At 42.4% G+C, this 130,371-nt stretch overlaps 1 protein-coding gene across 1 annotated transcript; it reads right to left on the bottom strand.

Moving 5' to 3' along the window:
- Nucleotides 1–13,593: 13,593 nt before the first annotated feature.
- On the bottom strand, nt 13,594–129,366 carry LOC113897554 (constitutive coactivator of PPAR-gamma-like protein 1). Its single transcript, XM_027550337.1, has 18 exons — nt 128,872–129,366; nt 105,361–105,607; nt 102,075–102,157; nt 85,674–85,802; nt 84,832–84,928; nt 66,208–66,305; nt 65,691–65,968; nt 55,621–55,708; nt 52,180–52,407; nt 49,505–49,679; nt 39,712–39,961; nt 33,000–33,114; nt 27,530–27,739; nt 25,286–25,469; nt 24,540–24,677; nt 22,266–22,407; nt 21,867–21,963; nt 13,594–15,509 (listed from the first exon to the last, which is right to left on the bottom strand). Exons 1-18 carry the CDS (start codon nt 129,343–129,345, stop codon nt 15,198–15,200), a joined length of 3,345 nt encoding a protein of 1,114 aa, XP_027406138.1. The 5' UTR covers nt 129,346–129,366; the 3' UTR covers nt 13,594–15,197.
- Between the last annotated feature and the right edge of the window lie 1,005 nt (nt 129,367–130,371).

Here is a 130,371-nt window from a genome sequence, read left to right as displayed (position 1 = left end):
AGAGGTTACCTGGTATTTGAGCTGCCCAGGAGCCCTGGTGGGAGCCCCCAGGCCTGGGAGACCTAACGCACAGGAAGGACATTAGGCCCCAGGCCTCCTGTCTGTGTCCCAAACTGCTGAGTTCTGCTGGTGGCAACAAGGATATAGGAAGACGAGAAACAAGGATATAGGAGGAGAGGACTGCCATGTTGCTCTGGGCTAGTGGTCATCCATCTCACCTATGACGGTCAGGGTCTTTGGCGGGTGGAGGGTGAGGGGTTCAGGCCCTGGCTCTGAGGAATCTTTTCCCAAGGCATTCTATAGCAGACTGTCCCCGGCCTGCTACCCAGCTGCTGTATACTTTGGGGATCCGAGATCATTTCAGGATGCTAGAGCAGAGCTGGCTCCTAATTCAAAGTAAGGAACCTGTCTGTGCTCCCTCACTCTCTTGGCCTTCCCCATCCTCTCTGTATGGTGCTAGGAGATGCAGGCTGCCACAAGCATAGAATTCCAGATTTGGGGCAGGAAACGGTCCAGCTCACTTCACAGAAGCATCCCTGACAGGTACCCTACCAAGGCCTACAGCTCCTAAGAGTCACTTACTCCACTTGTAGGCAGCTCAGTTGAAGCCCTCTCTTCTGTTGAGTCAAAATCTGCCTTCACATTGTTGCCCAGCTTCCCTCTACAGATGACCCCTCAACTGCAGCCTGAGCAATGCCCAGAGCTGGGCCTTAGCTGGGAGGGACTAGGTGAGAGTGGGGAAAAGAAGCTGGAGAAAGGGGAAGTAAGGAGAAAGGAATTATCTCCCCCCCACACACATACACACACACTCTTACACATTGGTGAGCTGCCCAGGATCTGGACTACCTTCTTATCTGAATTCCAGCTGTTATCCTCCCTTCCAGAGTCCTTTCTTCTGATCCTTCTGATGACGGCCTGGATGGCCCTGGAAAGGGAGTAACTATTAAGCATTGTCCACAATTAACACCCTGATGTGAATTGGTGCAAGTAAACAGTGCTCAGCCAGTAGATCAAAGTCTGCAAGGAAGCCCAAAGAGCCTGGCCTGGGCACTGCTGAGTTACCTTCTCCCATGGCACTGAATGGGCTTCCCTGGTGGTTCAAGTGGTAAAGAATCTGCCTGCAATGCAGGAGACCTAGGTTTAATTCCTGGGTCAGGAAGATGCCCTGGAGAAGGGAATGGCTACTCACGCCAGTATTCTTGCCTGGAGAATCCCATGGACAGAGGAGCCTGGTGGGCTACAGTCTATGGGGTCACAAAGAGTCAGACACGACTGAAGGACGAACAATTTCACTATTTTTCACTTTTCATGTCAGTACTGAAGCACTTAAACCAGCAATATCCCCATTCCCCCCACTTGTCATCTATTAGAGCCAGAAACTTCTGGAGACCAACTTGACTGTGGTCCAGGGGAAGCCAACCTGACTGTGGGCAGTCCTCATCTCTAACAGTTCCATTTCCTACTTTACAAATAATGATAATAGGTACCCAGCATTTATCAAATGCTTACCAGGTACAGTACACTGTGTTTAGTTCTTCAGACATGGACCAGAACTCACCCAGCTGCTTGTAAAGCACTTAGCATATCCCCTGGGTAGTGATTATTACAAACTCAGCACTCACATTGACACCTTAGGTGTGACTGCTGCCACTTTAGAGATAGGTATATAAACAGGTGTTGTAGAGAGGGTACAGGGCTTCCCTGGTGGCTCAGATGGTAAAGAATCTGCCTGCAATGCAGGAGACAGGGGTTTGATCCTTGGATTGGGAAGATCCTCTGGAGGAGAAAATGGCAACCCACTCCCATATGCTTGCCTGGAAAATCCCATGGACAGAGGAGCCTGGCAGGTTACAGTCCATGCAGTCGCAGAGTCAGACACGACTGAGCAACTAATAGGCATGGTATAGTATTGATGCCATTTTCTGAAAGTGAAAACTGAGGCTCAGAGCAGTTGAATGGAGAAAGTCAGCTGACTAGTGAGAGGAAGGAGCAAGCCAGGAGCCCAGACTTCTCCAGGGCTTGAGCCTGCACTGCCACCCCTTGGTCGCCTCCCAGGGCACCCCGAGCACATGCAGTAGGCGTGGGAGCCCGTCCTCCGCCCCCAATCATTCACCACCGACCTCTGGGATGGCTCTGGCCACCCCACCCCACCCATCTCCACCCCCTGCCCTCCAGCACTGCCCTGTCTACATCCATAACCTCTTGTATCTGGAAGTGTCTATTGAGATACTTTCCTATTACTCAAAGCACTTCCAAGGCTGCCTGCCAATTATGGGTCCCAGACTCTTCTTCTCTTTGGAAGAGACTTTCTCCCTATGACTTCTCTCTTATCCTCTGTCAGAAAGCCTGCCTTATCTTTGTGTCCTCCCTCTCTGTCATTTATTTCAAAATATATTTATGTCAACATATATTGAACACCTGCTGTGTGCTGAGCAGTGTTGTAGCCATAGAGCACTTAGCAGCCCCAAGTGCTGTGAAGCTCATATGGCAGTAAAGGGAAACAGCAACGCATATAGTGGGCTGGGCACCACAGTGCCCTGTGGAAACTGGCACAGTGTCAGGGCTGGGCAGAGGCAGAGAGCTTCTGAGGTGACTTGAAAGCAGAGGCCTAGAAGTGGTGAGTTAGGGAAGGAAAACAAAGGGAACTTAGATGGAAGGACCTAGGAAAAAATGGGGGGTGACCTTGGTATTCTTCCACCCTAAGATCAGTGGCCCTCCATGTGGTCTGCCCCTTGCCTCAACACCCATTCCCCCAAGTTTGCCCCATTCCTCACGGCACATCACCCGTGAGTCTGTGCAAGCGTCCAAGACTTCACGACTCACCCCTGCCATACTGTAGGGGCGAGGGGGTGGGCTGCCAAACTACATGGCCCACGCACTGCCCCTCCACCCCGGCGCTCTGGTGAAGCACGACTGCAGTGCTGCATGCTCTGCAGAAAGCATCTGAGGACAAGACGTGCTTTATTCACCTTATTAGCCAGTGGAAAAGCAGCATCTTCCAGTATGTGTTTATTCATTCACCTACTACTCAACAAAGTGTACCGCATGCAGGTGCAGGATTTTCCACTGTGGTAATGTACACAACATAAAATTGACCATTTTAACCATTTTTCAGTGGACAGTTCTGTTGCATTAAGTATACTTACAATATTGTGCAGCCATCAACCTTATCCATCTCTACAACCATTCTCATCTTTCCAAAGTGAAATTCTGACCCTAACTCCCCAATACCCCTTACCTCCAGCCCCTGATAACTACCATTCTACTTTCTGTCTTTATGAATTTAATTACTCTAGGGACTTCATATGTGGCATCATTATTTGTCCTTTTGTGATGCTTATTTCACTGAGCAGAATGTCCTCAAAGTTTATCCATGGCATAGCATGTGTCAGAATTTCCTTCCTTTTTAAGACTTTAAGATACTTCGTTGTATGGATATGCCACATTTGGTTTATTTGCTCACTGTCGTTAGACACGGGTTGTCCCGATCGTTTGGCTAAGAGCATGGGTATACAAATATCTGTTCAAGTCCCTGCTTTCACTTCTGTTGTGTGTATACCCAGAAGTGAAATTGCTGAATCATGTGGTGATTCTATTTTTAACTTTTTAAGGAACCACCATACTGTTTTTTCACAGCAGCTACAGCATTTTAAATTTCCACCAACAGTGCACAAGTGTTCTAATTTCTCCACATCTTCATCAGCATATTGTTCCTGATTTGGGTTTTACTTGTTTGTTTGTTTCTATTTTTTATAGCCATCCTAATGTGTGGGAACTGGTGTCTCATTGTGGGTTTTTTTTTTTGAAGTACATTTTTTTCTATTTTGATTGATTTTTCAATGTATAGTCCAATATAATACCAATTTTTAATGGCAAAAAATTAGTTCCACTGAAACTCTATGATCACTGTGGTCTTGATTTACATTTCCCTAATGATTAGTGGTATTGAGTATCTTTTTATGTGCTTAGTGGCTATATATATATATTATTTGGAAAAATGTCTATTCTAATCCTTTCTTCATTTTTGATTTGAGTTGGTTGCTTTTTGCTAAGTTGCAGAAGATTTTTTAATATATTCTGGATATTAATTGCCTATCAGATATATGATTTGCAATTATCTTCTCCCATCCTGTGCACTTTAAGTTTTTAATTTTGATGAAGCCCAATTCATCTATTTTTTGTTCTGTTGCCTATGCATTTGATGTCATATCCAAAAAATCTTTGCTAAATTCAATATCATGAAGCTTTCCTCCATATGTTTTCATCTAAGAGTGTTGTAGTTTTACATGGATGGACCTTGAAAGAATTGTCCTTAGTAAAATAAGTCAGAGAAAGACAAACACTGTATGTTATTACTCACATATGCAATCTAAAAAATAAACTAAGAATATAAAAAGAAAAAAAGTGTTGTAGTTCTTAAGTATAGGACTTTGGTCCATTTTCAATTAATTTTTGTATAGGACATGTGAAGTAAGTGTTCATCTTAATTCTTTGATGTGTGAATATCCAGTTTTCCCAGCACCATTTGTTGAAAGGGCTGTCCTTTCCTCGCTGAATGGTCATCACACCCTTGTCAAAAATCATTTGAGCATATGGACCAGGGTTTATTTCTGGGTTCTCTATTGTATTTCATCAGTTTGTGTATCTTTATGCTGGTACCACATTGTTTTGGTTAGTATGGCTCAGTATTAAGCTTTGAAATTTGGTAGGATGAGACCTCCAACTTGGCTTTTCTTTTTCAAGCTTGTTTTATCTTTTCTGGGCCCCATGCAATTCCATATTAATTTGAGGATTGTGTGTTAGTCACTCAGCTGTGTCCAACTCTTTGTGATCCCATTGACTGTAGCCTGCCTGGTTCCTCTGTCCATGGGATTCTCTAGGCAAGAATACTGGAGTGGATTGCCATTTTTCTTCTCCAGGGGACCTTCCCAACCCAGGGATTGAAGCCAGGTCTCCTACATTGCAGGCAGATTCTTTACCATCTGAGCCATGAGGATTGGCCTCTCCTTTCTGCACAAGGGCTACTGTAATTTTGACAAGGGTTGCATTGCATCTGTAGAACACTTTGGGTAGTATTGACATCTTAACAACAGTAAGTCTTCTGATCCATGAACATGGGATGTCTTTTTAAATTGCTTTCAGCAATGTTTTATCATTTTCAGTGTATAAGTGTTTTGTCTCCTTGGCTAAGTTTATTCCTAGGTATTTTATTTGTTGGATGCTATTGTAAGTGGAGTTGTGTTTCCAATTTCCTTTTTGGATTGTGCTTTCTTAGTATATAGAAACAAACTAATTTTTGGTATTGATTCAGTATGTTCTGGAGAAGGCAATGGCACCCCCACTCCAGTACTCTTGCCTGGAGAATCCCATAGACGGAGGAGCCTGGTAGGCTGCAGTCCATGAGGTCGCTGGGAGTCGGACACAACTGAGCAACTTCACTTTCACTTTTCACTTTCATGCATTGGAGAAGGAAATGGCAACCCACTCCAGTGTTCTTGCCTGGAGAATCCCAGGGACGGCGGAGCCTGGTGGGCTGCCTTCTATGGGGTCGCACAGAGTCGGACACGACTGAAGTGATGTAGCAGCAGTATGTTCTATGTTTGCTGAGTTTGTTTTTTAATTCTGTTATTTGTAGAATCCTCAGAGTTCTTAAATATTGATGATTTTACATGACATAAGGTCATATTATCTATGAACAGAAATAATTTTACATCTTCCTTTCTAATTTGAATGCTTTTTATTTTTCTTTCTTTCTTTTTGCCCAGTTACTCTGGCTAAAACTTCCAATAGCACATTGAATAGAACTGATGAAAGTGGACATCTTTCCCTTGTTGCTGATCTCAGGGGAAAAGTTTTTTAATTTTTTAGTCTTTCACCATTTGTAGGTGAAAGTATGAGTATGATGTTTGGTTTGGGCTTTTCATGTATGGCCTTTACTATATTGAAGAAGTTTCTTTCTATTCTTAGTCTGTAGATTTTTTGTGTGTTTGTTTATTTATTTTTTTGTTTTGTTTTGTGTCAAATGCTTTTTCCTGGCATCAGTTGAGATCATCATATGGTTGTTTTTCTCCCCTTCATTCTGTTAATGTGGTCTGTATTACACTGATTTTTTAAAATTGAGTTTAAGGATATTGAACCATCCTTACATCCTGGGAATAAATCCTATTTGGTTAGGGTGTATGATCCTTTTAATATGCTGTTGAGTTTGGTTTTCTAGTAGTTTGTTGAGGATTCTCCATCCTCAACATATGTTTATAAAGAATATTGTTTTGTAATCTTCTTGCAGAATCTTTGGCTTTTGTCAGGGTAATCCTGACTTCATAGAAAGGATTAGGAAATATTCCCTCCTCTTCAGTTTTTGGGAAGACTTTAAGAAGGATTGATGTAATTTTCCTTAAATGTATGATAGAATTCAGTGAAGCTAAATTATGAGTTTTTCTTTAGTTCTATTCAGATGTTCTATTTCTTCATGATTCAATTTGGGTAGGCTGTGTGTTCCTAGGAATTTGTTCATTTAATCTAGATTATCCAATGTGTTGGCAAACAACTAGTGCATATGTTATAGTAATGGACAAGGCATACACCATCCCTACCTCCAAGGAGCTCATATGCCAGAGCAAGAAACAGACAAGTAATAGATGTCATGGGGAGATGTCAGAAAGGAGACACTAATTCAAGGTTGGGTGTGTGCTTTCGTTAGTGGATGAGTTCATGTGATGAATGCAAAGAAAGTTCTAAGAGCAGGCTCTTCTTGGACTACCTAGACCTTGGTGATCTAAACGAAAAGCAGTTGAAATGAACAGTAAGCCATGGGAACTTTGGAAGCCTTCTGGGTTTTTCTGATAGGTATGAAAGTGTGCCTTTTCATACTGTTCATGGTGTTCTCAGATATGCAGATGACACCACCCTTATGGCAGAAAGTGAAGAAGAACTAAAGAGCCTCTTGATGAAAGTGAAAGAGGAGAGTGAAAAAGTTGGCTTAAAGTTCAACATTCAGAAAACTAAGATCCTGGCATCTGGCCCCATCACTTCATGGCAAATAGATGGGGAAACAGTGGAAACAGTGACAAACTTTATTTTGGGGGGCTCCAAAATCACTGCAGTGGTGACTGCAGCCATGAAATTAAAAGACGCTTACTCCTTGGAAGGAAAGTTGTGACCAACCTAGACAGCATATTAAAAAGCAGAAGCATTACTTTGTCAACAAAGGTCTGTCTAGTCAAGGCTATGGTTTTTCCAGTAGTCATGTATGGATGTGAGAGTGAGAATTGTAAAGAAAGCTGAACACCGAAGAATTGATGCTTTTGAACTATGGTGTTGGAGAAGACTCTTGAGAGTCCCTTGGACAGCAAGGAGATCCAACCAGTCCATCCCAAAGGAGATCAGTCCTGAGTGTTCATTGGAAGGACTGATATTGAAGCTGAAACTCCAATACTTTGGCCACCTGATGCAAAGAGCTGACTTATTTGAAAAGACCCTGATGCTGGGGAAGATTGAAGGCGGGAGGAGAAGGGGATGACAGAGGATGAGATGGTTGGATGGCATCACTGACTCAATGGACATGAGTTTGGGTAAACTCCAGGAGTTGGTGATGGAAAGGGAAGCCTGGCATGCTGCAGTCCCTGGGGTTGCAAAGAGTTGGACACAACTGAGCAACTGAACTGAACTAGTGAAAGAGTGGCCTTCTTTTTGTCCATCTCTAGGATGGTCCAGTGATGTTCGGAAGTCGTGAGTTTGTAGATCAAGGTCCCTCAGCTGGGTGACCATATAATTTACTATCCAAAAATGTGCTGGTAATAAAGCACCAGAACAGGCACAAACAAGGCTATTCTGGTCAAACTGGGACCAAGGTGGCCCTCCTATAGCCCACACTTGAGTTTGTCAGGTCTGCAGAAATGGACATGCAAAAATGCCAAGAGGTGGTGTGAACAGGTCTGGCCAGGTCTACCATGGGTGCCAGTGCCTGCCAGGCACAGTAGGCTAAGGCCAGCCAGGATACCCAGCCTGAAGCAGCTCAAGCTCATCTGGGTAATTCCCACCTGGCTTCCACATCATTCCTCAGAGGACTCCCTGATACCCTCCTCCATCATAGTTAAGTTCCTACTTTCCTCTGCATTTTCCTTCATAGAGTGTATTATCATTGCTCTTGCATTTCCACATGGGTTTAATTTTTCATTGCATTTCCACGTGATTGTCCACTCAGAGGAAGTGACAGAGCATGGAGATGTCTCTATTCTACTCATGGCTGAGCCTTCAAGCAGCCAGATGACCAACAGATGGATGAAGAGTCCAGTAGAGATCCAGGAATCTCTCTAAGCAAGAAAGACCTAAGATCTTCAGCCTGAATTTAGCCTCTGCCTGACTGAGAGGCAGGGCCATAGTTTTTGCTACCAGGCAGGTTCATTCCAAGTGGAACCATTTACACTCAGCTCTGACTGGGCCATTTCCCATCACTGTTCTGGGTGTCAAGAAAAAAGAAATACATGCATCCAGAGCTAAGTCACACCCAGCTAAGGGTCTTGGATGGTGGTGTTCCCCCCATGGTTTCAGAGACCCTTGGACAGAGCACAGTTTGCACTTACCAGGACAGCAGCATGCAGAGTGTATCAGCTTCCTGGGGCTTCCTTGTCAAGGTACAACACTGGGTGACTTAGGACCACTGAAATGTGTTGTCTCAGGGTTCCAGAGGCCAGAAGTCTGGGATCAAGGTGCCAACAAGGCCATGCTGCCTCTGAAGGCCCCAGGAAGGGTCTGTTCTAGGCTTCCCTCCAGCTTCTGGTAGTTTCTTGGCTTTTGGTAGCATCAGTCCAGTCTTCATATCGTCATTTTGTTCCTTTGTGGGTGTCAGTTTCTGTGTCCAAATTTCCCCTTTTTATAGAGACAACAGATTTGTTGGGTTAGGACCCACCCCACTCCAGGATGACATCATCCTAACCTAACTAATTACATTAACAACACCCCTATTTCCAAATAATGTCCCACTCCGAGGGACCGGGCTCCAACATATGAAACTTGGGGGGACACAGTCCAGCCCATAGCACAGGGTAAAGCATCTAGGGCAGAGCTATTTTAGCTTTGTGTACAGGTCCACTGGTCACCTGTGGCCCAGGCTGTCTACAGCAGCCAACAGGACAAGGAGCATAGAACAAGCATTCAATAGTCTGGGCCCACATGGGGAGGGCATAGACAGGACTCCAGGCAAAGTGGCCTCTGCAAGGGTCACTCTACCAAGTGGGGATGAAGGAGTAAATGACTACATAAATTTAGTAATTCTCAGGAAATTTTGAGGGTAGAATAAGTTCCCTGGAAATGAGAGCTACATCAGGAAAGAACTGGCACCCAGTGTACACACAGACTCTCTCTGAGGCCAAGTATGAGAGGAAGAGTGAGGAGGGAGGTGTCTGAAACTCCCTTTGTCCTTACAGGTGATTGTATGGATAAGGTACAAAACAGTGAATTCTTAACATTCTTGCCTTGGCCTGGCATTTTAGAATCATAAAAGAGCCAGGACATTAGCCATTCTTTTGACAATTAGAAAATGGTAAACTGAGGGCACAGTAAACCTAAGAAGGTATATATTACCCTTGCTGGCAATCAAAGCAATGCAGATGAAAACCAGAAACCCATCTTCTGCTTCATTCTAGCAAAGAGTCAGGGTCTGGCCAACACCAAGGACCAAGACAACCTGGCCTCACTTCCCACCTTAGGCAGTCCTTTTGGTAAAATGCTAATCACCTGTAGGGTTTGCATGCCTCCTAGGCTGTGACCACCTGGAGACTGGTCACAACTTCAGAAGGGCCACCAGCATGCCCAGAACCCTCACCCTGCAGCGCTGCTCTTCCCCTTCACTCATGGATCCTCTGCATCCATTACTTCCTTCCCTGGGCCCAAGCCTGACTGCATTCTCCACAAACCATTAACCTTCTCATTCCTCATCCCAGAGGTCCTCCCTGCCATATAACCATCACCCCATTTTATTTTCCTCATCTTCTTCTCTATCATAATAATGTCATAATAATGTAAAAATCTGTACACATGTATACTTCCCCCAGTCCCCAGTTGTAAATGCTCTCAAAGGCAGGGCCCTTGCTGCCCTCTTCGAGCCTGCAGGCCTAGGGCAGTACCCAACACAGATCCTCCATCAATACTGGAGGATGCCAAAGTACAGCCATGTCCAGCCACACTGGACAAACAGATACATCATGGAGCAGCCACCCATGGAACTGTGGGGCTATGGCAGAATATGAAACGTTAGAGAGCCATAAAATTTTTCTAGGTAGGGAGAAAATGTGACAAAATACGTATGATGATTTTATTATTTTCTGTAAAAACAATTATACATTGCATGGAAAAAGGAAAGGTAAAGGCTGAAAATTAACAGTTTAGTAATTAACATATTAACAGTATTTTGGCCACCTGATGCAAAGAACTGACTCTGGAAAAGACCCTGATGCTGGGAAAGATTAAAGGCAAAAGGAGAAGGGGGTGGCAGAGGATGAAATGGTTAGATGGCATCACTGACTCATTGGATATGAATCTGAGCAAACTCAGGGAGATAATGGAGGACAGAGGAGCCTGGAGTGCTGCAGTGCATGGGGGTCGACTTAGCAACTGAAAAACAACAATAAACATATTACTTTGGAAACAAAAAAATCAGTAGAAGCTATTTTTTCAAAAAGAAAGAAAGGGAAAAGTAACCGTCAGTCCAGGAGATTGTGTGGATTGTCCAGGGGTCAATGCCAGGGTCAGAATCCAGCTGCCCAGAGTCCCAGCTTGGCCACCCACAGCTGTTGGCTCTTTGCATATATCCGGATGCCACGCAGGCCGTCCCTGTGACTCTTGATGTGGGACAGTCGGCCAGCCTATCCCCAAGAAAGCATGGGGTCTTCAGTGGCCCTTTGCTTCCTGCGCCTGCCCCTCTCCGTTTTCCAAAACACAGGGTTCTTCTTCAGCTGGGAGGACCTGCTCCAGAGAGGAGAAACGCGGCGCGGGTGGTGGGGAAGGAAGGGTTGCAGTTGTCATGGTGGGGAGCTACCGCTGGCATCCGGGGGCAGAGGCCAGTGGCACTAAGAATACAACCCTCCCCGAAGTGAACCTCGCCAGGCATTTGCAATGGACACTGTATTAAAAGTGCTCCGGGTACAAAGTCAGGGGAGCCGTATAGCGAGTCCTCCCTGGAACTGTCTTTCTGTAAAACGGAAGCCCTCCCTGCTCCCCAGTGTCTCTCTCAAAAAACGAGGACTAGCAAGGACGGGGGACCGGGAGAGGGGGTGGCGGGGGAGCTGTACAGTAGCCCTTGGTACTGTGGAACAGAGCACGATACGAACGCAGAGGAGCTCAAATCCAAGTCCCTGAGGAATTGTGGGGCCAGCACGACTGACCAGACAAGAGTCAGGGAGAAGTGTGGGTGTTTCCTTTATTTCCTCCAAATCTCAGAGCCACAGTCTGTAGGAGCAGAGGGTTAACGGTACACCCATCACGACCAGGGCTTGCCTGGAACAGATTAGCTCAGGACAGTGCCTGGTCAGCCCCGGGGATCGGGGACCAGGGACCGCGGTCCGTCTCACAGAAGCGCAGAGCCCCTGGCTATAGAGAACGCGGTGCCGGCGCCCAGCCCCAGGACAGGCGGGGTTTTCTGCGACCGATCGGGTTCCAGGAACGAACTTGAGTGCTGACCGTGTGTGGAACCCCGGCCCAACCCTCGCGGTCCCCGAGGATCCTGTCGGCGCTCTGAGCGCGGATTTCGGTCCCAGTGCACGCTGTGTAAATACCGAACCGGCCCTCGCAGGCTTCTAGCGGTCGCCTCGGGCCTCGCCTAGGGAGCTCCAAAGGCTCGCACCGGAACGTGGGCCTTAAACTCGGGCGAGGTGCGCGCGCAGTCAGCGCAGGCCAAGAACCCGCCGACCCTGCCAAGGCCCCGCCCCGCCCCGCCCCACGCACGGCCCCGCCCCGCTGCACGCAAGGCCGGAAGCGCGCATCCCAGGAGCGTCTTCCTCTGACTAGGAGGGCGGGCGGGGCCCTGAGGCGGCCCGCCCCTCTCTGCCCCGGGGTTCCGCGCGGTAGGTCCAGAGCGCGCGCCTGCAGTCCCTGTATTTTTGATACCGAGTCTTCTAACATCGCTCCTCCTCCCCACTGCTCCTACTCTCCCTTGCGGCTCCTCCCCTCGTGCCCACCCGGTGGAGACGGGGACGCAGCCCCACCTCCCCGCCAGGCCCGAAGAAAAGATTCCGGAGGAGCCGGGAAGAGGGGACTCAGACCACCGGGGTGTCTGCAAGGCTCCGAACATAGGCTCGGACGGGCACAGACTCAGATCCCTTTCCAGCGTTCACTAGCAGTGTGGCCTCCAATAAGTTAAAAATCATCTTTGGTGGTGATAATGTCATACTGATAGGGCTGTTGTGAACATTAAAGAATCTGGGAAGAAAAAAAAACACCCAAAAACCTAGAGTAGTGCTTCTAAAAAAGCATGTCCTGTTTTAGTGTCATCATTTAAGATATAACCTGAGAGGTTTGCAATGGATGTTCACAAGGACCAATAATATGTATTAAATGCCTGCCATTCGGTGCTAAGCACTCAGAACTCGATGGTGTAAAAACATATGGAGAAATAAAAGAAGGGACAAATTTGCCACTCACAATTCCAAATGATTTACTAGATAACTCAAGCATGACTTCCCACTCTGAGGGCTGAAACACGGTGGCTCTTTCAAAGAGTACAGTACAGAAAGGAGTGCCTGCCTGCTCAGTCGCGTCTGACTCTTTGTGACCCCATGGACTGTAGCCCGCCGGGATCCTCTGTCCATGGGACTCTCCAGGCAAGAATACTGGAATGGGTTGCCATGCCCTCCTTCCTCCAGGAGATCTTCCCCACCCAGGGATCGAACTGGCATTTCTTAAGTCTCCTGCATTGGCAGGCGGGTTCTTTACCCCCAGGGCCACCTGGGAAACCCATGGAAAGGAGATGGGGCTGGTCAACTTTACAGTGAGGAGACCTGACAACACTAACTCAGTCAGTTGATTAAGGTCACCATCAATGGTGATAAGGAATGCTAATTTTACATAGTCTAACCCCATTCATGAAAAAAAAAAAAATCAGACAAATAACAGTAAAGGTACATTTGACAAAATATCTTGCTACTCCTCAAGGCTGTCACAAGGTCACCAAAAACAAAGTCTGAAACCCTGTCACAATGAAGAGCCTAAGGAGACATGGCAGCTAAATGTAATGTGGTAGAACAAAAAACGTGCATTAAGTAAAAACTAAACAAATACAGTATGGATTTGGCTTTTTAAAAAGTGGTTTAATCAAGATCAAATGTATTTCTTCCTTGGGCTTTAAAAAAAAAAAACATTTAAATTTCTATTTCTAAGCCTGCTCTATCAAAGAATGTCTTTTTTGTAATTATGAAATTCAGGCATCAGCATCAACATAACTTGCACTTTGACAACACATGTTCCTTTAGAGCAAGACATGGAATGGGCAAAATACTTCTAAATTTTGGTTAATTGACTAAGCTCTTTAGTAGCTGTTTCAATTGGCATTAAACCTCAGTAAAATGGATGTTCTTACAAAGAATTTAAAGCCACACCATCTTTATACTAAAAGAATAAAGATTTTTATTAAGCAATTGTAAGTTGCATTCAATAGCCTTCAGATACACCACACCACAACCCATCTACAATCAGTCAAACCCAACAGCAGTTCATTCTTGCACAATCCATGAGTTAGGGCAAAACTCCCTTCAACTTACAGTAAGATCCTACTCAGGTCTTGCGGGCAGGGATTGGGGAATTACATCTCATTTCTGATCACTAATGTGTGATGAAGAGCATCAGGAGAATTATATGAAAACGAATAAGAAGTGATTCTGATTTCAAAGTACATTGTTTGGAAACATTAACAAAAACATCAAAATGATATAAGTATACCTGCTTCTACTAAATTCTTGATGGGAAAGTTCTCAAGAACAAGCAATTTGTTTCCTGCTACAGAAGGGGGGGTTGTTTTTTTTTGTGTTTTTTCTTTTAAAGATCAAAGGGATTTTTTTTGTTTTTCACAGAATTTCATATTTTGCTAATATGAAGGCATAAAACAGCAACAAAGAACAATAATGCATACAGCAGTGAATACACCAGGGTAATGTTGATATTTGAAACAGCTAGATAATTTGGGGGGTTTTAGAATAAAATGCAACAGAGGTCAATAATCACAAAATTTTAAGGTTAGAGCAAGATCAGTCAATGACTAAACAGAGTTAACATCTTTTATAGGACTATTACTGATTATTAGCATTTTTGTTTTGCAAATGGGCACATACTGGTAAGAATGGAAGAAAGGACAATAACATGCATAATATTAACTACACACTTTAAAAATTATGAACCATGCAGAAGTTTAGCTCAAGTAAGTAGCACTAATGGTCTACATCCGATTCAAAACCACATAGTTCATTGATCACAGATGCATGGTATTAAGTCACGAAAAGTTTCAGAACACATTGTGTTGATTTTGAAAGGTCATTTGCATCTTCTATGATTTCAACTTTATCTCCATTTAACTTGCTTGTAAAGTATGTATGATGTACTGTATATTTAAAATCAGCAGAACGGCAATATTACTCTATAATTTTTTGTTTTGATAGTTGCACTTTTTTTCTTAACACAAAAGAACCACATCAACAGTGATGAATTTTAAGTAAGAAAGAAAAACTGTGGTTGTGCCTTATTTCTTTCATAATCATAAAATCAAAGCCTTAGACAAAGCTTTCTTGTGAACAGTAATGCAAAATCAAAGATAATGGCATACATATGGTGCCAAATGCTAAAAATGATATTTTAAGCTATATATACTTAAAGACTGCCAAAATTTGTTTTCTTTATAGTTCAAGAAACACAACTATAGGCTTTTGTCATTAACCAGTTTAAACTTTGTGTGTACTTCATTTTAAGTGTGGGAGTCAAATGCTCTTCATTTTCTTTCTCTCTTTTTGTTTTATTGTAGCATTTTGACTACAACTGGTTAAAACTAAAAATGTGTTGTTTAAATCTCTGATATCAAAGAGGGATCCGAATTTCCAAAGTCCTCATTTTTCTCTTACGGAAAGGAAAAAATGTACATAACTGTAGGCTCTCTTTCTCTCCAGATATTCCTAAATCCTTACCCTTCCAGCATCCTTCACCCTCTATAAAAAATAAGTTTACTCTTCTTTCTTTAAGACAGCTGCCTCCAGAGCATCAGCTCTACGGCAACCACTGTCTGTACTTAGTGCATTTAAGTGAGGATTTGTATTGCACGTCTTAGAGTCATTGTTCAAGGCACTTTCCGAGTGGCTGGGGGCCCTGGTGTCGCCCGCGCTCCCGTTCATCTGGGGAGCCGGCTTCTCCTCAGCCACCGCTCCGTTTTCAGCCAGGGACCCGTCTGAAGACATAGCGGAGGATTTAGATTCCCCGGATCTCGACTTCAGTTCTTTGGCCACTTCTTCTGCTGAAGCAGCATAGGGAGGCTTGCCCTATTAAAAATGAAAGACAGCAAGCAATAAGGCAGTGTTTGATAAACAGCGGGAGGGAGGAGACACCAACTGAGGCCTGGTAACTCACTGCAGATTCAAGAATAGAATGCAGTGAACGTGTGGCTGTGTCCCTCATTGTACGTACTCTCTACCCTATGCATGTTATACACTATAATATACTCTATGCACTCTATTATATACTCCATATATTCTCTATACAGTTGACCCCTGATCAACATGGATTTGAACTGCCCAAGTCCACCATTATATGGATTTTTTTTCAGTCGATACGTACTATAGCCCTAAATGAATCTGCAAATGCGGAACTGTGGACATGGAAGAAAGGCTGACTATAAAGTTCTTTGCGGATTTTTGACTGCATGTTGTCCAAGGGTCAACTTCATAGTCCATATACACTCTGTAATACATATACATTCTATATTACATACTCTGTATCTGCTCTTCATTCTATTATATACTCTCTCCACTCTGCAGTCTATATACAGAGTAGAACTGGCGGTACCTATCACCCTTGCTTCTAGAGACACCCTCTTGTACACCAGGGTTATCATGTTTCCCAGCTGGGGCCATTTTCACACAGTGTCTTCTCATTTTAGTTTTGAATCCTGCAGTTCAGAAATACTCATGTAAACTTTTCTAGAAGTCAATACTTCTGTCATTCTCTAGGAACCTTGAGGAAAGTAATTAATATAAAAATACAGGAGGGCCAAAAGGGAAGAAAAATAATACTGATGATTTCAAGTACATGCTTTCAAATCTCAAAGCCCTCACTCTCTTAAGGAAAAAGTCCACTTCCCAGACTAAACACGTACGTGGTGCAGTACGCCAGTGGTGATGAAGCAGTTCCCTCACAGATGCCTGCTACAGGAAATGCTTCGAGGGGCCTGCTTATTAGGGAGCCGCCATATAGTTATGAAGGATGCAGGAAGACTAAGAAGGAACGACAGCCTGTAGCTGTTTGGAAACAGACACTCCCTCTCTCTACAGCAAATTCTTCCCATAAGCCCAGAACACCGCAACGAGTCGCCCACCACTATAAGCACCACGAGCAGGGGGCAGCCCTGCCTCTTGTCCCACTGACACAGCCTCTCAGAACTGCCCCATCAGGATGGCAAGAACAGAGACAGGAAGGCCAGCGACTCAGGAAACAAGGTGCCAGTTATCATCTGTCCTTCTCAAGGGGCAAGAGTACTACTTTCACTTAAAAATGAGCAACAGGAAGTACCACAGTGAATTCACACATTATACCAATAAAAGATGGAACAGCATCCCCAAGGACAATGAAATACGTCAGAATGGCACGCCAGTAAATGATTAAGACTTCTTCCTCTGATTTTAAAACAGGCTATGACAGGACAGGATGAACAGGAACACATATTAACCCAGGAAAAGCCATCAAGTGAGGTGAAAACCTTAGGGAAGAATTAAAAATAAAAAATAATTCCAGAAAGGAACACTAAACTAAAAGAAACACCACTAAGTAAACATCATATAATACCTGAAGGTTAAAGAAGAAAATTTTTAAAATCAGAGACAAAGAAAGGGAAATGCAGATCAAACTCACAATGAGATCCCATTTTACACCCACGAGGACGGCTAAACTCAGTAACAGAGAGTAGCAAGTGTTGCCATGGATGTATATAGTATTGGGATCTTCATACACTGGTAACAGGAATGGAAAATGCAGTCACTTTGAAAATTTTGTGGCGCCTCAAATGCTTAAACACAGAGTTACCATATGACCAAGAAATTCACTTTTACATATATACTCAAGAGAACTGAAAATGTGTCCATACAAAAACTTGCACGTAAAGACTACAATTAACAGTGCTCTATTATATATTTAAAAGTTGCTGAGAATATCTTCAAGGATACATTCCCATCACAAGAAAACGAAATCTGTAATTATGTGCAGTGATGGATGTTAACTAGACTTACTCTGGTGATCATTTTGTAAATACAAGTATCAAATCATTATGTTGTATAAATGAAACTGATATAATATTGTGTCAATTATATCTCATTAAAACTTTGGGGGAGGACACAAAATATATGTGTTCTGTATATATGTGTTCATAGGACTGAAGCGACTTGGCAGCAGCAGCAGCAGTATTATTCATTATAGCAAAAAAGTGGAAACAATCTAAACGTCCATCAACTGATGAACAAGTAAACAAAATGTAGTATTATCTAGACAGTGGCGCATCACTCGCAATAATAAAGAATGGAATCCTGGTCTGGGGCACAGCAGGTGCATTTGTATAGAGGGCAAGTCCAGACAGAAAGCAGATCATCAGAGTCTATGAGGCTGGGGTGTGACTGCTCATGAGTAAAGTTTCTTTTGGGGTTCTTTTGGGGTGATAAATGTTCTGGAATTAGTGGTGATTGCTGTATGACCTCGAGAATACACTGAATTGTACACTTTAAACAGATGAACTGCATTAGTATATGAGTCACATCTTGAGACAAAAAGGAATCGAGAGTATGCCAAACACTGAAGACAGAGAACCAGAGATGAAAAGAAACCAAAGCAAAAGAACTGAAATGAAAAACAAGTAATTCAAGAAAATTTTCTGGGGAAAAAAAAAAATTGAAATTGTGCCTGGAAAGAAAGTATTGCATATTGAGTGCAATGACCCAAGAATGACCAGCACTAAACTTCAGCGAAAAAAAATGAAAACTGGGGTTGTGGCGGGGGTGGGGTGGGGGAGAAAACAATTTAGGCATTTAGGTCTAAACAGCAAATGACTTCAAAGGGAAAGACAATTCAATTATTATTAGTCTTTATTAGTCATAAAGCAAAGCTTTATGACAGAAGAAAATCATATAACATGTGTAAAGTCTCTTCAGAAGATGTGAACCAATATTTCTGATTACTGGGAAAATAAACTACTTTCAAATTACTGTTATCCTAAGTCCTCCCTAGGAACTCACTAAAGAAAAGAGCCTCAGAGGGACAAAATGGACCAGCAGCCTCAAGGCTTATGGGGCACAGGACATAGTTATCTACAGACCCTGGACAAATGTAGCTGAAAGGATAATGTACCCTGGACAATGCAGACAGTAGTAGCATAGCTTCTTTTTAAAATGTGAGAATGGTGGGGGAAAAGGGGAAAGCATATACCAACACTTTAATTGTCTCCTGTGATTGTGCTAGTGATAGAAGTATTAGCTATTCCTCAAGGTAAGAGAAACCCAAGTAAGACGGTAGGCACTGAGAGGGGATCAGAGGGCAGACTGACTGAAACCACAATCACAGACAACTAGCCAATCTGATCACATGGACCACAGCCTTGTCGAACTCAGTGAAACTAATCCATGCCCGTGGGGCCACCCAAAATGGATGGGTCATGGTGGAGAGGTCTGACAGAATGTGGTCCACTGGAGAGGGGAATGGCAAACCACTTCAGTATTCTTGCCTTGAGAACCCCATGAACAGTATGAAAGGCAAAAAGATAGAATACTGAAAGATGAACTCTCCAGGTCGGTAGGCGCCCAATATGCTACTGGAGATCAGTGGAGAAGTAACTCCAGAAAGAATCAAGGGATGGAGCCAAAGAATTGTGGGCAGGAGGAGAAGGGGATGACGGAGGATGAGTTGGTTGGATGGCATCACCGACTCGATGGACATGGGTTTGGGTGGACTCCAGGAGTTGGTGATGGACAGAGAGGCCTGGCGTGCTGCGGTTCATGATGTAGCAAAGAGTCTGACACGACTGAGCGACTGAACTGAACTGAACAGACCGTGTATGCAATGTGGGATGAAATAAATGAGGAGCTACGGGATGTTCTAATATAATCATTCTCTGGGTTCTTAGGAACCAAGATTCTCAGGAGGGAAGAAAGGACACACTGACATAAATAGTAAACGTTAAGTCAAATTCCTGAAATTCTGAATTTGCATTAGAAGAGTCAATTTAATTGGGGTGGGCAGGAACAGCAGATTATATGTATATATGTTTGCATGTGCATTATACATGAGTGTGCATGGGTACACCTCTTCCCTCTAGATCTGTTCATAGGAAAAGCCCAGAAATGGTGACTTGGTCTAGAAGAAAGAACATACAGATTTAACAGAGATGAGACTAAATACAAGCCTTATAGTCTTCAGTTTAAACTGAAAACATCAGTATGAATTCAAGAGAATCCTACCTTTAAAAAATATAATAAAAAGCATATCGTTTGTGTGTGTGTTTATATATATAAAGAAATAGGACTGTGTGTGTCTATGTACACAGAACACTAGGAACTGTGACTGACACTATGGCCACTTATGTCCATCAGGGAGTGCTCTTACTGTGGTCTTGAAATGCTGTTTCTCACTAAAGAAACCAAGAAACAAAGAGAAATGACTGTCACTGGTTTGCTGGGCTGGGTGATACACCAGACAGGAAGTTACTGAAGACTAGAGGTCACAGCAAAGGGTCCCAGTGGCCAAGGACAGGTGAGTTGAGCTACAGAACCATGTGTTCATCTATAGCTTTCCTGAAGGGCTGTAACACTGAGGCACCAAATGGAAAGCGAAGGGAAGCATCTCTTTATAAAAATATCCCAATAAAGAAAAACAAATGATGGAATGAGAGTCTCTTCATTTTTCAATCTGCAGTACATAAATGGATCAACAGGTTCTAACACATAAAAAATGATAAGCAGACAGGAAAGCATGCGACTCCACTGCAGTCTTGCCACAGGGACAAACCGAAGGACAATGAAGCATCCAGATCCAGCTACGAGTGGGCAAGAAAGGTCAGAGTCACACAAGGAACAGCACCGTGAGTGTGCACTCAGCAAAAGCCAGGATTCTGAAGGTGACATAGCCTGAGTTGTGCTTCAGTTGATAAATGAAGGAAAAAGGGAGGGAGGGAAACCTGGGGATTCAGAGAGACTTAGAAGACATAGCAAACTAAAGAAAACGAATACAATTCATCAAGCGTCTAGGAAGGCACATACGAGTGGTAAAAAACCAGAAAGTGACAAGGGAGAAATAAGTGTAAAACTCCAAGGTCGTGGTTATGTTGTGCAGAGGGAGGCAGGAGGTTAGTGTTGTGACTGGGCCTGTGAGGCTCTTGGAAAGAGCTGGGAAAATGCTACTCATCACATGGGTGATGGCTCCATGGCTATTTGCCTTATATCTCATTTAACTACATTTTGATATAGTTTTTTTTTGATATCTAGGTGTGTGTGGTTTTTTTGGTATCTAGGTTTTATAATGAAAATGAAAGTGCTTAAGCATTATAGGGATACATATTTCCCACTACTAGCTCAGGAAAGGCCCTTGTACCCACCAAGGATGACTGTAATGAAAAACCAGAGGCATTTTATAGGACAAGCTCCAGGCTGGAGAAGTAAGAAAGAAGTTCTCCTCCTTCTCATCTACCCGCTAAGAGACTGAGAGTACCTCTGGCTCAAAAGAGCATTTTGATGAAGGCTGAGGATGGTCAGGGCGGGACAACAGGGGAGCCGGAATGAGCTGAGGACCTCCCCCTTGCTGGATGCTGCACGGCAAACAGGGGCTGCCTGGATCTGTTTTCAGGCAAGAGACTGTTTCTGTACTTGACTTATTTGATGTATTTCATCAAAATACAGAAGCTATCAAGATGCTAAGATCACCTGGCAAAGGCAGAAGTTTTATTTTCTCTTGGCCAACTATTTCCAAATAAGGATTATTAATTAATAAATGAGTCACACAAGTGTACTCCTCTTAATGTTTACAAGGATGCTATGAGAAAAAAATTGTGTACTTTAATTAAAGCCATAATTCAATAAATGAGACAACGTAATACAGTGTTAAGGTTGACTGGTCTTTTTAAAACATCATTCTCAAGGGGAAATGCATCAGAATCCAGGTCCTAAAATGGAGTATCCAAAGCGGAAGAAAGTTCTAGCTCTTTCATGAAGACAGACAGTCTGTGACTTTATTTTCGCATGAGCTGATCCTTTCATGGAAGAACTAGTCAAGATGGTGCAGGAGGAAAAAAAAAATGCACTGTTCTAGCACTTACAAAGTCACAACTTCTTTTTAAATCCTAAATGTGATTCACCTAAATGATGGTTTATAATATAGATAGCATTAACAGCTTCTGGATTATTCTCAGCTAAATTCCCAGGTACAGCACGCGAACACGAGCTCACACGCTTTACCCCACACGATGCTAAAACGGTCTGGGTTTGCGGGAAGGTGGGTTTGAGGGAAGGTACATTTGAAAACCACCAGGTGCCACTATTGGGTCAGAAGCCTTCCAGCGCCCCCCTCTCTGGTCAGGGGCCCTGAAACATTGGCCGGGCAGAGCAGGCGCCCAGAAGTGAGCTGGCACTAGCACTGCGTGGTGCTATTACCTGAATCGCACCCTGGTTTTTATAGCCTCTGCCATAGTACCTTCCACCTCTTCCAAATGTTCGGATCACTGGAGTGGAAATAACGCCTCTTGGACGCCTAAACACATAATAGAGAACAAAAGCAAACAGACTTGTATCTCTTAAAGATAACATTTAAAATAATATCAAATGGATTTAAAGGTGTCTAGTCTATGCTATAGGAAGCACAGACTTTAATTTCTGGATAATTCTTTAACAATGGTTTACATAATTACATACTGTTGTATATAATGGAATCCTACATAACCAATAAAAATATATTTAATGATATAAAGATGTTACCAGTAAGCTTATAATTAAAGTAACAGGTAAGAGGTTGGTTTTATTTACACAAATACATTTTCATGGTTCAGAACTCACCCTCTTGCTGGTCCTCCAACAGAAACTACCTGCAGGGGGAAAGGCCCACGGCCGCCTCGGCCCCGTCTGCTCCCAGCCCAGTGGCCAACCACGGTGCCAGCTATTTCTAGCTTCCCTCCCTGAGAAGGTATAGGTTGGATTCCTGCACAAAAGTAGATGAAAAAAATCTTGACAATCACAGAAATAGCAAAGAGAAACAAGCAAGCAATTTCTTTTCAAATGTGGTTTCTACTTCATATGAAGCCCTTTCTCTTCCTTTCTAAAGACTTCTTGTTTATTATGTGAACTATCTTTGCACACAGTTTGATTTTAATGATTTTAAGTTGTCATTAAAAATATATCTGAAAGTAAGACAACTGTGTTGGCTACTGGAAGAAATCACAACTGAAATTAAGTTATGGCTGAAAAATGAGTACAGCTATTAGGAAGAAACAGATCCAATAAAGTACTGGGTATACATGGCACACCTTCCACATTATCAAGATAGAAATCTGCAAATTCAAACGTTTTTCTCTTTGGGTAATTACTTAGACTTTACTACCTTAACAAAACATTACAGAAATTAATCAGTAAAGCTAGCCTGTTAAGTCTCATTGTGTTATTAAATGATAATTTCCCTAGGCAGGGTTACAAATATTCCTTGTATTCACTAACTTCTATTAATTACTGGTAGCCTGAATATTCCAAAGTTTTCTAACTTACCTAAGAAAATGCTTAGACAATTAATTGATACCAAAATTTCTGATAAAAACAAAACAAAACAGAACCTCAAGCATCTTCTTTTTTGGGAGATGGAAAGGATTATAATAAATTCTCCATCATCCGGATGTTAGCCATGATCATTAACAGCTAGGTAGCGCTGTCCAACAAAACCTACAAATAAGTCTTACATTTTCTAGTAGCTACATTAAAAAAGTAAGAACACATGAAGTAAATATTAATAACGTATTTTATTTAACCCAATATACCCAAAATAACATGTAATCAATATAAAAAACTACTAATGAGACATTATGCATTCTTTCTATGTTAAGTCTGTAAAATTAGGTGCGCGCTTAGGACACAGCTCAGTTTGGATGAGCCACAGTTCAAGTGCTTGAAGGCCACATGTGGCCAGCGGCTACCATACTGGACAGTGGAGATCTGAATTCCAGACACAATTTGGTAAAAGTTAGGAAGCACGTTCCTACTGTCATTTCAGACTAAACCACTGATAGAGCAATGTTCACAGTCAGGACTCCTCCCCACCCCCCCAACAGTATTTTATCACAACTGCAGGCCAGCATGAGTTTCCAGGCAAGGGTTGCAAAAAGCTGAAGCTGATTGTAAAGCAGAGAACACACATTACTGTGCATTGTGTGATGCGCAGTAACAGGAGGAAAGCACCCTGGAAAGCCAGGAGAACTAAGGGGAGGCAGGAGCAGGCATGCAAGTCCAGCAGAAGAAAAGTGGCTTCCACAGCTACAGAGAGAGGGCAGCGTTCACCCAGAAGAGTATTACTATTACAAAAGATGTCTCTAGTAGCTTCTCTAAGAACCCAAGTAACTCAACTGGAAAAATATTTCTGATCAAGAAAGGCTTGCCTATCCTAAAAGTTCTTCAAAACTGTATTTGAGTAATCCTGTAACACTGACTTGACAGTCAGGTTTAGATTTGCAGTCCCAAAATGTGGCATTTATGACAAAGTTACAAGTCATGGGCTTCAAAGTACAGCAAAATCACAAGATAATATTTCAAAACTCAGTGTTCACACTTTTTCTCACCCTCACAAGCCTAATATGAATGAGAAGAGAAGCAATGGAAATTTAAACCAGACTATTTTATTAGACTTTTCTTCACTAATATTTCTCTGAAAAAAACTATGAAAAACTCTTTTATGCCAAGAACTGTACAATGCCCTTAGATTCTTCTATACAAGCATGATCCTCTTTACCTAGAGAGGGCTGTTAGAGAACATGAAGGCAAAAAAACGTCCCTGGGAATGAATGGGCAACCTGTCTATCACAGGAGGCAATGATTAGGAGGCAGGTGCACAGAAGGGCTGTGTGTGGACACACTGGTCCCGCTGGAAGACAGAGGTGGGTCAGAGCAAAGCTGCCGCAGAGACCCGGGGGCAGGCAGAGGCTGGCAGATGAGCAGCAGCAAATACCAGAGTGGGGGCCTATCAGAAAGGACTTGGTGCTGGAGTCAGGACAGACAAGGAGGAAGAAGAGCCAGAAGGAGCGGGAAGCTGCTGGTGGAAAAAAGCTCTAGGAGGAGTTGTGGCATAATTACCGCCCTGTGACTTGCTAGTCCTGCTGCTGTCACTGCCTGAGAAGGCTCCACAGTGTCCTGTTGCTGTCGCCACTCGGAAGGCACGGTAAGCGCCTGTCGCTACAGTTTCCCCATAGGGGCTTCCAAAGCCACAGACTCCTGTGGGACCCGGGTGGAGAGAGACGGGAGAAGCCATGAGGAACTGGGTTCAGGGAAAGCCACCAGTGGGCTTTCAGGCAGAGAGACCCCCGTGCCCTTCAGTTGTTCTTACACCATTAGCTGCCAGGGAAGAGCCTCCTGACTCTTCTGTTCACAAGCAACACAGGAAAGTCATCTTGCCTGCTCTTTGAGGAGCCTCTGGAGACCAAACACTATTGCTATGGGCTCTGCCACAGGCTTGGGAGGCACCCTTAGTGGAGGACAGCTCCGCTGACCCCACAACATGAGAAAATCTTAAACCACAAATGTCAGCAGAGTTTTTTGGCTGACTTTGTAGTTAAATTGGCTACACTGACCAATTTAAAAATCATATCTCTGCAATAGCTTCTGCTCCCACTCCCTTTCCCATACGTAATCTCTTCCAGGATCAAGTTTATTCCTTTCTAATGTGAAGAGCTGTTGCTGCAAACTTCATAACTAAGGCTGAGAATTATTTACAAGGTCTCAACACAGCAGGATACAGCTCACTGAGAAGGCCTGCATGTTATGTATGTGTGTCTGTCTCCCCACACTAGCAAGTCCGTACCTACAGTGGTGGACACACTCACCTGCAAAGCCCCGCCCTCGGCCCTGGGCCGGGGGGACGGGCCCGAAGTGCCGTGGGTACACAGAGGTGGGGTAGAAAGGCAGCGCCGCTGGCGGTGGGAAGGGGAGTGGGTGGCTCTGCCGGGAGAAGTTCAGCCCTTCCAGGATGCTTTGTCGCATCTTTTCTACCTTGGCAGCTTGCTCGGCCTGGAAGTCAAGGACTGGCATGTGAAAACTTCATTCACAAATTCAATTCAATTGAATTGGAATGAACAGGAAGAAATAAGACATGCTGACCACTATGCTACGCCTACATGTGTGTTAACCACTTAGTCATGTCCTACTCTTTGTGACCTCATGGACTGTAGCCCGCCAGGCTCCTCTGTCTGTGCTTATTTACCCATAAATAACACAGCCACAATCTGCTCAGTGAATGCAATGTTACTGTTGTTGTTGTAGTATAGTCGGTAAGTCCTGTCTGACTCTGTGACCCCATGGACTATGGCCCACCAGGCTCCTCTGTGCGTGGGATTTTCCAGGCAAGAGTAACTGGAGTGGCTTGCCATTTCCTTCTCCAGAGGATCTTCCTGACCCAGAGATCAAACCTGTATCTCCTACATCTCCTGCATTGTCAGGCAGATTCTTTACCACTGAGCTACCAGGGAAGGCCACAGAATGCAAACATGACCACAAAAGCCAAAAAAAAAAAAAAAAAGCCAAAAAAAAAAAAAAAGATACTTTATCTCATAATCTTATAAAACAAGAATTTAAATTTCTACCTTCTCAACATATTTTTAGATGAGAACCACTTAGTATAAAATGTATTAACTGAAAACAAATTTGGTTCTCAAAATCAATGACCAAGTCCAGACAAGTCATGCTTGCAGCCTTCCTTCCGCTCATGCACCAGGGAGTAGACGATGCCGAGTTCACATCTTTAAATTTTACTTTCCTAACCAATTCAATTTTAGGTCAAACATTCACTTTACAGAAAAGGAACTGAGGCAAAGAGTAGTAGATGCTTCTTAAGAGATGCCTGGAGCTCTCTAATAGAGAAAGGACAATAGACCAATTGACCTGTCCATGGGGCTACCAGTGAGGTAGCCTGCACAAATGTGAGCAATACAACTTGTGTGTGTCAAATTATACTGCAAAAAAACACTGAGTGTCTTTTGTTGATAAATACATAAATATGTATGTGCTAAGTCGCTATACCAGCAACAAATCTTTAATCAAAGAACCTGAAAATCTGCTTACTCTGTAAATTTGTCTTTAAACTGAGCTGAACTTAAGCAGCATGTGGAAGAATACATGTTTTGTAGTCTAAGGTTAAAAAGCAAAAAGCTTGCAGCATATGTGAACTTCTTTTATATACAAAGGGACAAGATAACCTGATGACCTACTTCACTTTATTTTTAAATTAGAACTGTAACAAGTACAGTCAATCCTGACTATTCATGAGTTCCACATCTGTAAACTCAGCCACTTGCTAAAATTTATTTATAAACTCAAAATCAATACTCCTAGCATTTTCACAGTCATCTGAAGACATTCACTGAGTGGAATAAAGCTTGAGTTGCCACCTAAGGTTAAAGAAAGCACAGCACTTCCTTCATGCTTCAGTTTTTATACTGTAAACATGTGTCCAGTCACCATCTCCTTAGTGCCACAATTTTGTGTTTTTGTGAATGATTTTGCTGTTAGAATAGCACAGTGCTGAGTATTGGCTAGTGTTCCCAAGTGCCAGGCTGTGATGTGCCGTACAGACAAAATGCGTGTGTTAGTTAAATGAGCTTTGTTGAAGCTGAGTTATAACGTTGCCAGTCATAAGTTCAATGTGAGTGAGTTAACGATGTATATGCATTAAGAAATATTTAAACAGAAATATACATAAGACAAGGTTATTGTCTTATTGACTGACTGATGAAGACGATGCAACAGAAGGCTTGCAGGACCCTAACCCTGTATTTTCCCTAAGTGCAAAAATTCAGTATTTGCTAATTCAGTGTTCAAGGTGAATTCATACAGTACAATTACTGTGAATAATGAGAACCAAGTGTATGTTCTGGGCTCAGCTCATATGGGCACTGAATTGACATTTAGTTACACACTGGGCTGGCTCAATCTAAATTAAATTCTTGTTGCATGGGCTCATTACAAATTCAGTAGGAAAGACAACAGATTAGCTAGTGAACATTACTTCGTTCTGGTTAGAAGGGGCCACCCCCTCCTCCCTGCCCCACCCAGCCTGCTTTCCTGCAACTGACCTGACCATCACAGAGGTCGATGAGTGGGGTCTTTTCCCGGCTTGCTTTGAGGAGTTTGGACTGGAAGAGCTTCCCATCAAAATACATCCAAGGACAGCAGTGTTCCCAGGGTACTGGCTGGCCACATGCGTCGTTTGCAAACAGGGCCATGTCCACGCCACTCATGAAGAGAGCTGACAGCTGAATGCCTCGGGGGTCGAGGTTCTCAATCTTTAAATGGAAAAGAATTATTTCTATGGAGTAAGAGTACTACAGCATCCAACTCTTGCAATGTCTGACTATAACTCTCCATGGGTCATAAGGACACCCCTCAACCAAATGCCCCCTAAGTAGCTCTATCACTATCTTACAGTGACTTAACACTGACCTGTCTGAACAGAAAGACTTTTTATGTTATTTAACAAATTTAAGTTTAAGAGGCTGTTTTATAAACATACTGAAATATTTCAATTTGAAATTTGTAAAGAGTTATACAAGTGTAAATCAATACTGTGTTTAAGGTGGACACATGACAAAGTAACAAATCATTAATGGTCTCCTTAGCAGTTAAGAAGCCCACAATTCATTTATGAAATAAAATTTTATACTGCAGATTCTAAACACTGGTAATATATTAACAGAAATGTGGTAAAAAGGAATATTCTATTAAGATTCTGCATTTTTAAAGTAGTTATCTTAAAAAAATTATTTGGAAAGAAATTACTTGGTATAATTTCATTCTAAAGCTTATATTTTATGTCTATTTTATATGTTAATGTTTTAGATAGCAACTTATTAATGAGACTGTCAAAATGTTTTAGGAGAAATGGATAGCTTATAAATGAAAGAACACAACAGCAAAAACACTGTATCTGAACCATGCAGACTATCAGAGTCTAGAGACTTGCATTTCTGGGTTCTTTTCCCTCAAGTCATTGGTGCTGTGAGCCTTCCTTTGTACACATAGCCCTTTCTTCTAGCATCTAATGCACAGGACAAGAAACACTGACAAATACAGTCAACTCTTGATTATCTGTGAAGGACCTAGTTTGTGGATTATCCAGGACTGAGTTTTAACTGTCCTGATGTCTGTCTTCCCACCATGCATGTTTATTTTCTAAGGTTATGGTATCTTGCGAATGCAGTCTTTATGCGTACCAAACTAAGCAATGCCTAACTGTGGCAGGTAAACAAGCTTTTCATTAAAGAGAAAAAAGATGACTCCGGTGCCAAACACTAATGAACTTATGATTATCTGATGTGTCGTGCTGTCGTTGTCAACATTCCCCATTATCAGCTAACACCATATTTTTCAACTTAAAAAAAAACCAAAACAACACAAAAAACAAAACTTGAAGTCAATGCAGTGAAGAACTTCCTGAACCTGAAGAAGTCTGTCCCTCCCAGCCCACGCCTGCTGGCTTCTGCTTGTCCAATGTAGTGCTGGAAAGAGTAACTAATAAGCATATTCAGTTGAGGGCATGTGGGTTCGGGATGATAGATGAATTTTTACATTTATGAGCAGAAAGCGGGGCGGGCACAAAATGGAAATAAAAAAAGTCACCTAACTTACTTAGATCCCTACTGATCCTGCCTCTCTCTGCACTGCAGAAAGGAAGTGGAAATCCCTTTCTTCTGAGTCTCGAGGCAGAGAAAGAGTTTCTCCTTCCTAAACACTGACGCTGTGGGAAAGTGTCACAGCAGCGATGCCAGCCTGAGCTTGGGGGCTACCCGTGCAGCACCCATCTCCTGGCCTCTCTGCAGGGATGATGGCAACCAGGCCTCTAGCCACTCTCTTGCTGCCAGTCCACAGTCTTCTAGGCCGGGAAGGGAGGGCCTGGTCAAGGCGGAGGGGAAGGCAACGGTGATGCTGATGCTGCGCTGAAGAAAACAAAGTGGCAGCAGCGTCCTTTGGGGAAATTCGATGCTACCGTCATTTCTTAGTGACTGGTGGCGCGGGCCATATCCACCCTCAGGCCTCACTTAACTAACAGGGCTCAAACCCACTTTGGCAGATGCCCATCTGAGTGCTGAGGCTAAGAAATAAGAGCCAGAACACAGAGGCACCTCAGTTAAAACAAGTAACTTCCCAGTGAGCTGATGGGAGGAATGGCTAAGTCTACCTTATCCACACACATATATATTTATTTTAAATGACTTTATCATTACTTAATGAACTATGTTTTTATGGGTTTAAGAAATGATTTTCAAGTCAATTAGTTTTAGAAATAGCAACTATTAATTTAATAAAGGAAAGTTCTTAGAAACTGTCTAAATAAAGTGAATAAAATCTCAATTACTGTATGATTTCACTTGATTCAAAAAAATTTTAGTTATTTTACATGGTACTTTATACTTCATTCCCTAAATGTTAATTGTACATATAACACTATCTAATATTTATGGGGCACTTACTAAATATGTATCTGATACCGCACTAAGTATTTTTTCATATATTATTTCATTAACATCTCAACAACTGTATGTGTGATACTGCTGTTAGAACTCCATTTCATGGATGGAGAAACTGAGTCACAGAGAGCTCAAGGTCACAAAATTGATAACTGGTAGCACCAGAATCTGAACTCTTGATCATAGAAATGGCTGTAATATTCACATTTTAACCTCATTCTCTTATACCACAGAAGATAAAATATTCACCATTATTCAAAGTTCCTTAACTAGAAAAATAGTGACAAGATTTTGTAATCTTATAGGAAACACAAATATGGAATGTATCTCCAGCCAATTAGTTGAAGAACCAAATTCCAGTGAGGTTTACTTTGTCCAACTTCTAATTACTGGGCAACAGACTCTTACTTTGATTTGGCATATTTACCTATATGCACAACAATTCTTACAGGTATCACAGACATGCTGCACGTCCCTAATACTGTCTTTAAAGCTCTTCATTTTCCATCTTTTAATGCTGCACTTGGCATGTGAAACTGTTAAAAGAATTTAAGGCAATTATAGGGATGTCAAGAGCAAGGGAGAAAGAAACTGGATAAATATTAAAACTGTACAAAGATCTTTCTCTTCATCCTTTACCCACCCTCCTTCAAATACAGCATCAGTGCTGACTTTACCTTAGTCTTTATGTTTGTGCTGGTAACCTAGGAGAGGTGCCAAAAAATAAAAAATAACAGGGAAAAAGTGAGGGCTGTTAATCACTGAGCCACGCAGAACACTCATCAATTGTTCAGGGTTGTGGCGGGAGGACAGAGAATGGACAAGATGAAACTCTTGCAAATTCATTTAAACCAATGGTTTCAACATCTTTTCCCAAACCTCCCATCAGAATAGCCATCAAGAGGGCAAACTGTCAAAATTAGGTCTTTCCCTTCTGTTCTCCTCTTTATTCTCAAAGCACATGATCGGCAAAAATGGGAGAAGAAAAACAGGATCTGGGCAATCCACAAACTGGATAATGGCCTCTAAAACAACAACAAAAATCAAGAGTTGACTATATCCTAAGCAGGAAAACGGTGTTTTATAGAAAAGCACTGTCACTGCTTTTGAAATATCAAAACAACTTTAACGGTTAAGTGAAAAAGCCATTTTGAAATTTACTTTTCTATCACTGAATTTTGGGACTCTCAGTCTCTGCATAGGGATTTTTGTTCATTTAAATAATGATTAGTTCTCAATCTGATAACTGAGAGGATCACTGATCTTAAAAAACAAAACAAAACACCCCAACTATTTCTCCCCCCAATGAACGCTGTTATTTTCCCTTCCAGCTCTCTCAGGATTTATGGTGCTCGTGAATGAAGCACTAATGATGCAGGCTGTCCTTGGTGAAAGGAACACAGACCTCCAGACCAGCAAGACCCAAAGGGACAGTGGTGGGCTTGAAGTAACTGCACATAAAATGGGTCTTTCTAAACACAGCTCTAGAAATGCCTGGCTTTAGATGAAGAATCAGGAGAAAATCATGAAAGCACTAAGACCTCAAAAGAACCAAAATGAAAGCTTAGAGTGTGACTATCTTTCAAAAGTTATATCCTATGTGTTGATCCAAAAATGAAAAGGATATGGGAGAAGATGAACTTTGAGTAAAAGCAAGTTGATGGTGAATAAGGCTTGGTGGGCATACCTGATACCTGGCGGTCTGATTTTCAGAACTGGGATGTCAATACTGATGTAATAATCTAAATAAGAGAAACAGGAAGTAGAGGTAGAGGGATGGCACCACACTCTAGTCAAAGTATTTACCACACCCCTGAGCACAGTCTGCTGATGAAGACGGTGGTGATGGCACCACTCTAGGACACAGGACGAGGGGCCTGCACTTAGTGCCAGCCTCTCAGGGGACACCCGGCCAAATATTCTACAACGAAAACTTAAACTCAGAACCATTAAAAAAATTTCTCTCTAAACTACAAAGTAAAGAATATAATTGAGGTAGACTCGCCTAAGTTTGGTTGTCTTTAGTTTAGCTTGTTTCAAAGTCATCAGAAGCCTAAGGTGATCACAAATGACATGGGGTCCACACGGTTGAGGGCCAACACTGGATTACTGAATTTAACTCAATAATTTAGGGGCAACCACAGATTTATTGAGCCCCAACAGTAGAATACTGAAAACCCATCAAATGAGCCTAAAATTCTTCTGCAGGGTAAGAACGCCTTCATAAAGAATGGTAAAAAGATCTAAAAGTGAAGGCAATTTTGTCAAAAGAGATTACTTGATTACAAATCAAATTTTGTAAAAAAACAAACAAAAAACACAAACCACAACAAAAAAAAATCAAACCAATGGCAAAGAAAAAACCAAAACCCTGTACATTAAAAAGAAAAGGCAGATCCACTAATTTAGCTAACTCTGAAGTCTTGAACTTTCTAAAATTTAGTGTAGAAATTAGAAAGCAAGTACAGCCATGTGGACATAGTGACTAATAAAAGTGCACTGAAAAGATAAGCACACCAAAAAACCAGGTGACAAAATGGACAAAATTAATACTGTCAAAACAATCAAAGGAAAAAAAAAAGAATACTAGAAGGGAAAATTAAAAGGAATACGATGTTAAATGCTGACTAGAAGGGCACAGGAATGATGACATAATATTGTTCTTCAAGTGGTTTTTTAAAAGGGATTTATAATACCAGGAGGGCAAAGACTTTTTTTTTTTTTTTTTAGAGAAAACGAATGTTGTATTTAGGAATAATAGAACGAAATAAGAAAAAGACTCCTGGCCAGATGTTAGTAAACTCTTAGGACCAAGCCCTCCCAGGGTTTGGGATCCCCACCTGAAATAAAAGGCAAGTTTACTTCCTGATGTGAAAAACAAGAATAAATACCCACTGGTAAACAAGGGAAAAATCTTTATCACACAAAAGTAGACTTGACTGTTTCTATAACCCTTTTGCCCTGAGGCTCTTAAGTTCACGTCATTAGTATTACTAGTTTAGTGCACTGAGTGACTGCTTGGTGAGCCATGGCTCCAAAATAAGACCTCCCAAAACAAAGAATGAGGTTTGTAGATTACCTTGAGCTCCTGCAGCTGATCAGGCTCATAGAGTTTGGGGGACAGCGCCTGAGCCAGGAAGGCATCCAGCTCCTGGCGACGCAGTATCCGTGCTCCAGGCCACTGCACCATATACCTACAGGGGGTGGACAGAGAGGGTCTGGTGTCAGGATGGAGCAGTCACCAGTCACACGCACAACCTGGTGATCGGCTTCTAGGGAGAGTCAGGATGACACAAACCAAGGAGGCCTCTACGGACTTCTTAGCCAGCTTCTCTAGTTTCACTGGATGATGCCAGTTACAAATGGAAACCTAATCATTAGCTGGGCTGATCAGAATGTTTGATTCTGCAATAATTAACAATAGCATACTAAATAAGAACACACTGCAAACCAGCTGGTAATTTTTTTTTTTAGTATATAACTTATATATTTTTCTGAGGGGTTTAAACTCTGAAAATATATGTTAAGCACCAATTTATATGATTTATCTATTTTAATTCAATACACAGTACCTGGGAGGTAGGTCCTAAGTCCAAATAAGCAAGATTTACCTCCTGATAAAGAGTTAAGTCTTGTGTAAACTGTCTGCACGGAAGGGGCTCTGGTGGTGGCAGGTGAATGCCCTGCAGTGGAATAGGAAGTGACAGCAGGGACAATAAAGCTTCAGGCTTCAGAACCGGCACCTGAAGAGCTAGTGCCAGCCATCCCTGGGGTCATGCAGGCGTACTGGGGCCACCCTGGTGTGAGCACCTAAAGGGAAATCAATTTCTAAGTCTCCAAACTTCCATTTGTACTATCTGCCTGAGAACTGGCAGGTGTCCATAGTCCCTTTTCTCTACTGATCACTTCCCTTTACTCACCTTGCCGCTCAGCACTGGCCCAGTGACAACCTCCAAAGCACTAGGTAAAGGCACAACCCCAAACAGTATCTGGGTGTGAGAGCGAGGGGCTAGCCAGTAAGAACTTCATCATAAGCCTCACTGCATATCCAATGGTTCCTAAGTCTGTATTCAGCAAACTTGAAGGATGACCTAGTCATGCTGCCAGCTGATACCTCCAAATAACTCCTGGTCATCCCTATGTGATCTCTGGCAAATAGCTTAAGAGGAGTCTGGAGAACTGTGACATACCTAACAAAGCTCTTTTCCAGTACTGTCTGCTGAGAAAGGTTTCTCAGCCCTTAAAATTTAAGTTGACAAAATTAGAATCAGAGTTAGTGCAGAGCCTTCTCTCATTTCGGTAATAATTAATATTCATCCACAGGAATGTAAACATAAAAGGGGAAGGAGGAAGTTCTATCCAAATGATTAAGAGGGGTATTTTCAATAAAAATCCCAATAGAAAAATGAAAGTGCTCACTGGTGCCAGGTGCTAGTATTTGCACACAACCGATTCCTTAAGTGGTCACAGCCACTCTGAGGCAGGAACCATTACTGTCCCATTATAGAGACGGTGAAGTGGAGGCACAGAGCTTATGTACTTCACGGTCAAATTATGCAGTAGAAGCAAAAAGGAAGGTAAACAAACAAGGTAAACAAGGTGGGTGTTAAATCTCTATGGTATTTAGATTTGATCAGATATACTTAAAAGAGTGATGTAGAAGTTTTACTTTATTAAACTGCCAACACTTACAAAGATAAAAATAATACCCTATGTAATTGGTTGAGTGCCAAACATCTTAAACAAAAGTCTTACTGAGTTTTAACCACAATTTGATGCAAGAAACAGCAAATCTGAACAAAGTCTCCCTACTTTTCTCTGAAAAAAATTATTGTGGAAAGATTGTGCTCAATATAAAATGTTCCTTGCCTAAGTATCCATATTTTGCATCCCTTTTATTTTTCTTATTTTTTAAAAACTGTGGTAAAATACACATAATATCTGAGCAGCTAACACTTCAAAATACACATAACAAAAAATCTAGCATTTTAATCACTTTTAGATTGACAGTGCAACGGCATTAGGTATAATCACTGTATTCCAACAGACATCCCCCACCATCCATCACTACAACTCTTTTCATCCCGCAAACACTAATTCCCCTCTTCATCCCCTAGCCCTAAGGCTAGATGTTTCTTTAAATATGACGATTCGGGGAAAGACTGTGTCGTGGACAGGGCGTTTTTCTCAAGTTCCTTCCTGGTTTTCCTGGCAGCAAAGACTCTCGGCACCCAGTTTAGCTGCAACAGAAAGTCTTTGGGGTTAGTGGTGGTTTAGTCGCTAAGCTGTGTCCGACTCTTTGCGACCCCATGCACTGTAGCCCGCCAGGCTCCTCTGTCCATGGGATTTCCCAGGCAAGAATATTGGATGGAGTGGGTGTCCATTTCCTTCCTCACAGGATCTCCCGACCCAGGAGATCAAACCTGGGTCTCCTGCATGGCAGTCAGATTCTTTACCAACTTAGCTACGAGAGAATCCCAATACCTACCATTTCCTCCATCTGACTTTCTATTTACATTTTAACAAAGTTAACCTTTATCTCTTTTTCAATTCAAGTCCTCAGAAGAAACTTCTGTATATAGAAAGAGCATGATGTGCGTTCCTAAAGATATGCATATATACAGACAAACAGCTTAAAGACCACAGAACATGGACGGTACCACCGGCACTGCAGTGAACAAAAGCTGACCCTTCGATCTCCTGTGTCCACACTATCCTTATCTGTGCATGACAGTGTTTTCAATCCCTTTATGTTTCTCAGTTTTCTCCAGACACTTTTTCCCATGTCTTCCTCCTGGGCCAGGCTTTACGTTTTCTACCACTGGAGTCTGAGGGTATCTGAGTTCTCCGCTAGTCACCTCTCCTCACACTGCCCTTCAGAAGCACGGAAGCTGGACTAGAAGAGGTCTCCAAGTCACTTGATGGACAGAACCAACGTGGTCTGCCTCCGACTGGCACAGCTGGGCAGCTGAACCCTGGCTATGTTCCTGGCTATGTTGCAACAACCTGCACTTGTTTGGGGGGCTCAAACCCTCTATCTAATTTATTCCCTCTATCTAATTTATTAAGTTCCTCCAGAAAGTAACTCAGTTTGTCTTCTCAGAAGCTCTCTTGGATAAGGACGTCATCGGTCTGGTCTCAGCTGTCCCCCAGGAAGGCTGCTTTCTGTTTCGTTCTGGATACATACTTGACCCTCACACTGAACCTCTGCTCAGATGCTAGTCCCTCCTTGGTGTCACTACAAGGATTCTAGAGATTTGGCTGTCATTCTCCCCCTTTCTGATTGCTCTATTCATTCATTCATTTATTTATGGCTATGCTGGGTCTTCCCTGCTGCGCACTGGCTCTCTCTAGTTGCAGCTTGCCAGCTTCTCACTGTGTCAGCTTCTCTCCTTGCGGAGTACTGGCTCCAGGGCGCGTAGGCTTCACAAGTTGTGGCACACAGTATCTGCTGTGAATGGGATTAGTTGCCCCAAGGCACGTGGGATCTTTCCAGACCAGGGATAGAATCTGTGTCCCTTGCACTGGCAGGGAATTCTTAACCACTGGATCACCAGTGAAGTCCTGACTGCTCTTGCAATGTCACATTTGGAACATATGTAACATATAGGTACTGACATCACTAGTGAAAGCATAGAGAAGATCACCACCTCCTGCCCCAAAGGCAGAAGTTGAACCTCATCACGAAAGAACATCAGCAAATCTTGACTGAGAAAAAGTCTACCCAGAGATTGACAAACTGCACCCAGGGGCTGGCTGGCTGTTTTTAAACACAATTTCCTAGAGCAGCCACACCCATTAGCTCACATGTTGTCTAAAAGACATAATCTCCAGATCCCTGATCTATAAAACACACCAGTGTTTACTCTTCAGAAACATCTCTGCATCAACCCAAAGAAACCTGAGAAATCTGGAGGAGACAAGGCACCTGAATGCAAGAACAAGGCAAGATTTTGTTGCTAATAAAGGATGTTACTGAGATAAAAAGAAAAATCTGAGTATCTGTAGATGAGATGTATCAGTATTTTTCTGATTTTGAGGATGTCTTTAAAAAAAAAAGAAAAGAAAGAAACAAAGAGCTTAGGGATAAGGGTGGTGTCATACTCACAGCTTCCATTCAAGGGATTCAGGACAAACAGCCAGGAGAAGAGAAAGCCACTGCAGTAAAAATTTAATATGTTGGGAAACTGGGTGAAAAATAGCCACCAAATCTTTGTACTAATTTTGCAATTTCAAGTTTAAAATTATGTTAAAGAAAAAAAAAGATTAAGGAAGGGAAGAGCCTTTGGGATGACAGCCTGGCCTTGTGGCTGCTGACATTTGCCCAGCTCAGCCATCAAGGCCAAGGGTCACGCTGTGTGGCCTCCAACAGGGCCTTACCATCTCGGGGACACAGAAGCTGCCCTTTGGTGCCTCTCCCCCAACCTCAGCAGACTACTGTCACACAGCTGCAATTTCTCCAGAGAAAGACCACTGGGCCCATTGGCCCTAGACTATAGCCTGTCCTTGGCAAGCCCTTGGAGAGACACACCAACCTTCTTACGCATCTGCACCTGCCCCTGCCCCCACCCCCATGCCCTTCATCGCACATTCTTAGCAGGCCATACCCATCAATCAAACAGGCCGTACAGGGTATACTCCTTTACCTACTTGTCCCTGTGGCCCAAAACACTCACGAAGGTAGAACAAATTCTCTTCGCAGAGATGGACCAACCCATTTACTGATGTCCTGACCCCAAATCCTGAGACTTGTGCCACAAGCCACTCTCTCTCATCTCTTCCCAACCAGCCCCTCCTCCTCAGGATCTGAAACTCTGTGAGTCTTACCAAGTGGGAAACTCCACGGCTTCAAGCCGACGCTGCACACAACAGTCTCTGCACAACCAAGCATGTCTTCTGGCTTCTACCCAAGTAGCAAGGATGAGGGAACCTGTGCTGTACTCATGGTACTCATGTACTCTTGACACCACAGAGATGAGCATGGGAGGAGGCTCAATCAAACTCAAGATTACTAGTTGCATTTGTTAACCTTTTCAAGTTCTAAAATGAGTATGATTTTTATAAACAACCACAAAACAAACAAATAAATGGGAGCCAGGACAATCCTGAAATCATGACTTTCCAAAGGCCATCTGAACAGTGCCTAAAAGAGGCAGAGCTATTTCTGGAGTAATGGCCAAGGAAGTCATGAGGACTGAGCCAAAGACTGGGGTCTGATCACTGTCCAGTCTGCACTTGCTAGGTATCCCAGTACCCCATGAGGTCCAGTGAATGAACAGACAAGACGTGAAGGCACCACAATCCCAAGCGTCATGAAACACTATGAGCACCGTGCAAGCATCAACAGAGGCTGTCCCCCACTAACATATGGGTGCTTCTGGCCAAGGGGCAACCGAACAAGCCTCAAGTGCCACACACATCGTTCTTACTCAGGGCCCAATGGGACCTTCAAGTCAGGCATACAGTAGACAGTTAGCTGTCTACCCAACACATGAAATGCCACACATGATTTTAAACTTGGAAGAGAGAAACACAAAGTAACCAAATTCACTACTGCTATTTAATCTTCCAGTAACCCAAAGTCTTAATGTTTTGGCTAATATAAAATGAATTCCATAGAGGAAATCAGAAGAAGATTCTAAAACCAAAATGAAAAAATTAGTCTCTCCCACTAGGCTAATCCTCAATGGAGATAAAGATAAGAAACTGATATACCACGCTATACTGTTGTTGTTGTTGTTCAGTTGTTAAGCCATGTCTGACTTTTTTGCAACCCCACAGACCATATCCTGCCAAGGCTCCTCTGTCCAGGGAACTTTCCAGGCAAGAATACTGGTCTGGATTGAGATTTCCTACTCCAAGGGGTCCTCCTGACCCACGGACTGAACCTGCATTGTGGCTCCTGCACTGGCAGGGATTCTTTACCCCTGGCACCACCTGGGAAGCTCAACAGCATTGCTTTTGCACTGGCCGGGAGCTGAACCCGGGCCTCCCGTGCAGCAGAATTCTACCACTGAACTACTCCAAACACCAACAGTCTCCACACAGGCGTTTGTGGCCCACTGACTGATAAGAGTCTGGAAGAACACAGTGCACATATTTGGGTTTTTAACCTTCTCTCCAAGGCAGGAGTCAGCCCCTTAGAGACAGCAGGTTCCAGGGCAGGGCAGACACAGGATGAACCTGGGCATCCTGTGGTGCTAGAAAGCAAGGACATGCTGGAGGGTCAGGGGGGACAAAGGACATAGGAGCCACTTAACAAGCTCCCAAGGCCTGAGCTGGAACAAACTGAACAACCAAATAACAAGGCTGTATCAGGTTATAACCCTAGAAAGAGAGATAACCACAAGTCCATACTGATCTACATATGATTAAATAAATGAAGGAGGAAGAAGAGACACATTTTACCAAAGAAAAATTACTAATATATAAACATATAATACAGTCCCCCAATAGTCATCAAAAGCTTTAACATTTAAAGGATAAACTATGTTTAAAATCATTATGATATCTACATAAAATATAGGTTCATCAAATGTTACCTATTCTATAAACACACTATATAGCATCAACTCAAACTCATGTTGTATTTACATGACCTATATTTCTATAATATATGAAAATATTAGATGGGAACAAATTCAACTGACAACCTGATTCATCTGGAATAACCCCAGGTGAATCTGGGGTACTGAACTGTAACTTCATACAGTGCACTTCTTTGAGAGGCATTTGTACAAGCCCCTGCTGGAGAACGTGCAGTGGCTGAAGAGGCGGCCAGTGGCACCTACCGTAGGACGCAGCACAGCACCGTGAGATGAGTGGGCACACTGGCTGGGTTGAGCATGGCTGGTGTGTCTGACCTCATGCAGGCCAGGAAGGCCCTCATTCTGCGGTTCTTGTCCTCCACCGCCTTCCCCAGCCACAGCCTCTTCAGATTGGGGCAGGTCCATTCCCTGAAGGCAAGAGCTTCCACCAATTCCGGGGTTTGTGGCGATTTCCCTTTGTAAGCTGCCCACTCTTTAATGATCACTGGTGAAACTACAGAAAGGAAAATGAGAGAACCATTTATGCCCTATCTTAGCTACTTTAAGCCTGACAAAAACAGCTCTAGTAATTACAGTATGAAGATGTCACTTCTTGTGTAACAATGCATTCTCTCATTAGTAAGCCATCAGTCATCAATCCTCAACTCTAAAATATTTTGTTTTCTACTCTATGCACTTCAGAGACTCATTCAGAATTTCAGTCAGACCATCAATAAATTTCTTCTCAAAGATTCCCCATAAAACTAGTATGTATAAATCAAGGATGTTAGACAAAATTTGCTTTAATATTATAAATTCATTAATAGTTTTAGTAATAACAATGGGTACAACTTACACATATTTTGCGATCATCACAGAAATCAAGGAAAATCCAATTTAGATAGCTGATCTTTTTCTCCATGTTTTTACTAATTAGATCTGAGAAATAACTTGCACTTGGCAGCCACTTTACTTAAGCATCTCCTACTATATAACAAGTATAACTGTTAAACTCCATAAATAACCTTTTATCCACAGTAGTTTTACCACTATTAGCAGGAATTAACTCTGGAAACACAAACATGCATATTTCCCCACAAAATTCCCAAATAATTTAAGGGAAAAACGGTGATGGGGAAAGGAGAGCAATAGAGATAAAGCACACTGCACAGAAGTATGTTAAAACTTCTCCCCAAAGTGGATTGATAGAAACAGTCAGATGGTAAAACGTGGGCGTGCATTTTGTAACAAATAGCTTACTCTGGTCAATAAACATGTGAGCTGAAGCAGGGCCACATGGAGACCCCATCCTCCCCTCACATGGCTGACAGCAGGTACAGAAGCCAGGATGGTGCTGATTCTAATGCAATCTTGGATACGTCAATTCTATCCAAATAACCATACCCCCTTCCTGGGCTCATTTTCCTTAAAGTAACACCTGAAGCAAACTGAAGACTATGAAGAAGCCAAATCCCGACAGAATTAAATGATTAACTGGCTCATCTCCAGCTCCACACCAAGTCTAGACAATCATCTCTTTCAAGGTCATGAAGAATTTTAGGAGTTAGATACGTGGATAGGCACGATTGTTAGCAACAGGAAAAGCAAGCTTTGCACAATCAACCCCAGTCAAGTCAGATGGTAGTGTGCTGCAGAGGAGCGCCATGACCAGCCATTCTGCAGGGACCCCAACTCCCAGAAGCAGGCTGCTTGAGCAGGGGTGCAAAATCAAGACAGTTTCTGAAAATTCTTTTACAAAAATGTAACTGTTTTGTCATTGAGGGAATCCCTTTAATTCACATTTGAATATCTTAGTGTTTAAATGTTTTAAAAAAATTCTAAACTTAAAAGGTTTAAAGTCCATCAAGTCAAAACAGAAAGACACATGTATATATAAATACATGCATCTTTAAATGTATCTATTTTAGGTGCCAGCCACACACTCATATGGTCCCTGCTGTCCAGCAGACCCTGTCCTTGGACTCACAATCTAAGCCGCCCACCCCATTCCTGCTGAACTCCAGTGCACACAGCTCCACAGATTGCCACCTGTGTGCAGAGGGCAGGCGCCACCACCACAGTGGCCTCCTAGGGGCAGCACACCCCACCTCCCTTTGTTCCAACTACATTCACAGAGGCTGGCACACTGTCAGCCCCAAGAAAACAAGTGAAAGGAGGTAACAAGATAAGCCATTAACCAGTACACTGTGTTTCCATTAAGTCAGTCCACAAAGTTTATTTTCATGCCCCCCCCCAAGAGTAAAAATGAATAAATCTATTTCTCCCATGTAGCATCTTCATTTTGGTGACAAAGATTTATTTAATGGGACTAATTATATTTTATCTTTGGTTTTTAATCTGGGTTAATAACCTAGTTATCTAAGGTCTCTCATGTTCTTTCCCCAAAATAGACACACACACACATGTGTGTGTGCAAACAAAGCCTAAGCTTACTGTATCTTAAAAAACTCAGTTTATAATGCCAGGGTCTCCTTTGAGTTTTCTCAACAGAAGCATTCTTATTAAAACTATCTTCATCTATTTATATCTTTCCCCTTTGTCATCTCTGCTCTTGCTTCTCTTTAATAATTTTTAGCAATTGTTTTATTATATTGTTTTCATTCTAGAAATAAATTTTTGGTTGAGGATTTTCATTCTCAAGGTCAAAAGGCTTAAACCTGTATATGCTTTATGCTTCAAACCCTACACTAAAGTTAAGTGGAGGTCAGAGATGCCAACAGTCCCTTCACAAGTTCTCCTGAGTGTTCCCTGAAGCTGCCTTAGACAGCTGCTTACACTAGTTGGGGCTCCGGGTGTGCCTGAATTTACCTGGCCTGATGCTGTGTGCTCAGATCCTATTCAGCCTGCAAAGGCTGCAGATGAGCACACACCTGTGCCTGAAAACTGCCACCTCACGCTCACCTGACCATCCCTCCCACGTCCTGGTAAAAGGACTTCCCCAGTACAGGCAGGCGACACTGGAGCTGCAAAGAAGTATTAGATATAATAGCTTCCTCTTATATTCTAAGCATTTTTGTTGCTATCTGCACTATTCATGACTAGAATGTTCAAGTCTAATTTGGGAAATACATGTTCTCAGAGAAAATAAATGTGCAGTAACAAAAAAGCTTTGTTCCGAAAGCAAAGATGCCCTGATTTGCTTTATTTTTCACAGGTATCTGTTTTTAAACTGAATACTTGGAGATCTTTTGTGTACACCACCACTTAAGCGCTGTGGAATCTTTGGCCAATCGCCCAACAGATATTTACTGAGCACCTACTATGTAGTGGGTGGGGCAGGAAAGGCATCCAGGGCTCAGACGTCAACCACCATGTGTCTGTGTGAAAATAAGGGTCTTCCTAAATTCTGAGGCCTGGGTCCCTCACTTACCTTGCCCCAGCCCAGCCCTAGAACCAGGCATTGAAACAAGGGGGGCCAACAACTCACTCTGTAGCACAGTCCAGTTGAAATGCAAAGACACCCTGCACCTCTGTTATGTGCTTACAACTATGTGAGGTCAACTTATATTTATAGGCTTGTAACATTAGATTAATTAAAGGTCAGTGTTTTATAAATTAATGAATTCCAAGGGACATCCCATTTTCAGGTAGACACACAACAGCAGCCTCTGTGTTATAAGTTCATCCAACGGGGTGGCTGATGCACACAGGGTACCTTCTCTCCCTCTGGCTCTGCGATTCTTCCCAAGTTGCTGCTGCCCACTGTTTTACTCCCTGAGCTCTCCTGAAGCTCACAGGAATAAGCCGATGCAAAGCAGCCAGCTAATAGCAAGTAATCTGGGCTCTTATCATTTTTGCAAAAAAAAAAAAAAACTAGTTATACAGGGATTATCCAAGTGGTATGGAACAGCTGGATTATGGAAACACGCTGCGTGCAGACAAGAGCACTGGGGTATAAAACCCTCTCTGTGAAGGCACCATTTTAGAAAGACATGTTCGTGCCTCCTTGTTAAAACGAGAATAAGAGAATCCCAGAGGTCAGCTAATCTAGCTACTGTCCATGAATAAATCTTCTGTGTATCACCATCAATAAAGATTTATCCTGTCTTTTCTACTGACAGGAAAAACTCATGATTTCAAGTGGACTACTTTGAAAAATCTGAACATCAGGTTGTCTTCCCTACCTGAAACTAAACTGAATTTTCACACTGGCAAAAAGCAACTCCAGGGTACCAGTTTGCTGTTATTACCAACGGCTAAATTTATAACACAGTTTCTTTGCTGGAAGCACCTCTTCAAAATACAATTTCGAGACATAAAACACTGCTGAAGACTTAAGCTGTTAGTAAAAACCCAATGTTTTCCATCAGTCGTTAATTTTCTTCTATTTTCACATTTATACATATGACAACCAGCCAGCTCAGGAATCTGTTATAATACTGATTTGGGGATCCATCCCAGGCCAGGAATAATGAACATGTTTCATTTTGTAAGCCTATTTCAACTGACTGGTAGTGGCTGCCTACAGTGCCATACAATGAATTATGTCTCTAAGCTCACTCCAGAGCACCATCAGCAGTGAGAGTTATGGCGCGCACGCAGTGTGGTTAGAAGGTAAGGAAAAAGGTGGCTACAAACAACTCCCAGGGCTATGGCCAACTGGACCTTTGGTCTGTGTCTGTGCAGTGTGTATTTGGGGAGGAGCCACTGTTTTACTCCCTGAGCTCTCCTGGAGTTACAGAAAACATACACACACAATAAATAAAAACAAAACTTCAACTCCTTCACATCACAGTTTTATCAGAAATGGGGAAATGGGCGCAATGACAGCTGGTCTATCCTCCTTACGGGAAAACTGCCGGTTAACTTCCAAGCAGCTCTGTGTGCAGGCTGGGGGGTCCAACTAGCCCCTCATTTCCTCATGCTGACACATGTGTGAGTATCCTCCATGATTCTGAAAAGTAAAAGACTATGAATTTTCTCCCTAAACTTTTTATATCTGAGGCTGGGAGTATCTTACTGTCCACAAACATATACATGCTCAGTAGGCCACAGGGCACGTGGAACACAGTGTCACATGGTGTTACAGACGCTTGCTAAACCACTTACGTCATTCCTACTGTTCTAGAAACTCCGAAGTTCAAGGACATAAACATTAATCCAAAAGAGTACCATCAAACAACTCCTGCCACACAACACTGCTTTTCCCACAGATGTCTCTTGAGCTCAGCCACTCAAAGTTCTGTGAGGGAAAAGCAGTTTGCTAATGCTACGCCTGAAAAGCTTTGAGGAATAAAAAAATTCAGATTAATATACAAACAGTCTTCACAGAATCATAAGAAAAATGTTTACGACAACCAATTTTCACACATACGAAAACAGCACACTAATTAATATTTGTCATGTTAAAGTATTGTTTTATAATGTGATTCACAATGAACAAATTTATTTTCAATCAGCAATCCCAATGACTTGGCACTAACAAAATTTCTAAAGCAAACTGGATCAGTGGTGGTGGGGGAATCAATGTGTTCCTTTTGGCTTTTCTTGACAGTTTAGAAAGAAGAGAGTAAATATAGGGAAATACAAATGCAGTATTTTGTGATTAGTAGCTCAGTCATGTTTGTTTCTTTGCAATCCATTGGACTGTACCCGCCAGGCTCCCCTGTCCATGGGATGTTTCAGGCAAGAATACTGGAGTGGTTGCCATTTCCTTCTCCAAGGGATCTTCCTGATCCAGGGATCAAATCAGCATCCCCTGTCTCTTGCAGGGAGATTCTTTACCTGCTGAGCGATCAGGGAAGCCCTAAATATAGTATAAGTATAGTAAATATAAGCATAGTATATAAACTTGTTATTTGGGGGCGGGGAGGACAACACCATATTGCTTGTGGGATCTTAATTCCCGGACTAGGGGTCAAACCCTTGCCCCCTGCAGTGGAGACCTAACCACTGGACTGCCAAGGAATTCCCAAGCCTGCTTTTTTCTCTACAACTATAGCTGAGGTGACTGATCATCCTGTCGTCTTTATAGAACCAGATCCCTTTCTTCTGGTCCTTCCCCTTCATCACTGAGGAGTACCTGGGTGGCTGAGGAACATCCCCCGGGAGAAGAAAAGTCACTACGGTACTAAAGGTCAGAGCTGCTTCCAGGGCAGAAGTGCCTGTGAGGAGCAGCCACGCCACCTGGATCTCACGCACACAGGCCTGGAGGCCAGGGCCAGCTCAGACCAGGTGCCTGGCTCCAGGCCCAGCCCCTATTCCAGCAGCTGCAGAGATGGCTAGCTCCCTGGGCCCATCTCTCCCCAGAGAAACTGCCACCATCACCATTTAGCCCATATGGGTGAGACTGTTTGTGCTGGGTCAACAGTCTGCTGCTTGAGCCACTGGTAGGACCGTGAATTCCACAATAGTGACTTCAGTAGCATTCTCCCACAATAAAACAAGTATTCTTATTACTCTCCTAAAAGCAAAATAATAGAACCTTGGAATGGACAGGGAAGAACAGAAAAATAAACTGCCAGCATGTAATTCAATATGATTTTCAAAGGCTGAAATTTTTTTTCCCCTTAAGTTTGTATTTCTTCTAAATTACTTTTGGAACTGTCAAATGACAATAAGTTGAATGTTTCGTATCATCTAAACTTAATTTTTTAATAATTTATTCTTCAACAGGAGGAAAATTGCTTTACAATGTTGTGTTGGTTTCTGCCATACAACAACGAAATTCAGTCATAATTGTGCATATATCGCCTCCCACCTGAGCCCTCCTCGCCCCCCTCACCCCACCCCGCTGGGTCATTGCAGAGAGCCAGGCTGGGCTCCCTTCGTTACACAGCACCTTCTCACCACCTATCTATTTTACACACGATAGAGCATATATGTTGATGCTACTTTCTCCATTCGTCCCACTCTCTCCTTTTCCCACTGTGTCCACAAGTCCATTTTCTCTAAATGGCTGTGATTTTTTTTAAGGATTCGATTGTAGATATCCTACTTTAGCCATATTTCTAAAAATGAAACTTTGGTAAGTCATATGAATATTCATTGTAGATTATGAACATTTTATCATATGCCTGAATCAAGAGAAATAATTCCAAATGGATACATGTCCTACATCTAATGAGAGCTAAGTATTTTTGAACAACCCTATAGGCTTCAATATGCCCTTTGACTAGTTCTGACAACAAAGCCCTCTTGGGAAAATTCTTGACTGTCACAGTGACCACACCAAGAACATGCATCTGTATGCACAGCATTTTGAAGCCATGTTAGATCAAAACCCTCACATTCAGAAGTAGCTCCATCACCCACCGGAGTAGGAGGGTTTACCTGGAACCCACACAGCTCCGATCTGGCTACCAAAGTGGAAGGCAAAGGCAGCAGGCACGTGGAGAACAAATCTGTCCCGAGGACCTCATCGTGCACTTTCATGTGCCAAGTGCCACTGACTTCAAAATTCATCTACATACGGTCTATGAATAAATGTAGGTCAAATCTTATCAACCAAGAACTCCTGAGAAACTGCTCCAGGTTAGCCTCTTTGGCATTATCAGACATTGTTATTTTCCCATCTCATCCAAATCATAAAGAAGCTACAATATTCTCTCCATAAAATAGTCACTTAGTAGATGTTTCAGGTATGGAAACCTAAACCAGTGGCATTGTAAGAGTCAGTGTTTTCCACCGGCCAAAAGTAACAGAGCAACGACAAACAACTGTGTGCCATCCTTGAAAAGAAGTCAGCAGAGTGGGGAGGGGAGCAGAGGCAGGAGGAAAGGAAAAAGACATGCCTGCCAAATTCTCTTTGAAGTTGCGGTTTTCTCCCACTCACCCACCCTTCCCCCATCCACCTCACAGCGGAACACTTTCCTCCTTTCTTTTCTATTCCCTGTGCCTCCCAGCCTCCAAATGAGGTCAAGACACGTCCATCCAGAGTCTCGAAGAGCTCATTTGAGTCCCCTCAGGCTTTACCACCCTTCTCCTTCCCTTGGGCATGCCATTCCCCATGCCCTCCAGCCCTAGCCAGAACTGGCCTGCCATAGGCAGGCTGACGTAGTCATTTCTCTGTGAGGGCTGCATTGGGCCCTATGGTGTGGTTTGTACATTCAGCTCTTTACCACAATTTGCCTCCCTCTTGCTTATGCTTAGAGGATGCTAGTCTATTTAGTCAATACTCTCCCCTGGCTTCTGTTTCCCCTATTGTCTAAAAGGCCAGCCTCTCCCAGGCCAGTAAGACACCTGTATCAACTGGGTACAATTAACTGATGAGGGAGTGGAGCATGCGGGGTGCTGTCAGCTGTGTGTTTCACAGTGTTTTAAAGGCACAGACTGGCAGCAGGGCAAAGGAGACCAAGACTCTTACTTCCCAAGAGCACCTAGCACCTGCAGCTCACCTGCGACACAGAGAACTCCCTGAAACAGGCAAGGGATGCACAGTGCCCACTGCTGACGACATGAACACAGCACACCAGCCATATGCAGGCTGCTCTATGAAGCTATGGATACTGCCAAGGGGAGCCCAACCTAGGACATACCTGAGGGTATTCAGGTTTTGAGCACTGAAAACTCTTGAGGATTTTCTGCATAAAGATAACTGTGTTTCTGGAACACACAAGCAAATGAAGAACAGCCTTTCACCATGAAAGCCAATATGGTGTTACGGGGCTAAGGACACAGCAGCAAGTAGGGCCGCATGGGACCCTGTAGCACTCAGCATTCCAGGACCAACAGAGACCCAAGAGGCTACAGGGACTAAGGTGCTCAGGGCTGGTGGTGAACTGGAGGTCACAGCTGTGGGGCCAGGATGGCCTGGGTGGGCCAGCACAGAAAGCTCGCCAATCCTGTGCAAAGTTAAAAAGGTCTTCTTTTCTGAGCAAATAAATCACACAGTGGGAGAAAAGGATGAGGATTTGTACTCCTGGAATGCACTGGGCCTTTGAAAAGTGTCCACTGACACACTCGGTGTTTCACATGGTGCCTCTGGCCTGATCAAGGTGGTAGAAACATCAGCTAGAGGAGGCCCTGTGGAGCCGGCATCACCTTCTCCAGCTACGGTCACACAAACAGCTCAGCAGCCACACTAGGTATGACTATCTTCAAGTAAGGGAAGTGACAGATGGCTTCATTCTAAAGGCTTACAGAATCACAATTTTGTCACAGTAATAGAAACAGAAAACAAGAATCTATAGAACTGTTTAGATAAAATTGCTAGACCCTCTCTAGTTTTGAGTTCCAAAGGTAAGATCTACTCCCATACTTGTCCTTGAGCTCAGCTTCACCCGTCACCAGGGCTGCAGTGACCTGCCATACAAGCAGGTGATCCGTCACCAAATATCCTCAGTTTAGAGGAAGACTTAGTAATCTACAATTTCCACACTTCATAATGCTCTTATTTTAGACTGCACATTTGGGGAAACATTTTTGTATTTCCTACTAAATATACAGTGACTTTTATCTTCCCTACATTAGTAGATAAAATCACCTAGAACAGAAAGGCACGATTTTCTCCTCCAGAATCACATTGGCCCACTGAAGATGGAAATACTTTGACCTTAACTTTTGCCCAAATTTCAAACAACAGTTTCTGTCTTCCCACTTCCCCCTCTACCCCTCAAATCGATCAGCTGGAGGCCTCTAAGGGAAATCGTTACAAGTCCCCTCTTGGCCTCAGGGATGTGTGCAGCAACTGCACAGAAGCAGCCCAGTGGACAGCTGGTGGGACCTCCCCAGGAACACTGATCTCTGCAAAGAGGGAACCACATCTCGTGGACACCACAGCAGAAACTGCTGTCAATCTGCCCAGGACATGTTAACCACGAGGATGGCGATCGTCAGGACTGTTTCCAGATCAATGTTCAGTTTGAAGCGCAAACCTGTTGTTTTATCATTTTAGTGAATAAACACCACTGCTGGGATGTTACTGAGGAAAACAACCTGTGGCTTGTCCTCCTTTCGTAAGAGCCCCGATGGAGCCCATCTCCTTTATGTGGGGACTCTCAGGGTGAACTCAGTCACGATTCTTCTAAGGCTTTAAAAATGCACAAGAGATTACGAGGTACCGAGGAAAACAAACAATGGATTTTACAGTACATACATTCTGGTGGAAGTCTGTTCTTTCTAAAAGCAAGTCTCTCAGTTTTCTTTCTGCTTTCTGCCAAGCTAAACAGGACTCCGTAAACATACTGACGAACTGGCCTATAGAGCAGGGCGGCGGGAGGCAGGTCTTTGCTGGCTTCATCTTCAATAGAAACAGCAATTTTGATTTCACCCTTTGCATGGAAGAAAGCAGAATAATATTGCACATTTTTCATGTTGAATTTACAATAAACTCACAGAAATATACTGTATTATCTCCAGTTAATGAAATTGCAATTCTATTCCAAATCAATTGCTTAACAAGTTGCCTATATCAAGATGTTTAGGGAGAGTTCATTTAGCAGGTTTAGTCAAAATATATGCTCAAAGAGTCAAAATAAAACCTACATTGTTTTATTTTTAACCTGGAACAACAACAACAAGAACAAAAACCATGTAAATGCTTCCAAAGTCTTCCAAAAAATCTAGGTCGGTAACACCAGACAACAAATAGCATAGAAAATGCTGAGAACTGGCAAATTTTATGAGTCAAGATGGTCATATGTAATGTAATTCGTAATTTTCAATGACCTATATGAAATCCAAGAAAAGAGCACCCTAAAAATAAAATGGTCACAAATTTTCTTTACCAAGCTCTTTCATAAAAAATTATCATATACAAAAAACCTACCTAAGAGAACTCTTTTAAGTGGTATTCGTTTTTAAAGTGTTCAGCATGTATCAAGCCTCTGCCCCAGTGCATCAAGTAACTCAACAGACGAGTCCCACTGAATGAGACAGCCACCAGGGGCTGGAAATGAAGGAAGCCCTGTTCTGTTCCTCCCCACCCCCACTCCTCTCCGCCAACACAGCAGGGGCTTCCTTGTGGCTCCAGGAGACAAATGACTCTGTGACCACCTGCACCTGAGATCAGTCCAAACATTCTGTGGTCCATGTTATCAAGGCACATCTCAAGAGACTTCACAAGGAATTTAATTATGCATATTCTTAATATAAAAATATATTTATGACCCCAATGTTTAGTAAATTTATTGATATGTACTCTTTTAATCATGTCATAACATTTATTCTTTCTTTCATATGAATTTAATTTAGAACTGATCTTTTCCCTTATCAGAACCTTCATACGTATTAATCTAATAGGTACACATGTGGTTAACACTCATCTAGTGAGTATTTACTCTCCCAAATTATGAGGCTTTGACGATTCTCTACATTCTCACTTGAAGCTTGAATTCACAGCAAATGTCTCAGCCTGGGAAATTTAACACCAGAGCCACTCAGCTCGCAGGAAACAGCACACATTTCAGTCTAAACTTTTCCCAAATATACTGAAAAATTTTAGGTTACACCTTAAAATCTGAAGATAGTCAAGTTCACTTTTCTCAACCACAGTCATTTCCTCAGTCTTTGCCCTTGAAATCAGGGAGTACTAAAGAGGAGGACAGGCAGTTTTGCATCACTCAGACTGATTTAACCAAAAGTCCCTAAGTCAGACCCACAAGCATGGCAGGGCACAAACAGCAGGGAGTCCAGGGACCTCATATCCCAAACAACCCCAGAGTGAAAGGGCACAACCTTCCCAAAGCTTGAGTCCCTTTAAACTTAGCAAAATCCTTTTCCCGCAAGAGTAACCCTCACTTACCCTTATAATCTATGTTGGACCTGAAAGATAAAATTTTTACTTTATAACCATAATCTGAGAAGTGATACCACACATGCATACCCATATCAAATAACAGATGAGACTTGGAGGCAATTACAATTCAAAAATACATTAAAGGGCCCATATGATAGCACTCATCTTCCTGTCCTTTATTTTATAAAATATAAAATTAAGCAGTCAAATTAGTCAATTAACGGTTAAAAGTGCAGCTCGAGAGTGCTGTGGAATGGAAGTCACTTGTAATTACTGACTCCATTCTATAAACCATACATGGACTGTAGAAAATAAGAAAAAAGCTTGATTATATATGGTGGTACATATACAGATGAAAACATGATAAAATACACATAGTAACGAACCAATGTTACACCAGAAATCTGGTCACCAAGTTAAATTGTGCATCTATGATTATAAATATGACAAATCACTGAGGAAATTTAAATAAACACAGATCTATTCAAAACACCAAGATTCAGAAACAATGCCACACTGTATATCTATTTAAGCATACATTTAGGAAGATACTAATAAAGTGACGAAGCCCCATATTCCATTGTTTGCTGTAAGTACTCAATGAGGTAGGGGAATAAGTCAAAGTATGAAGTGCTATCAGCCACTCAGAAGTTGGGAGCTTCTAGGACAGATGATAAACCAGATATAGTATGTGACATCACAATTAAACTTGACACTATAGCAAAAACATGTAGGAAGTTTTGAAATCAGAAATACAAATAAAATTACAAACCAGAGAATAACATGAAGTGCCATTAATTAGAAGCTTCAAAAATAATTTTGTGTGAAACTGACGAGAAAAATAAGACTTTCCCCAAGTTCTAATTTTATTGTGATTATAAATATCCATCTTTTTTCTCCAAGTTTAGAAAGGGGAAAATGAACTTCACTTCAAATACCTTGTAAGATAAAAAGCAGTTCCAAAAGGAACAAGGACACACCCCACAAGAGTGACCACTGTGAGACGAAGGCCACACGACAGCCCCAGGGCATACCTTCGTCAGCACGTGGAAGATGTAGGGGTACATCAGCCCCTTCTTGTGCCGGTGCTCGGCCACTCTCAGCACCTCGGGCGCGACAGGAGGCAGGGGTGGGGTGGTGATGTCCATGTGGTTCCTGGTGGGCATGGACAGGAGGCACGGAATTGGCTGAACAGTGCCAATCTGGTTCCCCTTTCCTTCAGCAAGCTGGCTGCCAGAAGAGGCAGTGGACGAACCTTCTGCCTGCAGAGCAACGGGCAAGCGGAGAAAATGGGTTTGTGTCACATTCCCATTCCTTTAACCTGTCTGTTCAACTGTAACACAGAGAGATGTGATTAACAACTTCAAGGAGGACAAGAGCTGTGACCCACTCCTCCTTGAACAGAGGAAGTGTGAATGGACGCCCACTGTGCCTGTGTCAGGGATGGGAACCCAGAGAACTGCCACAGCTTCCGCTGGGTGACCCCACTCATGGCTCCTCCCTTGGGATCCCCATGAGATGAACAGCCTTCTGTAGTTGCTAACCCAAGTTCCATCTGGCTCCTTCATGTGACCAACTCTTGTGATTCTGCTTTCCTGGGAGACCCTTCCTCAACTCAATGGGTAGCATCCTCTCTACAGATGAAAAAACTAAATCTCCAAGAGGGGATGTCTCTTGTCTGTGGTAATAAGACCAGTAACTAGTGAACTGGGACTAAAACTAGATCTCAGTCAGGTCTGCTCCTCACCACCACCACAGTTCTTATTTAAAGAAGAAATATAAACCAATCCTCAAGTATTCTCTTAGGGTACTTAAAGTCCCAAATTAAGTATACACAGGGAACTGCCTGCCAAAAATTAAAACCAAAGAACAAGCTAAAACCATTAAAACTGATGAGTCAGATCTACATAAACTGACACAGAAATATGTGCATGGTAAATTATTAGGCGAAAAACATCCACTCTGTACAACCAATCACCAAATACAGAATATATGTACGTGAATGGACGCCAAATGACTAGCTCAGTGCTGAAGGGAGATTCTCAGTTTCTCTTTACAAATTTTAGCAAAGTCCTAATTGTTAACCAAAAGTGAAAGTGAAGTCACTCAGTCGTGTCCAACTCTTTGCGACCCCATGGACTGTAGCCTACCAGGCTTCTCCGTCCATGGGATTTTCCAGGCAAGAGTACTGGAGTGGGTTGCCATTTCTTCTCCAGGGGATCTTCCTGACCCAGGGATCAAACCCAGGTCTCCCGCATTGGAGGCACATGCTTTACCCTCTGAGCCACCATTGTTTACCAAGAGCAAGTATTATTTTTGCAGCAAACTTTTTTCCTCACAACAAATCCTAGAAATAATAATTGCTCACTGCTTCTGCGGCACCTTAAAAAATATACAAAGAAAGGCAATGCCAAAGAATGTTCTAACTACTGTACAACTGCACTCATTTCACATGTTAACAAGACTATGCTCAAAAATCTTAAAGCTAGGCTTCAGCAGTACGTGAACTGAGAACTTCCAGATGTACAAGTTGGATTTAGAAAAGGCAGAGAAACCAGAGATCAAATTGCCAACATCTGCTGGATCACAGAAAAAGCAAGGAATTTCAAAAAAACATCTACTTCTGCTTCACTGACTATGCTAAAGCTTTGACTGTGTGGATCTCAACAAACGGTTGGAAATTCTTAAAGAGATAGGAATCCCATACCACTTTACCTGTCTCTGAGAAGCCTATATGAGGGACAAGAAGTAACAGAACTGGACATGGAACAACAGATTGGTTCAAAATTGGGAAAGGAGTACATTAAGGCTGTGTATTATGCCCTGCATATTTAACTTCTATGCACAGTATCTCATGGGAAATGCTGGGCTGGATGACTCACAAGCTAGAATCAAGGCTGCCAGGAGAAATAAAACAACCTCAGATATGCAGATGATACCACTTTAATGGCAGAAAGTGAAGAGGAACTCAAGAACCTCTTGATGAAGGTGAAAGAGGTGAGCGAAAAAGCTGGCTTAAAATTTAGCATTCACAAAACTAAGACCATGTCATCTGGTCCCACCACTTCATAGCAAATAGATGGGGAAAAAAATGGAAACAGTGGCAGATTTTATTTTCTTGGGCTCTCCAAACCACTGCAGCCATGAAATTAAAAGACACTTGCTCCCTGGAAAGAAAATTATGACAAACTTAGACAGCGTATTAAAAAGCAAAGACATTACTATACCAACAAAGGTCCATCTAGTCAAAGCCATGGTTTTTCCAGTAGTCATGTATGGATGTGAGAGTTGGACCATAAAGAAGGCTGAGTGCTGAAGAATTGACTCTTTTTAACTGTGTTGTTGGAGAAGACTCTTGAGAGTCACTTGGACCTCAAGTAGATCCAACCAGTCCATCTTAGAGGAAGTCAATCCTGAATATTCATTGGAAGGACTGATGCTGGAGCTGAAGCTCCAATACTTTGACCACCTGATGTGAACAGCTGACTCACTGGAAAAGACTTGATGCTGGGAAAGACCGAGGGCAGGAGGAGAAGGGGATGACAGCAGATGAGATGGTTGGATGGCATCACTAAACTCAATGGACATGAGTTTGAGCAAACTCCAGAAGATAGTAAAGGATAGGGAAGCCTGGCGTGCTGCAGTTCATGTGGTTACAAGAAGTCAGACACAACTTAAGAGAATGAACAACAATAACAACAAAAAATATTGATTTTTCTGTTCTGAAACAAAATGTATTCTTTTAGTGGTATGCATTGAGTGCTTAATTTCATCCTTTAAAATACAAAGTGCCAAAATTAGCCTTAAGAAGAATAATCCATGGATAACTCAACGAAAGTTTTCTACGCTTTCTGTTCCATAGCATGTAGACATAAACAACTGAAAACGCTTTGGAGTATGAATCCAGAAAACATCTCTGTTATTTATTTTCAGGATAATCATTCAACAGTGAGAATATTTCAGAGTTTTAAACATATTTCTAACATTCCATTATCCTGTATAAAAACAAGCCCTCTTCCAGCCAGAGACCAGCTCATCCTAGGTGACCAAAGGTGGAGACAGATGTGGCTTTGTAAGTTTAAAATATTCATCTAGAGATGAACATTAACAAGTAGAAATAGAAAAAAGGGGGGGGGGGTGGAATAAAATTTAGTTTATTTTTATTTTTTCATTTTTAATGTGTACATCAACAAAACTTTTCTCACCTAATCACCACAAAACCCTACAAGAAATGAGGGCTCTGAAAGGCTATGTAGTGAGCAGAGAGAAGAGGATCTCTATTAGGTCACCACCCTGCTCTGGGAGAGAGAGCAAACGGGGGGTAGCCCAGCCCTTCCCCGCTCACCCTTGCCAATGTATTACTCATAAATAACATGCGTAAAAAAAGAGAGAGAGAATTTCACTTTAAATCAATCCCTGGCACTACATGCTGAGACAATGAGAATTTGAAAGAATAAAAGGCACAGACTTACTACCTTTGTTTGGTCTCCTGGGTCTCCCCGTGCTTGAGGTTCTGAATGGCTTCCTGTCTTCTCCCAGCCAATCTTGTTCCCACTGATATGGCTGAACATAAAATGAACAAAAATACCAATTAGTGTTGACCACTTCCCACATGTACTCATGATGGTAAGAAGGGCCTGTCCTGAGCCTACAAACCAAGGATACCTTATGCTTTACTGATCCCACTTTGTGAAACAACCTATGTCCAGAGAAAATCCTATCACAAGAACACTTTCCACCTACTTCAACGGTAACTACCCACTGGCGAAGAGAAATCAAGCACCTAACCTATGCCTCACGGCTCGGCTTAAAGATGGTCTAGGATGTGCTAGTGCTGCGGGTATACAGGAGACAAACGCAAGGCTTGCCTTTGGGAGCTCAGTCATCTTGGAGAAATAAGACATCACATTCAATTGACAATGATCAGGCAGTAGAAGATTAAATGTTATCCGGGTCAAGTGTTACTCATAATTTATAAATAAATGTAAAGTATTATATGCCAATGACAATTCATGGGGGGCATTCCTATTCATGGTAGGGAGCATGGGAGCTAAGGCTAGCGATAACTCACTCAGAGGTGTGCGCCTTGCAGGTCTAAGGAGAGGCAATGGATTTGTGAGTGCAGAGAACAAGAAGTTACCTGAATCTTACTTGGGGAATGATGTTCTTTGGTAAAGTAAAAGTGGGAGAAAAAGATGCAGAAGATTACAATGTATCTTAAAATACCAGAATGAAGTATTTTTCAATCAGTATTCTTAAAAACTGTGGGTTGTGACCAATTAGAAGCCTGAGAAAACAATGTAGGGGATTTAACAAGCATTATTATTTTTTTTTTTTTTAAAGAAAACGGGGACTTTCCTGGTGGACCAGCAACTAAGACTCCTCACTTTCACTGCAGGGGGCATGGGTTTGATCCCTGGTCAGGGAACTAAGGTTCCACCTGCTGGAGGGGACAGAGAAACAGAATAGACTGGACGCAGCAAATGTGATATGAATCAAGTTATTTCAAAAACTCTTTTTCCATTTGTATATTTGGGGCTACAATGTAAAAGCAAATTTACTTTGGTACCCGGGCAAACTTTGTGAAAAGAGTATCCTGGAGGGAGTGGGGAATCTAGAGGGGCTCGAGTAGGGACGAGCTGCTGACAATCATGGGGATCACCTGAGCCACTACACACATCCGCCTTCGCCTGCCCCTCTCCCTGCAGTGCTCCAAGCCAAAATTATCTTCTAAAACCAGTGCTGGCCACAAGACATGCCAACACAGAGAGCTTTTATTTGGCTTGCCTTATCTGACTCATGTGACAGAAATTTTAAAACCTGGTAATTCCATCTTCCAATCAACTTCATTTTAGTTTAAAAAAAAAAAAAAAAAAGCCATTGCAAAAAGAGGAGAGTGAGACTGACCCATCTTAAACCAAGAATCATGTCCAATGTTGTGATATTTTGGAGTCTCATTCCTTGATGTGAGTCACCCCAATACCTCCACATCAAACAAGGTTATCCAGCATCCAGGCTCCTAGTCTTCAGTGAAGACTCAGAGAAACCATTGCTCTGCCCAAGTTCGCTACTCATGTGTACAACCTCAGGCTACAACTTTGCAAAACCAGAGGAAACTCTAGTGATGAGAAGGCATAAAAACAAATACAAGTATTCTAAGAGCATAGTGATCCATCCTGTTTGAAATCCAAGAGAAGAGCAGCTACTACATGAGTGAGCAGATAAGAAGCTGGACAAACTGATTAGTCAATCCATTATTCATTGAGTATCTACTGGTCAGGACATGTTATGTGATAACTGTGCCAAGACCTGTGAAATAGGGAATTAGAAGGTATATAATCTTGTCATATACATGTCCAAAGTGAGTATTTCAAGCAAAGGGGAGGAAAGGTAAGTAGCTCTGAAGTGGTTTATTTAGAAGGTGGTATAAATAAAGTTGTTTAAAAAGTCAGTAACATTTATTGTGTGAAATTTTAGAATATATTACTTGACACATGTTTATACAGAAATATAACATTTATTACCTACAATTTTATATATTTAAGGATATCCTATCTACAAAATGCACAGATGAACAGCTTAATGAATGTCTACAAACACACCACATAAGCAATACAGGACTGACATCCCAGAATCCCCTTCTTGACCTGCTCCTCAGACTTCCTCAAGGGTAACAGTTATTCTGACTTCTAACAGCAAAGACTGCTTTTACACACCATATACACAGAATCATGCATTTGTACACTTTTTATGCCCAGGAGTTTTGGCTCAACAACATGATTGCAGTGCTGGTTCTGTCTCAGGGCCACGTGCACTCAGTGCTGTGGAGGCACACCACAGCTGGGCCTACAGTCCAATCCTACAGGAGATCCCCTCCCCAGAAGCATTTAGTGTTTTCTGTTGTTCTTCGGTTGGCCTTTTGGGAGGAAATGCAGTGAATCTCAGCACAGTCTACCCTGCACTTCTCTGATAATAATGAAGATGAGCACCTTCCCATGTGTGTGTGCCTGTTCAAGCATTCAGTAAGCGGACAATGTGCAGAATGCTCTCAAGGACTTACAGGAAGCCATCATCTGTTTTGGATACAGGGTCTCGGTCAGGTGCATGGACTGCAATTATCTTCCATGTCCTGCTGGACTAACACCCCTCCCTCTCTATGACAGATTTAAGCTTTTGTAAGTGATGCCCTGATGCGAAGAGGTAACTAATTGGAAAAGTCCCTGATGCTGGGAAAGACTGAGGGCAGAAGGAGAAGAGGGCACCAGAGGATGAGATGGCTGGATGGCATCATTGATGCAATGGACATGAACTGGGGCAATCTCCAGAAGATGGTGGGGGACAAGGAGGCCTAGTGTGCTACAGGGGTCGCCAAGAGTTGGACACGACTGGGTGACTGAACAACTGCCACATGTGATGCCTTGTCTTGTACAAGTTGGCTGGGACTGGGTGCAGCCTTTCCTAACCACCCTGTGCTCGCTATTCTCGTTTCTGTGTTTCATGGTATGTATCACATTCAGCACTAATGTCTGTCTGTATCACTCAGTCATGAACTCTACAAAGATAATAAAACCATACAGTCACTACAGAACAGGTGTGCAATAGCTGAATGACTAAATCACGTAACTGTAGCCTAAATGGATATGGCAAAAAAGGCGTAAAATTTTATATGGATACACTGTAGTGGGGAGATCATGCCATGTGACGAACATGGAAGCTTGTCCCACTTAAGATCACGTACAATTTTTATTCATAAATCTTAGTTTTGTTTTATAAACTAAACTAAAAAGTTACCAAACTAAAAAGTTATCATAACCTAAATGTTTGCAAGATCTTTTAATACTGTACTATAAAATCTAAAATTCTGCCTGAAAAACATTCTTGACAGTGGCTAATTTTATACAGTTCAGAATACTTCAATAGGATAATTATATTACTTTATAACTTAAGAAAACAAAATATTTGATGCAACAAATGCCGTGCTTTGAACAACAAGACGGATTAGAAATTTCTGGATATTTGTATATTCAGTTAGGTTCCATTTTGCACAATGGCTCCCACCTTATAATCACACTTGGAACTGCTAATGGTGTCATAAGTTTCATCAGCTTTGCCCTGAGAAAACCTGCTCAGACCCAGGCAGGCCACAGGGAAGTGGACAGGGCAGGGCAGGAAGCCTGCATGTGTTCTGGATTTGAATTTTCCTGCTCAGCCAAACGCACAACTCTCTGTGGGTAAACTTCAGGTTCAGGGATCCATTCACAGCCACAGCAACAACGACTGGATTCAAACCTAGACCCACCATTCCAGACACTACCCCATGCTATTACCAGAAAGCCATGAAATGCATTTATGACACAGCAGGCAATCAACAGAAAAGAACTACCTTCATACCCAGACAGGTGGCAAGGAGGAAGGCCAACACCACACAGAACTCGCCAGGATGAGAATCTGTGGATTCTCAACAGGTGATGCAAAGCCTCACTCCACTCCAGGACACGTGGGACTTTTTCTGCACTAAAGCTGGTTGAAAGCAGCCAACTGTCCTAACCACTGAATTCTCTCAAACACATTTTTTTTAGTTAGCAGGTTGGTGATGCTAGGATGGAAGTAGACTGGTGTCCATATTTATACCAAGTGTCTGACCCATCACAGTGACTTCTCACTCACGCACAGCTGTCCTGGGTGTGGTTTGCTCTTGTGGAACAGAAAAGGAAGATAGCATTGACCACAAGCTGACTTATTTGTCAACAAAAAAGGAAGAAAAGGCAAATAAAACCAAAAGGGGGGCTTCCCAGGGGTTACGCATCTGCCTGTCAACGCAGGGGACACAGGTTTGATCCTTGGTCTGGAAACTAAGATCCCACATGTGGTGGAGCAACTGAGCCCATGTGCCACAACTACTGAGCCTGCGCTCTGGAGTCCTTGAGCCGCAACTACTGAGGCCTGAGTGCTCCAGATCCCTGCTCTGCAACAAGAAAATCCCTGCAACGAGAAGCCCACACATTGCAACTAGAGAGTAGCCCCCACCTGCCTCAACTACCCACATGACAAAGAGCTAGTACAGCCAAAAATTAATTAATTAATTAATTTAAGAAAAACCAAAGGGAAGAAGTAAAACATGAGCAAGATCAAATCCTCAGTAGCACTATCTAGTGTATGTGGATAAGGTCATAGATATGGTTAAACCATGTGAAAGTTTCAACAAATGCACATACATTTTCATTTTCATCTGCTCCCTATCCCAAGAACGGAAGGGAGATTTGACCGACAGCCTGCTCTCATTCAACAGACCCCCAAGAGTTCTGATTGCCAGGTGTTCCTATTACAGAGGGTGAAGACTTGAGCTCCCTGATAAGGGAAGCCACAAGAGTATCACATACATAAATATCCTTTCTAGGTACATCTCCCTATGCCCCAAATTAAGCTAAGGTCACACACATTCAGATTCTTTCAGAAGTACTTGTCTCATTCTTATGCAGCAGTCAAGATGGAGCTCTTGTCCCAGACGCTCCTCTTATGGGTTTGTCAGAGGACTTCTCATGGCTTTTCCCACCCAAGTGAACGTTCAGAAACACCCGAGTCAGATGAGCTCGACATAAAATGCCTACATGGGTCAGTAAGTGGCTAGAACTTACACAGACCCTCCACCTAGGATGGCAAAGATAATAATTAATTCTAACCAAACATAAATATAATTCAGAATAGCTTTTCTCAAAAGATATTATAAGTGTTGCTGCTGCTGCTGCTGCTAAGTCGCTTCAGTCGTGTCCAACTCTGTGCGACCCCATAGACGGCAGCCCACCAGGCTTTATAAGTGTAACCTGGTACTAAAAAAAAAACCCTCAAAATATAAATGTAAAGTAGCCATTTGTCTGACACAACGGTGTAACAATCTGAAAGGGAAACTGAAGCTTATTTAGCCTATCTGGGACTGGGTACCCTAGGGCCAGGGTAAAATGTAACTGTCTTTGCAAACAGTTTCCCTGGAAAGGAAGCCTGACAGGACTTCAATCCCAGCTCCGCATAAAAGGCCTGCGTGGGTCAGTGAGTGGCTAGAACTTACACAGACCCTCCACCTTTGATGGCAAAGATAATAAGTATTTTCAACCAAGCACAAAAGTAATTCAGAATAGTTTTTCTCAGCAGATATTAGAAATGTAGAACACCAATACCACTTAAAGGAAAAAAGATGCATTAGAAGAAGCATGTTTCCTGGGACACTAGATGAAGGGTGCTAAATGAAATTCTTTAGGTATTTACATTAAGAATGAAGTAAATGTTTTGGTATTTTATTGCCTCCATGGTTATTTTTTAAATAATAGTGATAGCTAAAACTTACTGTGGTCACTCATCAACTAATTTAAACCATGGACAACCCAAAGACCTCCTAGTCACACTGGGAGCACTGGGCCCATGGAGCTTCAGGCCACACTACCACAAGTGGCAACTGGTACCTGGCAAGACGAACCACAGGAGGCTGGGGGACTGGGTCCTGACAGCTCTGGGTCTCTGCAATGGTCAGCAGTCCCTCGGGCACTGACAGCAACCTTTTATAGGTTACACAAAGACCAAGGACATGCCAGGAAAGCCCAAATCTCATGCCACACCAACTCCACCAATGTCCCCCCTCTGAGCTTTATCTTCAAAAACCAATGTGGGACTTTCCTGCTGGTCCAGTAGCTAAGACTCCATGCTCCCAGTGCAGGGGGCCCTGGTTCGATCCCTGGTCAGGGGATCGCGTACCACAACAAGGAGTCTGCATGCTGCAGCTAAAGATCAAAGATCCTGCCTGTTACAACTAAGACTTGGCACAGGAAAACAAACAAGTACACAAAGATAAATATTAAAGGAAAAAAAAAAAATTTGCCAATTTCATAGGTTAAAAAAAGGTACCTCGCTAGGTTTTAAGTTACCTTCCTTTTTCTTTTCTTTAAATCAAAGTAAACAACATACTTTTATGTTACTGACTATCTGTTTCCTCTGTGAATCCCATGTTTATATTCTTTTTAATTTGTAGGAAGCTGGGTGTTTTGGCGGGGGGGAGGAGAGGCTTCTTTGGGGGCTAATTCTGGGGTGGGGTATTTTGGGGAGGCATACTCTTATATAACAGTCCCCATTACCTGTCCACACCATCTTTAAAAAAAAAAAGCCATTGCTTTTCCATTGGGGAAATGAGGTCACTTATTGTGTAATCTTCCACGTTCAAGATTATTTCCCAGTACCATGGGGAATATGGTGGAAATGCCTGAGGGAATCAAACAGGAAAGGGCACACCCAGCCAGGGGCAGTTCAGGCCTCCCTCCTCTCTGCTGTACAACTCAGTGTCTTACGGAAGAGCAGTTACAAATGCTTCTACAGTCAATCTGCAGAAGCTGGTACAAACAGTGGCACTTCACTTAAACTGTACAGTAATCTCCCAGCCAAATGGCCTGCTGACCCAGACACATGTCTGAAACTCTGGGATCTTTACAGCCCCAGGATCATTCCAAGCAAATACTGGATGCTTTCTGTCACACTTAGAACTCAAGACTCCACACCAACCAGCCTTCATCTCACTTGACATGGCAGCCACACTGGCTTCCCCTTCCTCCACCCTGCATTCTCATCCAGCTTTCTCCCCACTGTCATGGCTCAAATCCTGCCTCACTGGAAGCACGCTCATCCAGGCCCACTCATCTGGTACTTGCTTCACATGCTCATCACTTGGGTGCTGCCTACTACCATGCTCACTGATAGATAGCAAGTGCTCAAGTGTTGCTTGGCTAAATGAACTGATGATTTCTTTCCCTCAAGACCATCTTGAGAGCACCATGTAGACCCAGGAATTCCACCCTAAGTCCAAACCAAAGGTAAACCAAATCTTAACTGACTTACTGCCCCTACTTAGCTTCTAAACTAGGAAAGGAATCCTCTGTCCTCTGCATGGCCTCAAAAGTGCACACACACAACTTATTCAACCAGAATCCTCACCCTGAAATAATGAACACTGTCCTTCTTACCAAGAAAGGGGTGCCCATAATCAGGGTTGATCCCAGGTCCTACTCTGCCTGGCTTATGACCCCGAACCTCTGGTACAAGTTCCTATCCCCTTTTCCTTCTGTCCTTCCTCTCAGTTTTAACATGTCTACCTATTGTGTGTTGTTCACTCAGGCATGTCTGATTCTTTGTGACCTCATGGACTGTAGTCCGCTAGGCTCCTCTGTCCATGGAATTCTCCAGACAAGAATACTGGAGTGGGTTGCCATTCCCTTCTCCAGGGGATCTTCCCAACGCAGGGACTGAACCTGAGTCTTCCACACTGCAGGCAGATTCTTCACTGTCTCAGCCACGTCTACTTCTTATTTGTTATAATAAATGGAAAAACAGATTCAAAGAAATGAAAACATTCCTAAGCCACATAACTTGATCCAATCCCAGCAATCTTTCAATTCCAGATTGTGGACGTGCTCTGCCTTTTCTACCGCAATTCACACCATGAGAGGGTGAGACGCCCACGCTACTCCCACATATGGAGACCTTACAGAGGCACTTCCAGAAAAACGCAATAAGAATGCCCTCAGTTGGGGAAACAGACAGTTAAGTGCTACAGAGCTTAGAGGTAAGAGAGACAGCTAAGACTGAGAAAAAGCTCCAGGAAAGGCAACTGATCAGAACCTTTGGGAACAGGCCAGAGTTGAGTATGCACAAAAAAAAGGGGAGTCACTCTCAATCTTATTCACTCAAGTTCAACTCATTTCCTAACAGGGCAGTTTGCCAAATTAAGTAGGTAACTCACATTACCTCTGCAACCCCAACCATAGGAACAGGATCAACACTGGACCTCCCCAGACCAGGGCCTTTCCTTGCTCACCATGCTTGTCATCTGCACAGGACTCTGAGCCACAAGGAGTGGCTCTGTGTTTTATTTCTACCTGTATTTCAGAGTCTAGAAAGAATTTGCTCTTGTTGCCTAGTCACTCAGTTGTGTCTGACTCTTTTGCAATCCCATGGATTGCAGCCTACCATGCTACTCTGTCCATGGGACTTTCCAGGGAAGAATCTGGGAGTGGGCTGCCATTTCTTCTCCAGGGGATTTTCCCAACCCAGGGATCAAACCTGCATCTCCTGCACGCAGGCAGATTCTTTACCATTGTATACTATAGATACTTTGGTCTTGATGACGTGAGTCAATTTTTAAAAGAAAACTTATAGTTCCTTAGAGAGCGAAAGGGCTCCTGAGGCATATATCAGCTGTTCTCAAACGTCCTGCGCTAAAGAGTCACATGGTCTCGTTTACACATGCAGATTTCTAAGCCCCAACATAGCAATTCTTATTCGGTAGGTCTTCAATGTTACCTTCCTAGAAGGTTAATTTAAAAGTTTGAATAATAAATTACAACGTTTTGCTTTATTTTTATAATTTTAGGACTGCACATACAGCAAGTAAACATTTGGGCACTTTATGCTTCTCTGTTTCACAACAGCATACATCCCTGGATGGCAGCAAACTCCTCAGGAACTGCCCATTTGGGGACTTAGTGGTGACTAAGTGGTGACTTAGTGACCTCCCTGCTGGGGAGGTCAGCAGACTTAGTGCCCATTTTACAGATGGAGAGAAAGAGTGCAAAAGAGGAAAAATCTCTGGCTTCAGGTGGCACACCCATAAGAACTTGCAGGAAGACTGGAAATTGTGTCTCAATTTTTTTTCAGCAGAAACTGACATAGCAATAACTAGCCTTGGGCATCTACTGTGAATCAGAGTTCAAACCGAGGAAAAGAGATGCAGATGCAGAGAGAAAGACTGTTCCTTTCCTTTCTTCTTTCTCTTTTTGAACCAGGTTTCTTAGAAACATAAGGTTATGTAAGGGGAGGAAGAGGACTATGGATTTCAAGACTTTCTCCATCAGATTCTAACAAATATTTGAAAATTCATTTATTCAGGGACACATATTACTTAAAATATTCCTCTCTATAGGGAGAATTTCAGCCTGGGTCTGGCAGCTTTCTACAATTTTGGTTAGGTGAACAGTGTTATGTCAAGAATAGTCCTATGATCTGGGGAGTTGGGATTCAAGTTATTGAATTCAGAACAAAAGGAAATTCTGATTCCCCTTCAACCCAGCAGCCAAGAGACTGAAAACCATAGAAGTCTAATTTAAAATGCTTTCTGAGGGTGGGAGTAGGGAAATCACAGCCCAAAGAGAGTCAGGTAGAACTTGATCAGATAACTTTACCATATTTGGTGGTCACACAAACTAATTTCCCTAAAATTATACCCAAAAAAGAGGGGAACCCAAGAATTTGGGCTGGCATAGTACACACTTTCAACCTTAGAAGGCCATAGGAAATGTCTAATCTTTTCTCTTGGTCTGAGGAATCCCAGTCAAGCAAAGAGTAACTGTCACCTACCTACAACAAACAGCATCTTTGAACACAACCATCAGTGCCATGGGCCGGCCAGCCAACCAGCCAGAAGGCAGCTTCTCTGGGGACTACAAGCTACTTAAGTAGCCTAAGGCAGCTGCTACACTTTCAGGAAGCACCAGCTACTCCATACACCACTCACTTTGCAGCTCCTCCACTGCCTTCATCATTGTCTGAAGATGATGACGTAGAAGAACCAGGAAAGTATGCTGAGTCCACGTGATTGGGACTGCCGCTTGGAGCTGGGTTGATTGGGGAGGACCGTTCATACAGTGGGGTATGTTTTCCTTCATGAGGAATGTTACTGTAGTTCTGCTCAGTCAGATTCTTTCCGCTGGTTTCCAAGGTGAGAGCCGGCTCAGCGAGGTTGTACGGGTGTGGACCCTGGCCCGGAGCACCTGGGCTGGGCACCTGGGGGGCCTTAAACAGAGCATACAAATCACGTGTGCACACATACTGCATGGCCCAGAACACATTAGCATAACCCGGTCTTGGCTAAATTTTAATTCAACAAACTCTGGCACCTGCTTCACATATTATGAGTGTTAAGAAATTATCTTAGCATTCATTAAGATTTGATTCATATGTAGCTTTCAAGGCAGCTGTCCCCCACGCCAAGGCTGAGCAGACCAGCTGCAGATGGACAGGAAAGGCCTTACCACAGGCTTTGCTTGCAGAGAGGTCTGTGGAATGTTGAGCATCTGGGGGGGGACATACGGTGGCACTATCCCAGGCATTCCAAATGGATTTGGTCTGGCTGTTTCATCAATACGGAAAGAAAACAATAAACAACTGTGAGCAGGACATTCCCCAAGACACAGCACAGCTAACACACATTGCCATCTGACTTACACCTCCAGGTGCAAGCACGTCACTGGCCCCGCTTCCCGGAAACCTTTAGAAATTCATGCTTAATATTAAAAAATATTTAATCTTATGATGATCAATTTCATACACTAGAGCTAGATTTCTAACTTTCAAGAATTTTCAATTACTATCTGACTGTTTCTGTTTAGGTTCATTTCCTTGAATGCCTGGTTTGTCTCTGTCTGTAACCTAACAGATGTTCTCATTCTCTGCTCATTGCTGACAAAGCTGGAAGCCCTGTAGTACTCTAGGTTCAAAAGGAATAAAAGGACACAGCACTTCCCCTACCGTGAGGCAATAGAATTCTTCAATTTAAACTAAAATTAAGTTTTAAGCCACTAGCACACTTTTAAGTATAAAAAGTGAAATGTGGTAGTTGCTATATATATTCCTGTTATTGTTTTTTTTTCATTGTTAAGGAAACCATGATCAAGTTACACATGCATTACACAGGCAGTGCAGAGTCAGTAACTTGGGATTTTGTGCTTCCTTAGATGACTTTATAAACCTGGTGTTTATTCTTCATTATCCTCATTCTAACTTAAAAAATTGAAGCACAGAATGGAAAACATGTAGAGAACTAGCCTCAAACACAGCGTTAGGCAGGATTGGGTCCCCTATCAGCTTAAAGACATGACATAAAGCAATCAACGCAGTCCAAGGTCCAGAAAACCTCAGGTCCACAACATTCGGTCTCCTGGCAGATCTGAGGAGAGGAGGGGCCAGCATGAGCAAGGCCGGCAGGCCAATGGCCTGAGCGTGCAGTGACAGGGGATTAGTGTGGCCCTTGTGCTGAATACACTTCAATATATCATGGTTTACTGATGTGATAAAAATGAGGAGACTCCTCAGGGTTTAGTGGGGTGCCTGACAAGATAGCCTATGAGGGAAAGCACAGATACTACAAGACCCGAGGGTGGCATCAGGACTCAGACTGCATTAGACACAGAAAACACACCCTGAGAGAACACATGATAGACACTACTGAAACCCCCACGGCCACACAATCTCATTAGGTTTCATTTACAAACAGAACAAGACCAACTCTAGAGTTACCACAACGCAAATGCCACTTGGCAAAGGAAGAGTGCTTTTTTTACCTCAAAATCCAAGTGACACCAGGTGAAAAACAACCCACCCACAAATCACAATTTGTCAAGAAAAATAAACACACATTTAATTAATAAAAAAATAACTTGCTGTGCAGTGGCTAAGTCACGTCTGACTCTTTATGACCCCATGAACTACAGCACACAGGCTTCCCTGTCCTTCACTATCTTCTGGAGTCTGCCCAAACTCATGTCCATTGAGTCAGTGATGCCATCCAACCATCTCATCCTCTGCCACCCCCTTCTCCTCCTGCCCTCAGTCTTTCCCAGCATCAGGGTCTTTTCCAATGAGTTGGCTCTTCACATCAGGTGACCAAAATATTGGAGCTTCAGCTTCAGCATGAGTCCTTTCAATGAATATTCAGGGTTAATTTCCTTTAGGATTTACTGGTTTGATTTCCTTGCTGTCCAAGGGACTCTTGAGAGTCTTCTCCAGCACCACAGTTCAAAAGCATCAATTTTGGGCACCTAGCCTTCCTCATGGTCCAACTCTCACATCCATACATGACTACTGGAAAAACCATAGCTTTGACTAGACAGATCTTTGTTGGTAAAGTAATGTCTCTCCTCTTTAATAAGCTGTCTAGGTTTGTCATAGTTTTCCTTCCGAGGAGCAAGTGTCTTTTAATTTCACGGCTGCAGTCACCATCCGCAGTGATTTTGGAGCCCAAGAAAATAAAATCTGTCACTGTTTCCATTTTTTCCCCATCTATTTGCCATGACGTGATGGGACCAGATGCCATGATCTTAGTTTTTTGAATGCAGAGTTTTAAGCTAGTTTTTTTCCCTCTCTTCTTTCATCTTCATCAAGAGGTTCTTGAGTTCCTCTTCGCTTTCTGCCATTAAAGTGGTATCACCTGCATATCTGAGATTGTTGATATTTCTCCCAATGATCCTGATTCCACCTTGTGATTCATCCAGCCTGGCATTTCACATGATGTACTCTGTATAGAAGTCAAATAAGCAGGGTGACAATAAATGCCTCCATGTACTCCTTTCCCAATTTTGAACCAATCCATTGTTCCAGGTAAAGTTCTAACTGTTGCTTCTTTACGTGCATTCAGGTTTCCCAGGAGACAGGTAAGGTGGTCTGGTATTCCCATCTCTCTAAGAGTTTTCCACATTTTGTTGTGATCCACACAGGCAAAGGTTTTGGCATAATCAATGAAGCAGAAGTAGATGTTTTTCTAGAATCCTCTAGCTTTTTCTATGATACAATGGATGTTAGCAATTTGATCCCTGGTTCTTCTGCCTTTTCTAAATCCCCCTTACACGTATGGAAGTTCTCGGTTCACGTACTGCTGAAGCCTAGCTTAAAGGATTCTGAGCATTACCTTGCTAGCATGTGAAATGAGCACAATTGTACAGTAGTTTGAGCATTCTTTGGCATTGCCATTCTTTGGGATTGGAATGAAAACTGACCTTTTCTAGTACTGTGGCCACTGCTGAGTTTTCCAAATTTGCTGGCATATTGAGTGCAGCAGTTTACCAGCATCATCTTTTAGGATTTGAAATAGGTCAACTGGAAATCCATCACCTCTACTAGCTTTGTTTGTAGTAATGCTTCCTAAGCCCACTTGACTTCACACTCCAGGATGTCTGGCTCTAGAGTAGTGACCACACCATCACTGCTATCTGGGTCATTAGGACCTTTTAAATACAGTTCTATGTATTCCTTCCATCCTTTTTCATCTCATCTCCTTCGGTTAGGTCCTTGTAGTTTCTGCCCTTTATTGTGCCTATCTTTGCATGAAATTTTCCCTTGGTATCTCTAATTTTCTTGTAGAAATCTCTAGTCTTTTCCCATTCTATTGTTTCCCTCTATTTCTTTGTATTGTTCACTGAAGAAGGCTTTCTTATCTCTCCATGCTATTCTCTGGAACTCTGCATTCAGTTGGGTATATCTTTCCCTTTCTCCCTTTGCCTTCCTTTTTCTTTGGGATGGTTTTGGTCACTCCTCCTGTACAATGTTAACCTCCATCCATAGTTTTTCAGGCACACTGTCTATCAGATCTAATCCTTTGAATCTATTTGTCATTTACACTGTATAATCATAAGGGATCTGTTTTAGGTCATACCTGAATGGCCTAGTGGTTCTTCCCTACTTTCTTCAATCTAAGGCTGAATTTTGCAAAAAAAAGAGCTGATGATCTGAGCCACAGTCAGCTCCAGGTCTTGTTTTTGACTGTATAGAGTTTGTCCATCTTTGGCTGCAAACAATATAATCAATCTGATTTCAGTACTGACCATCTGGTAATGTACATGTGATAGCCACCCGCCCGCCCCCCCCAAATAATAACATGCCCCAAATGCACCCTCTCGTTCACTGAAAGAACACTGGGAGCACTGAGGCCTGGGCCATTGCTCACTTCTTACTACCCTAGAGAGTCAGGAGCCTCAGAAGTCATGATCTGTTGGAAGATCCCATCTCCTAGTTCCTGGAGCTCAAGTTGGAAATGCCACAATTCTCTGATCCCAGCTCGCACGGACAGAAACGGTGGCCCAGCTTCCACCTTTTGCTGAACAGAGACAGCTGCAGGACAAACAGCTGGGAATTGTGACATTGGTACATGCGCATATGGGCCTGTTGGCCCATCTACACACATGTCCACATGCTCACATACAGGCAAATGTTCACCTCACACACTCACATGAACACATACATTCACCACACATACATGCACATTTTCGTGCACTCGCACACACAAGGAGACACTCATGATCAAACAGTTAAGTCCACAAGTTAACAAACCTCCATGTATGAGATACATGATGCTCTAACTGTTAAAGTCCCTTAACTGGTGATCATGAATTTTAGCCAGATTTTGGGTGAGAGTATTAGGAAATTCACTCAAGCTCTAATACTATAAGTTAAACCACTGTAAAAAGTCTAGTTTACAATCCCTTATAGCTGACCTGCCATACTTAACTTCCAAGTAATAAGAATGGGAGACTGGACCCTTCAATTATGCAGCATTTTACAAGTGAAGATGAACACTTATGTTTCACTCTATTTTTGACCATCATATGCTACAAACTTCCTGAAAGCACACACCTTCCCTAAAAAAAATGAAAGAGAGAAAGAAACCCTCCAATATAAACATACACAATTATAACTTAAAAGCAAAGATTCCCAAGGAGAGAATATTTTCTAAAGTCATATTTCAATCACTGACCTAAAACAAACTTTGGAGAACCCACAGAACTAGTTACTCTTCTGTCATAACCTAGTCTATTAAGTGAATTAATTTGTCTACATTTCTCTGATGGCTGCAGAAATGCCTGATACGCAAGGGCCTGCCTCTGCGTATTGCATGCCTTCGTGTAAATCAGTTCTTGTTCTCAATGCCCTCATGCAGCTAAGCAGAATCATTGTCTGTCTTCTGTGTGACAAGGCGTCTTTCTCAAAATTGACACCAGTGCACAGAGCAGAGATTAACATCACCAGTTCTCATTCTCCTCCTTTCACAAATACTTACTAAAAGAGGTAGACTTTTGTTCAAGTATGCAGAATGCAGACAGATGAAAGGAGAAAAAAGTGTTCAATTACTACATGAAAAATATTTTAATTAAAAAAAATGTAAATATCAATACAGTATACTAATGCATATATATGGAATTTAGAAAGATGGTAACGATAACCCTGAATGCGAGACAGCAAAAGAGACACAGATGTACAGAACAGTCTTTTGGACTCTGTGGGAGAGGGAGGGGGGGATGATTTGGGAGAATGGCATTGAAACATGTATAATATCATATAAGAAATGAATTGCCAGTCCAGGTTTGATGCAGGATACAGGATGCTTGGGGCTGGTGCACTGGGATGACCTAGAGGGATGCTATGGGGAGGGAGGTGGGAAGGGGGTTCAGGATTGGGAACACATGTACACCCATGGCGGATTCATGTTGATGTATGGCAAAACCAATACAATATTGTAAAAAAAAAAAAAGTAAATATTAAATACTTGAGAATAAGAGAAAGAAAGCATGCATTACAGCCCTTTCAATCATTCTGAGTTAGCTTAGAACTCTCATACATAGGATACGTTGTGTAGTATCCACTCTCTTGAATTACTCACTGTGCCTGTATGAAGCTAACCAGTTTTTCTCTAGATTAAAGTAAGATTTATTCATCTATTACTAGGCATGTTACTGTGACGATGTTACATTAAATAAACAACAGCAACAAAGTAATATTCTAAAAATATTTGAGATGGGTGCTGATACATGATTTTCAAGTGATACACAAAAAACATAGCTTTGAAAAATTAAAGATGAAATAAATCAGTATATTCCCTACCACCAACTAGCTTTCAGTGCCTGTAAAAAACAATGTGAAATTTTCAAACTATGGTAACCATTTTGACACATTTATTCAATACCAACATTCTACAGAAGTTAAGGCACAAAGTTACACGCAGGAGAATTTTACATAATTTGTTTTCATCCTTGGGCTTCCCTGGTGGCTCAGACAGTAAAAATCCACCTGCAATGCAAGAGACCTGGGTTCAATCCCTGTGGTTTGGGAAGATCCCCTGGAGAAGGAAATGATAACAAATTTCTTCTGTCCCTGAGTTTAAACAACATGTGCATGGACCTCAAAGGATACATCATGATTTAAATTCACTTGTTACCCGAGTCTTACAGAGCAGTGACAAGTTTATCCCAAATTTTACTCAAATCTATTAAATTCCAGGAGTTTTACCTGGAGAATCCCATGGACAAGAGGAGTCTGATGGGCTACAGTCCATGGGGTCACAAAGAGTCAAACATGACTGAGCAACTAACACCACTCCCAAATGAATGACTTCTGAAGGCAAGTTCGGGAAAGGGACAGTGGGAACCAATAAGACACTGGTATGGCCTATGAAGCCTGGTAGTTCTGGCTGGATTGAAGACCAGGCTTGAGGGCTCAGCCAAGGGAGTCATGGGGCTTTTTGGGAAGGGGGAGACAGAAATCATCCCGGGCTTTTAGAAGACTGAACTTAGTTTCCACTCAGTACCAACTCCCAAGAGCTCAGAGCTGGGGCAGCTGATGCCAGCCTAGAGCATCAGCTGGCAAGACCACACAGTTAAAGTCAGAGGTCACCGTTCAGGAGAGAAGCCCCCACAGTGGAAGATTAAGTATGGGGCCAAGAAAAGTAAGATCATGAATAAAGAAATAGGTACCTGAAAGAATTATAAGCAATGAAAAACAACCTGGGGAAGCACATTTCAGGTCAACATAAATATAAAGATCTTTCTGAGAACGAGAGCAGTTCATCAGTGACGACACTGCTTTGAGTGCTTAACTGCTGTAACAATATTCCATGGTCGGGAGGTAGCCTGGTGCTTATACAGAATTCCTGGCTATCCAAATTTCTTCTGTCCCTAAGTTTAAATAGTATGTGCATGGACCTCAAAGGATACAGCATGATTCAAATTCATGTGTTACCTCAGTCTTACAGAGCAGTGACAAGTTTATCCCAAATTTTACTCAAATCTATTAAATTCCTGGGTTCACTTAATCAGGTTTGAATCATAAGCACTAAACAGCAAAATCTCATCTAGCCACCTACACAGTTTATGGTAAATCAAGACAAAGCAGTTTCTGTCCATCTGTGAATTCTAAAAAGCACAACCTCAAAGAAAAGTCTCAAGGCCTTTATTCGGAAGTCACTGATAAACTGCACTGGCCGCCCCCTTCTGTCACTGAATACTGAGAAGCTATCCACAGACCTAATGACAAGCTGTGTCCACCTCAGGAAGACACCTGTGCAGTCTTTTAAACCAGACAACAACTAAAAGGAGACATATTTTCAGTTCTTCCAAAATGACTGATTTTCAGGGTTTTTTTTTTTTTAATGACCTCTCAATAAACCACAAGATCAGCCAGCCTATAGCACTTCATACCACATCAACTGAAATAAACTCACTAAGAACTGAATGAAAGGTCACAGGAATGAACTGAGAGACTCCCATGACCTGCATGAGAATTAACGAGAAAGGAGGAAAAAGAATGAATGGACTTTCTATTTAACATGATAGCATGTTAGCTGTCTCTCTGGCAGCATCTAGTCTGTCAGACCCCTGGGGGCTTGACATCAATGCCATTTGCATTAGCTTTAACAAGATACAAATTGAGAAAGATGAGCATGCACACATCTCAAAAAAAAGAAGGGCAAATACAGAATGGCAGATACAATAGAGCATTTAATTAACAATCAAAACACTATGATTTATTATTCCATATATGAGGTAAAGAAATATAAAAAGCTTAAGAGGGGGACAGACATAACTTTTAGAAAAGCCTAATGTATTTCTTTGAAGACATCTGTTCCACCTGATTAGTGGGTACCCTAATGCTCATGATACTATACTATCCTCTGTATTTTTTAGTTACATTTAAAGCTTTCCATGGTAAGAAAATTTAAGCAAAAATACTGGAAAAAGTGTGTTTAGTAAACAAAGTTTTAAAGAATGAATATTATATAACTTTGTAAAGAATGCCAAATTTCAGGAGCTTATTATTGAAGTATAGCAACAGTATAATGTCAAATACTTGGTGACAATAAAAAGAATTTTTTTAATGATCACTGTAACAGTTAAAAAAAAAAAACCCTTAATATTCTAGAATATGACCACATGACATGGTTAAGTATATTACATACAGCACATCCCTACTGTGAAACATTAGACAAGCTTTAAAAATACTAAGGCAGGAAAAAAAAAACCTACTACGAAAGCAAACCTTTGTGAAGTCACAACCAAGTCCCAAAGGTACACTGTTGGTGGGAACAAGGCAAATTGCCTTATATGGATCCTGTGGCCTGGCTATAGCCAGCGCTTGCAGCAGGAGGCCCTGCCTAGTGAGCCTGGGTGCATGGGCAATGGCAGCAGGTGGATGAGGTCCTGAGGGCAATGTTACCTGGCATGCAGTGGCAGTGGCAGCTGAGGAGCTCAACAGAGCCACAGGAGCAATGCCATCACCCTCTATTCTGGTCAGGTCACACTATGCACTCTGTACAGCTACTGTGTCCTGCAGTGGACCTGAACGGGTGACCCTGAGACCTGAAGACCTAAGAGACTCTTCTCATCAGCCAAGGAAGCCCAGCAGGCACCATATCTTTCTTCACAGACTGTCTTCATGTTCAGGGGGGACATCTCCTGACCATTCCCTCCCATGCTGAGAGTGCACGTTGTCGGGGAGGTAGAGCTATATTTTCAAAAAGATTGTCAACACAACCTAGAAAGCCCGGCAACAAACAACAGAACAGTTTGCTGAGCACCGTGCAGACTGTGCATCCACAGGAAGCCACCTTCTCAAGGCATCAGAAAGTGATGCCTTCCGGCAAAGTCATGGTCCAGAATGACAGCCCACTGAATGGTTCTTATTTTTCCCTTACACTGAACTTGTACCTTTCTGAGCCCCAGTCCCAAGAGCTGGGGTCCAGGAGCACCAACTACAGTGTCTAGTTATTCCTGTTAAGACAGGAGGCATTTATGTTCTTCTGTAGATGGGTTACCAGTGGTTGGAACTGAAGTTTGCCATTCAGCATTTTGTAAGTCAGGATATTCTGGCCCAGTCTGGAAGAATGTGGCCAACCTTGAGGGCATGTCAGGACACAGGCTGGTGCAGGCCCCTGACCTGGGCAAGCCTGTCCAGATAAAATGCCCATGGGGCCTCTCTACCAGCACCTACAAAGTTTCTATAGCCAGAGGTCCTTTCTTTGGGGACACTATAGAATGTGTTCTTTGCTCTAGTGATGACAGCTCCTATTTCAATATGGTTCTCTTTGCACAATTCTCTATTATTTGCACATGCACTGCTGCCCTGATGGATCCCTTGGTCTCCACCAGACGCCCACATCTGTGCTCCAAGGGACCCAGGGCCACAATCCCCTCCCAACTTCCATCTCCCTTCACAGCCCCCCTCTCAGATTTCATCATCCACCTAAAAGTTTAAGTATGTTCAAACCTCCCTCCCATTTCAAGTCCTTTATGGAAACAATTCAGGTAGATTTGGGGGACTGGTGCTGGCCACCTACCCTACCCTCTTCCATATTTTACAGTATAGAAGAAGGTGCAAAGCTAAAACACTGTTTTTCCTAGGATCCCTCACACCTTGCTGAGAACCAGGCAGCTACATGTACCTGCACAGGGTCTGGGAGCTCTGAGTGCCACAGGTACCTCCTCCTCCCCTCTTCTGACAACTGTTCTTGCCGCAGCTCCTCTGGCTGTTGCACTGCTCTCCCTGTGTCCCCAGCTCCACCCCCTGTCCCTGACCTGAGGCACACTATCTCAAGACCTCCCTACAGAGTACCCTCCACAAAAAACTTCCCCAAGGAATCCCACCCATTTCCATGGCTCTAATTAGTACTCAGGGCACAGACACAATAAAGAAAAGCAAAGAGACCATTAATACAAAATTCACAGTGCTGGAGTACAGGGGAATGTGTCCAGGGAGAGACAAGGATAGGACTCTGATACTAGTAATACTCCACTGATGTCTGTTTTATTTACTGTACAAATATATTGTGCGTATGATAGTTTCAAAATAATTTTAAGTTTTTACGGTAAAAAAGCCTTCAATGAGTTTTCATGGTCCAAAGAGTAAGTCTCAAGTCTAAGGTCCTACATGGCCACTGCACTCCTGCCCGACAAGCACCACCACTGCTCCTCCCCTTGCTTTCCTGTGTTCCAACTACATTGTTTCTTCTACATCCTGGCCTCCACCTCAGAACCTTTACACATTCTGTCTCCTCTGTATATATTCTCCCTCTCTATTGTAATTTTGCTAAATTCCTACTTTACACGCAAACCTCACCTCAACATTAATTTAATTGAACAGAACCAAACACTGGTTAAATCAAGTATTGTTTTAACCAGGTTGGTATTCCTTGACTGTCTTGTTATATTCCTGTATGACTCCTCCTCTCAGCCATCTAAAAGGGCAACAATGACATATGTCCTGTCTACTACCTTGTTCAACACTCAGAACAGTGCCTGGTAGGAAGTCAACATATCAAGGAGCTCATCTACTCTTTTTTAAAAAATTAATAGACTATTTTTTGAGGAATTATACTTTATAGAAAACAAAGCAGAAAGTACACACCTTGCATTACTATGGTACATTTGTTACAACTCATGATCCAATATTGATGCAGCATACCAGGCCTCCCTGTCCATCACCAGCTTCTGGAGTTTACCCAAACTCATGTCCATTGAGTCAGTGATGCCATCCAACCATGTCATCCTCTGTCGTCCCCTTCTCCTCTCACCTTCAATCTTTCCCAGCATCAGGGTCTTTTCCAGTGAGTCAGCTCTTCATATCAGGTGGCCAAAGTATTGGAGTTTCAGCTTCAGCATCAGTCCTTCCAATGAATATTCAGGACTGATTTCCTTTAGGACGGACTGGTTGGATCTCCCTGCTGTCCAAGGGACTCTCTGAGAGACTTGTCTTCTTGAGACTCTTGTCTTCTCCAACACCAACAGTTCAAAAGCATCAACTCTTGGGCGCTCAGCTTTCTTTATAGTCCAACTCTCACATCCATACATGACTACTGGGAAAACCATAGCCTTGATTAGACAGACCTTTGTTGGCAAAGTAATGTCTCTGCTTTTTATTTACTTATTTATTTTTTAACTGTTGAACTTAAATTCTCCTTAATGTGCCTTTTTTTAAATATAAATTTATTTATTTTAATTGGAGGCTAATTACTTTACAATATTGTATTGGTTTTGCTTTTTAATATGCTGTCTAGGTTGGTCATAACTTTTCTTCCAAAGAGTAAGCGTCTTTTAATTTCATGGCTTCAGTCACCATCTGCAGTGATTTCGGAGCCCAAGAAAATAAAGCCTGCCACTGTTTCCCCATCTATCTGCCATGAAGTGATGGGACCAGATGCAATGATCTTCGTTTTCTGAATGTTGAGCTTTAAGCCAACTTTTTCATTCTCCTCTTTCACTTTCACCAAGAGGCTCTTTAGTTCTTCTTTGCTTTTCTGCCATAAGGGTGGTGTCATCTGCATATCTGAGGTTATTGATATTTCTCCTGGCCATCCTGATTCCAGCTTGTGCTTCATTCAGCCCAGCGTTTCTCATGATGTACTCTGCATATAAGTTAAATAAGCAGGGTGACAATATATAGCCTTGACATACTCCTTTTCCTATTTGGAACCAGTCTGTTGTTCCATGTCCAGTTCTAACTGTTGCTTCCTGCCCTGCATACAGACTTCTTAAGAGGCAGGTCAGGTGGTATGGTCTTCCTAATTCTTGAAGAATTTTCCAGTTTGTTGTGATCCACACAGTCAAAGGCTTTGGCATAGTCAATAAAGCAGAAATAGATGTTTTTCTGGAACTCTTGAGCTTTTTAGATGATCCAACGGATGTTGGCAATTTGATCTTTGGTTCCTCTGCCTTTTCTAAATCCAGCTTGAACATCTGGAAGTTCACGGTTCATGTACTGTTGAAGCCTGGCTTGGATACATTACTATTAACTAAATTCTATAGTTTACATTAGGATTTCCTGTTTGTGGTGTGCATTCTGTAAGTCTGGACAAATGTACAATGACATAAACCCAGCATTACATTTTCACTGCTCTAAAAGCTCCATGCTTTGCCTATCCACTCCTCTCTCATCCTCCAACCCTGGAACCCCTGACTATCTTACTGTGTCCATAGCTTTGTCTTTCCCAGAACGTCACAGTTGGAATCAAACAGTATATAGCCTTTCAGATTAGCTTCTTTCAATGTATATTTAAGGTTTTTCCATGTCTTTTCGTGGCTAAGTAGCCAATCTCTTTTCAGCACTAGGTAACAGTCCATTGTCTGGATGTGGCAATTTACTTATCCATTCACCTAGTTAAAGATATCCTAATTACTTCCATGTCTTGGCAACTATGAATAAAGCTGCTATAAACATTCACGTGCAGGTTTCTGTGTGAACATCAGTATTCAACTCCTTTGGGTAAAATCCACGCAGCAGGATTACTGGATCTTATGGTAAGAGTATGTTCAGGTTTGTAAGAAACTGCAACCATGTCTTCAGAGTGGCTGTACCTTCGTATTGTATTCCTACCAGCAAGGAGTGAGGATTTCTGTGTCCCACGTCCTCACCAGCATTTGGTGGTGACAGTGTGTGGACTGTGGCTACTCTAGTAGTGTGCAGTGGCACTCATCTGTTTTTCACTAGGAAGGCCATGAGGACACACTGCACACTTTTGCTGACGCAGCGGGCCTCTGTGTCATTTGCATGGCTTTTAACAAATAGACAAGGATTGGCTGATGCCTACAGAATCCATATGCACGTACCTGAGGTGGCTTCTAATATCTCTGTGTTATTTGTTATTCTTAAATTCTGCCAATGATTCTGGAGCACAGCTAAGGTTTAAGAACTACTTGTTCAATCAGGGAGCCAAACACTACTGACAACTCAATTTTGACATATGTTATTTGTGCTTACATGTAGACTGAGGGTTCTCTGGCGATGGTGGGCGTTAAATACAATGATGGAAAGAGAAAAAGTATACTCATCTCTAGATCCCCAATTCCCAACACAGTGTTTCTGATACAGTAAATGATTTAAAATTAATATTAATCTCACCTGTAACTTACTTTAAAAATCTACCTGGTAGATATAATTCATAAATATATATAATAAATACAGATGGGTATTATATATATCCATTATTGTATATATCCATAATCTATAATATATAATTTCTGGGAGTCCACAGTATAAATACAGTATGGACTGGAAAAAGAAAGGGACGATACACTATGCAGACGAGGCCTCCCAGCAATGGGACAGGGAGCATGTGCACTTCCTTCTATAAATTCCACACTATCCAATAACGGTATGGAGGTCTGAGGTTTTTTTCCTCAATCCTGCAGAAAACTAACTAGACTTAGAAGGAAAAGCATGGAAGACACAGCAGTCACCTCCCAATGCCAGTCCACATGGATCTGGCCAGGAAGGTTTTTCTTTTGAAAATACAGAATCCTGAAGCCAATTAAGATTCTGAAAACTATTCTGTGGTAGAACCTAAAATTCTAGCCAGATTAAGAACTCAGGGTAGAATCAACTCTCCCCATTTTTATTCTCAGTAGTCATACTCCTGAGCTTCTACAGTGATTCTGTAACATTTTTTCCCAAAACTCTACACATATTCTAGTTTCTAAAATGATTAAATAGAGACAGGTTTTAATGAACAAGAAAGTTATGTTCTGCTATTGGTTGTTCGAAATTCTGAATGTGTTTTCTTGTAGAATAACACAACGAACTATGATTTGAAAAGACCACTTACGATCAACCTACTGCTTTTAGGAATATTTTTTGTGGAAAATATATCTTAGGTGCTCATGTGGGATGCCAAGAAAATATTTCCCTAACTCAAGAAAGCATTTCCCTAACTCTTCTAGGCTTCTGATTTCCATTTCAGTCATCACTCTCCATTTAGTGGGTCCCTGCAAAGAAAAAGAAAAGCAGGAAGGCAAAATGGTTTTTGCCTTCTGACGAGGCTTTACAAATAGCTGAAGACAGAAGGGAGAAAGGGAAAGTTACATCCAACTAAACGCAGAGTTTCAAAGAATAGTAAGGAGAGACAAAAAGGCCTTCTTCAATGAACAGTGCATAAAAATAGAGGAAAATAACAGAAGGGAAAAGATGAGAAATCTCTTCAGGAAAACTGGAAATATCAAAGGAATATTTCGCCCAAAGATGGGCACAATAAAGGACAGAAATGGTAGAGACCTAGTAGATGCTGAAGAGATCAAGAGATGGAAGGAATACATGGAAGAACTGTACAAAAAAAGATCTTAATGAACTGGATAACTATGATGGTGTGGTCTGTCACCCACAGCCAGACATTCTGGAGTGTGAAGTTAAGGGGGTCTTGGGAAGCACTGCTGTCAATAAAGCTGATGGATGTGATGGAATTCCAGTAGAGCTATTCAACACCCTAAAGGATGATGCTATCAACGTGTTGCACTCAATATGTCAGCAAATCTGGAAGACCAGCAGTGACCACAGAACTGGAAAAGGTCAATCTTCATCCCAATTCCCAAGAAGCGTAGTACTAATGTTCAAACCATCGGACAATCGCACTCATCTCCCATGCTAGTAAAGTGAAAGAGCAAGTCACTCAGTCCTGTTTGATTCTTTGCAACCCCATGAACAGTTCATGAAATTCTGGAGTGGGTAGCCTTTCCCTTCTCCAGGGGATCTTTCTAACCCAGGAACTGAACCCATGTCTCCCACATTGCAGGTGGATTCTTTACCAGCTAGCCACCAGGGAAGTCCCATGCTAGTGAGGTCATGCTTAAAATCTTGCATCCTAGGCTTTAGCATTACACGAACAATGAACTTTCAGAAGTCCAAGCTGGGTTTAGAAAAGGCAGAGGAACCAGAGATCAAATTATCAACATCTGCTGTATCACAGAAAAAAGCAAGGGAATACCAGAAAAGCATCTACCTAAAGCCTTTGACTGTGTAGCTCATAACAAACTGTGGAAAACTCTTAAAGAGATGGGAATACCAGACCATCTTACCTGTCTCATGAGAAATCTGTATGTGGGTCAAGAAGCAAGTTAAAATTCTGTATGGAACAAATTGATTGGTTCATGATTGAGAAAGGAGTACAACAGGGCTGTCTGCTGTCACTCTATTTATTTAACCTGAGCACATCATGAGAAATGCCGGGCTGTATGAGTTAGAAGCTGGAATCTAGATAGGCAGGAGAAGCACCAATAACCTTAGATATGCGGATGATACCACTCCAACAACAGAAAACGAATTGGAACTAAAGACTCTCTTGTGAGGAAGAAAGAGAAGAGTGAAAAAGCCAGCTTAAAACTAAATATTTCAAAAACTAAGATCCTGGCCCCATTACTTCATGGCAAACAGAAGGGTAAAAGGTGAAAGTAGTGACAGATTTCCTTTTTGTGGACTGTAAAATCACTGCAGATGGTGACTGCAGCCATGAAACCAGAAGACTGCTTCTTGGCAGGAAAGCTATGACAAACCTTAGACAGTGTGTTGAAAGTAAGGACATCACTTTGCCGACATAGTTCATACATAGTCAAGGTTATGGTTTTTCCATCGGTCATGTACGATTGTGAGAGCTGGACCATAAAGAAGGCAGAGCACCAGAGAATTGATGCCTTCAAACTGTGGTGCTGGAGAAGACTCCTGAGAGTCCCCTGGACAGCAAAGAGATCAAACCAGTTAATCTTAAGGGAAATCAACCCTGAAAACTCATTGGAAGGACTGATGCTGAAGCTGAAGCTCCAGGATTCTGGTCACCTGATACAAACAGCCGACTCACTGGAAAAGTTCCTGATGCTGGGAAAGATTGAGGGCAGAAGGAAGAGAAGGCATCAGAAGATGAGACAGCTGGATGGCATCATCGATGCAATGGACATGAACTTAGGTAAACTTCAGGAGACGGTGAAGAACAGGGAGGCCTGGTATGCAAAGAGTCAGTGACTAAACAACAGCAGCAGCAGCACATATAGACAAAAATCAGTGAGCACTATTTCAGATATTTTTGCTTCTTTATACTTATCAGGAAAAAAAAAATAGTGATTTTTACATTTATCTGTTTCTGCTGGTTCTACTTGAAATAAACCTTGCTTCCCAATCTTGCCTCACCCTCTCTCAATTTCAGTATATGGTCATATACTGAACTCTACACTGTCCCAAACTATCTGTGCCTGTGCTTTGTTAAGTCCCTTGCTGTACGATTAAGATCACTGCAATAGTCAGAAGCAATAGGAAATGCTTTACAGAAGGATGTTGTAGGTGGTTATCACCTACATTAACGTGCTTGAAAACATCACTCTAAATATCCCTAGTTCTTTACCAATCACACCACTGTTCTCCATAAACCACTGAGTGAAAGTGAAAGAGAATTCTAAGAGTATTAACTTCTTTTATAAAATACTTACCCCATAATGTCCTCTGATGATTTAATAAGAACACGAAAGCACTTTATAGAACAGTAAATATTTTTAAGAAGCTCAAATTTAAACCTAATTTAAAATTCATCTTCCTCTTCAGAACATTTTCCAAACTGTTATCAGCTCAGGTCAATGCCAAATGTTAAGTCAATCTATCCTGTCTCTATCCTTCTCCCACCTATTTTCCTTCAGGAAGGGATTAGAGTAAATGCTCTAATCCCAACCACACATGCATGCTGTCACTTCAGTCGTATCCAATTCTGCACAACCCCATGGACTGTAGCCCGCCAGGCTCCTCTGTCCATTGGATTCTCCAGGCAAGAATACTGGAGTGGGTTGCCATTTCCTCCTCCAGGGGATATTTCCAACCCAGGGTCAAATCTGAGTTTCCTGTATCTCTTGCACTGGAGGCGGATTCTTTACCAAAATAAGCCAGCTGGGAAGCCTGGTCCCAAGTATATTATAATGAATGTTTAAAGTACAACTGTCAAATGAGGAGTAGAACATCACTACAGATACATGAGGTACCAAGTACGTCTTTGTGTTAACTTCTTTCAGGCTATCTGATCATTCAACATTCAGAGCTTTTGCCAGGCATCCTTCCTACAAGAGTAAAAATGACAGTATCTGCTTGTAACAAGCACTCTTTAAAGCACTTTACCTATACTTACCCTTTTAATATTAACATAAGTATCCCATTTTAATAAAACAGGAAAAACGAAGCCAGGAGGCAATGGAAAAGAGATGTCACAACCTGGCATCAGTAGCCCGGCCACTCACCTGTCTCAACAGCATCTATTCCTGTGCCAGCAGTAAAACCCAGCCACCACCATCTGCCCCTGTTATATCTCACCTTAACTGAGGAGACACGTAGTATCGAGTCCCCCTGCTCAGCACTCCCTGTCTGCCTTTCCAAGAGTCACCTTAAGTTGCATCTAATCATTTCACTCTCCTGATTCAACAGCTCTTCATGGATTAAGTCATTTGGGCAAATACTTCCCCACTCTTGTAAAGGGTGAAGGTGGCAGTTGAGACCCTGGGGTTGTCCATCCCTGGACCCCTGACATTCTTAGGGGTTGGGAGGGCGTATCTGAGGAGATGTGCAGAGGATCATTTGACAGGATGGCCTTGTGGAGCCAAGAAAGGTGACCGTGAAGCCTGGACAACAGAAATGGGAATGCCCCGGGCACAGGAAGTCAGAGAGAGAGCTCTAGGTCCACAGCCAGTGCCAAGACCCCACAGCAGGAGCCAGTGTAGGACATTTCACATAGGGAAGAAGGCAGGGCCTGAGGGTGAGGGGCAGAGGCCAGCAAGAGAAACAGCTTGGTGTGGGGGGAGGAAGAAGGTATGCAGCTGGGAGTTTGTTACAAGCATGAGAGGAATGGAATAGGCTGACTGACATTTTTAAACACTACTCTAACTGCTGGGAAGAAAAGAAGTGGCTAAGGACGGGGGGTGGGTATCCCATGACAGGGAACTGGATCATCAGATGAAATGCCTGTACCCTCCTTGATCACACAGCATATTCACTTGTCCATAGTCACAATCCATATGCACTTGTTGTTACCCACGCACAGAGACTGCCATCAGGAGCCAGCACTTACCTGTATCCGTATCGTGCCCCCCGCCCCCGCCAACCACATACACAGCACAGTCACACTGTGCTTAAACAGGTGAGTGAATACTATCATGCAGAGGACACTGTTAGGAACATTTTCAACCGCAGGGTTAATATGAAGTCAGTTACATCCCTCTGACAGTCTCATTACATAAAACAAGCACAACTGAAACAACAGGTGGCAGGATGATTTCTCATAGCTTTACTGATCTGGACCCTAAAAAATGCAATCTGACTTAGGAAGGAGGTTGGTACTTAGGGTTAGTGCTTTACAACCTCCCATGAGATATTTACTATCAAGCAGCCTTCAGGCAGTTTACAATTGTTTTTAATTCCCCAATTTCAACTCTCTGAGAGAAATCCGATCTTTTGCCAAAAAAGGCAACACGGAGGAGACATCAATCCACTGCACGGAAGGCACCTAAAGATCGGTGGGTCTTCTGTGTCCCTGGCACACTCTATAAGACCACACCTCACAAACACAGATTTAAGCATCACCATTACTGCCAGCCTTAGTCCTTATGGCTGCATCCTTTTTTCTTCCAATCTCTTAAGTCTCATAAGTTTGCTCTTGCTTTTCAACACTTCCAGGAATTACTACTGAGTCTGCCCAGAAGTTCTGCTAGTACTTATTTGTATAATGATAGAAATCTTATTTCAAAACAATAAACTCACAAGATTATTGGCTGAATATTTAAATCTCTTCGGTTACTGCATGGTTAGCATCACAGAGGCCCCGAATTACTTACCTAAGTAATGTGGTGGGTGAAATGCCATAGGCTTGCTAGTTGCTGAGTAATATCCAATTGCTCTCTTAAATCGAATAACTTTGTCATCTGTTCTAGACTGAAACAAATGCACGAAAACCTTTGTAAATTAGTATGCCACTGGTCATGTGTATATTAATATAATTCAACACACGTATAAGTCTGTAGCCTTTAAAGCTAGATGAGAGTTTAGAATATACATTAAAACCGTTAAGGAAAATCAACAGATTATCATTAAAGAAACAAGTTAATTCTCTTAGAACACTGTACTTATCAGAGTCTGACATAGCACTCAGGAGACCTGAGTTCTGGGATGCAGTCCTCCAACTTTCCCTTGGCAAGGTCTCTGATGCTATCTGCAAAGGTTTTATTTTCCATCTCTAGCAAAGTGGAGGTACAATTTTAGCTCTTCAGAGAGCAAACAGGAAGTCACACAAACTTCATCGCTTCTACTAAAGTCCAACCTCCCTTGAATTCCTTACTTTCCAAAAAAGGAAGAAGAAATCCCTGACCATCACCTGGAGGGATGGACAAATCAGAGATCCACATATTTTGTTTGCCCATTTGATACATCTGTCTTAGTAGAAATCCCACTGAATTATGATGGAGGATCTAGGAGCAGCAGAGGCCTTACCATTTGTCTACCTCTGTGCAGGCTGGAGGGGAGGCTGGAGAAGCTAGGAGAGGGGCCAGCCCTCCTGGCTGGCACCAAGGCCTGACAGCTGGAAGCACTCCTGGGTATGGCTGGTGTGTGCCTCTCAAGACCCTTCCAAATTCAGCACACACCAGAGCACAAAGCATTACCCAAGAGCTTGCATTTCTACCTGAGAATGCTGGAAAACATCTTTAGCTATGGCATCCAAGTCCGAGGTATCCTGGATGTTGCGGACATAGTCAGCCACAGCCTTGATCACCACATCGCACGGTGGCAAGACCAGCTGGTGGGCCCGGACCTAAGAAAACAAGCACACGTGTCAATTCACTAATTCCAAACACGGGGCCCAGAAACTATAAGTAATGCTTTCCTTAGAAGGGCCTGCTTATCATCAATTTGTAAGTTCTTGTCCCTAAGACTTTGAAAGTCTGAGGGTTAAGCCCTGGATCTCCCTTTCAATTGAAATACAACTCAGCGGCTTCAACCTGACTATGTTAAAAAGCATCTGACAGCCTTCCATCACTTCAGAGATCTCTGCAACCTGCTCACGTGAGCACAACACAGACGCCCTGGGCCACAGGTGCCTCTCATTTTTCAACACCAGCCAGCTGGAGGCTATGCAGCCCCAAGCTCCCCAGTCCACTAAAAGAGCCAAGGTCAGCTTGGAATGGATGGAAAACAGTATCCCTGAGTGCTGAGGGACACATCTGGTGAAAGACACATGGAATAAAGTTTAGGAATATTTTACACTTGACACCAGGAAATGGTAAGTAAGAAAATTTTTTTTAAAAAAGGTTTCTTTTGGACTTTTTCACGAAAACTTAAAAAAAAAAATACATGAAAGATATTCTTAGAAACAAAGATGAATCACACACGAACTATGTTTATGAAATTTTTTTTAATTTAATGATAGCATGAAATGATGTTTTATGTCCTATTTAGTCACAAAGATCATAAAGATAAATAAGATGGCAAAAACTTCTAAAGGCCATTGTTATAGTTTCAGAGCTGTGCACTCCTGCCCACCACACCTATAAATGTGGTACATTACACAGCAGGAGGGAAGACGTGGGCAGACTGGTAACCTCAGGCCAGGCTGTTCCCCTGGATGATGCAGATGGGCCCAGAGTCATCACAGGATCCTCTAATGTAGAAAGGAAGGCAGAGGAGCAGGTTTCATACATGAGGGAGTGCAGGACTCTACTGGCCATTGACAGCTTTGATGATGAAGGAAGGGCCATGAGCCACAGAATACAGCCCCTACAGAAGCTAAAAAGGCAGGAAACACTCTCCCTGGAGCCTCCAGAAGAAACGTGGCCCTCTCACACCTTGCTTTTAGCACAGTGAGACCCACTTTGGTTGTGATCTCTGTAAGATTATTAACTTTGTGATATTTTAAGACATCAAACATAAATAATAGAGGAAAAAATGAAAGAAAAAACAAATGAAGAAAATCAGAGAAACAACATAAACAGAATGGAAGAACCTCTAGAAAATACTTACACTATTACGGTATCACACAAATTTTCAGACGCATAAAAGCATACTCAATTTCGTTTTGGAAAAGCAATCTTTTTTTTTAAATAATGTTTTCCATGTTTGAAAAATGTTAGCTGCTCTGTCTCCTAGAGAATGGTTTCTTTCCTTGTTCTGGTCAGCGTTTGATAAAGGTCATCATAATGAACTCCAGGGAACTAGTAAGATGTCCATGGCTGCAGACCACAAGCACGTTCCTAGAAACCCAATCCCCCCTCTGTAGAATGAAAATCTCTTAACATACACATGCTCCACGGTGAAGAGGTCCCTGGAACAGCACATTCCAGTCAGTCTGGGAGAAATGGAAGCTCTGTCCACTCCCTGTCTTTGGGGTGTTTAACAGTCCCACAGCCAGGGCAGGGAGGAGGGCCAGTTGCTGGCGGCCCCAGAAATGAGAAGCCAGAAGAGAAACCCTGAGCCCTCCTACCATCAACATTTCACTCTCAGTGAGCACAGACTACAGGGAAGGGGACAGCCTGCAATGGCCACCAGACTTGAGGCCCCTGGGCGACCCCTTCTCTGGGCCACAACCTTCTGTCTCTGACCACGGTTCGAGGCTAGTTGGCCACAGAACACCCCTTGGCAGTCTGAAAGTCTATGGTTACCTCATTATGCTGCACAAAGTACTGGAAAAGCCAGCCATTGCAGAGAGAGTTTATACAGAGAACAAATGACAATTCACATAGTGGGAACAAGAGTTTATTAGAAATAAAAATGTCCACAATATGAAAACGGCTTTTCTCCAGGAGGTGGGAGCTAATGGTATGGTGCAGGCAGCCTCTCCCAGGGGATGCACAACAGACTGGGCAGGCGCACACTGCCCCCTCCCATCTCAAACGAAAAGGACAGTCTGTCGCTTTTGTTCCTATGGGTCTCCTTGGCTTCTCTACCCGTACCTTCTACAACACGAAGGCTATATAATCCTTGAAGTGAACAGATCCTGTCATTAGAGGGCCCCTGAATCCTTCTGAGCGGCTAATTTAACACCACCGTCAACTATATCCTTTATAATTTCCTTTGGAACAGACTTCGCTCACACCTCACCCCCTCCTCGTTCGCCCAGCTTCATTCCCAATCCAGCCCTCCAAATCTAGCTCAGGGTGAGCAGTCACGTCTTCCTTTGAGACCGTTGGTGCTACTGCTCCCAAACTATCTCTTGACTGCTTTTTAAATGCAACTCAGTATGAACACAGTTCAGTTCAGTCGCTCAGTCGTGTCCGACTCTTTGTGACCCCATGGACTGCAGCACACCAGGCCTCCCAGTCCATTACCAACTCCCGGAATCCACCCAAACCCATTTCCATTGAGTCAGTGATGCCATCTAACCATCTCATCCTCTGTCATCCCCTTCTCCTTCTGCCCTCAACCTTACCAGCATCAGGGTCTTTTCCAGTGAGTCAGCTCTTCGCATGAGGTGGCCAAAGTATTGGAGTTTCAGCTTCAACATCAGTCCTTCCAATGAACACCCAGGACTGATCTCCTTCAGGATGGACTGGTTGGACCTCCTTGCAGTCCAAGGGACTCTCAGGAGTCTTCTCCAACACCACAGTTCAAAAGCGTCAATTCTTCGGTGCTCAGCTTTCTTCACAGTCCAACTCTCACATCCATACATGACCACAGGAAAAACCATAGCTTTGACTAGATGGACCTTTGTTGGCAAAGTAATGTCTCTGCTTTTTAATATGCTATCTAGGTTGGTCACAACCTTCCTTCCAAAGAGTAAGCGTCTTTTAATTTCATGGCTGCAATCACCATCTGCAGTGATTTTGGAACCCAGAAAAACAAAGTCAGCCACTGTTTCCACTGTTTCCCCATCTATTTGCCATGAAGTGATGGGACCAGATGCCATGATCTTAGTTTTATGAAGTTGAGCTTTAAGCCAACTTTTTCACTCTCTTCTTTCACTTTCATCAAGACACTCTTTAGTTCTTCTTCACTTTATGCCATAAGGGTGGTGTCATCTGCATATCTGAGATTATTGATATTTCTTCCAGCAATCTTGATTCCAGCTTGTGCTTCATCCAGCCCAGCATTTCTCAGGATGTACTCTACTGCTGCTGCTAAGTCGCTTTAGTCCTGTCTGACCCTGCACAACCCCACAGATGGCAGCCCACCAGGCTCTGCCGTCCCTGGGATTCTCCAGGCAAGAGCAGTGGAGTGGGTTGCCATTGCCTTCTCTGGATGTACTCTGCATATAAGTTAAATAAGCAGGGTGACAATATGCAGCCTTGATGTACTCCTTTTCCTATTTGGGACCAATCTGTTGTTCCATGTCCAGTTCTAACTGTTGCTTCCTAACCTGCATACAGGTTTCTCAACAGCCAGGTCAGGTGATCTGGTATTCCCATCTCTTTCAGACTTTTCCACAGTTTATTGTGACCCGCACAGTCAATAAAGTAGAAATAGATGTTTTACTGGTACTCTTGCTTAACATCATTGCTGAAGCAGAAAAACCTGACCCACTTCACTGCCATTTGGAAAACAGCAACGTGGAAATGATTTCGGCAATTTTGCCAAATTTTGGCAATTTTCAGGAAGAAAACTAGAAACCTGATTTGATCAACATTCACTTGTGAGTAAGGCATTGTTTTAGAAACGAGAACATGGAGCAGCTCCGCAGTACTCAACTTCAAGAAGCTCACATTCTTATTGGAGAAAAAAATGCTGACCAAACTCCAAAGAGACCTCAGAGGAGAGCCTGGAGGAAAATCATGGCCCAGCTGAGGAGGTAGAAAGGTTTCTGCATCATCTGTGATTCTCAAAGTGTAGCCCTGAGATCCAACTGAGTGCAGCCTTGGTGCCCCGAGACCAATGAAGAGAGTTATGTGAGGGGGCTAAGGCAGTTTGTTGTAATAAGCCCTCTAACCATTGCATCAATGAACACACCCTGAAGCCTAGTAGTTTCTAGAAGAGTCAAGAGTAAGGAAAACATTTAAACACTATAATCATTAAGTAACTACCAGTGGCTATGTCTTGAGATTCTTAAAAAGTTATGACATGAATCAATATCTTATACACGTGTGCATGCTAGGTCGCTTCAGTCATGTCCGACTCTGTGATCCTATGGACCACAGCCGACCAGGCTTCTCTGTCCATGGGCTTCTCCAGGCAAGAACACTAGAGTGGATGACATGCCCTCCTCTACAGGATCTTCCTGACCAAAGCATCGAACCCCCGTCTCTTTCGTGTCCTGCGTTGGCAAGCAGGTTCTTTACCACTAGCACCATCAAGCTTGAAAAGGATGCTAAAATGCAATTAATCACACACCATGCTAAATGAGAGCTCTGCACATGGAAACTGTTATGCAGACATACTGAAGACTTCAACAGATTTGAGTTTAAAGTGTTAACTGTAAACAAAGAAAAGTTCCATCACATTTTGTGAGCAAGGGTCCCCGGAGGCTCTGATGGAAAGGCGGGCAGGCTCGGGCTCCCTCCTGCAGAAGTGTCTGCATCCAGCTGGGGCTGCAAGGTCCTGTGACTGAGTTCCTCTGGACTGTATGCCACACACTGCTTTCGGCAGGCATTGCTTCATTTAATCCACAAATCAGTGCTGTGAGGTACACTCTTAAATGTACTTCCCATTTGACAGAAGCTCATTAAGGCACCCATGGGAGCCAACAAGGTGAGCAGCTGGGCCACTACCCGACCCGCAGACTGCACACTTGACCACCACACTCTGGCCTAGTCGTCTTCTAAATTATGCCTCTTTTAGCATTAAATGTCCTTTTCTGTAAAATAATGGTTGATAGTGAGCTCCTTGTTCTTCTAACATTCTTATTTAGAAAAATTAGAAGTTGGCAACACAACAGTAGCCCTCCCAACTCCCCCCCCGCCCCGCCCCCCCCCCCCCGGCCAAGAGATCCATGAAATCCAAACTCCTGTTGTCGATGAAAGGAGCTACGGAAAGACTGTCAATAGGGGAGGTATGAGATCAGGCCTGGTGTCAGACACATGGAGGATGGGCATGAAGGCGAAGGAACAGAGAAGGGAACATTAGCAGCTCCTGCTCAAACTCAAGCAGCAGTAACACAGTGGGTAGAGAAGGACAGGATGAGCAAGCTGGGAAAGGTCAGAGGAGTTAGACCCGGAGAGGGGAAGAATCAAATATAATTCCCAATTTCTAACCTGATGACTACAGGGACAGTGGTATCACTAGCTGAAAAACATACCACAGGAAGACAAAACCATTCAGGCAGGGTGACGACATTTTTAGAAACATGAAATTTGGTGCACAGGTGGAGTGCCCAAGTGGAGATGACTTAGTGGACAGTAGGATACACCCTGCAGTTCAAGGAAGAGGTCTCACTGGAAGAAGTACACTGGAGAATCATCAACACAGAGATGGTACTTATAAACTTAAAGGCAAATGAGACATGCCAGAAAGAAAGTGTGAGGATTACAGCAAGGTACAGATGGACCCTAGGGAATACACATGCAATCAAGGGAAGCCAGCTTATAGGAGAGTCAAGGAAAGGATGCAGAAATAAGGAATACAGAATGAAGTTGGGGTCTGGGAATCAAGGCAGGGATTTCCCAGAGAACAGGTGAAGAGAATAGGATGACTGACACTGTCAAATGCTCCAAAGAGGTTGAAAATCATTTGACAAATCATTTGTCAAATCCACAGCCTTGGACAAAAACCCCCCTGTGTCTGTTAGAAATAGGTGGGGAGGGGCACAGCGGGCAGTGAGGGTGGGTTAAGCTATTGGGGACACTATGGAAGACTGCCCTTGGAAGATTCGAGGATGAAAAAAGAGAGTTAGGAGAACACGGGAGACTAGACCACATTTACAAACTAAGGATCAAGGACCAAAAGAGGGAGCATCTACATAGGAGCAAGGAGTTGACCGGATGAGGCAAGGAAGGGCTCCCTGGATGCATTCAGTGACATGGGCTCAAGAATGTCAGGACAGTCTAGTCTCAGGCTGGAAAAGGGAAGTAAAGTGAGCCTGGATGAAGAAGAAGGCAAACGGGGGAACGAGAAGCTGAGGACTCTCTTCATCCTTAGATAAAGGACCTCTCTGTAAGAGAAAGCACTGTGAAAGTGAAGAGAGGTCCGAAGACATGATGAATGTTTAAGATAAATATTAAGGAGAATAAAAAGATTAACTGTTGATATTGATAGCTTGGGTTGCCATTTCCTTCTCCAATTAGTGAAGCCACTACCACAATTATGAAATTCAATTTTTCCATCACCTCAGTTTCCTGTTCCCCTTCCCATCATAGCCCTAGGCAGCCACTAACCTGCTATCTATCACTATACTTTTGCCTTTTCTAGGATTTTACATAAAACCAATCTATTTCCTTTGTTTTCGACTCTTCACTTAAGATAATGCTTTAAGATTCATACATACTGTAAGAGATTAGTTGGTCCCTTTCTCTGCTCTCAGCATCTCATTGTGACTGCCACAATTCATTCCCCCATTTGCCAGCTGACTGCTGCCTAGTGTCTTTGAGACGACAATAGATAAAGCTGCCCAGAGACTCAGACTGAACCATTTGTGTGAACAGAGGATTTCATTCCTTATGAGTAAATGTCTAGCAGTGAGATTGCTGGGTTATATGGCAGGTGTATGTTTAACTTTGTAAGAAACTTTGTCAGACTGTTTTCAAAGTGACCATTCTGGATTCTGCTTCCCAACAGCACATCTCAGAGCTGCAGGTGCTGACATGTACTGACACTTCTCATCATCTGTCTCCTTAATTTTGCCCATTCTAGTGGTTAGTAATGCAGCTCATGGTGGTTTTAATCTGCATTACCTAATGCCATGGAGCATCTCCTTGTGTGCTTATTGAATATTCTGTAAAATGTCTGTTCAAAATTTTGCCTGTCTTTTTCTTTGTTGTTGGGTTGTATATCTCATTATTGTATTGTTCTTTACATATTCTGAATACAAGTCCTCTGGTAAGAATTACATTGTGCAAATAGCACAATGTAATTCTATCTCCATTCACTGTTGTTGCTTGCTTCTCATTCTTTTAACTAAGAAATCTCTAACTCCAGGTCATAAAGATCTTCTCTTATATCTTCTTCTAGAATAATTTTTATATTTTTAATTTTTGCAAATGAATATCCGGCTATTATAAAGACTAACCCCTTCCGCATTTAGTTACTTATGGACTTCTGGTGAAGGTAACTAACCACGTATATACAGGTTTATTTCTGAACTTGCTCTGTTCCATTGATCTATTTGACACCTTTATGTCAGTACTACACTGAGTTGATTATTATAGCTTTAAAGTCATACTGAAATTAGGTAACGCTAAGTCCTTCAAATTTGTTCTTCCTTTTCAACATCTTTGTTGCTTTTCTAGGTCCTTTGCAGTTCCACAAAAATTTTAAAACCTGCTTTTCAATTTCCACTTGAAAACAAAGCTTGATTGGATTTTGATGTAAAAGTGAAAGTGAAGTGAAAATCATTCAGTCGTGTCTGACTCTTTGCAACCCCATGGACTATACAGTCCACAGAATTCTCCAGGTCAGAATACTGGAGTGGGTAGCTGTTCCCTTCTCCAGGCTGGATTTTGATGAGGATGTAGTAAATCTATATAACAACAGTCTTTTGAACCATAAACACATACATTTCCTCATTTATTTAGATCCTTCTTTAACTTAGATCATAAATTTGCAGTGGCATCCATCAGCTGTGTGGTTCTCAAGATATTCTCTAGATAGTATTATCCAGGGTGGAGAAGTCTGCTGGGTGGTTGAAATGGAAGAAGGAACAACAGAAGGGTGATGCTGGTACACCTGGCTCAAGATGACCCATCAAGAGGTCCAGGCCAGCTAGGGAAGAAAGAAACAATGAGTAAATGGGCAGACAGCCCCAGGGTGGGTGAAAGAGTGAAGTGTCAGCTTGTGAGAATAGTAAAGATAGAAGCAACAGAGACAAAAGGATAGTAAGTGTAAGATAAGAATCAGAACTCTTCTGGGAGAAGACCCAGTGTATGACTCGGCATAGAAGGCTGCAGTATAGTAGACACCGCTGGAGACAAAGAAGGAATATGCAGCCAAGTTATCTGTGGGCAAACTCTAGTACATGACCGTGCCTGAGTCTCTGAAGAGTTATCAAAGGACACCATCGTGAAAGTGAAAAGACAACCCACAAAAAGCGAGAAAGTGTTTGCAAATTATGTATCTGATAAGAGACTTACATTTCAGAATATATTAAAAAAAAAAAAACCAACTCATATACCTCAATAATAAAAATTTTTTTTCAATGGACAAAAGATATGAATAGATATTTATCCAAAGGTATACAAATGGCCAGTGAACAAAGGAAAAGGTGTTCAACATCATTAGTCATCAGAGAAATGCAAATCAAAACCATATCACATCCACTATGACAATTAGAAATAAAACAGACAACAACAAGTGTTGGTGAGGACATGGAAAAGTCAGAACCCTCACACATCGCTGGTAAGTGTGAACAGTATAGCTGCTGTGGAAAACAGTGGGGTAGTACCTCAAAAAGTTAAGCATATTATTACTAGATGACCAGCAATTCCGGTCCGAGGTATACACCCAAGAGAAATGAAAACATGTCTATACAAATACTTGTACCTGAATATTCACAGCAGCATTACAATAGCCAAAATGTGGCTAACAATCTGAATGTCCATTGACTGATGAACAGATTGAATGTGGTAGGTATACCCACACAACAGATTGTTATTTGGCCATTAAAAAAAAATGAAGTACTGATACATGCGACAATGTGACTGAACCTTGGAGGGGAAAAAAATGCTCAAAGAGGCCAGACACAAGAGATTATATAATTCCACTTATATGAAATGTCCAGAAGAGGCAAATCCATAGAGAAAAAAGGAGACTAGTGCTTGTCAAGGGGTGGAGGAGGGAGAGAAGCAGGAAGTGACTGCTAGCAGGTGAGGTACTGGGTTTCTTTTTGGGGAATGAAAGTATTTTAAAATTAGACAGTGAAGATAGATGCATAAACTTTGTGAAAGCTAAAAACTGCTGAATTATACATTTTGCATACATGCTCTATCACTCAGTCATGCCCAACTTTTTGCAACCTCATGGACTGTAGCCCGCTGCTGCTGCTAGGCTCCTCTATTGATGGAATTTTTCAGGCAAGAATACTGGATTGCTATTTCCTTCTCCAGGGGATCTTCCCACCCCAGGGATTGAACCCACGTCTCTTGCATCTCTTGCATTGGCAGGTGGATTCTTTACCACTGAGCCACCTTGGAAGCCCTGAATTGTATTTTAAAGGAGTAAATTTTATGACATGTGATTGTATCTCAATAAAACTGTTATAAAAAGAAAATTTTTAAAAACTTTCTAATCAGGAATGGCAGTTTGGAAGTAAATTGCCAGCAAATCCCAGTTTTGTCACATCTTCCTGGCCCCAGATTGCGCTAGTATCAAGAAAAGTGACCTCTTTGGTTGAGTTGCCTAGAAGTGCCCAGGGCAGAGACCACTGGCAAGGTGAGGGGTATAGGTGCACGCACCCAAGACACAGGGTCAGGAAGCTGCCAACTGAGCCACATTTTCAGAAGAAGTGATCTCTTCTGCTAGAGAGATGGAGACGACCTATTTAGGAACAATGCTGAGGTTCTGGACCCAGAGGGGAGAAAATACACTTGAAAGTGTCTTCACACATTTTAAAAACCTGAGGATATGTCACTTAATTAACATACGACTAGAAGATCCCAGGTCATGAGAAGAAACAGAAACCAAAAGTACTCCAGTAAGCTTCCTTTTGTTTAACTTACCCTACCACTCACCACCGCAGGCATGAGAAGTCAGCTACTACAAACACTGTATCTTTCAGACGGCTTTTGGACCATGAATCTCTCTCTCCTCCTGACCAGGTTACGCATTTCTGCTCACTCAGGAAGAGTTCTGCGGGCAGGCACAGTCCCTACAGAAAGGAGCTAAGCTAAAAGTAACCCTCAACTAGGAAACACAGACTCCTCCCATGACTCTGTCCCTCTTTCCCAACAAAATGACTTCTGTCCGAAGACAGAAAAGCTATTGAGTCCCAGTGATCCCAGAAGATTCCCTGGAACACCAAGCTTTCCATCTTTACTCTAAAAGCAAATGGGAACAGGTAAAGAAGCTCAGATAAGATACAAATAAGCAAACATCTTTTGAGTTCAGTCTCGTATTTTCCATCTAACGATTCCTTATATAAATTTTAAATGAGCAAAGAATAAAACTTCTTACCTAAGTTTCCACGACCTAAAAGCTTACATCCCAGCACCATGAACCTGTGCGCTGAAATTTCATAGACTGTTAATAATGTGCAGCTCACTGAATGCATGACAGTGTAATAATAATATTAGTAGGGTGTACATTTTAAAACAATTTTAGAGTACAAATATCAATCTGTTAAAAGTGGTTCTCTTCCAAGAGTGAAATTATAAATAGCTCTCATTTCCACACTGCATAATGGTTGAGTTTTTCAAGCTTCTAGGCCCCTAACAATATTTTCTCTAGAGCCCCCAAAGTCCTTGGGTTTTAGGAAGTACTTTTTAGCTCTTATGATACAATGACTTTTTGAGGAAAAAAAGGTATGAGTTAACTTCAGTTAACACTAATATACAAGCAGGAATTCCTTCTTTAGAATGTCCTATAGTGCCCATGCTGCCACCTCTTGCAATGCCTTAAAAGGTAGAACTCTTAAAATAAATGAAGCCCATCTTTCTCTTCATGCACAATTTATATTCAACTTTCTTTCAAAAAAGATTCCAGAAAGTCCGATCACCAACCTCACTCTAGTAAAGTTGCACAGTATGTTAGATATACCATAAAACTTCAAAAGGCCTGAAATCATGCTGCTCTTCTCTCTGGAAGCTGGCTCCATGATGTGAAACCCAGAGAGGGGCCATGCGGAGTGGAGATGAAAATCACTGCTTGGCTGGACACTGGTCAGCAGGTGCTACCCACAGAGCCCCTTCCGGGAAACCAAGAGAGAAGAGATCCTTCAAGTCCTGGCTTCATTCTGAGGCCCCACTGCAAGCCGTGTCATTTGCCATGACTTGGAGAATGCTGGGGTTGTGTGGCCTGCACGATGAGACATGATGGCTCTTCTGTCCACCTCCACATTCCTGGGGACCCTGACATGCTACTCTCCCAGAACCAGACTCCCTCCTCCCCAGGGTCAAACGCCACATCTTGTCCCTAAAGACATTTGTAAAAAGGATTACTCAGTGACTTTGGGTGGCAGACAGTAAGATGTAAACATATAGAGATAACTTTTAGTAAAATTCTAAGTAAATTGAAAACAAAACGTTCCTGAGGTGACCTGCTAGAGTGCCGTGGTATACAGCTGCCTCAGGGAAAGATACTGCTGGGAAAGGAAGGTGACTAAAAAGTAAATCCAAAGGCAGAGGTATAAGCACTAAAGACTGTTTAAATGAGAAAGAGACATGCACAAGAGCTAGGACTCAGATTTTGAGAAGAGCCAGAAGCAAGCAAGAAGTTTTCAAGGAGACATTTTAACTGGACGCACACAGGGAGGAGTTCAAGAGAAACCAGCACCTGCCTGGCCTGTGGCTGATGGGCAGAGCTGGGCTGGGGCAGTGGGGTGGTGATGGTGGCGTGGGCAGTTGTGTCCAGGGGAAGGTCTCCTCTGCCCACTTGCCACAACTGGGGAAGTGGTATAGAGAGATCAAAATAGAACCTGAAGAGCTATACAGGAGAACAACACTTGTAGGAGATCTAAGGAGAGGAAAGGTGAGCACAAAACTTGTAAAGGGAAATGACAAAAGGACTCTGGGGCAGGAAATACTTGGGGGTCATGAATGACTGACAGGGATAAAACTCAAAATACATGAAACTGAATATGAAGTTTGGGAACACAAAAAGCATCAAAATGAATACAAAGACCTGCAACTTATGATTAACTTAGGAAAACACTTTCAGTTAAAAAATTCAATGCCAAACCCAAATAAAAAGTTCCATAACTTTCAAGGACTCAAAATCATAAAACCATTTTTAAAAATTCAAAAAAGCACATATAAAAAAGGCCCTCATTTGGCACATGCTTATGGCCAGGAGGTGCTCCTAAGCAGAGCTGATCACCTAACATCCCAGAGGACTCCCACTCCTGCTTCTAGAATGTGATGTGACTTAAAATGGGCTCCTGCTGTTCTGAAAACAAACGAAATATACTTTACTTCCAAAACAAAGAAACTTTACTCCCAAAACTAAGAAACTAGAAGTTCTTAACATGTAAACAAGTATTAAAAAGCTTAAAAACTTGACTGGCTGCCTTAACTTCCTCTTTTCTACTGCCCTAACTTGATTTTTAGGTTTTTAAGTATGTTTAGTATTGCATGCCTACTCTAATGAGCACTATCCCTGATTAATAAGACAGCACAAAACAGAATTCTGCTCCCTTCCTAGCCTTCTCTGTGGGGATCGCCTCATGATCCAACTGCCTCAGCTGTTCATCACCAGCCACTCCAGGTTCTGCTTGTGCTTCTGAATCCAGAGCCCCAGCCATGCTCTCCTATTGGCCCAACCAGCACTGTGGATGGTGATGGCAAAATGTTGACAGGGATAAGATTATGACATTACACGTTAAGCGGGGAGTTGAATTTATTAGATAATAAGTTCATATAACACCAACCCTCTGTGAATAATAAACTAGTAGATATGAACTCAGTGAAACACTTCGGCAAAATAAAGTAGGAGAAAAGGAATGCTTGAAATCGGGGAAGCAAAATCAAGTATCCTTAAAAACTGTATACAACATACTCTGTTGAAAAGGAATAAAAATCATAAGAAAGTTTTATAATCAACAACTAACCAAATTTTCAAAAGATGTAGTTAATTGTATTACTGGGAAAAAGAAGCAACTGAAAAAGCAGATGGGTACACACAATTCTGAACAGTAGTAACGTTCATGAGGGAAAAAACCATATTCAATATCCCACAGTCTAGTTACACAGAGTGAGGTCAGAAAGAGAAAAACAAATATCACATATTCATGCATATATATGAAATCTAGAAAAATGGCACTGATGAACCTATCTGCAAGGCAAAAACAGAGACACAGACAGAGAACAGGCATGTGGATGCAGTGGGGGGAGGAGCGGGCAGGAGGGATTGAGAGTAGCACTGAAACACATACATTACCATCTGTAAAAGAGAGAGTGGGAAGCCGCTGAGTTATACAGGGGGCTCGACATTGTGCTCTGTGACAGCCTAGAGGGATGGGATGGGATGGGATGGGGTCGCGGGTGGCTGGGAGGTTTGAGAGGGAGAGGACATATGTATGCTTATGGTTGATTCACGTTTTTGCATGGCAGAAGCTGACACAACATTATAAAGCAATACTCCAATTAAAAAGAAAAAAAAAAATCCCAGTTTTTGTTAAAATGATACTACACACAAAAAACTATATAAAAGGTCAAAACACAAAAGTTTTGCAATTTTTTAACTCAAAGCCAGACGTTTCACTTTTCGTAATGTCACTTTAAAAAATCCTACAACTTATCAAATCATTGAAAAATTATGTTGCACTGCTTTGCTATTATGCTATAAAAATACCTAGCTAATATTTAAAATACACATGTTGACAGTGCAAAAACTTTGATTTTTTAAAAAACCCACAAGTGGATAGGAATCTGCTGCCAATGCAGAGGACATGGGTTTGATCTCTGGTTCGGGAAGATTCCACGTGCCCAAAGGCAACAAAGCCCATGTGCCACAACTACTGAGCCCACGGCCTCAACTACTGAAGCCTATGCGCCTAGACCCTGTGCTCCACAGCAAGAGAGGCCACTACAGCGAGAAGCCTGCACACCGCAATGAAGAACAGCTCCTGCTCACCGCAACGAAGAACAGCTCCCGCTCGCCGCAACTAGAGAAAGCCTCTGCTCACCACAACTAGAGAAAGCCTGTGCACAGCAACGAAGACCCAACACAGCCAAAAATATGAGTAATTTTAAAATACACACACACACAAACAATCCTACAAACAACTTCCAGAGAAAACAGAAAAATGTCAATGTGGACTTATATTAAATGACATTAATTTAGTTGATGTGATAACAGTAATATAATTAAGAGATTACCCTTATTTTTAGGTGGTGGTGTTGATATAAACCAAGATATTCCCAGGTGGCTCAGTGCTAAAGAACCTGCCTGCCAATTCAGAAGACGCTAGTTCAATCCTTGGGTCGGGAAGATCCCCTGGAGTAAGAAATGGCAACTCAATCCAGTATTCTTGTCTGGAAAATTTCATGGACAGAGAAGCCTGGCAGGCTACAGTCCACAGGATCACAAATAGTTGGATACGATGGAGCAGTAGCAGCAGCAGATATAAACCAAAGTTTTCACAAATAAAGTGTTATGATGTCTGCAACTTACTTCCAAATAGTTGAGTTAAAAAACAAACACACAGATACAAATATACTTTACAGCAAACTGTTAACAACAGGTGAACCAAGGTGATGGATATATGAATAGATATTTTCTATTTCAACTTTTTATATATTTTTATTAACAAACTTAGGAAAAGTACGTGATAATGATGCTTGTGACCTATCAGTGGATTGAGTTGGTTTTCCAATAATGCTTCAAACAGTTCCTCACTTCTAACCTCTGACACACTAAATAAGGCAAGTTCAATTTAAACATATGTATATAGTCTGGGGATCCTGGAAGCCTCTCAGTCACCCCTGCTACTCAAAACAATACAAACCTTATAAAAAACAAGCTTTCATTTTGTATCAACTTATAAAAGCATACTGTTTAATAAGCTAATGAGCATAATACTTCTGAGTCTACCTGATTTCAGACTCTACTTTTCTCATTCTGCAAGTCATTAATGGTATCACCAGGAGCTTGGAATCAAGTTTACAAATTGCAGTACTTTGTAAATGAAAACACACATGAAGAACATTCTGGCCAAGAGCAAATAGAGAGCTGTTTTCCTTCAGGTGGGGGAAAAAAAAAAAAAGGCAAAAGAAAACAAGTAATCTCAAACAAAAGGAGAAAAACTGACCTTCCAACAGAAGCTGAAAAGCCCCATACCAAGAACTGTTAGGATAAAAAGGAAAACATCAGGGCCCATCAATAAGAAATGGAAAAAATAGGGTTCTAGGCACCAAGGAACAAGATGAAAGAGGCAAGAGAGGAATGTCACCTGAATTCCAAGTATCACAGTTTGCTGTAAGCTAAACACTGAAAATCCTATTTGGAGGACAATTCTGGCAATAGGAAAACACGCATTCAGAAACCACTCCATGCAACCTCCCCATTAGCACAAGGAACTGAGGCCCAGGCTGCCGGCCAGTCTAGGTTCAGAATTCCCAACTCCCTATGTAATCAGTGGCAGCTATGACCACAACGCTGACAGCAGAGAACACCACACCAATTTACCCAGCAAAGGGAATTCGGAAAATCACAGGAAGCCGCTCACAAATACAAGTTCCCTAGTGACTCACAGCATTCCACTACTATGCTCACATCACACTGTAAACCCTCCCACGTTAGAAAATCAAAGTTAAGTGCTTCTTCTTGGATGTTCATTACTTCCACAAACAGGAAGGGGAGAAAAATAAGAAAATAAATATCGACGAAACAGTACAAATAGACCATTTTTCTAATGAACTTGGGTCTCCTCAATCACTCAAAAAGCGTTAAAGCTATAGATTTTTACAATATTAGAAAATCAGTAAGAAAATTATGAAATTTATCAAACTCTGCTAAGATATTGATCCATAACAGATGATATTATCTATTAAAAAATAATATTTGTAAGAAAAGAAAATACGTAAAAACTTTAGCTAAGAAATTTACACCTATCATGAAGAATTCATCTAAGGAAATTTTTAAAAACATTTATATATATTTCCCTAAAATATAAGTGCTGGGAACAATATAAGGTAGGTTCTTTGTTTTTTTTTAAGGCAGCACAGATTCTGAAGTTAGGCAGAAGCATGATATTGCTAATTTTGTGGTATATTTCCTTCTACAATAAAGAAACATTACTTAGATTATGAAAGTAAAAGGAAAAGCAACAAATGTTGGAAATAAAATGAATTTGTACCTTAAGTGAAGCTAGTGGATGTTCTGGACCAAGTAAACTCCAATGAAAGGAAGCCAGATCTTCATCAGGTAGAATGTGATTTCCTAAAATACAAACAGGGATACCACAAAAGCCATTACTGACACAGGGGAAACTTAATATCACTGCATGTTATAACCTGTAGATTATCTTTGTTAGTTTTAGACTTTGCAATATAACTCCTTAGGACCACCTCATTTAATACACCGCACAGAACTTCCACACAGACATTGAGAATATTTCTTCATCTTTTAACACAAAACATACAGCAGACCAATCTCTTGAAGCTGCTTCAAGTACATTTCCATTATAGGCTTAACAGCATTCAAACTGAATAAACTGCATAAAAACCTAAGTAACTCCCCAGCACAGTATTAAGGTCAATCTGACAATGCCAGATGCCAAATACCAATCTGATACAAGTTTTCATGTGTTTATGAGAGACTATGGCTCAAACTGCATTCTGTGAAGTAGGTTCGACAGCAGATGCAGAATCTACACAGTTATAAAACCTAAGGTTAAGTGACAATGCTTGCAGTTTGTGACATGGATCAACACCCTCCTCCTCAAATTTCTAGCACCACCCACAAAATAGATGTACAAAGCACGGACTGCACTACCCCCAAGAAGTGTCCGTCAGCTCTCTGCATATCCCCGGGGCTATGTCACAGGTAAGAACTATATTCAGCTGAGGAACTACATTTTTGGGGGTAAACATTTTCCCTTCAATATAATGCTTGGATGCCTGATATACTAACATATTTGTTAGTTGTTTTGATACAATTTAAAAGCAATAATTTCCTAAATAATTCTGTGATTTGTATATTATGATTTAGTCACCTCCACACTAAGCAGATGCATTACTGAGCTGCTAGCAGAAGGCAAGACAAGGTGAGCACGTCTCAGCATTGCTACTCCTAATATGCTAGACACAGACACGTGACACAGGCTTGCCGAACTGTCACGACATCCACGAGAGCAGAGCCAGGCCCAAACCGTCAATCACTGAGTTCTGTATTGCCTTCCTCTGCTCACAGACAGTGCAGAACATCAGTGTGAAGTATAAAGCATCTGAGATTTGTTTTTGAAGCCACTATCTGAAAAAATATTAAGCCAATTCCAACATCAAGTATAGTCTGTTAAAACTTGGGCCACAGACTTAAATGAGTATTTCACTCAACTTTTCTAAAACAAAACATCTTATATTGCTATGCTTTCTATTACAAAAAGGAGAAATTATACTTTCTATTTAAAAAAAAGGAAAAATAATATTTCTTATATGAGGACACTGAAATTTTCACACAAAATCTAAACTAAAATACTCTAAAAATGCTCACCCAATTAAGAGTTTATAATTCGCCTAAATTTTTTGAAGAAATTTCAAGCCTTAAATTAATTCATTACTAAATTATTCACAATGTTATTATTTTTCATTTCTTTTAATATTTCATAAACTATTAGTTGGTATTATCTCCCAAGAAATTTATTCAATGTTTCTTAAATAAGATAAACAAATGCCCTTCCCAGGGTAGCTAAGGTATCCATATTCTAAAAGTATGCAATATTCCCATTCATTTAAAGTCAATTAACATGCCCAAGTCAATGGGTATAACATTTAAGCAAATACGAAACTTTTCATGTGTCCATCCACTTCATCACTTTTTAACATTTGAGGAAATATCCCTTTATATTTTAATATCTGAAAACATAAAAGTACTATATGCATTTAGAAATTAGGTTTTAATCCTCTGAATCCCAAGTCACAAGAGTTCAGTAAGAAAATGGACAGAAAATAGCCAAGTACTAACTTAAAGACATGTATTTGAGATTGGATCCAAATAAAGACAATTTGTAAAATCAGAATTTTTTTTTTATTAATTTGTAGTTACACAATTTGAAATGTTATCACCAAATTACATATGAAAAATTATGGCTCCCTCACTATAATTTCTAGTTGTATAAAACTCTTTTGGAATGTTTATTGAAAAATCTGCTAATTAGAAATTTCTAAAAGAACCCACAATATAGTCCCCCTTGTAAGCACAACCAGATCCTGTTGCTAAGCATTGCAGAATAAAAACAGAGAGTGCAGTAAGATCTCACTTTTTCTTAAGACCACACATCTCTCAAAGAGGGCCTGAGTACTCCCAAACAGCTCTCAATCTCATCACTGAAGTTCTTGGGTTTTACTCACAGAAGGGTTTTGCTCAGAACACACTTCACATTTTTAACAAACTCTCAGCAAACTAGAGCCAGATACTCAAGTAGCTAAGAGACATGCACAAGAAAGGGAAGCTGACAGAAAAGATAGAAATAACTATAAACTACAGACATAAAGTAATAAATGGATTACCTATTACCAAGTTGGACTTCCCTGGTGGCTTACCAAGTTACTTTAAAGAGAAAAATTTATATATAAAATCTTAGTTAAAACAAGATTTCATCCCTTCTAGATATTCAGCATAAAGAATTTCTCCAAGGGAGTTTTTAAAGATATTTATACATTTACTTGGAGAAGGCAATGGCACCCCACTCCAGTACCCTTGCCTGGAAAATCCCATGGGCGGTGGAGCCTGGTAGGCTGCGGTCCATGGGGTCGCTAAGAGTCAGACACGACTGAGTGACTTCACTTTCACTTTTCACTTTCATGCATTGGAGAAGGAAATGGCAACCCACTCCAGTGTTCTTGCCTGGAGAATCCCAGGGATGGGGGAGCCTGGTGGGCTGCCGTCTGTGGGGTCACACAGAGTCAGACACGACTGAAGCGACTTAGCAGCATACATTTACTTAAGATGCAGCCTTTGGAAACAAAGGTAGGATAGTTTATTTCTGTTGTTTTCCTTTTAAAGTAGTGAGAATCCTGAAAACAAGGGGAACACAGAACAGTGCTAACTTCACAGCAAATTTTCTTCTGTAATTTGTGTCAAAGGTTTAAATGTTTTTCACAGTGAGAACATATTAGCATCTGTGATTTTTAAATGTTATTTCCCCGAAACTTTAAGAGCATTTTATCCCCAAAGTTAGTTTATTGGCCTAGACAAAACAATACATAAACAAACACTTAAGAACAAAAGAAGCACATACATTATCAGCAAAAAATAATGAGTAAAGAATGTTACTGAAGAGAAGCCCATTCCCTGGTTTTCTAAAATTTAAGACACAATCCAAAATATTCTAGCACTGAAATTTAAAAAAAAAAAAAAAATCAGTATGTTCCTGATACACAGAACTTGTTCACAAAATGAGAGAGCTTTACACTGCCACTTACCTAACAGAGCGGCAAAGATAGGGAAGCGGTTTGGGTTCAGGTCCAGCTGCTTGGCAACCTCATGCATCAGGTACTGGCTCGTGGTGAGACTCTTCCCATTCCGGCTCAGTTTTAGGGCGTGGGCACTGAAGTAGTAGGGGATGTTGCACAGTGCATAATCAGAGTCGTATGCAACCAAGCCATGGAAGCCGTTTTCTCTGCAGAAACCGATCACTTCTTGATGATGGTCCTCAATGCTCTGTGCAACCTGTGCAAGTAAGAAGAGCACTTCATCAGAGGCCAGTACCACTGCAACATGCGCTCTATATGCAGACATATTTGTACAGAATCTGCAACTGCCAGATATGGAAGATATGCAAGAGAGCCAAATAGTCAAAACTGCCATAATAAAGTATGAGGCACATTGCTCAAATAAGAATTTCAGTAAGAAACATCTCTGGTCAGTAACTTATGATCCCAACCATACCGCAGATTAATTTTCAATTCTTACCAAATTTGAAGATCACCCCATTTAAAATTATACAACACCAGGTGGCCCCTGCGACAGTATTTTGAAGGAAGGGGATCGGGGGGAGAAGGGGAAGACAGAGGAGGAAAATGAAGTGAGAAAGAAGGAGACAAAGGGAGAAGTCAGACACTCTCAGTGAAACCAAAATAATTTCTTCAAAGAAGATCACAGCAAATAGGTAAAATGATCAGAAGGATTTTCTAAACAAAAATAAAAGCCAAGTATTATCCATCACCTATCTGTCTACTAGTTAATATAGATCCTGAGGCATTGAGCATATGGGACAATAACAATGAACATGTGTTCAGTTCAGTTCAGTTCAGTCGTGTCTGACTCTTTGTGACCCCACTGACTGCAGAACGCCAGGCTTCCCTGTCCATCATCAATTCCTGGAGCTTGCTCAAACTCATTTCCAATGAGTTGGTGATGCCATCCAACCATGTTATCCTCTGTCGACCCCTTCTTCTCCTGCCTTCAATCTTTACCAGCATCAGGGTCTTTTCCAAAGAGTCAGTTCTTCCCATCACGTGGCCAAAGTACTACAGCTTCAGCATCAGTTCTTCCACTGAATATTCAGTACTGATTTTCTTTAGGACTGACTTGTTTGATCTCCTTGCAGTCCAAGGGACTCCCAAGAGTCTCCTCCAACACCACAGTTCAAAAGCATCAATTCTTCAGCACTCAGCTTTCTTTATGGTCCAATTCTCACATTTCTTTGCCGACAAAGGTCTGTCTAGTCAAAGCTATGGTTTTTTCAGTAGTCATGTATGGATGTGAGAGTACAGAAAACTATAATTAAAAAAATTCTAAAATTAGGCCAGCTGCATCTAGAAATTATAATCTTCGAGTCCATGCTCTCTACCTCAAATCACTTTATTATGTAGAATTTTATATTTACAGCAATGTCTTAAGGCATTTAAAAATCACCAGTGATTCCTGTTTTCCAGACATCTTTAACATTAAGTCTGCACAATCTCCTAAGAGGTTTTTGAAATGAAAAGAGATTGTAAGTACCATTCCCTTGCTCCACTCCCCTCACAGATCTAGAAAAGGCGGCATGGTTCCTTGCTTCATAGAATCAGATATCCTGTAAAGGAGATTATGGTTACATAGTTGCTAAGTCATGTCCAGCCTCTTTTTGACCCCATGGACTATACAGCCTTTCAGGCTCCTCTGTCAAGGGGATTTCCCAGGCAAGAATATTGAGTGGGTAGCCATTCCCTTCTCCAGGGAATCTTCCCGACCCAGGGATTGAACCTGTGTCTCCTCCTTTGGCAGGCAGATTCTTTACCACTGAGCCACCAGATGGGGCAGAATTAAAGGTATGAGTTGAGTCAGTGTATAATGTATGTTTTGCAAGAGAGTTTATTAACCTATTCTTCTGGGAAACTGAGGCTAAGAGCAGTTCAGAACCTAGCTCTGCCCAGCTCTAGGACGAGAGCAGTCCAGAGACATCCTCTCTGAGCACCCTTTGTCTACATGCCTCACAGCATATTACCTCATTACCCTCATAATAACCCTACAAGGGGAAAGGAGCCAGCCCTGTGTGGTCACTCAGAAGGGTGTTCAACAAGCAGGGGAAGAGCAAGTGTACTGGCTCAGACGTGAGTGTGGTATCTGCAGCCCCATCCTAGTGACCCAGGGGTAAGCAGCAGGTGATGGAGTCACAGCAGGCGGGACAGGTCTATGGCAGGTTTTCAAGGAAGGCTACTGGCAATGCAAAACAACAGGCAATACATTTCCAGAGCTGCAAAGCACTCATACTCTTTGATGCTGCAGTAATCTTACTCCAGGAAATACAGCCTAAGAAACCAACCTATCAGATAAAAAAAATGCTGGGAGCATAAAAAGGATGAAGGTAGCCTTCTATGGGAAAAATAATATTAAGGAGCTAGGCAAAGACAGAAACTACACAATGTTGTGAAGAAACTTGAGAAAAGCTTGGAACAAAATATTAAACAAAACCATTTCAGAACACAATATTCGGTACATACAACCACAAAGGAATAAGCAAAAACTGACACGGTGGTTCAGGGTGGTGCAATTATGCTTTTTTAAAGAAAAAAACTTTTTTTCAAAGAAAAAGGCCACCTCTATGCCACTGCCCTGGGGTCAAATATTCCTCCTTTCATATCCATCGCTCACCAGACAAGGCATACAACTTGCTCATCTGTGTATCAAGGGTCTAGGTTGGTGCCTGGCATACAGTAAAAACTACTTAAGAAATGAAAAACTCTGGGGGTTCCAGTTCAGAGGCCCCCAGTCTTTAAATTATTTATAAAGGTTAATAGGATAAACTCTAATCAGTAGAAACCAACATCCATCAGAGCCTTATAGAGTAGTTTCATCTATCTGGAGAGAGTGGGATGTAGCACTTTTCACAGTCATTTCCTTCTTCTACAGACTCTTTCCCAAACACAATTCCCTGTTCATTCTGAACACTTGATTTCAGACTGGCATTAAAAAGTGAGGTAAATGAACTATTAATAATTCACTACAAGACTAATTTGCAAGTGATTAACAATATCTTTTTTCTTTTTTACTTTTTATTTTGTATTGGGCTATAGCCAATTAACAATGTTGTGACAGTTTCAGGTGAACAGCTAAGGGACTCAGTCATACATACACAGGTATCCATTCTCCCCCAAACTCCTCTCCCATCCAGGCTGCCAGATAACATCAATCAGAGTTCCATGTGCTATACAGTAGGACCTCGTTGGTTATCCATTTTAAATACAGCAGTGTATACTGGTCCATCCCAAACTCCCTAAGTATCTTTTACCCCATCCTCCTCCTTCACCCTAAAACCATAAATTTGTTCTCTAAGTCTGTGAATCTGTTTCTGTTTTATAAGTTCATTTGATTAAATATCTTAATCCTCTCCCAAAGCACATCTAACATGAAACAAATAGTTGTCTGCTAGAATTAATCCCCTAAAACAAAAGATAAAGGAGCCTGCTCAGTCGTGTCTGACTCTTTGCAACCCCATAGACTGAAGCCCTCCACGCTCCTCTATCCATAGAATTCTCTAGCCATTACCTTCTCAAGGGGATCTTCACAACCCAGGGATCAAACCCAGGTCTCCTGCATTGCAGGAGAATTCTTTACTGTCTGGGCCACCAGGGAAGGCCGATTAATCTCCTAAAACAAAAGATAAAGAAATCCCACCCTTAAGAAAACACAGACTTCAAATCTAAAGCAAGGTATATAACTGAATCACTTTGCCATACACCAGAAACTAACACAACACTGTAAAGCAAGTGAAAGTCGCTCAGTCTTGTCTGACTCTGCCACCCCATGGACCATACAGTCCATGGAATTCTCCAGGCCAGAATACTGGAGTGGGTAGCCTATCCCTTCTCCAGCAGATCGTCCCGACCCAGGAACCAAACCAGGATCTCCTGCACTGCAGGCGGATTCTTTACCAACTGAGCTATCAGGGAAGCAAATCAACTGTACTTCAATAAATAATAAACATAATAAAGCAAGGTCAAGCAATCTGTGCCCTTTGCTCATCTTTCATCCTGTTCATCTTTCCTATTTCAAGTACCGTGAGTGATGGGGAGGAAAACCAAAAAGTCCAAGTTCCGGTTCTGGCTTGATGCCCAACCTATCTGGTGAGGAAGGTAAAATTCATGAATCTTCAAGGTTCTTTCACCTTCTAAAATCCTAGTATTCTTCCTTACTAGTTAACATCTATTATGCCTTTATCTGAGGAAAGGCTACATGGCATTAAGAGCCACAGGGTAACAGAAATGCAAACTTTCCTAGTGGCTCAGTGGTAAAGAATCTGCCTGCCAATGCAGAAGATACAGGTTCGATCCCCAGGTCAGGAAGATCCCCTGGAGTAGGAAATAGTAACCCACTCCAGTATTCTAGATGGGATAATCCCACAGAAAGAGGAGCCTGGCAGGCTACAGTCCATGGGGTTGCAAAGTGTCAGACGTGACTGAGTACAGAACATTAAACATAAAATCCTTTTCAGTAAAGGAACAATGGAAGTATGGTCTAACAGTTACTCAATTAGGAAAATAAAAGCCTCACAGAACACCTAAATGAAAGAGTCTGGTTGATGAATACAACATGACTCTACATTTGTACAAGCGCACATCACTGTACACCTCATACACGGAATAAACTTTAATATGCACAATGTAAAAAAAATTAGCCAGCAGTCAGGAACGCTAGGCCCGATGCAAACTGACAAATGTACTGAACTGTACTGTAAACTGTCTGTCACAGCGGTGCCGGTGAACAACTCTGCAACCATTTTCACATGTGTCAGGTTGGGGTAAAGGAATGGGAGATGATCTGGGTATCTCCCTGTCAGAGAATGGGGTTACAAATGTGCAAAGGGAGGAGGCTAGCATGCTCCTGTGGTGTTGGGCTAGCCATGGAGAGATCCACAGATGACAACACAGTCACAGAAATCATCAGAGGTAAGCATGTGCATGTGGGCTGGTCTATAAACACACACATACATCTCCTATCTGTCAGCAGAGAGCCAAGAAGCAGTCACTCCAGGAGAAAGAACATCTATACTCCAATCGGGTTTCTAAATACCATTCTCCACTAAAAGGGACCAGAGCCTTTGGGAAAAAAGTGGGTAACGCCAGGGCAGAGAAGTCCAAGATGAGCCTGGGACATCTACCTTGTGGTGCCAGGAAGGAAGGTAGTGATCACAAAACAAAGGACAGGGTATGTCAGCGGCACACAAAAGCCCACCTGAAAGATGCCCAATGACCAAAGCTGAAACAATCTGTGCTACAAAACAAATAATGTAGTGCTGGGTATAACCAAAGTGTACAATGAACACGTGAGTCGATACTGATACAAATACATGAAATAAAAGAGACAACTCTTCCCCCAGAAGAATTCAAATAGTAATGTAAAACCCCTTCCCAACAGGTGCCATTTAACCCCACCCCTCCCTTGAATGTATGCTGCACTTTATGACAGCCTCCAAAGAACCAAACCAGCAAAGGGGACAACAGACATGACACCGAGCAGATGCCTGTAAATACCACTGTACAGGCACTGCGTCCTTGCAGCATTCTCCCCAGATCACAAGAACACATCGGACAGCTCAAACTGCAGGCCAGCCTACAAAATGCCTGATCAATTCTCCCGAAGTGTTGAGGTCACACAGAGACTAGCAGAAGCCAGAGGTCACCAAGGGAGACAAGATGCCTAAAGGCAACAGGGAATCCAAAACAGATACGGGTGGAAAATGGAAGATATCTGAATGAAATACATAATGCAGTTAATGGTACACTTGTTGTTGTTCAGTCACTCAGTCATGTCTGACTCTTTGTGACCTCATGAACTGTAGCACGCCAGGCTTCCCTGTCCTTCACCATTTCCCAGCGTTTGCTCAAACTCATGTCCATTGAGTTGATGATGCCATCGAACCATCTCCTCCATTGCCCTCTTCTCCTGCCCTCAATCTCTGCCAGCATCAGGGTCTTTTCCAATCAGTTGGCTCTTCACATCAGGTGGTCAAAATATTAGAGCTTCTGCATCAGGCCTTCCAAAGAATATTTAAGGTTGATTTCCTTTAAGATTGACTGGTTTGATCTCCTTGCAGTCCAAGGGGCTCTCAAGTTTCTTCTCCAGCACCACAATAAGAAAGCATCAATTCTTCAGTGCTCAGCCTTCATGGTCCAACTCTCACATCCATACATGACTACTGGAAAAACCATAGCTTTGACTATACAGACCTTTGTTGGCAAAGCGATGTCTCTGATTTTTAATACACTGTCTAGGTCTGTCATAGGTTTTCTTCCAAGGAACAAGCATCTTTTAACTTCATGGCTGCACTGACCATCCACAGTGATTTTTGAGCCCAAGAAAATACAATCTGCCACTGTTTCTACTTTTTCCCCATCTATTTGCCATGAAGGGATGGGACCAGATGCCATGATCTTGGTTTTTTGAATGTTGAGTTTTAAGCCAGCTTTCTCACTCTTCTCTTTCACCCTCATCAAGAGGGTCTTTAGTTCCTTTTTGCTTTCTGCCATTAGCAATGGTATCATCTGCATATCTGAGGTACCAATGTTAATTTTTTTAGTTTTAATACTTTTAAACTATTAACTAGGATGTTAACATGTATGGAAGTTGAGTGAAGGACATTTAGGAACTCTCTGTACCATTTTTGTAACTCTTCTATAAACCAAAATTATTCCCAAGTAAGTTTATTTTTAAAAGAAAAAAAAAAAAAGTCTGCAAGAGACTGGGAGACTGTTTTAAACTATTTCATCAGGGGAACAAAGCACTGAATGGCATGAAAGGCAAAGTCTCCAAGAGTCTATCATATGAAAACATAACTCTGGGTCCCCAGACAGTCCAACTGAGGGAGGTAGGAAAGCCCAACACAGATGGCATAAACCTATGAATGGATGGATCAAATCCAACAACCAAGAATACCTGTAAGAGGTCCAGTGAACAACTCTTCAAGACTCACATCAAAGAGCCTGGTAAAGAATCTGGGGCAGAGAATTGGATGGGATGAAAAGAAGACTCAATGCAAGGTGTGGGTGAAGATAGGAAAATGCCTGGGTTGTATCAAAACAAAGCCTGAGAGGCAGTTATTTAATTAAAAATAAAAATTAAATTCTAGAGACTAAGCTTCTGAGAATCAGGGTCTAAAAGGTATCTGTTGTTCTTTCTGCTCTGAGTGTGTCTCTATTCTGGTCCGAACATCTCCCTCTCCCGCTTCCCGTCTTATCTGCTCTATCCCTGTCCCTCTGTCTGTCTCTCCAATTCCCTAGCCTTCCAGCTCCTGGCTCAGACTGGGCACATGATGTTTAATGAACACGCTGTGTCTAGTTCTTAATTCTTATTTTAGAAATGAGTAAAAACTATCAAATACAATTGGGAAGATTATTTCAATTTGAATTCCCAAAGAGTATAAAATAAGCTAAAAAATTAAGCCCTGAGACCTACCTACTTCCAGGTGATAAAGAAGGGGTTAAGGCCTCCTGTCAGAGTGAGCCACACTTGGAATTATGCATACCTTCTTACAGAAAACCCCAGGCTAGGAACCAAAGACCACCCACCACCTTAAAAGGCACTAGGCCTTGACTGATCTTTGCCATGGCTGCCATCACCACTGCATCAAAATGCAACTCCAGATCAAGGGTGTGAAACCCTGGAGCTCCTGTGTACACAGCATAGAGCAGTCAGTGTTGACTTTTGATATGTGTTTTGGTATCACAACCAGGCTGGGAACCACCAAACATCTCACCTCACCTCTCCACCCAGAAACACGGCGTCACCAAGAAACACAGTGTATACAAGATCTTCAGTAGAAGATCTTCATGTTCAAGATCTTCAGTAGTTGGCAAAGCGCCCTATATTTGGTCCCAATGAAGTACTTCATATTTAGCTAGGGGTAACTTTATGCTACTATATTTTTGCCACAGAATCTTAGGTAAATCTTTTTATCTCAACAGTTTTAATTTTCATTATTAAAAAGGCAGATATATCAAAAATTCACTATTTTTTACAGAGAATAATGACTAAAGAATTCTCAAGCTACTTTGCAAATGTATTTATTTATTAATGCTGAAAGCAGCTATGGGGAAAGTCCAGTAAGAATGAAAAAGTAACACTGTTCCTTACTCCTAATCTCCAGTGAAGAAGCACTTGTACAGTGAGGTTTTGTATCTCTGGCACCAGGTAGGTGAACTCCACTACCTACTTCCTGTACTTCCATCTCTTCATCTGTAAAAATAATAGTACTCCCCTACCTTAGAGGGTAGCCGTGATGACTAAATGAGTTACTACACATAAACAGCTCAGAATCATTCACAAACAATAAGCACTCAACAAATGTCAGCTACTATTTACTTTTAGTAAGCTCTGTGAGAAAGGATCTGCTTCTTCATGCTTTTCATGCAGGACCTAAGTTCTTAGATTTTCTAACACAAAGGAAAAAATACCCTATGTCGTTCTTTAGAATAATTTTCAGCTCAGGGGATAATGTGACACATCCTCCAACCAACTGCCAGATTTAAAAGATGTAACTTAACCTGAACAGAAGAGGATATAAGTTGAGCTAAATTCTGAGGGGGGGAAAAAAAAATCAGGCTCTGACCTTTATCCAAAGAATTCTAGATGCTAGGTTTTAGATGCGTAAGACTTATTCAGGCTATTTACTACCTACTCAAGTAGAGCTGTTTCAAGCAGACCCAGTTTCCCCCTCAGTCAGTCTCTCCCATCAGAAGTTTCCATAAGCCTCTTATCCTTATCCAGAGGTCAGACAGAATGAAAACCACAATCACAGAAAACTAACCAAACTTGTCACATGGACCACAGCCTTGTCTAATTCAATGAAACTATGAGCCATGCCATGTAGGGCCACCCAAGACGGACGGATCATGGTGGAGAGTTCTGACAAAACGTAGTCCACTGGAGAAGGGAATGGAAAAGCACTTCAGTTATCTTGCCTTGAGAAACCCATGAACACCATGAAAAAGCAAAAAGATAGGACACTGAAAGATGAACTCCCCAGGTCGGTAGGTGCCCAATATGCTACTGGAGAAGAGTGGAGAGATAACTCCAGAAAGAATGAAGAGATGGAGCCAAAGCAAAAACAACACCCAGTTGTAGATTTGACTTAGGAACCTGGAATGTTAGGTCCATGAATCAAGGTAAGTTAGAAGTGGTCAAGCAGGAGACGGCAAGAGTGAATATCGACATTTTAGGAATCAGTGAACTAAAGTGAATGGAAATGGGTGAATTTACCTCACATGACCATTATATCTACAGCTGTGGACAAGAATCCCTTAGAAGGAAAGGAGTAGCCCTCGCAGTCAACAGAAGAGTCCAAAATGCAGTACTCAGAATGGTTGCAATCTCAAAAATGAAAGAATGATCTCAGTTCATTTCCAAGGCAAACCATTCAACAAAACAGAAATCCAGGTCTATGCCCCAAACACTAATGCTGAAGAAGATGAAGTTGAACAATTCTATGAAGACTTACAAGACCTTCTAGAACTAACACCCAAAAAAGATGTCCTTTTTATTATACAGGACTGGAATGTAAAAGTAGGAAGTCAAGAGATACCTGGAGTAACAGGCAAATTTGGCCTTGGAGTACAGAATGAAGCAGGGCAAAGGTTATCAGAGTTTTACCAAGGGAACGCAGTGATCAGAGCAAACATCCTCTTCCAACAACACAAGAGAAGACTACACATGGACAACACCAGATGGTCAATACCGAAATCAGACTGATTATATTCTTTGCAGCCAAAGATGAAGAATCTCTATACAGTCAGCAAAGACAAGACTGGGAGCTGACTGTGGCTCAGATCATGAACTCCTTATTACGAAATTCAGACTTAAATCAAAGAAAGTAGGTAAAACCACTAGACCATTCAGGTTTGACCTAAATCAAATCCCTTATGACTATACAGTGGAAGTGACAAATTGATTCAAGGGATTAGATCTGATAGAGTGCATGAAGAACTAAGGATGAAGGTTTGTGAAACCATACACAAGGCAGGGATCAAGAACATCCCTAAGAAAAAGAAATGCAAAAGGCAAAACGGCTGTCAGGAGGCCTTACATATGGCTGAGAAAAAAAGAGAAGTTAAAGGCAAAGGAGATACCCATTTAAACGAAAGATATATCCATTTGAATGAAGAGTTCCAAAGAATAGCAAGGAGAGATAAGAAAGCCTTCCTCAGTGATGTATTCAAAGAAATAGAGAAAAACAATAGAGCTGAAAGACTAGAGATCTCTTCAAGAAAATTAGATACCAAAGGAATATTTCATGCAAAGTAGGGCACAAATAAAGGACGAAATGGTATGGACCTAACAGAAGCAAGAGAGATTAAGAAGAGGTGGCAAGAATACACAGAAGATCTATACAAAAAAAGATCTTCACGACCCAGATAACCACGATGGTGTGATCACTCACTAGAGCCAGACATCCTGGAGTGTGAAGTCAAGTGGGCCTTAGGAAGCATCACTACAAACAAAGCTGGTGGAAGTGATGGAATTCCAGTTGAGCTATTTCAAATCCTAAAAGATGATGCTGTGAAAGTGCTGCACTCAATATGCCACAAATTTGGAAAACTCAGCAGTGGCCACAGGACTGGAAAAGGTCAGTTTTCACTCCAATCCCAAAGAAAAGCAATGCCAAAAAATGTTCAAACTACTGCACAATTGCACTCATCTCACATGCTAGGAAAGTAATGCTCAAAATTCTCTAAGACAGGCTTCAACAGTATGTGAACTGAGAACTTCCAGATGCTCAAGCTGGATTTAGAAAAGGCAGAGGAACCAGAGGTCAAAATGCCAACATCCGTTGGATCATTGAAAAAGCATGAGAGTTCCAAAAAAACATCTACTTCTGCTTTGACTATGCCAAAGCCTTTGACTGTGTGGATCACAACTGTGGAAAATTCTGAAAGAGATGGGAATACCAGACCACCTGACCTGCCTCTTGAGAAATCTGTATGCAGGTCAAGAAGCAACAGTTAGAACTGGACATGGAACAACAGACTGGTTCCAAATCGGGAAAGGAGTACATCAAGGCTGCATACTGTCACCCTGCTTATTTAACTTATATGCAGAGTACATCATGCGAAATGCCGGACTGGATGAAGCACAGTCTGGAATCAAGATTGCCGGGAGAAATATCAATGACCTCAGATATGCAGATGACACCACGCTTATGGCAGAAAGTGAAGAAGAACTAAGGAACGTCTGGATGAAAGTGAAAGAGGAGAGTGAAAAAGTTGGCTTAAACTTCAGCATTCAGAAAACTAAGATCATGGCATCTGGTCCCACTACTTCATGGCAAATAGATGGGGAAACAATGGAAACAGTGAGAGATTTTATTTTCTTGGGCTCCAAAATCACTGCAGATGGTGACTGAAGCCACGAAATTAAAAGATACTTGCTCCTTGGAAGAAAAGCTATGACCAACCTAGACAGCATATTAAAAAGCAGAGACATTACTTTGCCAATAAAGGTTCGTCTAGTCAAAGCTATGGTTTTTCCAGTAGTCATGTATGGATGTGAGAGTTGGACTATAAAGAAAGCTGAGCACCTAAGAACTGATGCTTTTGAACTGTGGTGTTGGAGAAGACTCGAGAGTCCCTTGGACTGCAAGGAGATCATACCAGTCCATCCTAAAGGAAATCAGTCCTGAATATTCATTGGAAGGACTGATACTGAAGCTGAAGCTCCAGTACTTTGGCCACCTGATGGGAAGAACTGACTCACTGGAAAAGACCCTGATTCTGGGAAAGATTGAAGGCAGAGGAGAAGGGGTCAACAGAGGATGAGATGGTTGGATGGCATCACCAACTCGATAGACATGAGTCTGAGTAAACTCCGGGAGTTGGTGATGGACAGGGAAGCCTAGCATTCTGCAGTCCATGTGGTCACAATGAGTCAGACACGACTGAGTGACTGAACTAAACAAGTTGAGCTGAAAAATGAGAACATGAAAGTCAGTGCCAATTTGGTGGAAGATTTTACTGTTGTTTAAAGAGCAATTTCAGTGTCATGACATACATTAGCAATGTCTCTAAAAGTAAATCTCTCCTCCTCAGGAAATCTGAAATTGTAGCTGAACAAAGTTTTTTACCTTATACAGCTCTTGGTTATTCTATAAGAATTGTTTACAGTGGTCTTAAAAGCAAGGAAAAGCGATTTCTTTTAAAATAAGGGAGTAGCACATGAAAAGATTCTCAACTTCATTAGTCATAGGGAAATGTATATCAAAACCACAAAGAGATATGATTTCACACCAATTAAGATGGCTACTATAAAAAAAAGAGAAGTAAGCAAGTGTTGGCGAGTATTTGGAAAAACCTGAATCCTCACACACTGCTGGTGGAAATGTGAAATGATGCAGTTGCTAAGGAAAACGGTATAACACATCTCAAAATATAAAATCATCATATGAACCAGCAATTCCATTTGTGGGCATATACTCAAAAGAAATGAAGGCAAGGATTCAAACAGATATTTGCACCCCCATTTTCACAGCAATATTATTCATGATAGCCAAGAGGTAGAAGCAACTTAAGTGTCCACTGACAGATGAACAGATAAGCAAAATGGGTCTATCCACACAACACATTATTATTCAGCCTCAATAAGGAAGGAAATTCTGACAAATGCTACAACACAATGAACCTCAAGGACATTATGCTCAGTGAAATAAATGCAGTTAAAAAAATTAATTCTGTGTGATCTACTCACATGAGGTAGTCAGATTCATGGAAACAAGAAAGTAAAACGGTGGCTGCCAGAGGCTGGCAGAGGGGAACGGGGAGTTAGTGCTCAACGAGCACAGTTTCACTTGGGAGAGACGAGGAAGTTCTGAAGATTGACGGCAGTGACGACTGCATGACAGTGTAGAAGTGGTTCCGCATCCACTGATACGGAGGGCTGACTGCACTCACTGCACTATGTCACTGCACATCAGGGACTTGAGCATCTCTGGATTTTGGTATCTGAGGGGGATCCTGGAATCAGTCATCTGCATATACGCAAGGAAAGTTTGTACTTAATTCCATTTAAAAATAGTTAAGATGGTAAAACTTTTGCTATGTACATAGCTTATCACAATTTAAACAATAAAAATATATAATGATAAAAAGAGAGTGGCACCCCATCTCCCTGTCTTCTCAGGAAACCTAGGCACTTGGTGCCAAGACATAACTTCCTACTTGTCAAAAGAGAAGTTTTATCTTTCCTCTGAGTAATGACAATATATATGTAACATATAATATCTGCCAGCTTACATAAAAGGGTGAGATTTCTTCTTTGCAATCTCTTTAGCATGTTGTCTGTGATGCAACTGCAATCTGGTTCAATGCTTATTCAAAATAAAACTCTTTTCTTTCTCTGCTTAAAAAAAAATTAGAGTAAATGTCATAAAAGAAATGCAAGTTAAACTTCATAAATTTTTAAAATAAAAAATAAAATGATAAAAGGAATGTAGAAATACCAACATCATTTGTATTCAGTGTTTATTCAGCCTGCTATATTAATCTAATGATTCCGTTAACTCCTAGCAATACTATTCTTTTTAAAAATCCAGTTTCAGAACATCAAAATTCAAGTTTTGGAATTTAGAAAAATGAATCTCAGATTGATGCAATCTATTTTACGGGGGTGACACCTGCAAACTCTTTTATTTAAAAATTTTATAGCTCACATAAGTACACAGGCATGGTTCACAGGAGTGAAGGTGAAAGTCACTCAGTCATGTCCAACTCTTTGCAATCCCATGTATGAGAATCCGCCAGGCTCCTCTGTCCTTGGAATTCTCCAGGCAAGCATACTGGAGTGGGGAGCCGTTCCCTTCTCCAGGGCAATCCTCCCAACTTAGGGATCGAACCCAGGTCTCCTAAACTGCAGGCAGATTCTTTACTGTCTGAGCCATGAGGGAAGCCCCCACATAAGTACAGGAGATTGAAAACCCATGGAGCCTATGCTTATCCAAGCAGTCAAGTGAGGCCCTCCTTGTCTGGACTGGCTGGCACTCCTGCTCATGGAGATGAACAGTACATTCCAGAGCCATGAAAACTCAACCCTCCAGTAATATCCCTTTCAGTATATCTCCCCACAATACTTAGCCTAATATCAACAGGGTAGCTTCGATTTTTCCAAAGAAATAAATTTATTCCAGAGACAAGTGGGAGGCAAGTAACCAGGGTACAAAAGAAACACGCTTCTAGATCACAGATCCTTAATTTCACAGATTCACCATCACCTTTGCAGATAAATCAGTGTGCCGAATTCAACTCTACACTAGTTCTAAGATGCCTAGAAACAAGGTTTGATAGAAATCACGTATAAGAAGGGAGAAATGATGGCTAACTTCAACCAATTACCCTAAGCAGTCACCCCTTTTATTCTTCAACATGATTCCTAAATTAAGCAGCATAAAGGGTTTACTCAAAGATAAAGCCTCTGCACCAGGTAACCAAGCTGAGACTACTTACCTATGGAAATGACAAGACTCTGGGTTTGAATACAAACTTTCTACCATCTTTCTGCTAACACTGTCTCACAAAGGGGACTGCATAATGGTGGTCATTCATCAAAGGACTTTCTAGAGAAAATGTTGTTGTTAGGCAGACTCTTTGGGAAAACATAAACATAAGTTAAAAACAAACAATGTCAGCCATACAGAGACATTTGCAGGATTTTAGAGTATTTCTATCTGAACTCTGATTAATACATTTAATTGTTCTATTTATAAAATTCTTTCTATAAATCCATTGGAAAATTAACTTTCCAAATCCTAAAGCATCACTTTCCTAGGGTAAGGGTTGAGAAAATAGATAATGGAAATAAAAAGGGACAAACTTCCAGTTATAGTTGACCCTGAACAACCAGGAGGGAGGTGTTTACGGGCACCAATTCTCCACACAGTCAAAAATCTGTGTATAACTTTATAGTTAGTCCTCCATTCGTGGTTCTGCATCCACTGATTCAACCAACCACAGATTTGGTTGTAGGACTGTAATATTTACTATTGAGGAAAAATCCACATATATGTGGAGCTGCACCGTTCAAACTTGTGCTCTTCAAGGGTCATCTCTATTTGGAGGAGGGCATGGCAACACACTCTAGTATTGTTGCCTGGAGAATCCCCATGAACAGAGGAGCCTGGCGGGCTACATACAGTCCATGGGGTTGCAAAGAGTCGGACACCACTGAGAGACTAAGCAGAGTATACTTGAAAGTTGCTGAGAAGGCTTAAAAATTCTCATCATAAGAAAAAAAAAGAATAACTATGTATGGTGATGAATGTTAACTAGACTTACCGGGGTGATCATTTCAAAATATATAAAAATAACGAATCATTATGCTGTGCACCTGAAACTAATATAATGCTGAATGCCCACTACATCTCAACTTTTTAAAAAAGTAACTCCTCTTCATATTACGAGGCATTTATTCCTGTGGTCAATTTCATACTAAGACTGGAATGTGTAGTATGTTTTAATTAATTCCTGTCCACTGTATGAATTCTCACTGTATAAAACAAAACGTGGGTCTAGAAATATATTAGAGAGAAGGTACGTATATTTATGTATCTTATTTAGAAAACTAAGTTGCAACTCTTTTTAATTACTTCTCTTCCTGTTTCAAACACTTTATGGCTTCACTAAGGCCCAAAGCCTAGAATTCTCTGACTTGTTATCACCAGGATTTCCTAGTACTGGCACTGCTGATATTTGGGAATGGGCAATTCTTTAGTGCGGGGCTGAACTGTGCATTGTAGAACATTTAGCAGCATTCCTAGCCTGCAGCTGAAATGCCTTCAGTTGTGACAATCAAAAACATCTCTACACACTATCCAAACCACCAGTCCTCAGCCCCAGTTGAGAACCACTCACTACTCTTCACTGACTAAACAGACTGTCCTATGGCATCCAAGAAAGTTCCAAACACTGACTGGGGAAAAGGAGCCCCAGCTTCCATTAAATGCCTTAAAGAATTCCATTTGTTTCTGTTATATTCACTCCTCCATGCCTGGCCTATAACAGGCACTCAATATTTGCTAAAGGGAGAGTAAATCATCATTGGGAACAAGTCAGAAAAGAGAGTATAAGAAATTTAAGGTGAGAAAATAAATCTTACTTAATGGCCATTGATCCAGGTTTTAAAAGAAAATAATTACATTCGTCTGCCTATATAAATAGAACAAGGCAAATATATGATTAACAAGCTGAATGCCTATACTAAACATAAAGGAGGAGTAAAATTAGTCCCCAGTCTCAAGTAGCTTATAGTTAGTGGGAGAGATACATACACAGGTAGCTATAATAAAGCTTTTGAGATGGGCTTTGTGGTAGAAGTAAAATTCTAACAAGCAAAAGTGGGGTAGACAAGAGGGAGCAACATCAGTCAGGAAACAGTGAACAGTCTGGTTGGGAGCATTTTAAAAGTATAATAGAAGAACTGTGAATGTGACAGAAGGTAGAATGGACTCAGACTGCAGGAGGGTCTAAAAGCCTAAATAGTGGTTTGGATTACGGGTTCCGTTCTAGTCACTGCCAGGAGAGTGACTCACCCGACGACCCTGCAGGCTGCTCTGACACTGTGTACAAGAGGAGTTCCCCTGTTGACACCAGGCGTGGGGGCCCAGTCAGATCCAGAGGCGATCCAGAGACCACCCACAGTAAAGACACACTTTAATATAATGATACTTACCCTTAGTATATGTCTTGTATTCTACTTTTTATTCTATTTTATTCTGTGTCAACTTTTTAAATGCCAATAAACACCCAATAATTCGGTTTTACAACCCACCAGCACGTTTGCAAGGACTTATGCCTTTTCGGTAAATTTGGTAAGTTCACATGTTGGGGATACTAGAAACGAGGAAGAAAAGTGTGAGAGGCTGCTGGGCTAGAACTGACGTGTCATACTGCAGGGAGTGGAGGACGGAATGATAAAAATGCCAAAGATGATTCTAGGGTGGTTAAGTGTAACTTTGAAGTGGGTAACCATGAGGTTCAAACCAGTTAGGGCTAAAAGTGAAACCAGAACAGACTGGGAGAAGGAAAAATTGTGGAAAGTGAAAAAAGAATGAAGGATACATCAGTAGTGCTCAGGTTGGCGGGGCGGGGGAGCATGCAGTTTGAAGTCTTATCATTCTTCCTGATAATCATGGGGAACAAACTCCAGGGTAGCTAAAGTGAAATTACAACAGTCACTAGAGGTGAGTAATCTGAGGCCAGATGAGAGATGAAAATAATCAGTTTGTGTGCTGAATTGGATATTGTAGAAATAATCTCCAAGTATATAAAACTAGCTAAACTAGCTGCTCATGTCTTTAAGAACAGTAAAAGGGTGCACTGGAATCTCTCAAAAGCCGAAAAAGTATGTGCATAGTTTCGTTTTTAGTTGCTAAGTCGTTTCCAACTCTTTTGAGACCCCCACGGACTGTAACCTGCCAGGCTCCTCTGTCCATGGGATTTCCCAGACAAGAATACTGGGGTGGGTTGCCATGTCCTTCTCCAGAGGATCTTCCCAACCCAGGGATTGAACCCACAATTCTTTGCCACTGAGCCATCAGGGAAGCCCTCTCTGTTATATACTCTTCTCATAAACCCCAATATTATCTCTTTTGAGGCTGATACTATGCACATATAGACTTCCCTGGTGGCTCGGTGGTAAAGAATCCTCCTGCAGTGCAGGAGATGTGGGTTCAATCCCTGGGTTGGGAAGATCCCCTGGAGAAGGAAACGGCAACTCATTCCAGGAAATGGAAGTGCTTTGATAAACAAAAAGGGTTCAGCAAGGCAGAAGGGAAGAGGCAGTGGGCTTTGATAAGTCTAACTTTAATCGTAAAAAAGGCCAGAAGCGGGGTGCAGGGGGGGGGGTTTAGAAATGGGTGGTAATTGTTGATAAATATCAGTGCTTAAAGTCACAAATCAGTGTCTTAAGAGCTGAATCTAGCCTGGAGTACATTTTGCTTGGCTCAAAGGTGTTTTTTTAAATGGGATGATTTCAAATAAAAATCTGGACTTCTGACTTTCTTGAAAAATCTCAAGGTCTGGCAAAGTTACCTCCATAGTTTTGTAAGGCTTTTAAAATGTGCACACTCTTGGACCCACCAAGCATATGTATCATACCATTTGTAGGAGATGGATAAATTATGGAACACCATGGCATTAAAAAGAATCAGAACTGTAAGTATAGACAGGAAAAGACTGTTTATATACTTATAAAGAAAGCAAAATTGCTGAATAATGTAGCGATCACATTAACGTTAAAACTAAAACTACTATGATAATATATGATATATAGAATATACATAGGGAGCTGCTGTGGCAAACAGTATGGTGATTCCTTGAGACATAGAAATACCAAATGACCCAGCAATCCCACTCCTGGGTCCATATCCCAAAGGACTGAAAACAGGGACTCCCAAAAGATTTTTGCACAACCGTGTTCACAGGAGCACTATTCATCAGTGCTATTCACTTGGCTATTTCACAATAGCCCAAGGGGAAAGTAACCCAAGAATCCATGACGTAAATGTGGTTCATCCACACAACAGAGACAGAAAAAAGGAAGGAACTTCTGACCCAGTGTTATAATATGGATGAACCTTGAAGACATTAGGCTAAATGAAATAAACCAGTCACCAAACTGGCACACTTGAAGAAAATAGGTAATTTTAAATGAGTATTTTAAATGGATGGCTGGTTTGACTTATAATGTGGTCAACTTAGAGTTCTAAGTATTCCCTGATCAATTCAGTTCAGTTCACTTCAGTTGCTCAGTCATGTCCAACTTTCTGCGACCCCATGAATCGCAGCACACCAGGCCTCCCTGTCCATCACCAACTCCCAGAGTTCACTCAGACTCACATCCATCGAGTCAGTGATGCCATCCAGCCATGTCATCCTCTGTCGTCCCCTTCTCCTCTTGCCCCCAATCCCTCCCAGCATCAGAGTCTTTTCCAATGAGTCAACTCTTCGCATTAGGTGGCCAAAGTACTGGAGTTTCAGCTTCAGCATCATTCCTTCCAAAGAAATCCCAGGGCTGATCTCCTTCAGAATGGACTGGTTGGATCTCCTTGCAGTCCAAGGGACTCTCAAGAGTCTTCTCCAACACCACAGTTCAAAAGCATCAATTCTTTGGCGCTCAGCCTTCTTACCAGTCCAACTCTCACAGCCATACATGACCACAGGAAAAACCATAGCCTTGACTAGACGGACCTTTGTTGGCAAAGTAATGTCTCTGCTTTTGAATATGCTATCTAGGTTGGTCATAACTTTCCTTCCAAGGAGTAAGCGTCTTTTAATTTCATGGCTGCAGTCACCATCTGTAGTGATTTTGGAGCCCCAAAAAATAAAGTCTGACACTGTTTCCCCTGTTTCCCCGTCTATTTCCCGTGAAGTGATGGGACCGGATGCCATGATCTTAGTTTTCTGAATGTTGAGCTTAGTGATCTTTAAGAATAAAAGTATATTGCTAGTTTTCAGTGTCTCCTGGATAGAAACTGTGCTATCTAGCAAAAGCATTTTTGCTATCAGATCTGACCTGAGAGTGAACTGCAGGTAGGCACACCCCTATAGCATTCTTACACAATGAAACTGAACTTTGACTTCAGCACACTACTTCCCTCTTAAAGAGGTTACTGGTTACCTTTCCCCAGACACTGCTCAATCAGCAATCCCATTTCTTGCCATATAAAATTAGCAACAAAACACTGAGGGCTAAAAGAGACAGCACCATGAGAGAGAACCTAGCATGGAACTGGAGCCCTACAGAGTCGTCCCTCTACCCCCATCAAGGACACAAAGAAAGAGCATCACCACAAGATCTCAGGCCACAGCCTAATCTCACATTCTTCCAGTGACTTAAAACACCAGCTTGGCTTTACGAGAGATCTCAGTGAATACACAAGGACTTCATTATAAACCTGCACACCAACACCACCACAAGTCTTGAGGAAGAAACATTTAGGAAAGTTCCAGGAACTTAATGCCACCAAGATTTTTAAGTAAACATCAGTCCTCACTAAGTTTCAAAGGTTATGATGACTCAAGGCACACAAGAGGAAATGCTCCTCGTAACGAACAGAAGCCAAATTCAGGCCAGGCAGTTTAATGACCTGAACAAAATTAGCTGATGTGTGGGCCAACTTCTAATGGTTAAAGAAATACAATTATTACTCTAGTGAAGACATACTCCTCTAAGCCAAAAAAGATTTCTCAAAGCAAAGCTGACAGGAAATTAAGCCTTTCTGCCAGTTTACAGAACCCTGGAGGTCAATACAATGGTAGATTTTTATAAGAAAAATGCTTCATATGCCCAACATTATATACAGTAAGATGCTTGTGTAAATTGCTTTGCCAATTTTTACTTCACCTTTTTTTATTTAAAAAAAATTATACAACAAAATTAACTTTAATTTACTTTTGATGTATAGTTCTACAATTTTAAAACCATGCTACCACCACAACCATCAGGCTACAGAACAGTTCCATCACCTCAAAAAGCTCTCCCTTGTTGTCCCTTTATATTCACATCTTCGTGTAACCTGTCATCTGGTCCCCATTTACAGCCTTATCTGCAAGAGAACGTCATACAGATAGAATCATACCTTTTGAGCCTGGCTTCCTTGTGTGTATCAGTAGTTTCTCCCTTTTTACTGCTAAGTAGTACTGCACGGTACCATCGCTTAACTATTTACCTCTTAAAGGATATTTCGTTGCTTCCAGTTTGAGCTATTATGAACAAAACTACTACGAACAATCAAGTATAGTTTTTCTGTGAATAATAGTTTCATTAGGAAAACACCCAGGAGTACAACTGCTGGATCATTATGGTAAACCTATCTTATAAGAAACTAAGGGAGCTATCTTTCAGGGTGGCATACCATCTTGCATTCCCACCAGCCATGTGGGACGATTCCAGTTGCTCAGCATTCTTGCCAGCATTCTGGCATTGCCGGAATTACTTATTTTAGCCATTCTAACAAGTATGTAGTGATATGCCATCATGGTTTTAATTCACTTAACCATTTTAATAGGCATTTTTCTAAAAAACAGTATATGCTGTTTCACTTCCTTAGAAAATGCTGAACATACATTTTCCCCCAAACCATCCTCATGGAGTAAACCATACTACCCCTCAGGGGCTACTGAAGTACATAGGGTTGTTTCATTTGTTTCTAAAGATGCCTCAGAATTACGTGTGCTTTTTATAGCATTTTCTATCTTCTCCCTTGTGAAGTGTCACTTCTTGCTATTAATGGTGCGCTTGCCTATGGCAGACTTTCCTCTGCACCCTTTTCTCAAGCTGACTTTAGAAACAGGTAACTAAGTTTATTAGAATTACATCTGAAAAGGAGAGGGCAGTCTACAAGGGAGAGTAGTTGATTCTTCAATGAGGAAACAGAAAGCTTTTTTTTTTTCTTTTCAGATCACTATACCAAAACTTCCTGACCTCTCATTTGGCTGCTGAGAAATTTTTAGCAGCTAAATTTCTTAGGCATTTTCCAAAAAGGTGAGCCTGCCTGGTAAGTGTACACCAGGGAATTAATTGAGTCACTACTATATTAAACTGTAAAATTAACATTATATTGTGATTCTATATCAGGAATTCAAAGTTTATCTAAAGCAAAGTGATTATACACTCAATTATATCTTGAGTCCAGAAACCTAAATGGAAGTAATGATCTTAATTCTAGTTTCTTACTCAAAATTCTAAGCACCTAGCAGGTGAGACATTTATAGGGGCGCAAAGACAAATATCAAGAAATTTTACAACTAAAAAAGTAGATAGCAGTTCTTTCAAAAGATAGAGACCATGTTCAAACACTGAATCTTATCCTAAGTAAAATTTATGATGTTCCTTGGAAAGCCATTTGACTAAAAAGCTCATCGTCTTTTCAGTAGTAAGTAGTTTCCATCTTTGTACAAGACAAAAGTGTTAACACTCAAAGCATCTTCTGGAGGTGGATCACACCGGGGAATTACACTGTCTTACTTCTCAGAGAGCCCTGGCTCCAGGGCAGAAAATGCCAACAGCAGTCCCTTGCTCTCACCCGATCTTCCCCAGGGACGCAGGCTAGGTCTCTGCCATATTCACAGACCAATAGCAGCTTTTCCAGCAGCCTCGACCCGCAGACTTAGAAACCCTGTCACCAATTGCATTAGGATCGGGGTGGGACTTCCGCTATCACTTTAGGCTTAACCACCACCATCTCAGCACAGGCAAGAGCAGTCAGGAAGTTCGAATTTCACAAACTTTGGGATCAAACACAGTTCAAGCAGAAATAAAGGAATAATAAGCACATTGGAAGGCAGAGTGGCCAAACTCAGAAAAATAAAACGAAGAATTTAAGAACTGTAAACGAAGAACGATGAAAAACGAAGCAATCAACACTCAAGTCAAGGGTCACTGGTTTGCATGTTATCTCTGCCCTAGCTGCTAGGTCCTGAAGCACTCCTTGGCCTGAGTTCAGGGAGGAGCCCTCTGCCAAAAGGAGAGCAGAATGCTGGACAGCCAAAGCTCTGATTACCTGAGTGCACAGCCCAAAGTGGTGGAGTTCTTACTGTGCAGAGAGAAATAAATCCTGGAAACTCTAATTCACTGACTTTGCCTGATCCTGGACCACTCCTTTCACATGAGACACACAGAACCAAAGACTTTTTCACGCAGACTAAATCGTAGCACCGACAATATTCCATCATGTCAATCATGTCAAACTATGATTCTTTGAAATCCAACACACAAAAACCCGACAATTTCTCTAAAAACTGTTACCTTACTGGGAACCTGGACCTAGCCTTGCGTTCTCAAGAGAAAACCAACTCCACAGACCTTGCCCAGGTCGAACCGGGGTGACAGCAGTAGGCAGTGGCTGGAGACCCCTTCCTGTCGCCATCTAGTTCACTTGCTCCCACAAAAAACCTGTTGCTGTTCAAGCCTTCCAAAATCGAAAAAGGCGTCTCGTAAAAGTTCAGGTTAGTAATATGCCTGCTTCAAAGTGTGGAGGAATACTCGGGATCTCCGCGAGTGGCACTGCACCTTCCAAGCTTGCAGCTATCCGCTGGTCCTACGGTTCTCGGCCGGCCTGGTGCAGCCGAGGTTCCCAGACCCCGGGCACTCGGCAGCCGGCCGGGCTCCAGGCGGCGCGTCCATTTTGCAGCAGGTCAGACCTAGAGGAGAGAGGCGCCTGCGGTCCCCCGCGCCCAGACCCCCAAACCCGACCCAGCTCCAACTTCAGACCCTGGCCTGCCCAGAGCCCAGACCCCAACCGAATTCCAGACTCCAACCCAGGCCTGGACCCTGGCCCCAGACCCCAAAACCGGACTCAGGCCCAGCCCCCTGGCCCATCCCTGGTCCCCCAAACTCTAGTCTAACCCCGACCCACTCTCCCTTAAATTCAAGCGACCCCTTAAATTCACGCAGACCTACGCCCGGCCCCAGTCTCCAACCCCGCCCCCGGCCCACGCGGACCCCAGTTCGCCTGCCCGCCCGGCTGGCCGCACCTTGACGTGGAAGCGGATGAGCGCCAGGCGGATGCAGTGCGCCATGCAGACGGGCGGCAGGAACCAGACCTTGGGCGGCGGGGTGCCCTTGTTCTGGACATGGCTGACGATCTGCTGCGCCGTCTGGCGCTCGTTGCCCTGCCGCTTGACCCACTCGTGCAGCCGCGCCTTCTCAAGCGCGCCGTTGAAGAAGACGAAGAGCTCGATGTTGCCGCCGAAGCAGGCCTTGGCTAGCGCGGCCAGGTAGCCGAGCATGTGGTTCCACTGGCCGCCGCTCACCCAGTCGGTGTAGAAGCCGCCGTAGAGGCGATGCAGGCAGTTGTCGGCGTCCACCAGCAGGCGCAGCGGCGTGTGCGGGGGCCGCTGCCGCCCGCCGCCCACCAGGCTGCCCCGGGCCAGCTTCTGCAGCTCCACCGGCACCACGGCGCTCGGGCAGTGCTTCTCGATGTAGTCCTGGAAGCCCTGCACGCCCATGGCGGCGGCGGCGGCGGGCGCGGGGCGGCGGGGCGGCGGGGCCGGGGGCGGCGGGGCCGTGGCGCGGGCCGGGGCCGGGGCGGCGGGCTCTAGGGGGGGCCGGGCCGAGCCGCGGGCGCGCTCATGGCCGCTGCGGCCGCCATGTGCTGCCGCCTCCCAGGGCCATGGCGGGGAGGGACCTGCGCCGTGCGCCGCTCCAGGCCCAGGCCAAGCTGAGGCGGCCTCGCGCGGGCGGGCGGGCGGGCGGGCAGCGGCGGGGCGGGGCGGCGCCAGCTGACGTACGCGGGCCGGCGGAAGGGGCGGAAGAGGCGGTGCTGCGAACTGAGGGGCCGGTAACCAGAAGAGGGGCCGATTCCCGGCGGCGCAGCACTCGGACTCCGGCTTCGAACTTCGGTCCCAGCCTTGGCAGAGTCCGCGAGGCCCAGCCCAGGGAAAGGAGCCCTTGGGCCCAAGGGACGCAGCTGTGCCTGCGCGAGTTCCCAGGAGATGTCGGGGCGGTAGCTTCATCTCGTCCCCTTCCTGGTATCCTAGAGCTGGTCACCGAGGACCACATCCCGGCTCCAGGATCTGGCCACCCCGGGACGGCCTTATCCCCGGAAGCCGGTCAGGCAGCCCTGTCCCCGTCCACTATCGGAGCTGGTCACCTCAAGGAGGCCGCGTTCGGACCTACGGATCTGGTTACCCTGAAAGAAGCCTCATCCCGGAAGTCAGTCACCCTAAGGAAGCCCCATCTTCTTCTCGGGTCCCGTTATTCCGAAGAGGCCCTGTTTCGTTCCCAAGGACCGGTCACCCAGAGGAGGCCCCTTCCTGTCCCTGTGCCCGGTCACCCCCGAGAAGGCCTTATTCTCGGGAGTCGGCCACCTGAGGAGTCCCAAGTTCCAATCCCCTGGAGCTGGTTCACCCTGAAGAGGCCTCAACCCAATCTTGGGATCTCGTCAACTCGGGGAGGCAGCGTTCGTTTTGAGAGCCAGTCATCTGAGAAGGCCTAATGCCTGGGGTCTGATCACCCCAAAGAGATCCCGTCCT

The sequence above is a fragment of the Bos indicus x Bos taurus genome, chromosome 8 (genome assembly GCF_003369695.1).
Source record: "Bos indicus x Bos taurus breed Angus x Brahman F1 hybrid chromosome 8, Bos_hybrid_MaternalHap_v2.0, whole genome shotgun sequence".
Taxonomy (NCBI): Eukaryota; Metazoa; Chordata; class Mammalia; order Artiodactyla; family Bovidae; genus Bos; species Bos indicus x Bos taurus.
This window is presented reverse-complemented; position numbering and strand designations above follow the sequence as displayed.

Coding starts and splice junctions, on each gene's coding strand:
- LOC113897554 (XM_027550337.1), bottom strand. CDS start 129,345: ATGGGCGTGCAGGGCTTCCAGGACTACATCGAGAAGCACTGCCCGAGC. Junction 105,608..128,871: donor TCATCCGCTTCCACGTCAAG/GTGCGGCCAGCC, acceptor TTACTTGCACAG/GTTGCACAGAGCATTGAGGA. Junction 24,678..25,285: donor CCGAGGGCGGGGCTTTGCAG/GTGAGTGTGTCC, acceptor CGGGTCCCACAG/GAGTCTGTGGCTTTGGAAGC.